Source organism: Muntiacus reevesi, chromosome 1 (genome assembly GCF_963930625.1).
Source record: "Muntiacus reevesi chromosome 1, mMunRee1.1, whole genome shotgun sequence".
NCBI classification, from domain to species: Eukaryota; Metazoa; Chordata; class Mammalia; order Artiodactyla; family Cervidae; genus Muntiacus; species Muntiacus reevesi.
The window spans coordinates 141,156,762-141,260,106 of NC_089249.1; the positions used below are offsets into that span (position 1 = coordinate 141,156,762).

General features: G+C 41.1%; 2 protein-coding genes and 1 pseudogene across 3 annotated transcripts in view; all 3 read right to left on the bottom strand.

Annotated features, from left to right (window-relative positions):
* Positions 1-5,196: 5,196 nt before the first annotated feature.
* On the bottom strand, positions 5,197-70,349 carry PGM1 (phosphoglucomutase 1). Of its 2 annotated transcripts, none has more exons than XM_065911670.1 (11): positions 69,920-70,349; positions 34,773-34,935; positions 34,281-34,427; positions 32,723-32,848; positions 29,926-30,116; positions 28,305-28,459; positions 25,378-25,493; positions 14,396-14,531; positions 11,389-11,572; positions 8,382-8,516; positions 5,197-5,845 (listed from the first exon to the last, which is right to left on the bottom strand). In XM_065911670.1, exons 1-11 carry the CDS (start codon positions 70,163-70,165, stop codon positions 5,756-5,758), a joined length of 1,689 nt encoding a protein of 562 aa, XP_065767742.1. In that variant the 5' UTR covers positions 70,166-70,349; the 3' UTR covers positions 5,197-5,755. The 2 variants fall into 2 exon arrangements, with proteins under 2 accessions (XP_065767742.1, XP_065767732.1); XM_065911660.1 differs by lacking the exon at positions 69,920-70,349 and adding an exon at positions 40,294-40,693.
* A 16,556-nt stretch (positions 70,350-86,905) lies between these two features.
* LOC136148880 (glycerophosphodiester phosphodiesterase 1 pseudogene) lies at positions 86,906-88,588 on the bottom strand (annotated as a pseudogene).
* The window catches only part of EFCAB7 (EF-hand calcium binding domain 7), a 52,971-nt gene continuing 38,172 nt past the window's right edge, over positions 88,547-103,345 (bottom strand). The window contains exons 11-14 of the mRNA XM_065911645.1: positions 101,995-102,143; positions 92,331-92,540; positions 89,750-89,857; positions 88,547-88,768 (exon numbers count right to left, since the gene is read on the bottom strand). Coding sequence (XP_065767717.1) covers positions 88,694-88,768; positions 89,750-89,857; positions 92,331-92,540; positions 101,995-102,143 — 542 coding nt within the window. The 3' untranslated portion in view covers positions 88,547-88,693. The remainder of the gene's footprint in view (positions 88,769-89,749; positions 89,858-92,330; positions 92,541-101,994; positions 102,144-103,345) is intronic.

Sequence of the window (103,345 nt, forward strand, 5' to 3'; positions counted from 1 at the left end):
TGCCACTCCTCCAAGAAGAGGTAGGTGTGATGCCCCATCCCTAGAATCAGCTGGCCTGAGTGGGTCATCATCAATTGGATATAGCAGAAGGGATGCTGCCTGACTCCTGAAGCTGGGTAGGAAAGGTGACCCAGCTTCTGCCTGGCTCTCGTGACACATCTGCCCTTGAGAAGCTTTCTCTGGAAGCCAGCACCAGATTGTGAAGAAAGCAAGCTATACAGAGAGATGGTGTGTAGGCCAAGCTGCCGACATTCCCAGCTGAACCAGCCTTCAAGTCTGAGAGGCTCTGGATGATTCCTGCCCCTAGCCCGTGAGTCATTCCTAGCTTCAGCCTTCCCGGGTGAGGGCTCAGACTTGGTGGAGCAGAGATAAACTGTCTCCTCTGTACCCTGTCTGCTTTCCTGACCCCCAGAATCTGTGAGCCTTTGTTGTTCCATCACTAAGTCATGTGCACCAGGCTCCCCTGTTCTTCACTCTCTCCTAGTGTTTGCTCAAATTCATGTCCATTGAGTCAGTGATGCTATCTGATCATCTCATCCTCTGTGGCCCCCTTCTCCTTTTGCCTTCAATCTTTCCCAGCATCGGGGTCTTTTCCGATGAGTCGGCTCTTTGTATCAGGTGGCCAAAGTACTGGAGCTTTAGCAACAGTTCTTTCAGTGAATATTCAGGGTCGATTTCCTTTCAGATTGACTGGTTTGATCTCCTTGCTGTCCATGCAAGTTTAACACTGCTAGTTTGGGGTGCTTTGTTACACGGCAATGGTAAACCAAAGAAAGCATCCCGAACACCAAGGGTGGGTGTAGATGGTGGACCAGCTTTCTCCTTCACTGTGGTTGTGAGTCTCTGCACAGGACAGAACTCTCAAAGTTTTCATTTCTTTATCTGGAATAATAATAGCTCTCTATTAAAGTACAGAAATGAAGTCACAAAACCAATGGAGACCAAGCTCTTATGAAACAGAGTGTTTATGAAACAATGCTGTCATGAAAAGCAAATGATTGGTACTCTTGACTAGCCTTTCTGTCAACTGGAGAGTGGTACTCTGAATCATGAAAGACATGCTTTGGGGAAAATAGTTATTACCCTTCACCCACAAATCCAACTTAGTGTATCTAGGTACAGTTTTCACATTTGGGAAAAACAGAGCCAAAGCCCTCAAAACTTCCCACAGGACCAGCAGACAGACATGAGACATACTCTTGCTGGCAGTAACCTCCCTTTTTTGGATAATGACACGCCAAGTTTGTGAGACTGCTTCTTGCTTCTCATAATAGAAATGGAGGAGAGCCACTCGGTCTCTCCCGGAAGCACACGCTGTGTGCCCTACAGTGTGAGGCCCAGGGCCAGCCGCCTGCCTGTTCCCATCATGGTTTCCCTTCCAAGAACCTGCTGGGAGGTTAGGGGAGTTGGGTCTTGCGCCTGCCTTTGTTGAGTCTACTCCTTGAAGAAAAATAACTCCTTTCTATTTTCAGGCTAAATTGGTATTAATAGACCCCTCCTTCAGTTACACCAGCAATTAACTTTAAAAAAAATTATTTATTTGGCTGCACCAGGTCTTCATTGCTGCAGGTGAAACCTAGCTCCTTGATCAGGGATTGAACCCAGGTCCCTGCATTGGGAGCATGGTGTCTTACCCACTGGGCCACCAGGTAAGTCCCCACAACTAACTTTTGTAGCAATGAAGATAAAATACTTTTAACATATAAATCTGTGTGTGTGCTGTCACTTCGGTCATGTCCAACTCTTTGTGACCCCATGACTGTAGCCTGCCAGGCTCCTCTGTTCTTTGGATTTTCCAGGCAGGAATACTGGAGTGAGTTGCCATTTTCTCCTCCAAAACATGTAAATCTAGTTTTATTCAAAGTGACCACGATATATTTCCCATCCCCTACCAGGGTCCATGTTGACACTCTGTCCTGGGTACTTCTCACCTGCAGCCTCTAAAGCTTTATGAGTTTTTGAGCCAATCACTAACTGTCAAAGTTGGTCAACTCACCAACTTTGTAGCCTGCCAGGCTCCTCTGTCCATGGGATCCTCCAGACAAGAATACTGTTGTGGGTAAGCCATTCCCATCTCCAGGGGATCTTCCCAATTAGGGATCGAACCTGGGTCTCCCGCACTGCAGGCAGATTCTCTATCATTTGGGCCAAACACTGGTGAAAAAGGCAGTCCCTGCCTTCCAGGGTTTCCAGGGCAGTAGGAGAAATGGAAGGCTATTAGCATAGGGTGTGATAAGTGCCATGAAGAGGGTGCTGCTGCAGGAACACTAGAAAAAGCTCCCAAGCCCAGGAAAACTTCTTGAAGAAGATAGTATTTAAACTGAAGCCTGAGGAAGGAGTAGGAGGTGGGGGGTATGGGGGAGGGGAGGGTGGCGGAGGAAGGTGATGCAGGCAGAGAAGAGCAGGTCTGAAGGCCTGGAGGCAAGACAGCACAGCATTTCCAGAGAACAGCAGGTGGTTTCATTCCTGAAGCATCCAACAGAAGGAAGAAGTCAAAAGAAGGGTAGGGGGTAAGTGACAGGCAGGCTTGCATGGTCTTGTAGGCCACTCAAAAACACTGGGACTTCAGCATTTGAAAACCACTTAATGGTGATGAAAATACTGGATGAGAAGGGACAAGATGAAGGCAAGAGGCCATGAGGGGTCCTTGTCATAACCCAGGTAGGATACAATGACTGTGCACGATAGCTGCTGTCTCTTCACATCCATCTCCTCTTGCTGCGGGTTCAGAACATAAAAACACAAGGGGTGTGTCTCTCATACATTATGTTTCCTGGAAGATTCTTATACAGTAGGCCAATTTCTGTCTGATAAGTCAACAGGAAATACAGCAGAAGCAGCACGGATGAACTCTGGGGCCAAGGAGGAAGAGAGACCCAGGCCCCAGAGCTGGCCTTGCCGGCACTGCTATGAACTCGGTCTTTGCTGTCATTCTCCAGGAGGCAGGCCCCACCCACTGAAAGCCTGGCCATTTCCTGGGCCTGAGGAACATCTCTGAACAGGAATCTGCTTTTCTGAGATGAGAGCTAAATGTCAAGAGGGAGGGGAAAAGGGAAATTTCAGAGTTGGGCCCCAGACAGTTCAAACCCAGTTTTCTCACTGCAATCCTCGCCATGCCCAAAGAAAACAGGGCTGACTCACAGACCACATCAGTCCTGGGGGCGGGGAGGCTTGGCTGCGTGCTGCTGGCCAGTATCTCAGGGCTCGTCTCTTGGCACTCCTGGGGGCACATGTGTTGGGGTGTCTCTCTGGAAGCCACAGAGGGAGGAAGGGTGGCCCGTATCCCTGCCCATCCCCACTGCCTCTTGGCCCTGGCCACCTCCCTCTTTCCCCCTTGAGCCATCAGCTCCCAAAGCTGCAGCCAAGTAGATTAGGGAAAGCAGCTAAATTATGATCAAGGATGAGGAGGAAATTCTTGAAACTGTTCCAGGGGCCACAGGCCTGGAACTGTCTGCAGCTGATTCAACAGATGGGGAGGCAGAAAAGGCTCATGGAAAGCAAGTAGGACTTGGGGTCAATATTCCCCTTCTGCCACATGGTATCTGAAAACCTGGGGCAGGTTACTTAAGCTTCTGTTGAGCTACAGTTGCCTTAGCTCTAAAGGGGGCACAAGCTTGTCTCCCTTGGAAGGTTACTAGAAAGCATCTAGCCCACTGTCTAGGCACTTGGAAGCTTGTGTTCCTACACAATCCCTAAGGCACTTATCCTACACAGCCTTCTCTCTGTGTGGGACTTCATTCCTCCAACCAGTCTCCAAGGCAGCTGGAGGGCAGTAACTACGTGTCACACATCCTTTCCTTCCCAAGGCATCTCACACTCAATGGGGCAGTGTGTGTTTCCTGGCTGGCCGATATACCCACGTATCAAGATCCCAGGGCGGGCCGGGGTGCTAGGCAACAATGCCAAATCTAACAAAGTCTCTGGCACCCAAGGCATGCAGTGAAACCTTTTAATAAGTAAAATATGGGGGCATTTGCATGCCTTTCTTCCACCTGTTAGAAGTAGTTCAGAAGTAGCCGACCAGTACCAGAGGCTGCCCTGCCTGGGAACATGCCATGCTTCTCCAGTGGTGTGAGCTTGGACAACAGCTGAACCTCACCTCTAAAGTGGGAAAATTCAAAGTACTTACATCGTAGAGGTATTGGCAGCACTTACAGAGTATGTGGAAAGCACTCAGCACAGTGCCTGGAGTAGGATTAATTCATGTTCAATAAGTACTCATCTCCATCTCATCATTATCAAAGCTCAGTTCTGTTTGCTGGGTGGGACACCCTTGTAAAATGGTAACAGAGGAACTCTCACCCCAGGTAAAGGCCCTGCTGCCTGGGATGGGGAGTCCACCCTGGGTGGGGGAGGGGTGCACAGCTGGGCTGCCTCTCTGGATCAGTCCATACAGCAAGCTGACTTTGTGAGAAGTGCCTTCTAAACCACAAAATGCATTCCAAATATTTCGATTATGGTTTATGTTTTTCCTATACTTTAAAATCTAGAAGAGAATATTGTAGGCACCATCCTAGTTCCCACTTGTTGGACAACCTACTGTGAATGGGATACCCTGCCCCAGCTTTTCACAGATCCACTCGCTTTGTCTTCTCAGTGACCCTGCAAAGTTAGAACTATGTTTCAAGCCCAATTTAAAGATAAGGAGAATGATAGTCAAAGGTCATTCAAGGTTTCAAGTGAGATTCAAACTCAGGTCTGTTGGCTCCCAAAACTATGCTTTTAACTACTGAGTTACACTCAGGGGCTGAATGTAAATGTTCTAAGGTGAATAAGATGCCAGTGAGCTCCAGATTTCCAGTCAAATGCTGGTGATCCGGCTCTCAGATTCCGAGAGTTCTGCCTATCCCCTCAACAGGCAGCATGGCATCTAGGTACCCAGGGCGCAAGGCAGTCTTTGCTATTTAAGATCTCCTGAACACTCTCTTCCTTTCCCTTCTTCCAAGTTAACCATGTCGAGCTTAATTTATCCACCGCGGAAGGATTCAGGGTTTGGTTGACCCTGCTAAGATTTGAAATTACAGTTCTTGAGTCTAATTTTAAACCTAGTGCAGAGAACATTTTTTTTTTTTCCCCTAGCTAGGACATCCAAACAAAATACAATACCACCCTCCCCCTCGTAAAAAAAAGAAAAATCTGGTTTCTCTCTGAAATCCAAAGAGCATTTTGTAAGAAAAAAAGACACCAAGACATGGGTACCTTATTTTGCTTTAATATCCCAAAATACTTGTGTGAATGGGACTATGCTGCAAAATGAGAGAAAGTTGTAGACAAGTACGTCTCCCTCTGAAGAAAGAAGTGATTGGAGAGAAGGCACCAGAAACTGCGTTTTGCTAGATGACATGTAAACATTACATGAGGGAAAGGCTCACCAAGGAGAAAGGAATTCTCACTGTCATATCACGGGGCAGATCCTAAGGATGGACACTGGCCTCGTACACTGATGCTTAACGTCCATCTTCCAGTGCAGTGTAAACAGGACCCGGTGCTAAGCAGACAAATACCCACACGGCGGCGGTGCACAAGGACACAGTAGTGTAAGCCCCTGGGCTCCTTCTCTCCTCTTTCCCACATGGCTCCTGCGGGCATATCAGTTGGCAGAGCCTCGGAATAGTACCATTTGTCAACAACTGGTTAGTGGAAAAACCAAATCCTAAAAAGCCTGGGTGAATACATTTTGTTTCTGTCTGTGCTCTTCAATCAGATGACTCGGAGGGCCTGGGGTGGAGGGACGTACCACATCTGGCCTGTCTTCTTAGGTGATAACAGTGGGGGCAGTGCGTCCCGTCTTTTCCTGGAGCTGGGACACCTTCAGGGCAATGGAAATAAGGGGAGCCAACATGACCTGAGGGAGACACAAAGAGAACAATCTTTGCCACCACTTTCTCCAGAGACAGATCCAGAGCTCCAGCCCTGAGTTGGCCCCTGAGCTCCAAAGCCTCATCTCTGTACTCTGATCTCCCCAAAGCTCCTCAAACTAAGTCTAAAAACAAAGAGATGGTTCTTTCCCCACAGAAGAAATCTAGTTCCAGCATTCCCTATTTCAACAACGTGACACCACAGTCTATCATATATAGCGAATAAACAATTAAGAGTTGCTCTTGACACCTCCTTCTCTCATATTCCCCTGGTTGAAACCCCAGCATCCTAAGTGGCTAATCTTCTACATCACCCAGTTCTCCCAATCCCAGTGCCATCGCTCTCGCTAAACCAAGTCCTCCCTCTTACCTGGAACAACAGTGCTTCCACATCAGCTTCTGCATCCTCCAATTTGTTTCCCACACTCTAACCAAAAATACCTTTTCAAAATACAACAACATCACCGCCTCCCCCCCCCACCCCTCGCCACCTACTTCTCACTTGGAAAAAAAAAAAAAGTGAAAGTCGGTCGTGTCCGACTCTTTGCGACCCTGAGGACTGCAGCCCACCAGTCTTCTCTGTCCACGGAATTCTCCAGGCAAGAGTACTGGAGTGGGCTGCCATTTCCTTCTCCAACTTCTCACTTAAGGAAAAAGAAATGAATCCTGTTGTTGCTTAGATAAATAAATATTTTTAATACGAGAAAAGAAAACTATGTATCTAGTTGAACTGCCCATTTTATAGATGAGGAAACCGATACCCAAAGAAGTGAAGTGAGTTGACCTGGTGATTCAAGGGCAGAGCCAAGGGGAGTTCATGTTCTATTGCCCACTGCTGCCTTCCCTCACCTAAATCTCCACCAACTCATTATACCTAGAAGAAAGTTGGAGAAGCACTGCACAGGCTCACATACCACTTGCCACTCCCCTGGGGGCTCCAACAGCCCCAGCGAAGTGCTGAGGCTGAGTACCAGCAGCTCCAGAGTAGGGGAAGGCAAGTCCCCACTTGGACAGAAGGTACCCCTGGGCATGTGGGCACTCTACATCCTTCAGTGCCCTCCCATCTCCCAAGGACTACAGTTTAGATGAGAAATCTTTCATTCATTCCTTGTATCTACCATGTGTCAGGTATTAAGACAGAGAAGCACAACTTCCTTTCTTGCTCTTGCTCTATTATTCTGTGGGTCTACAAGGTAGATACCATTGTCTTTGATTTTAGTTTTAGGGATGTCTTAACACCACAGGGATGTGGCAATAACTGAAACTGGTGCCTGGCCACTGGAAAATCTGAGAAAGGGAAGTATCCTTTCATTTCTCTCTTTTTGTAGTAAAAACAACTGTAAGAGCCACTTTTTCTCAAAAGCTAACCCCATATGTCAGCCACAATATTCTGAACTTTGCATTCATTGTCTCCTTCAATCCCTATGACACTGAGGTAAGTAGCATTCTGCCATTTTACAGACAAAGAAACCAAAGCTCAGAACATTAAAAAGACTTACCCAAGGACACACAGGTATTAAGTGGCAGGAACTGAATTTAAAACAAGATCTCTCTAATTCCAAAATCGGTGCTCAAAAGCACTATGCCAGGAGTTTTCAAAAGAGTTTCACAGGATTCTAATTAGGTGGTAGAAGGAAAAAGCTTTGTGGGAAAACAGGCGTGGCGAAAACTATTTAAATGGGCATCTGTACTGCAAGTCCACTCAGAGCTTTAAGGTACAGTGTGTGTTATGAGCTGCCAAGAAGGGGCTAACCCACCTCCACACTTCCTAAACTGGTTTTGGCTCTGGAACTCTGGTTGGGGAGCAGCTCCTAAGACAAGGAACAAGGATGATGACTGTCCTGCAAGTCATCAACCCTGGCTCCCAGGGTCCCTCCTCACTCTGACATACTCCTGGAGACACTCTGGGTGGGGCTGAGAACCCAAAATACAAGTTGCAAGTCCAAACACTCTCCCATAAAGACCTTTCTTTCTGGGTCATGAAACAGCCTCTCCCTCCCTAGCCCCTACTCCAGCCTTCCCTACCCCCTACCCCAGTCCTCCCTACCCTGTACCCTGGACCAAATCTGGAATCAATGTGTGTTCTTCCAGCGAAGGTGATGAGACCTAGCAAAGTGACAAATAATCACTGACAAATCAGAGCACCAGACTGGGGCTGATTCAAAGATTAGTTCACTTGAATCTGCCACTTACCAGGCTTGTGAACCTATTAACTATTGCTTAACCTTTCTGAGCCTCTGTTGCCTTATCTGTAGTAGGGATATTAATAGATAAGGATAAGAGATTTGAGAGTGAAATGAGTATACCAATTTGGATAATGGCTTTAGAACAGAGCTTGACAAATATAAAATGCTCAGATAGTTGTTAGCTATTCTTGTTTTCTGATGTACTGAAGGAGGCATGACGGAAAGAGAGCCGTCATGGCTCATTTGAGAGATGAGCTGTGATGACGCAGGCAAAATGGAACCACTATCCCTCCCTCCAACAGAAAGAACCAGCCAGGGCTCAGGGTTCGGGCATTACCTGGGGGTCCTGGTAGATCTTGGCGAGATCCTTCTCATAGCTGTCAATGTACAGTCGGATGGTGGCTCCCGCGCTCCCAGTGCCGCTTAGTCGAAAGATGATGCGAGAACCGTCTGCAAAAATGAGCCGCAAGCCCTGGGAAAGATAACAGCATTTGTTTTTTCTCACCCCTAGAAGGGAGAATGAAGGCTGGAAAATTTTGAGGGGTCCATTTGAAGATCTAACTTCATCTACACTTGATCAATTGTAGGATTTTGAGAAACAGCCTCAGTTGAGCCCCAGGAGTCTGCCCTTGGTCAGCCTGTCACTGCATCCAGCCAATGGGGGCTGGCTCATGGAGGAGAAGCATCTCCAGGGTCAGGTGGGAGACCAGATCCTGGGGAGGCTGGCTGACACAACACCGGCCTTCTCATCCCACTTCCCTGTGATTTATGGGCTAACCATTCTGGTTTGAAGCTTAATAAATAAGTAAATAAATAAATAAGCTGTGGTAGATGGAGAGGGTGGGACGACTTGAGACAGTAGCATGGAAACATACACATTATCATATGTAAAATTAGATGGCCAGTGGGAATTTGCTGTATGAGGCAGGGAGCTCAAACCTGGTGCTCTGTGATGAACTAAAGGGGTGGGATGTAGTCGGAGGTGAGAGGGAGTGGACACGTGTATACCTATGGATGATTCATGTTAATGTATGGCAGAAACCAACACAACATTATAAAGCAATTATCCTCCAACTAAAAAATAAATCAATTTATAAAAAGAAAAAAACAAAAACAAGCTGCTAGATACAGAGAGTCAATGTCCAGATCAGGAGGGAAACACGATCAGAATGGGCTGAAACCAGAGCAGGTGAACTTTCAAGTGGACCAGAGAACGGGCTCTTTGCAAAATCCTAATAAAGAGCCTCAGAAAGAGGTCAGGGGGCCAGGTGCCCCAGATGGTAGAGGCGAGCTATTCCAACCTATTGAGCGGGATCCAGTGGTCAGTCTCCACCAATGCCTGGTGATTCAAAGCAGGGTCCAGGTGGGTGCAATGCCAAGCCCAGTGTCTCTCTCTCTCCAGCCCTCTCTCTTCCCTCTCCGGCCACATCTCTTGTCCTCAATAATCTTGATTCAGGGGGAAAAGGATGGGGACTCTTGAGGTAAGAAGGCTGGGTGAGACAGTTACTTGAAGACCCTTCAGTCTCGATAAGGATGTCAATTCTTCCACAGGAAGAAGTTTGTATGAAGCTGATGACCAACCAAAAGGAAAGATACTGCCTCTCATATACTATTTGTCACCCAGTCCCATCCAGTGTTTCATTGTGCCACTCAGCAGTGAAAACCCCAGAGGACCTTCCCAGTTAGTCAATGTGGGGAGGACACAGTTAATATCCATTTACCATTTCTTGCTTTCTAGGCATATGCCAGAGTTGGTCTCCTTCCCCACAGCCTCAACCTGAAGCTTCTACGTTCTTTCCACTTGACTGTAGATGCTGTATCTACTTCAGAAGATTTCCCTCCTCCCTGGTTTTTCTGCTTATAGATCGTGGAGCTGCTGACTTCCTTAGAGTGCAGAGAGCAGGGACTGCGCCCATGCCGACGGCCCTCCCACGCACACCGCACTCCTGGTAGATGTGCGATGCAGTGCAGAGTTGGGGTTACTTCTCCTAAAGGTCTGTTCTCTCTTTGAAGGCTTCACCACAAAAACTTCTGCTCTGCTCTGCCATGGCCTGGGTCCCACCTCCCCTTTCTTACACCCACCCCCCACCCCAGGTCTCCCTTTTTCTAATTAGCTCAGACATCATTTACAACCATCCAGACTGGACCCAAAGTTCTCCCAGATGGTGAAAAGGCATAAGGGAAAAAAGCCACGGGGCCAACATTTTGAGAAAGGGATACTCCAGGCACTGAGGGTCACGGTGGCCAGGCTCCATCCACCCATCCACTACCTGCTCTCCAAAGAGAGACTTCAAATAAATCCAGCAGTCCAATTCTTTCAAAGTGTGCTGGATGCCTTGAGAAGGACCAGGCCAAAAATCTGGATCAGAAAAAAAAGCTAATTGGAAAGCTATAGCAGAGTCTTATCTCCCCCTTAATCATCTCTGTTTCTACTTTTTTAAAAAATATTTTTTTAATGTGGGCCATTTTTAAAGTCTTCATTGAATTTGTTTCAAAGTTGTTCCTGTTTTATGTTTTTTTGGCCACGAGGCATGTGGGATCTTACTGAATCCGCATCCCTTGCATTGGAAGGTGAAGTCTTAACCACTGGACCACCAGGGAAGTCCCTCTGTCTCTAAATTCTGAGTCCATTCTGTGACAACAGCAACAGAACCAGAGGAGAGAGGAGCCTGGGCCCGGGTGTTTGTGAGGAGCCTGGAGAAGGGCTGACAAGCCCGCAACCTGGGTGCCCAGCACCCAGTGAAGGAAGCCCTAACAACTCTGTCTCCATCTAGATGTGGTCCGGGGTCTCCACTGTGATGCACACTGCTATGTTAGGGTCAGCTTCGAGTCATGTGCTACAGGTGATAGCAGTGAATGTTTCTAAGTCCACACATGGTTTGTCTGCTTTTTTTCTTCTTTTTTAGAAATTAGAATAGATCACAAGAAACATCTATAAAGAGATCACTCTCATGCCATGCTGGCATTCTGCTACAGTCTCTTGAGAGAGAGGGAGGAGGGTGAGATCGAAGGCAGCAGCTCTCCATCTTTTTAATATTCTAGGGCTCTTTTCTGCGCACACATCAACGTGACCTCTTACATGGAATTTTGGAGAATGTAAAAGTCCTTCTGGAGTCTAGACTAAGCATCCCAGAATGAAGGCATAGCGGTAAGCACAGAATCAGGGCAAAAGCCATTTTACCTACAAGTACCTGTGCAAATCATATGTGACTTGGCAGAAAGTCACTTGAGAAAACAGGGCAGCAAAAGACAAATGACCAAGAAACCTTTTTCTTTTTTCTCTTGAGATTTCAGAGACCAAGCTCCAAGGACTCTCTCCCATGTACACATACATCTGTTCCTACCTGATTTCTTGAAATGCTTCCATCCACCGGATCGCTGTACTCAAAGTTATCAATTTTCTCCACAGTGTAAACTTTATCACTCACTGGAAACTGTTTCCCCACGAAGGAGCGATCAGAAATCAGGGCCTCCAACTCCTTCATCATTTTGTTTGCACCCTCGGCTTCCACCTCCTCATAATCATACCTGGGAGAAATCACAAAGTTGAGGCTGACTTCAAATCACACCAACGGATATCAGCACTTTTTGCATCATTTGTTTGGCCCTCCCCCCAAACATCTAACTTCAGAAGAAGCTGGCAAAAATATGAGCGTGTAATTCTCTGGGGATGGAGCGGGCCAGGGATGAAAGGAAGCGTTTGGAGGGTTTCAGGAAAGGGTCAGGAGCTTCTGAATGAGCAGAAAACTCCCATTTGGGCTTTTCTACAGAATAAAGCTCCTAGCAGCTTCAAAGGTTTTTGAGAGATGCAATCTAACATTTAATCACCACCTCCGGAGGCCACAGAAACAAAAGCAGTGTTATCTCTAAAGAAGGTTGCATGAAGGCAACAGATGACTCAGGCACTGCTCTTCCAAACAGCTAGAGCTTCTTTGGGATCCATGCTGGAAGGCTCCCAGTCTGGAACCTGCCTGAGGCTGCTGAGATGCTGGCTAAGGAGAGTTCCAGTCTCCACAGGAGCTTCCACGAGTAAGGCCAAGTTTTCACTGACCAAATGAAGGAGCCAAGCCCTAACTCATCCTTTTCTTAAGCCCTAACTCTTTACACCTGGAATGCCTCCCTCCTCTCAGTGAGAGTGGATTCTGATCCACAGTGTTCACCCTGACAGAGCAGCCTGGCGTGGATGCAAATGGGCCAAGAGAAAAACGAAAGCATATCACAAATGAAAGGCTATGACTGTTATTTTTCCTCCAAGAATTGTTCTTGACTTCTTTCTTGTGAGGTCAAAGATTCTTACAGGTGGCTTTTCTTGTCCTGGTGGCACACACCCTCTTGAGAGAGTTATTTTTTAGAGGCTCAAGATAGCAGAGTCTATATTTATTTGCAGTAGTGAAACAAATATATATGTGCAAGATGACACCTCTGAGACATGAGAAATACCAGGGAATTAAGGCCAACTATTCTGGCTCCAGGATTCTATGAATCAAGGACAGCAGTCCCCTTAATCCTGAAGTCAGCTCTTTCCCCCAGTTAAAATGATAAACAGCACGAAATTACAACCAGGTGTTTGTGCTTTACATCTGTGACCTTTGGGTGTTTGAGGGAAATGTTCTATAAATCCTAGGCACAGAGGGGTATAATGGAAAGAATCTGGGCTCTGGAATCAGACAGAAGGAGCTATGAATTCAGCCTTTATTGGTTACTAACTGTGCGACTATGGGCAAGTTGCCTCATTTCTCAGAATCTCAGTTGCCTGATCAATAACTGTTTTGAGGTTGATGTGAAACAAGGCATGCAAAGAGCACTTTTGTTAAATAAATGGAGGGTAGAATGGAATGTTAACTAATCATAGATTCAGGTTCTAAGGACTTTTTTGGTAATACTTGGTTAGCAGTTATTTAAGATTTATTAATAAAAATATGTTGATAGTTTTTAGATGGAGGCTTCTAACTGATTTAAGAGTGACCCTCTCTTTGAACAAACTGTTCTAATCTTAGTCCATTCTGTCTACTGTTCACTTGTTAACTCATTTATCTATTCAAAGCATATTTATACAATGTCACTATGAATTAGGTGTTTGGTGATACCATGGAGCACAAAAACAGACATGATCCTGCCTTCGTGATCCTCTGGGCTCTAGAGAGTTCATGACTGCTGTTCTGAATTACCAGATTTTTCTGGTTCTTAGAAAGTAGAGATTCTTGCTGTATTTGCAAGGGCTACTGTGTGGCAGATATTGCTTACACCTTCCACCAAAGAATAACTTGAGGGAGGAAGATAGCAATGAACTTGTCCAAAGTTGAAAAAAGTTTTCTGATTAAGGAGACCAAGTTGCTTAAGCGTGAATTCTTTCTTGACTATCCAAAGATCATGGACCATTGAATCTGTGATATAGTTTTTAAATTCTCTAGTCTCAACTCACCTATTTTTATAGAGATGGCAACTGAAGTTCAGAGAAATTATATCTCTACATTTCTTACAGATAAGTAATTTATCTAATATCCTTGCTCTCATATTTCTTTTCCATAATTAGAATAGTGAGATCCAGGGGAAAAAAATCTGTTATTTTTACACTTACTAGGGGAAAGGCAAATTGAAATTAGTGAAAAGCACACTGGAAAAAATGTTAATGCATCTTAAAAATAGAAATATGTATGGTAAAGAAGACTTACTAACTATTCTAAGTATTTTGTCCGTTGAGAAGCCCCAGTGCCTGGCAGAAAGTAGGTACACAGTCAGTATTTATTGAATCAATGAATGAAGCATTGACAACTACACAGCCTTTGGAGACCTATTTTAATGAGTCAGAAAAGTTGATTTAGACTAAGCATAATTGTTTCCATAATTTCAGAAAAAGTTTCCATATTTTCAGTGTCTCAGAGTTTATAAAACACTTTCAGACTCATATTTCACTTATTCCATTCGATAGCTGGACTGCTATTTCCATTTCTACAAATGAGAAAACTGAGTACATAAAGAGGTGAAATGACTTCTCAATCTACTAGGGGGCAGAAATAAAATTCTAATCCATTTTTCTGAATCCAAATCCAATGCTATTATCATGCCCATCTGATAGGTACATTTAAAAGGCTGACAAAACATTCATTCTTTTGAATAAGTTAACTAAAAATTTTAAGCCTTGTTCTTTATAGCTAACATAAAAGTTGACTTTATCTCAACCCCAACTGAATTGTTTTAAAAATCCCCAATAGATTTAGAGATCCCCAAGAGATAGAAGTGAATGAACTGAGGTTTTATTAACACTTTAGACAGGAAAGAATTTGTATGCATGAGATTTCTCTCTGCCCACTTCCCCGCACTACCTCTGTTCCTGGCCAGGCTGTGGCTTACCTGGTGAAGAAGTTCCGCCCATACTTTTGCCAGTGATCTTTAAGGATGTCCTCTACACTCTGTTTGCGGGTGGCTAGGATAGAGAGCCAAGCGAGGACAGCCCAGAGCCCGTCTTTCTCACGGATGTGGTCAGAACCTTGTGGGGGACAGCAAGCAGCTGTGAGGAGTGTGACTTCTCTAAAATACTTGAGAATAAACTCAGTGGTAAACATGACCCAACCAAAAGTCATAAAATTTTACTGAGAAACCTGAATACACGGAAGGAACCACTTATTGAATAAAGCCACATACTACTGAAAAAAAGTTGATGCTTTCCTAAGTAATTTAGGAGTTTAAGGCAAATGCCAATAAAAATGTCAGTGGAATAACTTGGTGGAATGTGATACTTCAATTATGAAGTATAATTTGAGAGGGAAAAAACAAAAGAACATGACCATTGTGAATTTTTAATAATTAAAATAATTAATTATTATTCATGCAACAAAAGAGAGCACCTGGAAAGAGACCCAAACACATATGAGACCTGAATAAATGATAAAGGTGTCACTTCAATGCTGTAAGAAAGAATGGATTACTTTTTAAGTAGTATTTGTATAACTAGTTAAACAGTTGGGAAAAAATCAGTTTTTTCCCTATAAAATACCATGCCAAAAAGAATTCCAGATGAATTACACATTAAACACCATGCCAAAAAGAATTCCAGATGAATTATACATTCAAATATAAAAACTGAAAACCTTTAAATACTAGGATATATATATATCCTATACACACACACACACACACACACACACGATTGTTTTTAATCTTAGAGATGGCAAACATATAAATTCAAAATTCATAAAGGAAAAAGTCTCTCTATTTGTCTACTTAAAAATTGGCATTTATATCAGCAAAACTACTATGGATAAAATTAAAAGGCCATTGACAAACTAAAAAAAAATGTAAAACATTTGCAAATAAAGTAGATGTTTAAAACAATATAGAAAAAGCTCTTATACATTAATAAGGAAAAAGCAAAGCCTGAACAGAAAAATAGGCCACAAGAATATAAATAGGCAATTCATCAAAAAAATGAATACAGGTACCTGATTAATATAATACTTATATATATATATATATATATATATTATTTTTAAGAAGACAAATTTAAGTTAAAGCCACAATAAGAAACTGCTACTTGTTTGACAAATGGCCACAGATTTAAAAATGAGAATACCTAATATTAGGGAAGGTATAAGGAAAATGGGATTCCAACATGCTGTTTCCGGGAGGGTTACAGTCCTTCTAGAGAGCAATTTGGCAAAAAATATGAAAGCCTTAATAATGGATCTGCTTGTGGATCCAGGAACTCCAGTTCTAGGACATCTTTCTTTAACTAAAAAGGATTTAGTTAAACAAACCATAGAAAATCTATCTCTTGCTGAGGTCCTTGCTAAAATCTTGATCGAAAATAACAAAGTAGCACATTTGGATGTACTTATATGCATGGAGGGGTCTTGCCAGGCGGCACAGTGGTAAAGAATCCACCTGCCAATGCAGGAAACACAAAAGACGTGGGTTCAATTCCTGGGTCAAGAAGATCCCCTGGAGGAGGAAATGGCAACCTACTCCAGTATTCTTGCCTGGAGAATCAATCCTATGGACAAAGGAGCCTGGTGGACTACAGTCATGGGGTCGGAAGAGTCTGATATGACTGAGCAACTGAGCACGTACACCCACACACATATGCATGGAGCCCCTTCTCCAAGAACCTGATCTGGAACAGAACTGTCATATTTTGCCTTTAACGTCCTTATTCTAAAAAAAAAAAAAAAAAGGAAAAGCAAATGATATTGAGCTCCACTTTCTGATTTCTGAATAGGATTCAATACAATCCCTCTAATAATGTTTTGCATATGATCATGCCGTGAATTCTTCATGTGACTCTCTGTCCTTTTGACTTCTCACTGGGTCTTATTCTCCTTAGAATTGAGAGAGTAGCACAATGCTGGCAATGAAGCATGAGGTAAGTTTGTTTCCTTTCTCTCTTCATCCTTTTAGACCCAGTTCAAATATCTTCTCCAACCTAGCTCCTCGGTTTTCTAGGCAGTTATGAGCTACTTGCTCTTCTATAGCGATTGCTTAAACATGTGGTCCGGCACCATGCTTCCTGCTCAAGCCTCAGTAGTTCATTTATGACCATTTCACACCTCAACCATGTATTTCTTGGAGGCATCTCTTATTTACCCTTACATGGAACATATTAAATAACAGATTGTGAAGGGGCACATGAATGAATTAATCAATTAATTAATCTACTGTAACATCTTCTCTTTCTCTTTTTTGGTTCATAAAAATACACATTTTTTTTCCCCCAAAGAGTCTTTCTAAGACACCACTTTTAGAGACAGTAGTTCTCAAAACCTGTATGCTGGCAAAACTAGAGATATTAAGTAATACTTTTAGCACGTTATACAAGAAAGTTACAAATGTTTACCTAATTTTGTTAGCTATGGACTTTTATTTATTTGCCTTTACTGCTCTTTCAAGCAACAGAAAGTTAGCTCTCTGGCTTCTAAGCTTTTGCAGATGATGATATGCTTTGGCAACAGTTTACCCTCAGTAAGATCCTGGCAGCTACCTCTGTATATGAGAATTCATGACAGAAGTGTATAGCTTGGAATTCTTCGTCTGTGAGCCCCTAGGTTCGTTTTTCTTTATTCTGTCCTTCCTTCCTTTTTGTTTTCTTTTTTCTATTTTGGGGGAAGGGGGAGACTAGACTGAAAGCACAGTGGGCAGTATTCCTTTGTGCTTTTCCTGTTCTAAGAATTAGCTTTTTCCTTTATGTAGACATGAAAATAAAATCTAAAAATCTTAGCCAACTTTAACCAAGTTACTTGGAGATAACTAAATCACACACCTAATATTTTTAAACAAAATATCTGCCTTGTATAACATAAATATTATCTTCCATTTATACAATCTCCAGTATCTTTTGAAAATTCTCATTAATCTCACTAATCACCTTGGATATATCAAAATGCTGGGTAACTCTGACTAATGCTTAAGAAGTCTGGGTAAATTTCATTTTCTTTAGAGTTCTAATGAATGATGACAAGTTACTAGTGAAAAAAAGGCAATGGTGTGTAGATGTGTTTCTCAAGCTACTGTTGTTTTTGCAGGTGTGACAGTTTTGGGTCAGTGAAAAATGCTTTATATTTAAGAATCAGAAAACCTGAATCTGAAACTTACTTATAAAATCTGAATCTGAAACTTACTTATAAGCTGCTTGAATTTGGACAAATCACTTAACTTTTCTGAGCCTCATTTCTGAGCCTCATACAGTTTCTTCAACTGTAAAATGGGGATAATTCCACTTTTCTCGCACAATTTTAAGACTCTTCTGTGAGAGGGGATGAAAATATTTTAAAAACTGTTAAGTACCATGCAAAGTAGGCAAATTCTTTCCTGCCTGTGCCACCAGGGAAGCCCGAGTACCATGTAACAGTGGAAACCAATATAAGATACCTTATGAATAAGGGAAGAATAAACTTTTAGGGAAAATTAATACTCTCCACTATCTCATTAAGCTTTCAAAAATAATGTCCCTGAACTATACATACTGGGGCAGAAAATGGAATATAACCTAATGTGCTCTTTTTTTCTGTGCAATGGGATTACAGTGTTTTCTCTTCTTCTCCAATTTTCCTATTATGAATATGAATTACTGGTATCACTTTTTAATTAAAAAAAAAAGAAGCCAAGCCCACTTAAGTATCAGGAAGGGGAAACACTATCAGCAAGCACCACTAGTCCTAGCTGCAAGTTTTGCTTCGGGTCTCTTCTAACTTGGTCCAGTTCAGGGACCAGTTAGGCCCATGGGGATTCTGCCCTTTCAGCATCCTCAAACACCTGCCACTTGACTTTGGCCTAATCAGCATCTTGTGATATGCATAAACTCTGCTCAGTCAGAGCACACTCTGGGTCCTAGCCAAGAAAAATGTCAACCTTTGCTGAGGGAGCCAAGCGCCAACAGTTTAGGGATTAGGTTTCATTTACCGGTATGAATACCTCAGGAGTGCCCAGGCTCCTGCTGTTGCCAGGCCATGGTCTGTGGATGGGCCACGACAGCTGAAAAAGAGCTCCACAGAGTTCTCTGGAAACCTGAGCATCTGCCTGTCTCTTTCTCTGACCATCTCTATTTCTCCTTCCATCTCCTAAACATGCTGTTTTCTCTGCCTGCAAATTTCTACCCCACATATAACTATTAGCCTGGCTAACATCTGTAACTACTTTCAACTTCCTTCTTGTGCAGGATGCCTTCCTCGTTATCCTCTGTGTTCACACCCTGTCTGTCCTTACCCCACCCTATACTATGCATTGTACCTGGTTCACACCTGGCGTGCAGTCAGCTCTCAGGAAGGGTTTGCCCCAAGAACCACCAGCCCCCAGCTGACTGACCGGGAGGTCCAGCAGACCTGCTCTGTCCACAGTGCCATTCTCTTTGGCTTCTACTCCACAGATGACTTCCCTCTGAAAGGGCAGGAAAGCTCCTCAGAAAGCCTTTTCCACACCACTCCAGCCTTCAAGGGGCAGCTCCCCCTCGGCAACCCTCAAACTTTCCATTTAGCTATTTATCCTGCACTGCCTCATAACGGCCCCTAGAACTTCTGTTTCCTTTGGAGGAAATTGGTAAGCACTTGACAGGCAGAAAATGTGTCTTAACCCAAACTCCATTTTACACCCAACAAGTAAGAGTCAGTGTCTACCATGTTCTAAGGATATGAGAAAACATTGAGATGAGTGAGATGCATTCCCTGCCCTCACAGATGAGCAAGGTGGAGAGCTAGACATGCAGGGAACAGTTTAACTGAGTTAGTTATAATTAGGGTATCAGCCCAGTTCTGTTGAGATAGTCTGTCTAGGAAATTTCCCAGAGACAGGATGTTCTAACCTTCCTGTGGGGAGATTTACCTACAGGAAAATGTACTCGAAGGTATGCAAATTAGAACAGGCAGAGAACTAGACAGAAAAACCTAAACCCCTCACCACAAAACCAGGTTAGGTGCCCTGGGTATACAGTGCCTGGCACATCCTGTTTCAGATTCTATTGTTTTGCACATTTGAGATAACCTGGCCATGGTTTGACTTCCTTCCTCAAATGTGGCCTCCACGGAGCCCTCCACAGGGAGGCTGTGCTTACCACTGTGTTCCCAGAACCTAGTTCAGTATCTGGGACAGGGCCAAAGCTCAATAAACATTTGAGGAATGAGCTGATGAAGTATAAATACGAAGGGCCTTTCATAAGAAATTAAAATTAAAGGAAATTTGCAAAGCATGAATGCTGTACTTCTTTAAGAGACCACTCCCATATAATACATATCATCTCTAGAACCTTTTCAAGATGGGACAGGAGAAAAATATTGCTAACCTCTAGAATGGGCCAGATCAGAATTTACTGGCCTATTTCCATATGATATCAAGTAATCCTCAAACTGGTTTCCTATCCCTCTATTCCAAGCCCCCTCCCTCCTTTTCCCAAGGAAGAATTTCAAAAACAGTGACATCCTAGTTTATTCAGTGACTTCATGTTTCTTCCCATTTTCCCAAGAATTCAAGATTTCCCTCTACCATTGTGTATAAACATGTACATCATCACCCATAACTCGGGAGGAAAATAACTGTACCATGAGGTCAACCAAAAACAGGAAGCTCACCCAGTCCCGTTCTGGTACCATGACAAAAAACACCTTCTTCCCTGGTATTTGTGATACTGATGCCTGAGGAGTTTCATAGCCGTGGTGGCCACAATAATCATGTGAGACAGTCACTGTCTCTCCACCATGAACAGACTAACGTGTACTTGGTAAGGGTAATCTTACAGCTTGTGCATTTAAACGCTAGTGATTTGTTTTACTTGGTGAGCCAGTTCTTGTGAAATCTGACTCTTTTGCACCTCTTTGCAAGTAAATTTCTCCCTTTCTTTTATAAAAGGTCATTTTGTCTCACAAAGACCGTGGGTCCTCAGCTCTGCACTATGGAATAGAGTGGTGCTGAGTCCCAGCAAGAGTCCCAGATTCTGCCAGAGGTAAGTGTTTAAGCAGAAGAGCACCGACTAGACACTCATGACTCCATCAAAACATAGAAAACTACACTGGATAATGTTTAAAGTCCTTTCCTTTCCAACACCAGGACTCTGGTTTGTCTGAATGGAGGGTGCCAAGTGAAGAGTGTGTTCTTTCATTCATTCAACAAGTGTTTGCTGAACACCTATTATATTCTCGGATTTATACCAGGCTCTGAGGATATGATGGAGAACAAGACAAATATGACTCCTGTCCTCATGGAGCTTACAGTATAGTGGAACCAACAGACATTAATTGAATAATTATAAATACTTGTAAAATTACAACTGTACTGTGTGCAAGGAAGGAGAGGTATGTGGTGCTGTGAGATCCAATAATAAGGGGATCTGACCCACTCTGGAAAGTTAGGGAGGCTTTCCTGAGAAATTGCCTCTACTCTAACTTAGAAAAACACATAAATAAATGACCCAGCACTTAATTAAGCTATAGAATTCAAATATTTCAAAGCCTGTAGGATCACTAACGTCCATCCTGAGAAGCTCTGTAAAGGAACCGTTGGAAACATTTTCCAACAAGGGACATAGCAGGTGGGACCTAACTCCTCTCTAAACAAGTAGATCAGGAATTCAGTTAAGTAAGTTCAGCTGCACTCACTCAGCAGTGGTGATCCATGGCTATGAGCCTGGCTTTGTAAATGTTTTTCTCATAAATATTATGGAACGGTTGCCTTTTTTTTTCAAAGAGAGAGAGAACAAGTTGTGGATTTTTCTCAGGATGAATCCTTTCTTTTGATATAAAAGATATCAAAGGGAAGATAAAACCATGGTTGGCACTTAGTATTTGATGATGGGTTAATAAATAAATAAACAAGAACAAGCCTTAACAAGGAATAATTTAAAGCCTAATGCCTGGGTTCAAAGAAATCAGTTCCACAAATGTAATCTGGGGACTCTTCTTGGCAAATGCTCCTGCGTAAAAGCTTAAAGGGGTATAATTATCTACAACATTAAATGAGCTAAACAGTATTATGAAATGTCCAAAAAGCTAACATAAATGAAAGTCATATCAAGAAATGTACAGGGTCCAGTTCTTTAGAAATAGTCATCCATCTACTCTCTACTTGTCAAGCCAGCCCTGGAGGATTTGGGCTCAGTTCTAGACATGATCTTCTATGAGGGGCACTGGTGAATGGGGAAGCATTTAGAAACCAGTGCTAGGTATATAAACAATACGAAGTGAGGGATGACCAGAGGACTAGGCATGGGGTGGTCAGAAGAGAGGACCTGGGAACTGCTCTTTGGTACCTGAAGGCCTGTCATGCGAGGCAGGAGCAGCTCATGCATCCTGTCTTCAATCCTGTTCCCAGCTAGTCAACACCTGGATGGTTACTTGGCTCTAGGACTCTGATTCGCCTTGCCCAACGCTATCCACATGGGTCTGAGGGGCAATGGGTTACTAAATATACCACAAAAAAGAGATACTGCAGTTAACAACGTTTACATAAAACTGTGCAAACTGGATTCCTTATGGCAGAAGGTTTTGGAATCTTCAAATGATAATATCATCATGAATGTCCAAGACAGAGAGGTATATTTCAAGTTTTCTGATCTTCATGGAACTCAAACTCATGGAACAAGTATCTTTCCACACATCCAAACACCCAGGAAGACCTGTTCTAGACTTTTCCCTTTTCATTAGGCTCAGCACTGAAGTAGGTACATGGAGTCAGGAAACCAAAGGTTTAGACACGGTACCTGCCTTCAATGACAGCTTCACCCGTAGGGAAGAATGACTGATACCAAGCCTGCACTGGATAACACTGGGGGGATTTCACGGGCAAAGGCTACCTTACAAGTCCAATGGCTAGTCATCTAGCATCCCGTGGAGTAATATGGTACCATTCATATTTTATGAGGTAGGAAAGAACTAAGCAGTAGCCTTGATATCTCTGACCAAAGACCTAGGCCTTGGGAAATCATGTAGCCTTTTTTGTAGACATTGTTCAACCTCCAAACTCATTCTTAATACCCTCCAATTCCATAAGCCAATTCATTACCAAGAAGTAACATCACTGCCTCAAGGGTATTAAATTGCTTAGAATTTTGTCACTGGGCACCTCATATTTATTAGCCCATTCTACCCACCCCTTTTATACAGTTCATGAGGTTCTCATGGTAAGTATACTGGGGTGGTTTGCCATTTCCTCCTCCAGCAGATGCTGAAGAGATCAAGAAGAGATGGAAAGAATACCTGGAAGAATTGTATAAAAACAATTTGTAATGAACCAGATTACTACCATGGTGTGGTTAGTCACCCAGAGCCAGACATTCTGAAGTGTGAAGTCAAGTGGGCCTTAAGAAGCACTGCTGTTAATAAAGCTAGTGGATGTGACGAAATTCCAACAAAACTATTCAAATCCCTAAAACAGGATGCCATCAAGGTTTTGCGTTCATTATGTCAGCAAATGAGGAAGATCCAGCAGAGGCCACAGGGCTGAAAAACGTCAATTCTCATCCCAGTTCCCAAGAAAGGTAGTTCCAAAAAGTGTGCTAACCATTGGACAAATACACTCATCTCCCATGCTAGTAAGGTCATTCTTAAAATCTTGCATGCTAGGCTTCAGCATTATGTGAACCAAGAACTTCCAGATGTCCAAGCTGGGTTTAGAAAAGAAAGAGGAACTAGAGATCAAATTACTAACATTTGAAGGATTAGATAGAAAAAGCAAGGGAATTTCAGAAAAACATCTATCTCTGTTTCATTGACTATGCTAAAGTTTTTAACTCTGTAGATCATGACAGACTGTGGAAAGCTCTTTTAGAGATGGTAATATCAGACCATATTACCTGTCTCCTAAGAAACCTGTATGCAGGTCAAGAATCAAGAGTAAGAACACTGTATAGAACAATTGATTGGTTCAAGATCGAGAAAGCAGGGCTGTCTGCTGTCACCCTGTTTATCTAACCTATACACTGAGCACATCATAAGAAATACCGGGCTGGATGAGTTACAAGCTGGAATCAGGATAGGTGGGAGAAACATCAACAACCTCAGATATGCGGATGATACCACTCTAAAGGCAGAAAGCAAAGAGGAAACTAAAGAGCCTCTTGATCAGGGTGAAGGAGAAGAGTCAAAGAGACAGCTTAAGACTAAATATTAAAAAATCTAAAACCATGGCAACCAGGCTCATTACTGCATGGCAAATAGAAGGGGCAAAGGTAGAAGTAGTGACAGATTTCCTCTTCTTGGGCTCCAAAATCACTGCTGACAGTGACTGCAACCATGAAATCAGAAGCTGTTTGCTTCTTGGCAGGAAAGCGATGACAAACCTAGACAGTGTATTGAAAGGCAGAGATATTTCTCTGCCAACAAAGGTCTGTATAGTCAAGGCTATGGTCTTCCCAGTAGTCACGTATGGTTGTGAGAGCCGAATAAGGCAGAATGCCAAAGAATTGAGGCCTTCGAACTGTGGTGCTGGAGAAGACTCATGAAAGTCCCTTGGACAGCAAGGAGATCAAACCAGTCAATCTTCAGGGAGATCAACCCTGAATATTCACTGGAAGGACTGATGCTGAAGCTGAAGCTCTAGTATTTTGGTCATCTGATGCAAACAGACGACTCATTGGAAAAGTCCCTGATGTTGGGAAAGATCGAGGGCAGAAGGAGAAGAGGGTGTCAGAGAATGAGATGGCTGGATGGTATCACTGCTGCAACGAACATGAACTTGGGCAAACTCTGGGAGATGGTGAGGGACAGGGATGCCTGGCATCCTGCAGCCCACGGGGTCACAAAGAGTCAGACACGACTGGGCAACTGAACAACAACAACATCCACCCCACCCTAGGATTTATAGGAAAAGAAATCTGCCTTTTATTCTGTTTAACCAGCATGAATTGCAAGTCAATGCCAAGGCTGATAGATTTTGATTTTTTCTTTGACAAAGGATGGAAGAATAGTACTGAGGATCAAGAAGATTGGTTCTTTTACTTCAAAATATTGGGTAGAGGCAATAGGAGGAGAGGAAATATGGCCACTGAAGTACTTTGCAACCTGGCTTCTGGAGACAACCCTGGGGAAAGGGCCACAAGCCTGAATGAATGTTTAGAAAAGAAACAGACTGAGGTAGGATGGGGTCATTGGGAAGGTCATGGAAGTGGGACTTCAAGTCAGTACTGGAAAGGCATAGAAAAGGAGGGACAGCATGTGTTGTATGGCAGAAACCAATACAACACTGAAAGCAGTTACCCTCTAATTAAAAATAAATTAAACTTTTAAAAACTTACAAAAAAGAAGGGAGAACATGGAAAGTGAGGTCTAAGGATCGTGGGACATTCCCCTAAGCGTACCATGTTCTACTCTTTCATTGCACCACAATTTACATATAGATCTTCACGGTCAATTTCTTGATTACCTAGCAACTCAGTCCCACCCTAATGGTCTCCCTCCACATAACCTTAATAAATTACAACCTGTTGCTACAGAAAACATACGTCTATTAAACAAGAAGATTTAACACTGTGGTGAAAACTTCTCTTAAATAAAAACGAAAAACTGACTCACTCCACCATATTTCTTCCTAGAAATAAAAACATTTATAAAGGTTTCCTTGACCACTGAGGGGAGAAAAATGTGTTTATCATTCTATTTAATCCCCACAGACTCAATGGCCACGCTGCCCAAACTTCCTGCCTTGGTAGATGTGATCCTCTGAAAGTAAAATTAACCCTCCCCGGCGGAACATGCTCGCTGCTTTTCAAATGTGTACACTCCATCAGGGTTGTTATAAATAAGCTGTATCTTGATTTAGGACACATCAGCTACCGTTGCTATTTCAGTGCTGCTTAAGCAGTCTAAGCTTTCACTGCAAGTAGCATTTACATGGGAAAAAACAGCTCAGGGCTGCATACTTACCAGTCCCGAAGCTCTCCTCCCCACAAAGGGACAGTTTGCTCGCATCCATCAGATTCCCAAAAAACTTCCAGCCAGTTGGGGTCTCATACAAAGCGATCTTTGTAGCATTAGCCACCCTTCAAAGGCATGAAATCAAAGTTACATCACAGCAGGACTGCTAGTGTAGCCATGTGAGGGATGGAAAATAGCAACCGTTATTGTAATCAAGGGTTCCACTTAGCATTGCTCAGAGGTACACATAATTCTAAGATTGGTGGAAAATCGTATGAGAAAACTTGTGCACAATGGGCTATTATATGTGGAGTCAGAGGAGGGGGAGAAGAGTATGAAGAAAGAATTAATTCAGGTCACTGAATTTAATATTTTAGAAGAAATTAACAGTGGCAAAATGGACAAAACTGTTTGGGGGGCTATTTAAACCCATGTGTTTTGGATACAGACAGCATTTATAACCATTCCATAATGAACAGAAGAATGATATTTCAATGCACCTATAATTATAGAGCCAGAAGATATTGGGTCTGGGAGGTCAGTATTTCACAGAGAAAGAAACAGGGACCCAGAATGCTATGTAACTCAGTCCAAGGTCACACAGCCAGGATGGCTGTCCCCCGTCCCCTGCAACACAACTTTTACTTCTCCCCATATTATCCTTAGTCTATTTGAAACTTTTGAGTGACCTTTTTTTAGATTCCTTTCCCTTTGAACAGGACATTACCTACATTTCATTCACCCTTTTAGTGAGATTTGCTTCCCAAAATGCTTATCACTAGCAAAACAATATCATATTTCAATTCTAATACTTGAGGAAAATTAAACTATGATTTTTAAAACTGTGAAAATAAAATAAAGTTGCTTTCTGGGTAGTGAAGTATTTTCCATTGTGATTCTATATGTGGATTATCACATATAATCCACATAAATTGGAATTAGACTGTTTTTGGAGTACACAGAAGCTATTCCAGGACCTGATCAGTCTAACGGACAATAGTGTGGCCACAAACCAGCTCACAGCTTTGGAGGGAGGATGTGGAGGCAGAAGGCCCAGGGTCTAATTCTAGCTCTGACGTAGCTGTGGAGTCCTGGGAAAGACTGCTAACTGCTCTTCTGGCTGACAGATGAATGGATGAAGAAGATGTGGTACAAATACCATATAAATGGGATATTACTCAGCCATTAAAAAGAACAAAATAATGCCATTTGCAGTAATATGGATGGGCCTAGAGATAGTCATACTGAGTGAAGTAAGTCAGACAGAGAAATACAAATATCATATGATATCACTTACACGTGGAATCTTTTAAATAAAATAGTACAAATGAACTTATTTACAAAATAGAAATAGAGTCACAGATGGGAAAACAAACTTATGGTTACCGAGAGGGGAAAAGAGTTGGGGAGTGATAAATTGGAAGATTGTAACTGACATATACACACTACTATATATAAAATAGATAACTCATAAGGACTTACTCTGTAGTACAGAGAACCTGCCTCAATACTCTGTGATGACCTTTATGGAAAAAGAATCTAAACAAGACTTGCTATATCTAATTATAGCTGATTCATTTTGCTGTAAAGCAGAATCTAACACAACATTGTAAATCAACCATACTCCAAAACAAGTGAAAAAATAAAATAAGGACTTGCCATGAGGATCAACTGAGACAGTGAATGTAAAAAAAAAAAAAAATAGTGTCAACTACAAATTACTATATGATATTAGTCATTACTTTGTTAGTTGAAGTGAAGTCAGCACTAGTTCTATAACACACACACACACACACCAGAAAACTACTGCACTGCACATCCCAGTGTTTGGGAGCAAAGGTTCTAAGTTCAAGTCCTGCTCCATCATTTACTAGCTCGGTGACCTTGGGCAAATTAGTTAACTTCTTTTTCCTTTTGTCTTCCCATCTGTAAAGAGGAGTTAAATACAGCATTTACTTCATGGGGCCAGACTGAGAATTAAATGAGTTAAAATACATGCTTAGTGTCTAGCATAAGGTAATGTTTAATGAGCAATAGTTATGATTATAAGAACCAGGTACATACATTCTTCTTCCTCCCTAGCCTCAGCCTTTCATTCATTCACTTGTTCTTTACCCATTCATCCAGGAACTATTTATTGGACACCTAACATGATGTAGTCAATATCCCTGGTTTGTACTCATTTATGACTTCCATTTTTCAGATGTTTTAAATGTGATCTCATAAGCTAATATGAAGCCTTTTCAAATAAGATGATATATAATAAATAAGCAAGTCAAAGATACCAACTGTTTACTGTCACTGGGTCCCTTGTTTCTCCAAAACTGAATGCATTTTTTAAACTATTTTAGCTTTATGTTTATTCAGATTTTGAATAAGTGAACATTTACTATGCTTGTGTGTAAGGGCATCTGATGGGGGCTGCATGGAACGTTTTTTTCAAAGTTCTGTTGAAACACTGATCTTACATCAGTCTTTCACCCCCACTCTGCACAGAGAAAGCGAGTCTCTAGAATGACGTCTTGAGTACAGCAGATGTGCCATCCATTCACTTATTCATTAACATTCAATCATTCATTTTCTAAAATGAGGCGTGTGTGTGTGTGTGTGTGTGTGTGTGTGTATCAGGCACGCCGTGATCAGTCAGGGTTTAGCACAGAGACAAAGACATTCTCTCTCTGTATTAGTTTTGAGATAGTCAAGGACACAGACTATTAGCACACAGTGTGAGCAGAGCCAGGATGGGAGAAATGCAGAGTGCCAAAGCAGCAGAGCGGGGCCCGTCCAGTGCAGAAAAAATGACACCACTCCCTCATAAAGGAACACTTAGGTAACACACACTAGGTATGCATCAGGTGTCTGAGCTCAAAGGGGAGGAAGGGTGCTCCCGGCGCTGTGAGGGCCTGCTTGGGAACCAAGGGGGTGGAGAGACCTACCGGTCCAGGGCCCCGCTGGTGGGCATGCTGCGTGCGAAGCCACGGACCCCAGTCTGCTGGAAGTATGGAATGCTGAAGATGTTGGCAGCGATGACAGCCACAGAGTCTGAAGGGTTCACGAAGAACCCGTGCTTGCCCAGAATCATGTTCCGGTCCTTTGGGAGAAGGGGGATTCAAAGGGAGATCTTTTAATCAAAGTGCTGAAGAAGCCAAACTCTCTTACATGGAGGTTTTGTAAAATTTAACGCTGATACATTGATTCATCCTGGGTTCTAGACACTGGACTTTATTTCTAATTGATCGGTACAGTACCACTGGGTCAATGGCACCTCTGTGCCAAAAAGCTAAAACTGTTTTGAGTTAAAGTGCAAACTCCTTCTCGGCTGAATTCTCTGTTCTCCCCGCAGATGCCAGCTGTATGTAACCTCCCTGACCTTCTCCAAACTCTGGAACCAATCACCTCTCTTCTTTCCCAGAAGAGGGCAGAGATCACTGTGAGAGGAAATGTGGGCTGTTTAAAGCTTGCTAGGTCTACCAGGCATTCTCCAAGGAACAAAGCAGATTTCCTCAAGGAAAGGCTCCTAAATCTTGGCACCTCCATCTGGTGCAGGACCCAACAAAATATGCTGTCACCTCACTGTTCTCCTGGTGCCTGATATACAGGAAGTACTCAAGTAACTGAGAGTAAAGAGGAAACCCAGGATGCACGGCAACAGAAAGATGCACTGAAAATAATGTCTGCTTGTTCATTTGTTTAGTGACTAAGTCATGTCCGACTCTTTTGCAACCCCATGGACTGTAGCCCACCAGGCTCCTCTGTCCATGGGATTTTCCAGGCAAGAATACTGGAGTGGGTTGCCATTCCCTTCTCTAGGGAATCGTCCCTACTCAGGGATTAAACCTGAATCGAGACTACACTGGCAGGTGGATTGTTTACCAACTGAGCCACCAGGGGATGTCCCAATCTCTGCTATTTAATTTCCCCAAATATTAATATTGGAAAACCTATTTTATAGGAAACAATGAATTCCAGCTGATGTTAAAGAACAATAGCAACCACCAAAACATATTTTTAACCAAGTAAATATGTGTAGTGTTTACTATCTCTAAGACATCAAGTGTATAAACCTAAGACACTGTCCCTCCTTGTCTGTTACATATTCACCAGTGCAAATAAAAGAGCATGTTTATTTCAAATATTAACTGTAGCTAAAGAATAAACTGTTAATTCGCTCATTATAGTTTCATCTTTCAGCTACTGTGAATGAACACATGGGTATATCATAAGGACAAAACCCTTTCCAGAGACTGAACAAGGATCCAGCTGCTGGCTACAAGCAAAAATCTACCCAAGGATGGAGATCGAGAACCCAGTCAGCTCATGGAGCGCCAGTCATGACATGATAACCAGGCCCCGATCACCCTGCCCTTCTCAGCAAACACTAGACACACGGTTCCACTTCAAGCCATTCTGTCAAGAGGGTCTTCTAATAACTGAGCCCTGACTCCAGATGAGATGAGGGAGCTTGACTGCACTCCAAGCTTCAGAGCCTGCTTTTCCCCCATTTAGCACATTAGGCCTGGCCTGCATCAGAGTTCACATAAATGCACTTGCACCCACCCCATCTCCATCAAAGGCAGCCCCAAAATCATGCTCTCCTGTCTTCATAGTCTCCACCAGGTCAGCCGCGTAGGTGAGGTTGGGGTCAGGGTGGTGGCCTCCAAAGTCCTCCAGGGGGACGCAGTTCACTGCTGAGTTCGCGGGGGCGCCGAGTTCTTCACAGAGGATTTTTTTCACATATGGTCCCACGACTACACAGAGCATGAAATGAAGAACCAGAAATGAAACTTATTACAGAAGGTGAGGACTGGGGACAAGGTAGAGGCGATCTAGGGAGAATGGCACAACGGCAAAGAGAGTGTGCAAATTGCATTCACGGGCTTGTGGGCAGATGAGTCTGGAGTAGAAAGTTCTACAAGTAGGAATAATGAGAGATTAGGAAAGAGTGGGGGAAGGGAAGGAAGTGAACCTTTATGAAGATCCTGCTACACAGGTGCTTCTTAAACATTTTCTCAGTCCTTCAAAAAGGCCCATGAGGAGCTACAACTTAGTGCTTTAAAGAACCTGGACTCTGGAATCAGAGTGTCTGGGTTCAGATCTCAGCTGTCAATCATTGGCTGTACCATTTTGGGGAAAGTTATTTAAGCTATTTAATCTCTCTGCTGTGCCTCCATCTATGCCAACTGCAAAATGAGGATAGTAATAGTAGCTACCTTTACAGGGTAGATGTGATAGTTAAATGAGTTAATAGATGAGGCACCAAGAACAAGCAACAGCCCATATTTTATAAAGGCTTGTGCATTATGATTACCACCTCCAATTTATGATAAGAAAACTGAGGTTCTGAGAGGAAGCTATTTGCCCAAACTTACACAGATAGTAGGAGTGAGAGCTAGGATTCAGAGTCCTACTCTTTCCCCTCTATCAAGCTATCAGACAAACTGATTAAAAGAATACAGAGAAAAACACAGTAACAATACACTATAGGGCAAACCAGTCACATACTTTACAGGGACACTTAATGTTAGAGTCAAGAACGTTCATCTCTAAATGCTTTCAACCAAGGAAGGTTCCAATACCAATATATGCGACAGAGGTCAGGACAGTATAGAATACGTGTCTCCCATTGGGGGCATGCTAAGGAGGCTACTGACACACCTCAGAAAGAGGACAAGGCAGCCAGAGTTGTGAGGGGTATAGAAACTGAGGCTCTGGAGGAACAACTGAAAGGCTTGGAGAAAGAAGTCAGCTTGGTGACCAGCTTCTCCTAGTAAATACACCATCACAAACCCCATACTCGAGCCAGCCAAGGCTTTTGCTCATTCCCCTAATGTGACATCTCCTTTTCATCCTTTATGCACTGGCTGCAGCCACTGCCTCAGTGGGTATAACCATCACTGGAGTTTCCACCACCTTACATCTTCCTTTCATAAAAGCTTGAGTTGGTTGCCACTTCTTCCAGAAAACCTCTCTTGATATCTTCAGTCAAACTATGCCTTCCTCCACACCCCAAGGAGAATACTTGCAATTTTATCTAACCCTCGTTTTCTTGGCCTGGCAGTGGTTGGTTTCTTACCCACTTCATCTCCCCAAGCATCACAAGCTCTTTGAAGGAAGAGTCCACAGAATCCCTGACTACACCCACACCCCCAAGCATACATGTAGTAGCTATTCAACACGTGGCTGCTGAATGTTTTGAAAAGTCAGAATGGCCTTTGCCTGAATAAAGAAGGAGGCCCATTCTGTGAGATTCCAGAGGCAAGTTAGGACCCAAGGGAAGAAGTTCCAGAGACAGACCATTTCAGGCCACCAGGAGAAGTTTTCTAACAGACTTTGCAGTGTAACAGAAGGACCTGGAGAGTATCATAGGAAGGGTGCAAGCACAGGCAGAAAGTCTTCCCCACCTAGGCAGGCAGATGGATTCCAACACCAGGGAAAATCATTGCCACTCAAAGATTCTAAAATTCTAGGGACATCCCTGGTGGTCCAGTGGTTAAGAATTCACCTTCCAATGCAGGGGACGTGGGTTTGATCCCTGGTCGAGGAACCAGGATCCCACATGTGGCGGGGCAACTAAGCCCACATGCCATAACTACTGAGCCCGCACACGTCAACTAGAGAGCCTCCCACCATGACTAGAGAGAAACCTGCAAGCCACAGGGAAAGATCCGACGTGCTGCAACTAAGACCTAATGCAGCCAAAAATAATAAATAAATAAATATATTTTTAAGAAAAAGATCTTAAACTTCTAAATTATTACAAAACAAATAGACAAGTCAAGGGCTCAGGAATTCCCATATTCCTACATCAAGAGAACCTCATGGCTCTGATTCGGTGACAGCTGCCACCTCTACTGATCTGGCCACAAAACCCACAGAGGAAGAAAAGGGAGAGAAATACATCCTGTTGCTCCTGACTTGAACCCTCAGCTTGCTCTGGTCAGCTTCTAAGAAAAGGCGCATGTGGGAACAGGAAACTGGGGTATGGGGCTCAGGAGCACATTTATCAGATCTAGCAAACCATGGCTCCCCTTGGGAATAGATGGGGGCGTTTAGGAAGAATCTAAGGCATCTTCTGAGGGGGAGGGAGAGTCCACAAAAATAGCTGCATGTTACTCAAAACCTGATGCTTAATGTGGAAACAGTGACCGTCACACTACCTTACCATGAGGAATTTTTGCAGCATACAGTTAGATTTTATCTGTGTGACTATTACTCTGAAATGATTGCAAAGTAATGGTGTAACCACTGCCAGAGACAGCCTTAAGAAAAGGCTTGTTAAGGCATCATGATACACAAAGTAGAGAGCTGTTTCATAGCTTTAAGAGAAGAGAAGGGAAGAAAAAGGGCTCCATACCTCCATGCATGGCATCTATACGGATCTTTAGTCGGTTTGGACCAGAAAGCAGTTCTTTCAGTGCATTGAAATCAAAGATGTTTCTCAGCATCGTAGCATAAGCTTCCACTGAATCCACAATTTCCACTGTGAGAACAAGCAACATTAAAAGATGGAGGAACTAAACACTTTTAGAAATATTATCCTCTGAAATGATCATATGGCTGTAAACATGCAATTGCTACTTTAAAAGGACATTTATGGAGCTGCTCCAATGTGCCTGGGCTGTTACATGATCTCTTATTCAAAACTAACGCAAATTTCCTGAGAGGTAAATGTTATCAGTTCTCTTTTACAGACGAGCAAGTTCAAGTTCTGAAAGATTAAGTAACTTGCCCACATAGCTGGGATGTGGCACCCTGAGGAATTTTGACAGAGCTTTGCCTGATGGTAAACGGCTCTACCGCCATGTTGATTCATCTCCAGGAAGTGTATTTTAGTGTCAAAAAATAACAGAAAGGGTAACACCTACTTTACTTTTTCCAGGCCCATTGCCATTAAGACTTACTGGTAAAAAGCAGAGAAAATTTTTTTTTAATGAATCACTTTTCACATGCACTGCTAAAGGAATAAAACAAACATAAGAACTAAGTCTTGTTGAATTTTCAGGGGTCTGAACATTTTCAAAACATGAAATGTTTGAGAAATTCTCTACTGGTATTTTCTAAACCCTAAGAATGTCTTCAAGATATACCAAAGAACCCCTTCCTCTTCCTTGGGATGCAATTGTCAGTCCTTCTGGGTAGGTTCAAACACAAAATGCATCCCACAAACTTGCAGTCCAGAGGAAAGAAAACATGTAAGAGCAAAGTCGAAATACAAGTCACACTGCTAACCATCTCATCCTCGTTGTATTAATATGAATAATTTTATAAACATTTATTTCATCAATTATTATCATACATTAGCATTCAACAATAAAATGTTTAACACAGCTGCTACACAGGGAGTTTAAATTAGCCCCCAAAATGGTCTACGTTGACTTTACTGAAAATGAAATCAAGGCCCAGGCTTTGGAATCATTCGCACCTACATTTGAATCCTGGTTTACCACTCACTGACTATGTGACCCTGAGCCTGTTACTTAAGTTCTCTGTGCCTTTGTTTCCTCATCTAGAAAAGTGAATAGTAATAGTGCTGCCCTTACAGGGCTAATATAAGAATCAAATGAGACAGTGCATCTGAAGAGCCTGGCACATAATAAAAGCTCAGTAAAAGACAGCTATGAACATGATGTCACAGGTCTTCTCGTCAAGACTGCACATTTCATAGGTATGAAAACTGAAGCTGAGAGATTTAGAATTGACTCACCCAAGGTCCCTCAGCTGATCCCCAGCAGAGCTCATATAGCCCAGGTCTCTAGACTCCTAGACCCAATTCCAGACCTGCTAATTTACACATGCAAAGCTCGGTGACCACAATCTTTCCAGAGATAAAGACCCACTTTATTAAAACCTTGAAAGGCAAATCCTTCAAGTTGGAACTAGAAGTGGGCAAGAGAGGAGGAGAGTAAACATGCCTGTGAAGGGTTTGAACTTGTTTTCCAGGTCAAACTGCTGCTTTCCCAGAACCCCAAGGTCTACGTGCAGGTCAGGGCAAATTGCATATTCTTCGATTGTCTTGCTGATTTGGAAAATTTTATCAGTTATTGCTTCCGGGGCAGGACCTGGAAATCGAACAGCAAACAGTAGGTCATTTTGTATAGCTGACATGAAAATACAAAGAACACAAAGCTCATCAACTAATTCCTCTTCACTAGTGCATCTGCCATGCCATCATTCAGGCAGCAAAGTATCAGAATTTTCTAAAAGAATATATGTTAATAATCATTCATGCAGAGCATCTCATATTCAGGTATGGCAAAATGAGAAGCATCTCATTTTCACCAAAAGGAAACAAAAAGCTCTCTTGCTAAGGATGAGAACCAGAATCCTGACCTTCCAAGGCCTAGGTTATCAGTTTATCCTAAAGAACATAACACTGGCTGTACTCAAAATGACAGTAAACTCACCTCCATTGGAAATATTGAACTTGATTCCAAAGTCTCCACTGGGTCCTCCTGGGTTGTGACTGGCTGTCAGAATGATCCCACCGATGGCTTTGATCTTTCTAATGATGCATGATACAGCAGGTGTAGAGAGGATTCCATTCTGTCCAATAACCAATCGACCAATCTAGGAGAAGAAATCCAGAATACACACTTTAGCATCAATAAATTCAGAGCCACCACATAGTGACGCCAGAACAGCTAGATGGACAAAGAAATATTCTACTGGACCAAAAATGATGCCCTTTACTGAAAGTCTAACAGCTTGGGTTATTAGTATTATTATATTGAAGTATTTTATAGTTATTGTTAAGTAATGCTATTATTGAAATAGAATCAGCATTGCTGAACAAAGCCATTTCTTCAGATAGTTTTGGGGCACTTTATAGTGTGTGATCTGGGAGGGCTATAAAGTTCTGGCAAGAAAAGAAAACAGGGCCTTTCCAGATCAGGTTCATAATTTGGATACATTATAAACCTGTGGGGAAACCCACATTTTTATCCACTTCAATCATACTTTCAATCCAAATTGGAAGAGAGACTATAAATTGAACTAGTTAAAGGAATTCTAACCCAAAGAGGAGGCTTTTGTAAACTAAAATATCTAAAAAATAAAAGGGGCAAACTTTGTATGAAGAAATGTTATAAAATGTATGTCACAAATGTACTGCCAATCAAGCTTGGATTTTTCCTTAATTGGAGTATAATTGCTTCACAATGCTGCGTTCATTTCTGCTGTATAATGATGTGAATGCGCTATAATGTATACATATACCCCCCCTCTCGGAGCTCCCGCCACCATCCCACCCCTCTAGGTCATCACAGAGCACTGGGCTGAGCTCCCTGAGCAGCTTCCCACCAGCTATTTCACACACGGTAGTGTATATATGTCAAACCTAATATAGTGGGTTCCTCAGAGCAGAACACACCTATCCACACTAGGGTGAACCTGGGCTTCCTCCTGGGCCTGAGCAGGGAGCGCTGGGAGTGTTACCGGGTGAACCAGCCAGGCCCACCTACATGAAGGAGCCACAGGTTGCGTTCTTAACTCACCTGCCCGTATCTTCCACAGATGGTATCTATAAGCACAGCTCCTTACTAAAATGACTGTCATTTATATCTGTTTCAACATGATGCAAGTCAGAAAAGAAGGGAATTCCATCAGTTCCTATGACTACAGATGTGATTGCTTCATGAAAAGATTTTAAAAAGGAGGACTTTGTGCCCTTCTTCCACCCTCCCCTCTGAAGACACAGGGACGTATTTAAGTTTTCCAGGTGCTATTTCTTCTTCTTGCCCCACCCAAGATAAATGCAGTTGAAGAAATGACTTGATGGTGGAAGATGCGTTTCTAATACTGAACACGCCAATGAGATACCTGGGTTCCCTGGGGAGGTTTTTCTGGGATTGTTGGCTTTGCCACCTTCCCGTAGGTCACTAACAGCTTGACTGGCTTATAATTAAAACTCTCCATTATCAACCACCTCCCAGGAAGTAGCCGCTTCATTCCAGGCCCCTTTTGGCTCTTGTATGTCTGTCCCAATGTCTGTTATTCTAATATATTTCTTATGTCCTGCCTCCCTCAGGAAGTGGTAACTCCCTGACTCAATACAGTGGAAATGGTAACATCTCACGCTTCCGCCAGTTTCTGGGTGCCGTTCTGATGAAAACTGCTCTGTGGTTGAGCAGGTTCCATAATTTTGATGAGAGGAGCTTAGAGATGGCGATTTAATCAGCCACAGTAAGGTGGAGTAATATGAAAACTGTGTTTGTGCATCAAGCACACTGACTTCTACTTCGATCCCGTATGTGCTTAACATAGAAGGGGAAGCTGATAAATGAATATTAAGCCATGCCACACAGGTCACCCCATAATTCTACCATTCCTTATGGTGAAACGTGCAGTCAGTCATGGTCCAAGACTGAGAGGATTATACCAGGAAGTAAGAGTAAGAAAATCAGGAGAAGCAAGGGAAGCCCATGGTAGGTTCTTTCTCATGAGCCCAAGAATAGGTATTCTTGGGTAGCCCTCCAGAACAGACTCTTTCCCATGAATTCTGCTCAAGAATATTCATCTTCAACTTGATATTTGGGAGATATTTCTCTATTGTCCTCCTCCCCTGAAGGATGTCTGGAGCATTGGAATAGCTCCTCCCTTGTTCTCACTGAATCCATCTGACCTACCGGGCCCACCTAGCTCATCTTTCTAGACCATAGTTCTAACTGTGTTCCTCCCCTGTTCAAAACCCTTCCCTATACTATATGATCCAGAAGGTCCATTTCTAGGTATAGATACAAAAAGAAAGCAATGATTCAAACATGTATTTGCACACCTATGTTCAAAGCAGCATTATTCACAATAACCAGAAGTGGAAACAACCCAAATGTCCATTAAAAGATGAATGGATAAACAAAATGTGGTATATACATACGATGGAATATTACTTGGCCTTTAAAAGGAAGGAAATTCTGATACATGTTACAACATGGTTGAACCTCAACAACATTACACTAAGTAAAATAAGCCAGACAGAAAAGGGCAAGTATTGGATGGTTCTATTTATATGAAGGACACAGAACAGGCAAATTCACAGAAAGTAGAACCGAAGTTGGCAGGGGATGGGGGGAAGAAGAGAATGCGGACTAACTGTTTAGTGGGTACAGAGTTTTAGATGAGATGATGAAAAGGTTCTGGAAACAGTGGTGATGGTTGCAGAACATTATGAATGTAATAAATACCACTGAATTGCATACTTAAAAATGGTTAAAACAGCAAATTTTGTGTTAGATGTACTTTACAACGAGTGTCCCAGGTGACTCAGTGGTAAAGAATCAGCTTGCAATGCAAGAGACCTGGGTTCAATCCCTGAGTGGGGAAGATCCCCTGGAGGAGGGAATGGCAACCTACTCCAATATGCTTGCCTGGGAAATCCCATGGCCACAGGAGCCGGGCAGGCTACAGTTTATGGGGTCAAAAACAGTTGGACACAACTGAGTGACTAACACACAAACGTACTTTAACAGAAAAAAGGGGGGGAAACACACCTTCCCTGGGTCCCAAATGTCTACCAACTTAGAGACACCTCCTCAGCCCTACACTGAGAGTCCTTCACCAAAAAGCATTTCCTGCTCTTACTCTTGCCCACCGCTCCCTTCTGTGTAACTCAAGTCCTGCTGCTAAACTGGATACCTCCTTCTCCCCCAACATTTTATAGTTAACCATGACAGGGAGCAAACATTAAAATATTCCTTTCAATTGAAAATAGGGCTTGGTGTTTGCTTACATTTCCCCAAAACACCAAACAAATAAAAGGTTCCATTTTCTTTGCTCTGCCAGTCATACATACAGGTTCTATTCTCATTTCTAAAATTATCTCAAGGATAAATCTCTGGGGACTGAATGAGATACCAGTGCCATAAATGAGACCCTACCAATGTTTTATTTTGTACATTAAAACTGCCTGTAACTGCAGACAGCTCTGTGCAAATAAAAGCAAAGGCAAAGAGTATTCTACTATCCATAAATGTACCAGATAAAAGCGTACTAAAGGGAAGAAATGAAATTATTTCCACGTAGCTCGCCAGGCTGAAAAGCTCTCTTAGAATCAGCTCATGGGTATAGTGGGTATTAACAAAACTGAGGAAGGAACCCTGACTTCTATTAATACCAAAATCTGTGGCAATAAATTATCTTTCCTTTAGATTACCTCCCTAAATTCTGCCTACAATCAAAGGGATGTTAAAATAGAATTTAGGATATGTTAGAAAAAGAAATCAAACTAAATAGGATTTGATAGGTTTTATCAGATGAAAGTGCTTTATCGGTCCACTAAACGTTTTACGTAATTCAGCTGGGTAGCACAAGTGCTTTAAATGCAACACTATTTTTAATAAGGAACGTCCTTGAAAAGACTTGAAAATACTGCTTGGGCTGCCACAGCTCTAACAAATAGGCAGTTACCATATTTAGTCAATTATTAGCACTTAAATGCATTATTTAGCAAACCTTCAGATCGTAAATCTGAGAAAGTCTACAGGGTCTGCCTGAATTACACATTCCTACCACCCCTTCCACATCCTTCTGCTTTGCACAAAAATGAAATGAAGACAAATATATCACAGCAAAGGGGACAGTGTACCAGATCCACTCAACAATCTAGATATATGCAGAGAAATAATGTTTCATTCGTTCTCTCCCAAAAGATTAAAAGCATCTTAATACCATTGCCTTTGCAGCTCTCCTCAAAGATGAAATTTACAGCATGTCACACTTTATCTTAAAAATGTGTATGGATCATAATTTCATATTTGAGTGCTTTATCAGCAAATTTTACATGAGAAGCATTCAGATTCTGAAACTGGGTACAAAGGGAATCTCACATTAACAACAATAGGATGTACAAACTCTTCTGAATAGAATTTGGTAACTAACATATGCTTTTTTTTTTAATTTGACTTCTGCAATCACACCTGCTTAGTGAATTCTTAAAATACACTGAAAATAAATGCCTAACGCACTTGGTTATAACGCTAAATTTTATCTTCTCAGAATCACTTCCAGAAAGGAAATAAAACAAATTTTTAAAATTTAAAAGTACTAAAGGACCGTGTGCTCCAAATTATTGCTAAGTGTAATCTAAAATACTAAAAATGTATTTTTGGTCCCACGGAGGAATTTGCAGAGCAAAAACAGCAATGTTCTGATGCCTGCCTTCCTGTAAATCAGTGAGACTGTGCAAATTGTTAGATTATCAAGATCAATGCTTCCTGGTGCAAGATTCCTTCCGATTTGGTTAATTCAGCCAACACAGTTTTCCACAATGCAGAGCTTTAGCAGAGCCTCCTTATACTATAGGCTCACAGAAGTTATTATCTCTACCCTGCTGCACAAATTCACCACACACAGGACTTCTTTGTATCCAAGGTCATTATAAGTGGGTTCCCCTCTAACAGGTCCTCTTGGAAGGCTCACACCTAACATTTTCCAGTTCTCTCCCAGCATTTCTGCACAGCTACCAGGATCCACAAATAACAGCATGCCCTGGCTTTTGTTTTCCTGTTTGACAAGTGACTGAACTTCAACAAGGAAGCCATTGAAAGAAAACAAAATCTTCCTCTCTCCCTGGCTCCTAAGAGCCTCCTACGCAGGACAGAGTGCCCCCTGAAAACTAGTTAGAATGTAGATAAGACAGCTTAAGGCTGGGGTGAGCTTTAAATGTCTAAAAGCAACAGGTCCATTTTCAAGCAACAGGCACAGAGCACAACATAAGAAACTGAGTTTACATCCCCAAATCCCAGTGTGACAAATGTAATTTCAGGGGTAGTATCACAATATACAATCTCTGAAGTCACACTCAAACTTAATTGGATGTTAGTAGCATTGAGGGGTATACAACATACAAATCTTTGTACTTGGGTATATTTTTGCAGAAATAAGAGGTTATATGGAGAGCCAGAAACATAGCAATACTTATCGTATACCAACCCCATTGGCAGCTGCCATCTGCACTATTGTCTCTATTGCCGATTTATTAAAATACCGCCCATCTCCACCAACCACCAGTGAGGCTCCCTGGCGATCTTTTAGGTCTATGGAAAAGAATATACTCTGGATGAAATTCTCCAGATAGCATGGTTTTTCCTCGAAATAGTAGGTTTTCTTCCGTAATCCACTAGTTCCTGGTTTCTGGTCATAGTAGGGAGCCGTAGTAAAAGTCAACAGAGGGAGAGGACCTTCTTCCATTTTTCTGTATTTCCCAGAGATCCATTCATCAAAATCACTCATCTTTCATTTCCACCACTTGGCTCAGCGAGGGTGTCCAGAAAGCAGTCAAGGGTCCCCAAAATAGTCTGTCCAACCTGAAGCTGCTACAGTGTCACCCGAGTAACTAAAATAGAGATCTTGCCTGGATGATCCCTCTCAATGAGGAAGCTGGGTTAATTCCTGTTGTCGTTGCCCCATGTGAAAAAGTGAAGGACCAAACACCCACCCACACCCACGCTCAAAGCAGATCTTCAGTGTTGTTTTGATGAGGACATTCTGCCCACAACCATGCCAAATACCCTTCAATTATTTTTGCCTCATTCCCCTGTTAGGGTGGAGATAGGTCCAGAGGGTGCTGCGTGCAGCAGACTTCAGTTACAAACACCAGGTGGCTTCCAGACGCCTCTCCCAGAGCCAGGCAAAGACGAAGCAAGTGCAGTCCTAAGGAGCAAGTTCGTGAACAAGACACCCTGGTGGGGCTCCCGCTGCTACTGACACCCTTAAACCAGAGCCTCTCTGGCAGTCATCTCTGATAAGGCCATCTGCAAGCTAAAGTTGCTTCATGCCATCTCGCAAATTAAAGGTCAGTCTTAAAATGGAAATGACGGATCTCAGTTACCTCTGCTTTCCTTTCATCACCGTCATTTTGATACTCAAATATCTGATACTCAAGTGATTTTTTTTTTTTTACTTCCCACATGCAATCCCAGTTAGAAGGGAGAAAAGGCATCAAACAGAACAGTTTTATTCATTGGCCACCAAGGATTTAACTAAATAGTATTCAATTCTAGAAGAATAGAGACTCACAGACATGCCCTGAATGATCAACAGCTGGTCATTCCCTTGAATTTATAGAAAAGTAGGGATAAATAGGAGAAGGCAATGGCACCCCACTCCAGTACTCTTGCCTGGAAAATCCCATGGACGGAGGAGCCTGGTGGGCTGCAGTCCATGGGGTTGCTAAGAGTCGGACACGACTGAACGACTTCACCTTCACTTTTCCCTTTCATGCACTGGGGAAGGAAATGGCATCCCACTCCAGTGTTCTTGCCTGGAGAATCCCAGGGACGGGGGAGCCTGGTGGGCTGCCGTCTATGGGGTCGCACAGAGTCGGACACGACTGCAGTGACTTAGCAGCAGCAGCAGGGATAAACAGGGGTTCCCTGGTGGCTCAGATGGTAAAGAATCCGCCTGCAATGCGGGAGACCTGGGTTTAATCCCTGGGTTGCGGAGATCCCCTGGAGGAGGGCATGGCAACCCACTCCAGTATTCTTGCCTGGAGAATCCCACGGACAGAGGAGCCTGGCAGTCCACAGGGTTGCAGAGTCGGACACGACTGAGCAAGTGACCAACAACATTGTCAAGGTTCCAGCGAACCTGTTAGGGAGACTTGGAAAGTAAATCGAGACTAGTTATGCCACATGTCTGGGGAGTTTGATGTGCACATAAAAGTCAGGTTTTCAAGGGAAAAGTAGTAATCCCTTGAAAAACAAAAATCTGCGTATTTTCCTACTAACTTGTCCAGCCAGGTCCAAAAGCAGACAGGCCCTGGGAGGAGCAGACAGCCTTCTGTGAGGCAAGAATGTCTCTTTGTTCCAGGCACTGCTCACACAGGACTGAGAACTAACAGGCCATGAGCAGAAAGCAGGCCACTACCAAGGGAGCCTGGTCTCCTTCATATGGCAAATGGGGCTGGCCCATCTGCAAGCAGGACCTCACGATATAACATTAACACAATTCACAAGACACATCTATTAAGCTGAAAACCAGTCAGTCAAAAGACAATTATATTTTATAGCTTATTTTTGCCCCTTATTGCATTTTTAAAACTAAAACTCTTGTGAAGTAAGCTTGCTTTAGTAGTCTACACACCCAATGTTTTTCAACTTACTACAAACGCACTTTTTAAACTCATATTTTTTCAGTTCGGTGGCCAATTTTCTCTGGTTTTTGATAGGTTCACAAATTACACCAGTATATATGTCTTGACATATTTAATAATAGAGCCATATTTCTGAAATATCAACTCAACAGTTTTTTCATTGGGAATAGCAGAGCAACCAACCAAGTAATTGGTAGTTTCCTTAATGAGGTCTTGAACCAGAGAAGATTCAGGAATGCTTGGTTACAAGGGGCTCCAACATCCCCACTAAAGCTTCTCTGCTCACACATTCCAGCATGTTCTCTGCTGGTGGCTGACCACTCTCTCTCCAAGCTCTTTCTGAATCCAGAGCTAGGGAGAGTAATGTTCTCTTAGGGGCTTTTCCCATACATTTACTTATTTTATTTACAACTTATGGTCAGTGCAAATAAATTCCATAAAACGAGAAATCATAAAGACTCAAGGCACAATTATGAAAATTCAAAATAGATGTTCAACACACACACCAAAAAAAACCCCACAAGCATCAAAGTGAGTTTATTTGTAGCATAAGATCTGACGGGTGTTATTTCAAAGCATGGCAAATGCTTGTTTCAGTTTTGTTTTTTTTTTAAGACAGTGGCCATATCACATACTAGAACACCTCTGCTTATCGGTGTGTTTTTGTATGAACCAAAATTTGTTTCTAAAAATACTGCTTCACATTGAAACTGTTGTAAAAGCTGTACTTCTCCAGAATTAAGCCTACTCTTAGGCCTTGTACAGGTTTCTCACCACCTAAAAACTGACTGATACAGAAAGTATTTCAGATGTAACTACTCTGATTCTAAAGTAGTTTAAAAGAATCATTGCAAACTTCATAATGCTGGTGCTCTTCCAGCCCTATCTCTCTAAACAGCTGATATGCCACTTCAGGGTTCATTATTTGATGGTGTCTCACTTTCAAGGCTTTTAAATATTCCTCTCCAGTAGAGCATCTTCATATTTAAAACATTATTTAACACTAATGGAAATAGACAGTAGCGTTTAAGCATTGAGAAGTCCTATGTATGAAACCTGGGGAATCGGGTCACTAGGTGAACCCAGACCCCCTCTAGGATGGAATGTCCTTATGGACACATACACTTTTTTACTTCACTGCACGTGAGCCAGCTTCACAGCGAGGCATGGACTGGAAAGACTCTCATTTCTCATGGCTCCTGCACGTGCCAATGAATACCCAGCAATTCAAGTGCACGTCAAGCCTAGGGCTCCAAAGGAGAGAGTTCAGTATCTCCAAGCAAAGAGCAGTGTTTTCACCAACTACCTGCGTTGGCATGGTGTTTGTCAGAATGCAAAACTAAACCAAAAAGATGTCATACTTGCCCTAAAAAAGCTTCTATTCTAAAAATGGGCCTGAGTCATAATTTTATGCACACTACAAACTCAACCCCATATAAAAATATTACCAGAAGCAGCAATGTTAGATGGACTGTGAAGTGTGGTAAAAAAGGAGAAGCATTAAAAACATTAAGCTTCCGAAGACGCTCAGACTAAGTGGGACAGCTATTAAGAAACTCATTTGTTTGAGCTCTCCAGCAAAGGTTGAACTTCATCTTCAGAAACGTTACTGTCGAGCATAGCGAACCCAATTTGGCCTAATGAATTCGCCTGCCTCGCCAGTACTCCTTCACAATGACACAAATTACATTTAAACCATATGGGGGATTTAAGGATTATTCCCTTCAGACAAGAAACTTTCACATTGGTCTTGGGTCCAATCAATTTCACAATGGCAGAGTTATGAACCCCTTCGCTCCCAGCCTCGCAAAGACTCCAGTTTCCACTCTAATCAACAGCGATGCCTTTCTAGTAGAAGACAGCAGAAACAGAAGACTTGCCAATACTTCATTTGTTCTCTTTCTTTTTTTCCATTGACAAACGTTTACTGGATAGCTAACTGCCATGTCCCAGGGCTCATGGGAGAGTGGGACCCAAGGCCTGAAAAGATTCACCTCTTCACATCAAGAATTATTCTTTAGAAAATGCCACAGGAATGGGCACATTATTTAGAACTGGTAACGCTGTCTTTCAACACAAGCACTAGAAATTAAGCTACTAACTGGGCTGAAAGCAGCAGGGATCATCAGACCCCCCCAGGCCAAAACTCTATGCTTGTGATGCTGCAGGTGCCTGCCCAAGTGTTGGGGTCAATTATCCTCCAATTAAGAAAATATATATTGGTTTCTAAAATATATGAGAGGTACAGTCTTGAGCAATTCACTTAACGGACCCAAGTCTGTAAGCTAGGGATCACAACGAAGGTTGTTCTGAGCGCTGAATTGGGCAACATGTACGAAAACACTTAAGACCTGTGATTCCAGTGACAGGACTCACAAGCTGGGAAAAGTCATTCATTTCTCCAACCAACAGTAAGTAAGCTTGCAATGAATGCCTGCCACAGAGGAGACACTGCAGGATAATACAAAGACCACAGGTTCAGGAGCCAGACACAAGCAGGGCTCAAATCTTGGACTCTAAACAGAATGGTGGACACAGCAGGGGAAGGACAGGGCAGGACTGAAACATACACGTTACCGCATGTAAAACAGCCAGCCAGCGGGAATTTGCTGCCTGACCCAAGGAGCTCAAACCCAGTGTTCTGTGACAACCTAGAGGGGTGGGATGGAGTGGGAGGCTGGAGGGAAATTCAAGAGGGAGGGGACATAGGTACACCTATGGCTGATTCATGTTGATGTGGAGCAGAAATCAACACAACATTGTAAAGAAATTATCCTTCAATTAAAATATATATATATATATTGGTTTCTAAAATATATGAGAGGTACAATCTTGAGCAATTCACTTAGCTGACCTGAGTCTGTAAGCTAGGGCTCACAGTGAAGGTTGTTCTGAGTACTGAATTGGGCAACATGTATGAAAACACTTATGACCTGTGTCTGGCATCCAGCAGATTATCACTAAATGTTAGCCCCTCACCCTTCCATCCTCAATGCCCTGAGGATGAAAATGGGATGATGATACCTGCCTCACAACGAATGTCTATGAAAACCCTTGTGAACCACAGAATGATATAAAGATATGAATTTTTGTTCACATTCTGAGGAGTGGTAAGGATAGAAAAAAACGTGAAAGGACCTTTGTTCTTAAGAAGTTCATATTAGAGGAGCTGTCAAAACCCGGTGGCCTCAGTGATGTCCCAGCGGTCCCTGGACAGGACTGTGGCTCTCAAGAGGCTGCAGTGATGGGGTGAGGCTGGAGAAGCAGCCGGGACAAGGTTACACAGTCTCATGAACCATAGTAAGGTTTATTTTGCAGGCACCGGAAGCTATGGGTATTTTTAAACAGAAGGAATACAAACTGCTTTTTTTTGAAAGTTGACTGGCTGCCAGTAGTGTACCAAATAGCTTGGAGGAGGAAAGACTGGGAAAAGATGAACCAAGGCTTGCAAAAAGGATTCCCTCTGCAGCTGAGGTGGATCTGAGGATCCTGGTCTCTGTGACCCTGTCCAGAGTTGCTCCTCTTACATAAGACTTCTTCAACCCTGAGTCCTTGGCCAGTTTGGGCTCTGTAGATTACTCTCCTCCAACATGAAGACACTATCCAAACAAGCTCTTTTTCCTCTGACCTCTCCTGCTCACTCTCTTCTCTAAGAACTGTCCCTGACCCCACCTGACAAGAGGGGGCTCCTAGGGCCATGTTTCCACTGTGGGACTCAGGCCATGGTCATCAAGGGCAGACAACGACCGAAGCTGGATCACTCAGATTTTCTCTTCTAGGAATCTAGAATTAGGATCAAAAGTGCACCAGTCAGATTTAGTTAGTCTTTGAACTGGGAAGACAGGTAAACTCAGAAGCTGTGGGGCAGGGACCCCATGTCATGAGAATATGAGAGGGAGATTATGCAGATCCATCTCTGGATCACTCAGGCACATCTAAGAGCTGGGGACCTGATACACAGAATTGGAAAAGAATTCAGAGTAGCTTCAGGCAGAATATCAGTTAGATGGATCTTCTCAAGAGAGTAGGGACTGCAGACTCATGAGACATGAGAACTGGGAAAGTGGTCTGTGAACACAAGACCCTTGAGACTCATGCTGGCGTGAGTTCTGGACTGGGGCAAAACCACTGTTAGATTTCAGTCAATGTCACCCCCAGTTCCAGGGGAAGTGTGTGTTAGTCACTCAGTCGTGTCTGACTCTTTGCAACCCCATGGACAGTATCCCGCCAGGTTCCTCTGTCCTTCAGGCAAGGAGACTAGAGTGAGTAGCCATTTCCCTCTCCAAGGGATCTTCCTGACCCAGGGAGCAAACCTGGGTCTTTCGCAAGGCAGGCAGATTCTTTACCATCTGAGCCACCAGGGAAGGCCAATTGCTTGGAGTAAGAGAATGGTTTTTTAATTGGGCACTTTTTAACATAAAAAGATTCAGAATTAAGTATTGACGTGGAGCTAACTCATAGTAGAAAGATAATAAAATAAACCAAACATAGTATTACTGTTTTGTAATAAGTCTTGGAGAAAATCTATATTTTAAGTACATTAAGAGAATCTGGGATATTAGTTTGCCTAACAGGTCAGCCCTGTGATACCAATTTACAATGTATAGTTGAGTAAGTTATTTTGGCTTATGATTTTAAGAGAATTTTACAAAAGTTGTAAACATTATTGGAAAAGTCCAGAAAACTTTGAATGTACCATATTTTTATATTTAAATCTCAGATGCAGACAGCTAACTGCAGTGTTTCAAGGAATGGACTTTAGGGCTAGACTGACGGAGTTGGAACCCAGTTCTGCCAGTCACTGACTGTGTGACCTCAGACAAGTTACTGAACCTCTCTGGGCTTCCACTGCCCACATCTGAAAAACAGGAGAACAACAGTCCCCCACCCCATGTGTTGTCACAGTCACCACTGAATGAGGCAATATACAGAAAACTCTAAAACTAGTGCTGGTGTAGGTCACTCTGCACAAGTATCTGCGATTATCATTATTAGATTACATGAGAGCAATGGGAATATTTTCACACTTTTGCTTGTTAGACAAAGGCTTCAAAAATAAAGAAACATATTTGATCTCTAAGCTTGTAATATTCATAGGAGTTTGAGTAAATGAATTTATAACTAAGATCTCATCCACACACCTACAGACACACACACAAACACCCACATACACACAAACCCCACCAACTTACACTGACAATTGAGTCAGCAGAGAGAGAGGAAAATGAAGCTAACGTGCTAAGAGAGGAGAGTCTGAGGCTAACTGCCCGGGGTCCTCCTGCTTCAGATTCTTGTAAGGCGCATGTGCCCACCCTGCCCCTGGCTTTCAGGAGACCCTCTGGCCTTATGACACAGTCCTCTTAGAGGCTCCCTCTAGCAGACTGGGTTTCTATTACTTGCCACACCTATAGCTCCTCACTGTGTTGAATGGGGCTCTGCAATGCATGGCTCCACTTGCCAGGATGAGGCAGGCTCCACCTGCTGTCCCCATCCCCAAGAAGGGGAAGAAAAGAAACCCCATGCCTTCACAGTCTGAGATCTTCAGCCAACCAAAAGCAGCTCTTAAGCAAAGTACTTAACCTCTCAGTGCCCATATTTTCTCATCTTTGAAGTGGGGATTGAAAATTGTACCTCCTTAGACTTAACTGTGGTGATCATTTGACAACACTGCAATATCGAATCATTAGACTGTACACCTGAAACTAATACAATGTTATATGTCACTTAGTCCTCAAATATTCTTTAAAAATGCATCTTTTAAAGAGTTTTTAAAAAGCAAAGAAACAGTACCTACTGCACAGGTGTGTTATATAAAGATACGATGAGTTAACAAGTGAAAAAAGCTTAGCACTGGCTGGTTCTACCCTGCGAGCCCTACTTTAGAGTTAGCTTTTATGACTGCCCTCAATCAATCTGAAAATATACAGCTGCATTTAATACCTATCTATGAGTATATCTGTTTTAACAGAGTTAGGAAATGTCTTTTAAAGAAAAGGAGTAAGTACTTTAAGCTCTAAAGGTATAATGCCAGAAGAATTATGAGGACCAGATGGTTTGCTTAGAGCTGTACAGAATCTCAGGTTCAAAAAATACTCCTGGGCTTCCTTGGCGGCTCTGTGGTAAAGAATCTGCCTGCCAAAGTGGGAGACCTGAGTTTGATCTCTGATCTGGGAAGATCCCACATGCCCGGGAACAACTAAGCCCATGCACCACAACTACTGAGGCTTTGCTCTAGAGCCTGAGAGCCCCAACTACTGAAGCCCGAGTGTACCAAAGCCCGTGCTCCAGAAAAAGAGAAGCCCCCACAGTGAGAAGTCCGCCCCGCAACGAGAGGGTAGCCGCCTGTTTGCCGTAACTAGAGAAAAGCTCATGTGCACTAACAAAGATCTAGTGCAGCCAAAAATAAACACAATTATTTTTTAAAAACCAAACCCCGAAGCATATTTTGATGTTAAAAACAAACAGAACTGCTGCCCAGAAGCATGTACATCCTTTAGCATCCGTCACTCTGCTGACCCACCCCTGTGTCCAACGGTTACTATGTAAACTGACTTTCTCCAGTGACATCATCAGGCACCGTGGACCACCAGAAGATGACAGATTCAAGTTGTTGAACTTCTGGTCTAAACGGAGAGATAAACGGGTCAACAAGCAATTTCAAAAAGAAGTAAAATATGAGAGCTTGTAAGTGTGCTCTGAGTGCTCAGAGGAAAGAGAAAATTTTTAGAAGGTGTTTTCCACTCCACAAGTGCCATCCTTAATTTGCGTGGTTGAATCTAAAAACAATCTCCCCACCGTGAAGATGCTCAAGGTTTAGGAATTAACTTTCATAGAGGACTCCTGTTTACATGTCAAGAGGACTCCTGTTTAATAAGAAATCACCAATATTTAATCATTCTGACCTAAAAAAAACCCAATGTACATAGTTCATATACAATTTTTATATGTATTTTTATCTTATTTCCTTCTGGAGCATCCTCAGATTTTTTTTCACTTTTTCATTTTTCATTTTTTTCATTTAAATTCCTGAAGAATATTCATTTGGAGCTAATAGAATATTTTCCCATATTCTGTCTAATTACCAAGAATTATGTATCAAAATCCTTTGGTAAAAAGTATGTGTAAGTCGCTCAGTCATGTCCAACTCTTTGTGACCCCATGGACTGTGCAGCCCACCAGGTTTCTCTATCCATGGAATTCTCCAGGCAAGAATACTGGACTGGACTGCCATTCCCTTCTCCAGACGAACTTCCCAACCCGGGGATCGAACTCTGGTCTCCTGCATCGCAGGCAGATTCTTTACCGTTTGAGCTAATGTCACCTTGTCTAGGTGACCAAGCATGGCACCCGGCACTCTCAGACACACTCCCACAGCCTGCTTCCTCTGGGCAGTCCTGGTATGACCTAGGAATGTGTTTACAAGGCTCGGAAAGTGCAGGGAGACACAGTGCCCTCACTCTGAAGTTAGGTGATCTGGGAAAACCTGGAGGTCTCACGTCTTAGAAGCTACACAGTTCCTGATAGATAGAGGCCTGAAAACACACTCTCTGTTGATGCCTATGCTTCCTTGAAGGAACAGAGCTTTCCCAGCATTCTGTATGCTGAGAGTTACACACTGCTTGAAAACGCTTGCTCGGAAGTCATTTTTCAGTAGCAATGTCATCTGACAGTGTGACTGCAGGGAAGGCCCCCGATCTCACAGGGAGAGGCAAACCAACATCCAAAAGTCTCTTCCATCACGTTTTCTCCGTAGGGGAGATCCAAAGAGCCTAGGTCTGCCTGGGAAATTCTTGGGTACTGCGGGGACACATCCTGACTGTGAACCTGGATACCGGACCTTGGTGGCAAAATTCACATTTTACTCTCAGTTGGCCCTAGAATGGTGCGGCCTAACAACTGCTTGAAAATCCAGCCAATTGCTATTTTCTTACTGTGACTGCAATAGCTTTGGTCCACCGATTGGGATTTCTGAACCAAGCAGGCGGCTTGCAACTCCTAGCCGCAGGACCATTTCCTGTGGAATGTCACCTCGTCTAGGTAACCATAGTATGGCACCCACCATTCTTGGTAAAAAGAGGGCTATCTAAAGAATGGCTTTATTTTCAAATCATTTATGGTTCTATGTTTCCCTCTTGTGGTAGAAAACGGAAACACAAGCAGGATTTGCTGTGTCCCTTGGAGTTTTGTGGTAGTCAGTGATTGACCCTCTATCAAACGGTAAAAACGTGGTGGATTTATTGACTTTTAAGAAGAACAGAGGAACAGTGATGTTATGTTTTCTATCTCATCACTAAGGATGTTTCCAATTACATGGCTTAGCCAAACTAGGATGTGCAGCTGTAAAGAAACTGAAAGAGAAGAAGGACATCTTTTTCTATGGGATCTTTTTGAGCCAGAGCATCTGTAAAATAGGGATAGCAAAATTTCCTTTAAAGGTTCTGACATCAATGAAGAAAGGCATGTAAAGTGCTTATCACCATGCCTGGCTATAGACTAGCCACTGAGTAAATGTTACATAAACAACCAAAACAGAGATATTGGCAAAGACTTATTCCATCTTTCTAACACACGCCTTGGAAGGAAAGTTATGACCAACTCAGATAGCATATTAAAAAGCAGAGACATTACTTTGCCAACAAAGGTCCGTCTAGTCGAGACTATGGTTTTTCCAGTAGTCATGTATGGGTGTGAGAGTTGGACTGTGAAGAAAGCTGAGCGCTGAAAAATTGATGCCTTTGAAGTGTGGTGTTGGAGAAGACTCTTGAGAGTCCCTTGGACTGCAAGGAGATCCAACCAGTCCATCCTAAAGGAGATCAGTCCTGGGTGTTCATTGGAAGGACTGATGCTGAAGCTGAAACTCCAATACTTTGGCTACCTCATGCGAAGAGTTGACTCATTGGAAAAGACCCTGATGCTGGGAGGGATTGAGGGCAGGAGGAGAAGGGGACGACAGAGGATGAGATGGCTGGATGGCATCACCGACTCAATGGACATGAGTTTGAGTAAGCTCCAGGAGTTGGTGATGGACAGGGAGGCCTGGCGTGCTGCGATTCATGGGGTTGCAAAGAGTCAGACACGACTGAGCAATTGAACTGAACTGAACACATGCCTTGATCTCTAGAGCAGAAGGCCCAGGCAGGAGTGGATCAATGCTACGGGTCAGTCAGATAGACACCTACAATAGGAAAGGGAAAAGGTAAAGGAAGGGGTCAAACAGTCTTGGGTCTGAATCCTGCCTTTGCCAGCTTCTGGCTGTGTATGACCTTTCTGGTTTCAGTTTTCTTACTTGTAAAACAGGGACAATGACACTGCTTTAAAGGCTGTGTACAGTAGGAGATCATTGCAATAGGTCTCAACATGCTGGGCAGTATCCCAAGAGCTTTCCACGCATTAACTCAATCTTCACAACAACCCTACAAGATCAATACCATTATTCTCAGTCCCTACCTTAGGATACAGAGGTTATGTCATCCGCCCAAGGTCAAGTAGCTGGGAAAGTGTGGAGACAGGTTTTGAACACAGGCAATCTGGCCCCAGAGCCTACACTCCTACTATAATAGGTGGCCAGGTGAATGGCAAGTACTCAACAAGAAATAGCTTTTAAAACTGCAATCTAAAGAAATGTGATCATTTTTCCGACTCTACATCATTTATGGGAACTCCTGGGATGAACAGCAGCTCAAGTGGGCAGAGGTAGGACTCTCCCTGGGAGAGAGATTTAAGTGAGAACAAGGCTTCAGAAAAATCAAATGTTATACCACAAGACACAAAAGATTTGGGAATTGAGTTCTAGATAATGCTATTAAAATTAATTTCCTTGAAGAATTCAGCACAGTGGAAATCTGGGTTTGAATCCTTACTCCTGATAATTTATAGTATCGTGATCTTGAACAAATCAGTGATCCTCTATTTTCTCATCTGTGAAACAGAGATCTAGTTAAGTTGTTGATAAGATTAAAGGAGATCATATAAAGGGCTTATCATAGGACTATCATGCAGGTTCTCATGCGAGTAACATGCAAATAACAACCCTGTGATACAGATATCCTCATCATCCCCATTTTAAAGATGAGGAAACTGAGGTTTAGAGAATAAATGATGTGCTCAGAGTCTCACAACTAATATTGGAAGGCAGGCTTTCATTCCAGTTTTAATGCCAAAGCTCATGGATAGGCTGTATGGCTCCTTTGGATAATCAAGTGTGTCTTAACTTGGAGAAAATTAAGAGAAAATAGATTCCAGGTGACTCTCAAATAGATGTTGTCCAAGTGGAAAGTATATGAATTTGGGCCTGTACAACCCACTGCGCTTGGACTTGTCAGCCTCCAGAACTGTGAGAAAATAAGTTTCTGTTCTTCTAAGCCACTCACTTTATGGTACTGTGTGTTACAGCAGCCCCAGGAAACTAATACAATAAATGGTTTAAAAAAGAGAGAGAAAAAAAGCCCAACTCCAGTGACAGCTGATTTCTTCGCAGCTGGGTGGCTGGTGTGAGAGAGAGACCCTTAGGTGGATCCCCCCCACACACCTCTTTCCTTTGCTCTTGGTTCTTATCACTAAATAACATGGTTCATACACAAACAAGCGTCCTTCCTTGCTCAGTGATGAGGAGAAAGACAGAACTTGTTCCTCTGTAACCTCAGTGCCTGGAATGAAGTATGGTGGATAGTTAACAAATGTCTGAGTGGCTAAGTTGTCAGTAGTGAGAGTTAAAGGACTTTGGTGAACAGGGTCCCTGATGAACAGAGGTGAGGTTTTCCAGGCAGTAGTCAAGGAAGCAATCCTCACATGGAGACCAACTTCAACTATAAAATTCCTCCCACCATCATAGAGGACTTCCCAAAGCACAACAGAGAACCTCTGCCTGGGACCTGACATTGCAGGTAGTTTCCGCAGCACACAGACTTGTGCGGTAACACAAAGGAACAGAATTAGAAGTAGCAACAGTGAAGGAGGTAGAGCTGGTTTGTCTGTGCGGCTGAGGCCAAAAGCTTGTGCTGCTTCCTGGAGAAGCACTGGGTAAATGCAGATAGACGCAGAGAAGTCTTCAAGGTGCTCATCCCAGAAGGTGAACTTCAGTGTGGGGTAGAAAAGTGATGAGTGAAAAGTTAGAGCGACAGACACTAAAGTAACAAGAGAAGAAAAAGGTCATGGGCGACCCCAGCCCCTGTGCTGAGATCTAGGGGAAACAGCACAGCGGCACTGTGCCTCTCTCCCATCTTTTGAACAAAAGAGTTCAAAATGTAGTACTTGGATACAATCTCAAAAATGATAGCACGATCTCTGTTCATTTCCAAAGCAAACCATTCAATATCACAGTAATCCAAGTCCATGCACTGACCAGTAATGCTGAAGAAATTGAAGCTGAATGGTTTTATTAAGACCTACAAGACCTTCTAGAACTAACACCCAAAAAAGAAGTCCTCTTTGTTATAGAAATGCAAAAAGTAGGAAGTCAAAAGCTACCTGAAGTAACAGGCAAACTTGACCTTGGAGTACAAAACGAAACAGGTAAAAGGCTAACAGACTTTTGCCAAGAGAATGCACTGGTCACAGCAAACACTCTCTTCCAACAACACAAGAGAAGACTCTACACATGGTCATCACCACATGGTCAATCTGGAAATCAGACTGATTATATTCTTTGCAGCCAAAGATGGAGAAGCTCTACACAGTCAGCAAAAACAAGACTGGGAACTGACTGTGGCTTAGATCATGAACTCACTATTGCCAAATTCAGACTTAAATTGAAGAGTAGGGAAAACCACTAGACCATTCAGGTATGACATAAATCTAATCCCTTACAATTATACAGTGGAAGTGACAAATAGATTCAGAGATTAGATCTGATAGACAGAGTACCTGAAGAACTATGGATGGAGATTCATGACATTGTACAGGAGGCAGTGATCAAGATCATCCCCAAGAAAAAGAAATGCAAAAAGGAAAATGATTGTCTACGAGGCCTTACAAATAGCTGAGAAAAGAAGAAATGCTAAAGGCAAAGGAGAAAAGGAAAGCTATACTTATTTGAATGCAGGGTTCCAAAGAATAGCAAGGAGAGATAAGAAAGCCTTCCTCAGTGATCAGTGCAAAGAAATAGAGGAAAACAATTGAATGGGAAAGACTAGAGATCTCTTCAAGAAAATCAGAGATACCAAGGGAACATTTCAAGCAAAGATGGGCTCAATAAAGAACATAAACGGTATGGACCTAACAGAAGCAGAAGATATTAAGAACAGGTGGCAAGAATACACAGAAGAACTATACAAAAAAGATCTTCATAACCCAGATAACCACAATAGTGTGATCACTCACCTAGAGACAGACATCCTGGAATGTGAAGTCTAGTGGGCCTTATGAAGCATCACTACGAACAAAGCTAGTCGAGGTGATGGAATTCTAGTTGAGCTATTTCAAATCCTAAAAGATGCTGTGAAAGTGCTACACTCAATATGCCAGCAAATGTGAAAAACTCAGTAGTGGCCACAGGACTGGAAAAGGTTAGTTTTCATTCCAATCCCAAAGAAAGGCAATGCCAATGAATGTTCAAACTACCGCACAACTGCACTCATCTCACACACTAGCAAAGTAATGCTCAAAATTCTCCAAGTCAGGCTTCAACAGTACATGAACCGTGAACTTCCAGATGTTCAAGCTGGATACAGAAAAGGCAGAGGAACCAGAGTTCAAATTGTCAACATCTGCTGGATCACTGAAAAAGCAAGACAGTTCAGAAAAACATCTATTTCTGCTTTATTGACTACACCGAAGCCTTTGACTGTGTGGATCACAATAAATTGGAAAATTTTTCAAGAGATGGAAATATCAGACCACCTGACCTGCCTCCCAAGAAACCTGTATGCAGGTCAAAAGGCAACAGTTAGAACTGGACATGAAACAACAGACTGGTTCCAAATAGGGAAAGGAGGACATCAACGCTGTATATTGTCACCCTGCTTATTTAGCTTATATGTAGAGTACATCATGTGAAATGCCAGACTGGAGGAAGCACAAACTGGAACCAAGATTGCCGGGAGAAATATCAATAATCTCAGATATGCAGAGGACACCACCCTTGTGGCAGAAAGTGAAGACGAACTAAAGAGTCTCTTGATGAAAGTGAAAGAGGAGAGTGAAAAAGTTGGCTTAAAACTCAACATTCAGAAAACAAAGGTCATGGCATCTGGTCCCATCACTTCACGGCAAATAGATGGGGAAACAATGAAAACAGTGAGAGACTTTTATTTTGGGGGGCTCCAAAATCACTGCAGAGTGACTGCAGCCATGAAATTAAAAGACACTTGCTCCTTGGAAGAAAAGCTATGACTAACCCAGACAGCATATTTAAAGCAGAGACATTACTTTGCCAACAAAGGTCCATCTAGTCAAAGCTATGGTTTTTCCAGTAGTCATGTATGGATGTGAGAGCTGGACTATAAAGAAAGCTGAGCGTTGAAGAATTGATGTTTTTGAGCTATGGTGTTGGGGAAGACTCTTGAGAGTCCTTTGAACTGCAAGGAGATCCAACCAGTCAATCCTAAAAGAAATCAGTTCTGAATATCCACTGGAAGGACTGATGCTGAAGCTGAAACTCCAATACTTTGGCCACCTAATGTGAAGAACCGATTCATTGGGAAAGACCCTGATGCTGGGAAAGACTGAAGGCAGGAGGAGAAGGGGACGACAGAGGATGAAATGGTTAGATGGCATCACCAATGCTATGGACATGAGTTTGAGTAGGCTCTGGGAGTCTGTGATGGACAGGGAAGCCTGGAGTGCTGCAGTCCATGGGGTCACAAAGAGTCGGATACGACTGAGTGACTAAAATGAGGGGGAAGAGTACAGCTGCACGGTATGCACTGTACGTCTCTCTCTCTCTCTCTTTTTTTTTTTTGGTAAATAAACATGTGATCTAGCTTAGTGAACTGTGCATCATTCATTCTACAATATGGATTCAGATCAACCAACCCAAGTTTTTAAAACTTGCCCTGATGAAACCATCAGGTCATATACAGATGGTCACATGCCATATAATCTGCTGGTTAAGGCCAGACAGACTTAGCAAACTGATAGAGCCTTCATATGTTACTAGACAAATACTCTAGCCCCCTTATAAATAGCTTTCTACATTTGTTAACTCATGTCTCTAAGATTCCTGATTCCCACTGGGATCATAAGATAATTCTCAGACTGGGTCTCAGGCTGACCTGTGTATAACAGAAAGCCTCAGTGTTAAGGACCTGTGTGGTGATAATTCATCTCAGGCTGCCCTGCCATTCTCCTCCCTCTCTGCTATGGAGTTCTATCTAAAGTTGAAGCCTATGGGCTTGCTTCCCACAATGGCCTCCTCGTTTTGCCACTGCCCCTACATGGAATGTCTCCACTTTTTCCAGGCTTCCTTTTCACCATCCTTTTCAGGACTTGGCTCAGACACATCTCCCCTGGAAGCTTCTGACCGCCTTTCCAGTACTCCTCTCCCTGGACTCCCAGTGACAATCTACAGAGGCACTGCCACAGTCTTGCAATGCCCACTGGATGACAAGCTCCGCACGGAGCTGGAGACCACTCATACATTTGTGTGTGCCCCAAACGCACAGTCCAATACTGAGCAACGAGAAAACACTCTGCACATGTTGGCAGGTAAAATCACCCCTCAAATGTTGTTTAGGAGAAGTTGCTGCAGCAAGCAGACCCTACCAACTTATACTGGAACCACTACCCTAAAACCCTAAAGAGTAGACCTCATGAGTTGTTTGGTGTGCAAATACCAAACACTGTGATTAGTACTGAGCCATTTGGGGTCAATTTTGCTGATTTGGGGGCATGGTGCTGTATTCTTTTGAGATAACTGAGTATCAGGCTGATCATATATTTCAGAAACCTAAAATTATGTAGAGCAGGTCCCCCACCCCACCCCAGGACCTGTGCATGAAACACTCTCTCTGTAAGAAAGACATTTCTGTTCTGAAATTTATAGGCTAATAGGTATGGAGCATCATGATATGTTACTGGCCAACTGGAAGAAGAGAAGTGAAACTGAGAAGGTGGGAGCTGCCTGGGGGACTATATGCAAAGTAAAGTTGATAGTGTCTGTATTTCTCATCAAAATCCCTACTACCCAGTGTAGCAATCTGCTCATTATGACTATGTGTGAGGCACTGTGCAAGGTAACTTCCTACACATTATCTTATTATTTTCTAAAGACACCTCTGTGACATATTATTTTAATTATACAAATGAGTAAAGAAAAAAAAAGTTCAGACAGTTTGCTCAAGATTAAACAGCTAATAAACAGCATATCTAGGAATCTAACTCGTGTCTGTCTGACATCAAAAGTTACACTAAAAAAAAAAGTTATACTGAAACAAAAGTCTAATGTAAAAGGGGTAATGTGGATATACCACTAAGATCCTCAAAATGGCATGATATATTTACTTTTTGGTTATTCTTTAGTACATCTGAGTTTTGAACTTTGAAAGATGATAGATAAAATTGGACACTGAGATTTGTTTTGGCAGGAGGCTTAAGTCAAAAGTCACTATGATTGAGCTCCCTGAGTCAGACAGGCTGAAGGGTGGGATATGGACGAAGATGGGAGGAAGGTTCGGGAGGGAGGGGACATGGGTGTACCTGTGGCTGATTCCTGTTGATGTATGACAGAAAACCACAAAATTCTGTAAAGCAATTATCCTTCAATTAAAAAATTTAAAAAAAAAAGAAGGGTTAAAAAAAAAAAGTCACCGTGGCATGACTCTCCTAAAGCAACAGTGAAACCCTCATCTGAGTTGCACTTTATAGTTCCCCAAAATTTGGTATACTCATTATTTAAACTAATTATCATATAATCCCCCAATAGAGCAGATACTAGAATTGATTCCATTTTACAAGAACAAAAACTGAGCTTTAGTTAAGTGGAATACATGATGAAAAATATGAAAGTGTTAGTCGTTCAGTCGTGTCCAACTCTGCAATCCCATGGACTGCTAGGCTTCTGTGTCCATGGAATTCTCCAGGCAGGAATACTGGAGTGAGTAGCTATTCCCTTCTCCAGGGGATCTTCCGACCCAGGGATCAAAACCCTGTCTCCTGCAACGCAGGCAGATTCTTTACCATCTGAGCCACAAGGGAAGCCGAGAATACATGATATTGTACAATATATTGTACAACTGAAATTTGAATCAAAATCCTCCATTCCAACCCATCACTATGAATTAAGTTATTTGGCAAGGAGCCACCAAATGGCCTGTCTTCCATTTGACATTATGTCAGGAGTCTACAGAAGCACTGTGGATAATGGAGCTCTGGAACCTTCTTGTCTGGAATCTTGTCAGTCATTACTGTTAGCATACTTTAAATAGGACAGCATTGGTATTAGGTATCAGGTATGTGCATTTTAAACCAGTGATTGTACCCTGCCTCCACCCTCACTTCACTTTCAGCTAAGTTCTCCCTGATTCCTCTTTATCCTCTGTACTTGCTCAGAAATTACCTTGCCTGGGAAGAGAAGACATCCTCGGTCTTCCCTTCCCCTTCAAGGTGGGGTTGAGTGGCTCTGTGTTCCTTTGATTCCCTGAACTTCTCCTTTGGAGATTCGGCGAGAGTGTAACCCTGCCAACACCTTGATTTCAGACTTCTGGTCTCCAGAATGGTGAGAAAATACATTTCTGTAGTTTTAAGCCACCCAGTTTGGAGTCATTTGTCATAGCAGCAACAGGAAGCTAATACACTAGTATTCAAACCATATTTTTTATAACTGCTTATAAATTCTCCTCCACTGGCATGAATCCTGAAAACAAAGACTTTGTCTGATTCATTTTTGTACCTGCAACCATCTCACACTTCCTGGCACATAAAGAGTGCTCAGCAATGCTTACTGAATGAGAAAATCCATGTAGTCCAGGAGGTTCACAGCAATGCCAGCACACATCTCTTGCAACTTCTGGTCTACAGCATGACATTGGCATGGGTCAGCTAACCATCCCTCAGATCCATCCTAAAATACCCATCTTCAACTACCCACTGCTAGCTCACGGTTCCAATGAGGTGAAGGCCGCATATCAATGGGCTCGTGACTGATACAGCAACTGTGAAACTCTGCCTCACAGATCAAATTCAAGAGATAATGTATGGACAGAGATGGAATGGGAGGTGGTGGCAGGCACAGAAGACCATCCCCTCTGCCCTCCCCTGGCTTCAGAGTTTGGAATAACCATAAACATTATTAGAATCATCAGAATCTTTTGTTTACTAAACACTTATGTCAGGCACTATGATAAATACTTCCCAAATTTTACTTCATCTCCTCATATGAATCTTTAAGGCAGGTATTATTTACTGTCTTCATTACTTACAGGGTAACTGGCTATGCTGAACTGTGTGATGAGAGTATTTCTCATGGATTTGACCTCAGAGGGCTTGGCATCAACTGTATGGCCCAACACAGAGGGGCAGCTGGCTTCTGTGACAGGAGCCAGCCTTATTCCTGATTCCCTCTGAGCTTTCTACATTTATTTCCCTTTTGCTTCATTTTTAAGTGGATTTCATTGTGCTCCACAAAATGTATTTTCCAAAGTCCTCATGGGAGCAGTGTAACATAATAGTTTTATTACTAATGCAAAAGGTCCTTCCCCATCCTCACCCACTTACGGAATCCCAGCTCCATTTTCTAGCCTCCTTGCAATCCTGGAATGATCTGTTGAAGCTGAGGTGGGTACAGGCTAAACATCTAGGTTTTTGTTTCTTGTGGCTTTGAGCTGATAAGATTCCTTTCCAAGCTCAGGGTCATTTTGTCTACTTGGGTTTTCAAACCTTCCTACTGTGCACAATTTCTGAATGCACTGAAACATGTTGAGATGTTTATCAGGATGGAAGAGAACTGAATTCCCAGGCCTCTGCGGTAAACTGTAGAAGGTAAACAGCATGCCAGAATCTCCCTCATCATGACCTGTCTTCTAAATTCTTCTTTTTAGGGCAGTGTGCTTGAACAGTACAAAATGTAACTCATTTTCAACAGTTATGCGAGAGTAGAATATTTTCATCTAAATTAATATTTTCTCCTTCAAAACAAGCACCCTGGGAAGCAGCGCATGTATGCAAACCATGTTGACGCTGCACTAACATTTCTGGAACTCTTTTTCAGCAACTGTCTTTACAGTCTGTGGCACTTTTCTTTGAAAGTCTTCAGTCATGACAAATTTCATCCTTTGAGAATAGATGTGAACTTTGGAAAGAGACGAAAATTGGTTGGAGCCACGTCTAATGAATAAAGTGGGTGATCAAATCTTGTTATATCGTTTTAGGTGAAAAATGAGGCATGACTATAAAATAATGTGACTGGTTTCCCTAGGTGACCCATAAACCGACTGGCTGAAAAATAACTCCCATAGAGGAGTTTCAAAATGCTTTCAGCACTAGACGCATCACTGGAATAAGTGTACGGTTCCCAGAGTGGTGATTTGGCAGGGAACAATACTAATTTGGATATATAAGTTCAAATACATTTGTTAAAAAAAAAAGAAATCTAACTGCTTACACTCGAAAATGAAGAAGCTGTTCTCCTGGAGAAACATCTCCTCGTTTTTTTGACAGCCTGGTTGGCTATGGACAAGGAGTCTGCTGCAAAAAGTAGGCTCATCTCCTGCAGAAAATCTTCATTGAACACACTATCCCCTCCCACACTCACTCCCACCCCAAGCTGGGGCAGGCGTCCCTGCCTGGTGTCCATAGCGATCTCTTTTTCTTTAAGTATTAGCTCTTAAAAAATTTAATGGTGATTGTTTTTGTGTCAGTCTTCTTTCTGCAATTGGAGGTTCCCTGAAAATGAGGATTGCTGTGTATCAATAACGCTCAGACACTGTGCACAGAAGCATAAGACACGAACTCCTATTCTTGATGTGGACCCTTTGATTTTGTTTCTTGCATTCCCAGGGCTTTACCTGTCAAATGTAACTTCCGTATGGCAACCAAAACTGAATATTCAGTCTGTGTAAAATCCACCCATACAAATTTATAAAGGCCTCAGGTACAGTACAGGCTTCCCTGGTGGCACAGTAGTAAAGAATCCACCTCCCAATGCAATAGACGGAAGAGATGCAGGTTCAATCCCTGGGTTGGGAAGACCCCGGAGTAGGAAATGACAACCTATTCCAGTATTCTTGCCTGGGAAACCCCAGGGACAGAGGAGCCTGGTAGGCTACAGTCCACAGGATTGCAAAGAGTCCAACATAATTGAGGGACCAAGCATACATCCAGAACAAGGTACAGTAGTGGTTGCTTATGATGAAGGGGAGGGGAGCAAGAGGGATTGATTGCTAATGCACAAGGCTTCTATTTAGGTGATGGAAATATTTTAAAATTAGATTGTGGTGATGGCTGCATAATGCTATGCTGCTGCTGCTACTAAGTCGCTTCAGTCATGTCCGACTCTTCATGACCCCATGGACTGCAGCCTACCAGGCTCCTCCATCCATGGGATTTTCCAGGCAAGAGTACTGGAGTGGGTTGCCATTGCCTTCTCCAGCATAATGCTATAAATACACTAAAAAAAAATACTGAGATAACTCAGTATTTAAATACTTTAAATGGATAAATTGTGTGGTGTGTGAATTATATCTCAATAAAGTTGCTTTATTTAAAAAGTCCTCCATAATGGGAATGATTGTGCCTAGGTTCCTTTTTAGGCCTGTAGTTGGAATAAATGATAGTCAAGGTCTTTTAAAAAAATCTAGTTACCAATATAAAATTAAGTTTCTGTGTTCTCTCTGTAACTCTATCACTTGAAAACGACTGAGTGGTTTTCACTGAATTTGGAAAGCATGTTTAGGATAACGAGGACTGTGGGGTACTCCCTAATATCAATTCTCCCTTTCATTTAGACTGACATCCCCAGTACGTAGCCTAATACATAGCACTCAGCATAATGTTGATATAGATATACGTCAGAGATAGTGTAGGTTCAGTTCCAAACCACTGCAATAAAGTGAATACTGCAGTAAAGCAAGTCACATACATTTTTTGGTTTCTCAGTGTATAAAAGTGATGTTTACATTATTCCGTGGTTTATTCAGTGTTCATTAGCATTATGTCTAAAAAAATGCATATACTTTAATTTCAAAGTACTTTATTGGTTAAAAGGAATGCTAATCATCATCTGAGCCTTCAGCAAGTTATCTTTTTGCAATAGTAACCCCAAAAATCATTGATCATGTAACAAATACACTAATGATTTCAAAAATCCTGAAATATTGCAAGAATTACCAAAATTTGACACAGAGACATGAAATGAGAAAATGTTACAGGAAAAAAACTCATTGCAGGATTGCCACAAATCTTCAATTCGCAAAAAATTTAGTATCTGAGACGCACAATAAAGGAAAGTGCAACAGAATGAGGTATGCCTGTATTTCCCAGCATCCCTTGCAGCTAGAGGAGGCCTGAGCCTCAGTTTCAGCCAATGGGACAAGAATGAAATTGATGGCATGCAGTCTCTGAGAAAGGTGTGCCTTCCTTCGCTTTTCTTCCCTTCCTGTAGGTTAAAATGACCAAAGGGTGGTGGGCAGCTATGTTGGATGATGCAGATAAGGGCAACTCACCAGGGGAGGCTGATCAACAAGAAAAAAGAAACAAGTACCTTCTGACACAGTGGGGCCACCACACCAGCCCTGGACTGCCCATACCCAGTCTGTTACAAAGGGTTCTATTACTACCAACTTTATTTTATTTAAGTAACTTATTTTAGAACTCTGCTATAGCAGCCCAAACCTACGTTTTAACTAATGTAAAATTTGGTGTTCTGTACCAAAACAGAATTTAGATATGCAGCATTAGCATAATTTTTATGGCCATGGCAAAAGTTTTACCACTGCTATCTCGGAAGACAGACCATGGGCCAACCAAAGGTGTAGCTCTAGGCAGACGGTTAGGAGAATTCAGAAGAGCAATGTTTGTTGGCTGCTTCTTGCTGCAATATAGAGAAAAGCTCAGACAAAGACTAGCCAGTCTGCAAGCAGAAATGGAGATTATGATTCTGTCAAGGGAAGTTTTCTTTGGCTGTGGCTTCTACACCATGTTGCCCAAGTCTAGTAATTTGTGCACTGCAGAGCTGAGATGAAGACCATTTGAGTACCCAAGCTAAAACAGCTATCCATGAAGCAGGAGGTGAAGCAGAAAAGGCTGTGGCCTCAAATCTTCCCTGGGATTCTCTGCCAGATGGTGGGAGCTAGCCTACCAGCAGATAACCCATTAAGGACATTGACTTCTTATCCAACCTAGCCTTTCCTGTCTTAAAGTGACCATCAGCGATGGACAAATCAGGGGAGGGACAAAGCATAGAGGCCAAAAGAAAAAAGCTAACATTTTCAGGCTTCAAAATTCTATCTAGATGAGCACTTTCACTGTGGTTATCCGTATTGGGAAAACAAATGACTTTTCAAAAAGATAACTGGGGCTTTAAAACAATGGGGAAGTAATATTATAATTTTGTGATAACGTCTGTTTAGGTGTGGGGCTGAGTCAATTTTCCCTGGTTTCCAGAAACCCTCTCCCAGGGCAGGGATTTATGACAGTTGAGAAGACTGCTTTTATGCAGGCAAAGGAGTTCAGAAAATGCCTATTCGCAAATGCCTTCAGTTCAAAATAGCTTTTATGCCATGGTGACATATTTTGGACCCCTTCAGACTTTAGAAGAGCTTTCAGAAGAATGATCTGAGTGGGCTACACCTCTAAGAAAGTTAAGCAGGTAAGTTTCAATGGTCTATTCATTCTCCCTTAAAGTTCCCTGAACTTGATGCAGACATATCTAGTCATTCTGTGGCCCTTGGAGCTGTGCTCAAAGTTGGAAATCACCTTTTAAAAATGGCTACTGAGTGTGCCAAGTAAGTGAGGGCTTATTTTCATTTTTAGTTGGGAGAATTTTAGAAGACTTTTCTTACCTGATGTCCTCAAAGGGAAGAGACCACTGAGGGCTAACCGTAGGGGCTTGTTTGAAAAGGGTGAAAAAGGGGTGCCTTTGCCTTGGGGGTTTGTTGTTGCTTTTTTTTTTTTTTGGAGTTTGTTGTTTTTATAACTTCAACTGTTGAAAATCCTCCTTCCCAATGCTTCTCCCAATCACCACTCACATGAATCCCTAAGACACAAGATAGAAAAGGTGAAAGAAGCCCAGAGTAAACACAGTGAGGACTGCCAATCAAATCAGGCCAATGAAGATTTAATCATGAGTCTGAAACACTTTGAACACTGTGTTTTCATATTGGGAACAATTTCTTTCTTCTTTCCTCTTTATGACTGACCCACAGTGTTTCTGAAAAGAAGAAATGTAATAGGTAGGTGGTGGTACAGAAAGATTTGGGTGACTTGCCCAATCTGCTAGAAATGGTAGAGTTGGAACCTGGTCTCTGGTGTCCTGATATTTCATCCAGTTGAACTTTTCCATAAATAAATATATCCCAAAGCAAGTAGTTTCACGGATGGTTATAATATCTTGGTTAAAAGTTTGGGAAAACTGATTGGGCAATGTTAAGTAGGATTTTCAGAGCTTTTAAAACACAAATGAGTCATGTGAGTTTGCAAGAAGACCTGAGAAGAATTTTGGGAAATACCAATTTCCACCACCCTGGAGTTGATAGACTTATCCATATGTTACAAGAATTTTCCCAGATTTAAATTTGGGTTTTCCAAACTTAAATCTGAGAAAATGGCATGCAGGGAAGGTGAGATCCATTTTTCCTATAGATTCTACTACACGCCTTATTGTGGTAACTGATACATGAATTTGTTTTTGCCTGATGTTGAATGTGATTGATTGCACCCATGAAGTACTTTCCTCCCAGGTATGATTTGCAGGTAAGGATTTTAATTCTGAATAAACATTAGTTTCTTATTCTGAACTCTAACATGCCTACAAACACCTGTGCTGCTAAAAAGTAAGTTGAAATGGTCACTACATTGTGTGAGTCCCATGGGCTTAATCAGCACAGCAAGGAGCCATTTCGGGGTCAAGCCAACCAGTGTGAGGATCACAAACACTGGTGAGGAGCTCAAGATGAACTTGTGGTTAATCTGAAGAGTCTCCTGGGATAAAGCAGAAAACACGACAAGCCCCGTCTTCATTCACTTGGGGCTTACAGTCAAAAAGGTTTGTGTTGGAGGCCAGGTGGGTTACAGATGAGCGAATCAACAACCGCTATAAGATGCAGTCATTGTTATTACGGGGGTGAGCAAGACAGGCTATGAGAGCAGAAAAGAGGTACACCTGATTCAGGGATTAGGAGCAGGGAAGTGTCAACTAAACCCAGATCTAAGGTTGAAGAAGAGAGAAGAATGTTTCAGGTGGAACCAGATGTGAGAGAGTAAAGTGTGTTGAGGAGGTAGGTTGGAGACAACCCCACCCTCCAACTCTGTTGTTTCACACTCTACAGGAAACAAACCCACTAAAACACACCTCGTGTTTTATATTTTACAAGATACTTCTGCATGTATTGCTTTATTTTCTCACTGCCGCAAACTTTTCAGATGTCCCTGGCCCATGCCACACAGTCAGGAAAAGAGACAAGGAACTGTCCCCTCTGTTCCTGGGATGCAAGAGGTGTTACAGTAGGAAATATGGATACTCCAGAACTGCCCTCCAAACGCTAGATTCCCACTGGGACTGGCTGAGGACACTGTCTGTCGGGCTAAAGTTTTAAGCAGTAAAAAAGCATTTTCCCCAATTCCCTCTTTTCTCGCTTGGGCTAAACTGTTGTCACTTGTACCCTATTGGGATCTAAGAAGGAATCCCTCTAGTTTGGTTGGGGCCATTAAGTGTAGAGGAAGGTAGGAGACAAAACTGAGATCTATGGCCCGGGTGGGGTGGGTGGGTGGAGGTTAATATTTGCATCAGGTTGGGTATGATTAACTCAGGGTCCCCATACTAACAGAACATTCATCACAGGAAGTCCTGTCCTCAAGCTCATCTTGAGGTTTCCCTACAGGTGTCACCCAGTTTCCAGGTGAGAGAGGGCTACCAGGTACTTTTAAATATGTTGCTTCATTTAATCTTCACAAGAGCCTCTCTGGATATGTATTGTCATTTCCAGTTTTCACAAACAAGGGGGTGAGAAGGATAAGAAATTGAATAACTTGCCCAAGGGAACTGTCCCCAATTCCTAGGATACTTATTCTGTCTAGCATTGCTCCCCTGACAAATGCACCTTAGAAACTCCAACTCATCCTTTAAGCCTCAAATCCACTACCACCCCTCTGTGAAGACTTTTTCACTGTGCCCTCCACTCTCAAGTACAGCCTGCCACGCTCTTGCCCCTTCAGTACCTGGCACAAAACTCCCTCACATCACCGGACACACGGCGGGAGTGGTTCAGTATCTCAGTTGTGTCTGATTCCTGTGACCCCGGGGACTGTAGCCCACCAGGCTGCTCTGTCCGTGGGATTTCCCAGGCAAGAATACTGGAGTGGGGTTCCCATGTCCTTCTCCAGGGGATCTTCCCGACTCAGGGATCAAACCCTGGACTCCTGCATTGCAAGCGGATTCCTTACTTCTGAGCCACCAGGGAAGCCTGGGTTGTCTGCTTATTCCTGTCCACTTCCACTTCTAGATGATTTCATGAGGTCAGGAATATATTATATCCCAAGTACTTATAGCATAAGGACTGATAGGAGAAGTAAGCATATAATAGATGTTGAATGATAATAAATGTATTGGCAATAAACTATGGCTTTAAGTTAAATGCTGGAATATACTTGAAGTATTTTCCATACACTTCACAATTTATAATTTCGGCCACGAGAACAAAGACTCATTGGAAGTTGCATTGTCCTAGTTACAAGGGAGTGTCACACGTAAACAGAAAATTTCATCTATTCTAGAAGTATCTATGGGGAAAGATCACTTAAGTGGGGAGAGTGGCAGACAGAGGTTGCTGGGGAAAGTTTTCTGAAAATGCTATCTGAATTGCACCAGAGGAGAAACGGCAATATACTTAAATCCCTGGTGAGGAAAGATAGGAAGAAAAAAATCAGAGGGCAGTGAGTTGAGACCAGAAACCCAGAGAATAGGATAAGATATAGGTAGGGTAAGCAGTCCATGTAGGAAGTCTCAAAAAGTGTGAGTAGAATCAGGAGAGAGTGATCAAGACAAGGCAGTAAGAACTTTAAAATAGTATGAAGTCAGCAATGCCAGATTAAACAGGAAGGTCACATAAGATAAGGCCTAAACATTCAACGGAATGGATTTAGTAACCAGAAAGTCATCAGTAGGCTTGGCAAGAGCAATGTCAGTGAATTGGTGAAAGAAATAGAAGCCAGACTGTAGTGAGACGGTGAGTGAATGGGAGGAGAGGAATCTGTGATGGTGAATGTAGACAACTTTTACAAAGATTGACTAAAAGGGGTGGGGGGAGCAATAGGGCAGTAGCAAAAGAGTGATGAGGTTTTTTATACATACTAAAATAAAAAACTTTTTAGTCTTAACTAATTCATTTCCTTCCATCCCACACTACTCTCAAATGGACAGTTTTTGAATTGGACCCATTAAATTCCCACTATGCTGTAATTTTCTTAAGAAAAAGTCTTGTTGCTGAATCACCTTTTTATTCCACACATTTCTCTGTACATAATATAGATTCAGTATATTTCCTGAAGAAATGAATGAAATGCAAGTTCAACACAAGTGATGACAGGGAAATGAATACGAGCTGCAGTAGGATACAGCTTTTGTTCATTCTTGGGTTGTTCTTTCAAGGGAATTTGAGGTTGCCTGAAAACTCAGGACCATAAAGGAAACAGATCCAGACAATCTTCTCTCTCTGATGCTTATAAATTATTTGACCCAGAGAGGCAAATGTACATTGCTCCCAGTTTAGATTTGAGAGACCACTGAAAAACAGATCCTCAGACTCCAGGGTTTCTTCAAGCCCCAAAACTGTTCAAGTTCTTGGAATCAGCAGGTCTGTACTAGAGTCTCAGTACTGCCATTAGAGTTCCTGCTAAACCTGCCTGAGCTTCAGTTTTCTCACTGGCATCTTCAAGATGTCCATAATAGCATCTACCTCACAGGGCTGTGTGTGTGTGTGTGCATGTGTGTGTGTGTGCGTGTGTGTGTGTGTGTGTGTGTGTTAGCCGCTCAGTCCTGTCCAACTCTTTGTGACTCCCAGGCTCCTCTGTCCATGGAATTCTCCAAGCAAGCATACTGGACAGCCATTCCTTTTTTCAGAGCATCTTCCCCACCCAGGGATGGAACCCTCCTCTCCTGCATTGGCAGGGGGATTCTTTCACTGTTGGAGCCTCCAAGGAAGCCCACCTCCTAGGGCCAGAGGAGGATGAATGAGATAGTGAAGCGCTTTTCACAGGGCTTGGCAAAATGGCCCTCAGTATATTAATAAGAGAAAAAAAGTACTGCTGAAATGAATAAAAATATTACTAAAGGGAATGAGTTCCAGAAGAGGTGAGTATAAGCCAAATCTTCTGTTAATTATAGAAAGAAAAGTTAGAAAAAACACTCGTTAGAAAATTTTTTACAAGAGTGAGAAAACAATCAGCCTCAGTTGTGGTTTATAAATCCACATTTTCGCAGAAGTACCAGGTTTACTGAAAAATCTAGTTCAAAATCTCACGTTAGTGGACCTGCCCATCTCAGTCGGTCAACGTTCCCTGGGTTGGGGCGGAACCAGTGTGTTGCGTTAACTTTCCGGCCTGCCACGACCGCTAACATATGAGCGCGCTGAGTAGGTAGGTTCTGTTCTAATGAAAATTCAGCTCCAGCAACTTCGGTGGAACAGATCCAGAAGCAACACCGGGCAAAGACTAGCCTTTTCAAAAGCCTGCGCCCCAGCAAACAGGCAGCGCCAGGGCAGAGGGCAGAAGCTCTAACCCAGCAAACTGGGGACCGAGCCCTGGCGCGCCGTGCCACCAGGGGGGCGAGTGCCCAAAGCCCGGGGCTGGCAGCCAGCGGGCAGCGCCAGTCCCAGACGGGAATAGCAGGCAACCCAGCGGGATGCAAGGAGGGTTCTGAGCAAGGCGGCGGCCTCTGACCTTTCCGGGTTAAGGTGACTGCACTCGGCTCGGTAACTGTATCTTCACAGGCAAAAAAGGTTAATGTAAATGTCAGAGGCCCGGACGACGGCGGTGGCAGGGGAAGAAGGGAGAGGAGGAGAGAAGGAAGGGGCAGGAGGCAGAGGGCCGGGCCTCCCAAGGTCAAGCCCCGCTCCCCGCCTCGCGCCTCCCCGCCCAGCCAGGGCGCGGTGGTGGTGGGCGAGGGATGGGAGGAGCGGTCAGAAGAGCAGTTCTGCTGCCCTCCTTGGCCACTCTCCCGCCCGGGGCGACCCCCGCCCGGCCGCAGGCTAGGAAGAAAGGCGCCGAGGAGCTGGGGGTGGAGACTCGGCGGCCGCGCGCGCGGAAGTGGCCCCGCGGGAGCGCGCGCGGCAGGAGGCGGACGGGCGGCTGGGGAGACGGAGGAGCGGGCACGTCCCTTACCCCGTTGGCGGCGGCGATGCGGACGATAAGCTGGATGGCCTCCTTCATGTAGAACCTGCCGTCTCCGCCCACCACCAGGGTGGCCTCCTGCCGATGCGCCGGCTCCACCGTGGAGATGATACTCTGGATGAAATTCTCGGCATAGTTGGCGCTGCTCTGAAACACCTTCACCCGCTTCCGCAGCCCGCTCGTGCCCGGCTTCTGGTCTTGGTACGCCTTGGTCTTTACAGTCACGATCTTTACCATGGTGACGACTTGCTTCCTGGGGCCCAGCGGACTCTGCCAAGCGAGGGGCGGCCGGAGCTGCGGCTGCGGCTGCTCTGGGATGAGGGCGCGGACGGGGTCGGGGCCACGCCGGTTGTGCTCGTCCCTCCTCCTTAAAGGGACAGGGGACGGCCCTCCGCGGCCAGTTCACCTCCTTGCAGGTCCGAGAGGGAGGGGAATGGAGCGCCCACCCCCAGCCTCCTGTGAGATGGGTGGAGCCTCTCTGATTTACCCTCTCTTGTCGACCAATCCACAGTAAAATGAAATCCACAGCTCCTCCCCCAAGTGGAAGGGCAGAGGTGGGATAGGGACTGGGTCACAGGGCAAGGACTTAAGGCAAAGTGGGAAAAATACAGAGCAGGGATAGGCGAACTTCGAAAACTTGGGAAGGTTCCACTTAGAATTTTTCTACTTTTTGATGGTGTGAAAGCAATAAGTAGAATACTTATTGCTTCTAATCCTGTACCTCTAATTTTGATCTTTTACCGGGCCAGTAATATGCAGTAGGTACTCTGTACTCTGGTGATGTTGAGCTGTGCGAACCCAGCTCCAGCTCCCAATCAGCCACCTGATCAGGAGGGTGAACAAGCAATTCACGTAGAACCCTTCTCTACCCATACAACCATTCTGTTTTTCACTTTCAGTACCGTATTAAATAACATGAGACATTCATGTAATGAATAGGCTTTCTGTTAGACGAATTTGTCCAACTTCAGGCTAAATTAAGTATTTTGAGCACGTTTAAGGTAAGCTAGGCTAAGCTACAGTGTTTGGTGGATTAGGTGTATTAAATGCATTTTCCCCTTATGATCATATTTTCAACTTCCAGTGGGTTTATCAGGAGGTAACCCCATTGTGAGTGGAGGAAGATCTCTACAACATTTCCTGTGGTTAAGCTGGAGTTGCATGCATAAATAACTTTCTGGAAGCATGTTCTGAGCAAGGGAACTGTCAGCCTTAACTAGATTTTGACTTCTTAATCTTTCTATTCTCTCTAAACATTAGGGTATTTGTGATATTCCCCTGCCAATGCCTGAGACGCAGGAGGGGAGGGTTTGCTCCCTAGGTGGGGAAGATTCCCTGGAGGAGAAAATTGCAACCCGCTCCAGTAGTCTTGCCTGGAGAATCCCATGGACAGAGGAGCCTGGTGGGCTACAGTCCATGAGGTCACAAAGAGTCGCGGACATGGCTGAGTGACTGAACACCCCCGCGTGTGAGAAAAAGAAGTCAACTCCAAAGGTCTAATTCAACCTCCTGCTTTCCACCTGTTTACTGGTGGGGCACACGCTACTTCCAGTGGTTAGGGTGGCTACAATAATAGGTAATATTTATTGAATATAATGTTTCTAAAGTATAGGTTTTATTATTTTCACAATTTTATATTCACAAAACTGAGATTCAAAAAGTAAAATGACTAGTCAAGACTACAGAGATAAGTACATGGAGGAGGCCATCACAGGTGGGTGTGGTTCCCAAACCAGAGCTTTTACAGTGATTTGCCTGCCTGTCACCAGGGAGAACTAGGAAATGTACAAGAAGGCTTGAGCAACATATGTACAAACACAAAGTGATGCTGAGTAGTATTACCACCAAAATACATCAGTTATTCACATAGTAGAAAATTGGTGAAGAGATTAAGAACTGAAGTGGCCATAAAGGTTGGAGGATACAGAGTCAGTGAAAGTCTCAATTGTTAAGTAGGAATCATCAGTCTTTCTTTTAGGCTCAGCATCTCCCTTGATTTAGTGAGAGTGACTGTCTCCTCTGCTTGAGAAATGTGTCATTTACAAGATGTGTTAACTGGGGAAAGCTCATTAATATCTGTAGGCATCCGCTTCTTTACTATAAAATAGAGAGGAACCCTATCTTAGAATTTCTGCAAGAATTAATGGGGTTTTGTATGTCAGTAGTTCTCAGTTATGGATACACAGTAGATTCACGTGAGACACTTTTGAAACTACCCATGTTCTGGTCCAAATAATAATTGGACCAGATTCAGTCATAATCAACTGGTGTAAGTAAATCAGGTGGCATGGTACCTGAAACACAGAGGCCCAAACATAGAGGTCAAAAAATATTAACTTCCTTTCCACAATTCCAAAGCCAAAGCTTATCGTTAACCTGTGAAATTGATTATATTCATGGCCATTTAATGGTTAACTGGTATAGCTTGATCCAGGAGGGAGGCTGAATAATGCAAATAGTTGCTGACTCTCAGAAGTCAAGTATTCATATACAGGTTGATATAGGTGTCATGTGGATATAGATATGGGTTTTAATGCAGTCACTACAGATAAATTTCAGGGGTAAATACCATGTGAAAACTAAATTCCAGACAGCTGATATTGATTTCTAATATTTACACAGAAGTTCACAAAGCTTACAGAGTTGTTGTTCAGTAGCTAAATCACATCTGACTCTCTGCAACCCTGTAACTGCAGCACACCAGGCTTCCCTGTCCTTCACTGTCTCCTGGAGTTTGCTCACACTCATGTCCATTGAGTTGGTGATGTCATCCAACCATCTCATCCTCCATCTCCCCCTTATCCTCCTGCTCTCCATCTTTTCCAGCATTAGGGTGTTTTCCAGTGAGTTGGCTTTTTGCATCAGGTGGCCAGAATATTGGAGCTTCAACTTCAGCATCAGTACATCATTCTTGTAGTATCATCTTGTGAATAAAGTAGTATAATCAACCCCATTTTATAGGCGAATGCATTGAGAATAGAATGGTTGGCTGTAATCAAGTTTACTTGACTCCACAAAATGAAAATATAACATAGAATCACTGAGTCTTAGACCTCTCAGAGTTGTATGGATTAACTGACATACTGAACATAGAGCTGTTTGCACAGTGCCAATACCTGCTCAATAAGTGGTCACTCATTATTATAAAACAGTGAGCTCAACTTCACTTCACACACTCTTTATTCTTCCCTATCTTTGGAACTAGGATGGGGATTTTCATTTACGAGGAATTGTCCCATACGTCTCTCTCCCCACAAAATGTAATAATTTAATAATTGGCTTTAGCTACATAACAAATCACTCTTGAATGTTGACAGTCATTTATTATTATTATTATTGCCTGTGATTTTGTGAGTTAACTGGCTGGTTCTGCTGAGCTGGGCAAGACTCTTCTGTCCTTGACGGTGCTCCTGTGGCAGAGTCTCCAATCTCTGTGCCTCCTGGTAATCTCACCTTGATGTAATCCCCTTTTCTTACTGTGTAACACGTCACCACAGAGGCAGTGACTTAAAACAATGCCCACTTATCATCACAGTTCTATAGGTCAGATGTCTGGGTGGGTTTTGCTGGACTGAATGTTCATAGGCCATATAAAACAAGGCTGAAATCAGGTTATTGGCGAGGCTGGGCTCTTATCTGGAGGTTCTGGGAAGAACCTGCTTCCAAGTTCATTCATGTTGTTGGCAGGATCCATTTTCTTGCAGTTGTAACTCAGAGGCCCTTGTTTCTTTGCTGGCTGTGAGCCAGGCTCCTCTCTCTATTCGTAGAGGCTGCCTACAGTGAGTGAGTCCTTCTCATGGCTGCATTCTCTGCCTCTGTCTTCTACCAAAAGCTGGAGAAAATGCCTGTTTGTAAAGGGCTTGTATAATTAGATCAGATGTACCCGGATAATCTTCCTTTTGCCATGTAACAACAATTGTGGAAGCTGTATCCCATCATATTCACATGTTCTGCTTGCACTCAGAAATTGACCTACAGAGATTTCCAAGTTGTAGTATTGAGAAAAGCAGCAGAATGATTCTTATTCCCTCCTGGGTGACAACTGAAGAGGGAAAGGAAGTCATCGGACCTGAACTGCCCATACAAACAGAAATGAGAATTCTCAGCAGTGTGGACCAGAAGCCAAGAGTTAGACAGGATGTTCATGTGCCTGCAGAGACTTTGGGTATCAGATGCCAGGTATGCCAGGTACACTTCTTCCCCTGTGTTTGGCACTATATAAGCTAACTGTACCTAGTGACAGTCCCAGATGGATTATCTCAGGCAAATGAAATAGAAATCAAAATGAATTGTAGAAAAAGAAATATTATTTCCTGAACACCTAACTGTGGACTGAGATTTGTGTCTGCTCAAAGAAATCTGATACATGTACACAATGGAATATCACTCAGCCAATAAAAGGAATGAAATAGTGCCATTTGCAGAGATATGGATGGGATTTGTCATACAAATTAGAGATTTGTCATATAGAGTGAAGTAAAAAAGAGAAAAGCAAATATCGTAATATTGCTTGTGTGTGGAATCTAAAAAAATTATACAGATTAACTTATTTGCTTGCAAATCAGAAATCTAGTTACAGATGTACAGAACAAACATAATTACCAAGGGGGAAGCGGGGGTGGGATGAGTTGAGAGATTGGAATTGACATATATGCACTATTATGTACAAAATAGATAGCCAGTGAGAATCTATTGTATGGCATAGGGAACTCTACTCAATGTTCTGTGGTCACCTAAATGGGAAGGAAATCTAAAAAAGAGTGGATATATGTTCCCTCATAGTTCAGTTGGTAAAGAATCTGCCTGTAATGCAGGATAGCCAGTTTCAATTCCTGGGTTGGGAAGATCCCCTAGAGAAGGAAATGACAACCCACTCCAGTATTCTTGCCTGGAGAATCCAATGGACAGAGGAGCCTGGCAGGCTACAGTCCATGGGGTCACAAGAGTCAGACACGACTTAGTGACGAAAGAGAGAAAGAGGGATAATTTACTCTGCTGGACAGCAGAAACCAACATTGTAAAGCAACTATACTCCAATAAAAATTAATTAGAAAATAAACTGATTGAATAAACTACAACTTATCCATTGAAAATTGTATATATAGTATTATCCTACTTGAGTGATTTAATTTCTTTCTTTTAGAAATGCATGCAAAGGACTAGAAGAAAATAGATCAAGGGAGGTGGGAGGGGGGATCGGGATGGGGAATACATGTAACTCCATGGCTGATTCATGTCAATGTATGACAAAACCCACTGCAATGTTGTGAAGTAATTAGCCTCCAACTAATAAAAATAAATGAAAAAAAAAAAAAAAGAAAATAGATCAACATATATAACAATGATTACTTCTGAGTTGTGGGATAGAATAATTCTTATATTTTTCTCTGTGCCTTATTAGGATCTTCCATGCTTTGTGTACAGAATTTATATTGTTTCTATAGTAATAAAAATACATTTTTTCTTTTTATTACCTCTTTTAAGTGGTAATTCTCATGTTATTTCATTAATGAGTTATCCTTTAGATGGCATCCATTCATTGATTCATTCACTCCACAGATGTATTTTGAACTGGTACTAAGCACCAGCTCTCTCAAAGGTGTTAAGCATTGCAATTACTGAAACCTGTGCACCCTAGAGCCCATGCTTTGCAAGAAAAGCCATTGCAATGAGAAGCCTGCCCAAGTAGCCCCTGCTCATCACAACTAGAGAAAGCCCACACACAACACAAAAGACCCAGTGCAACCAAAAATAAATAAATCTTGAAAAAAAGAAAGAAGGTAAACAAGTCAGAATAGTCCCTGGTCCCACAGAGTTTGCAATATGTTAGAGCAGACAAATACTGAATAAGAAATCAGAATTGGGATAAATGCTACAAATACAATAGAGGTGCTTTAAAATGTAAACAGGAGGATCTGTCATTGGAGGGAGTCAGGAAAAGTATCCTGGAGGAGATGTATAAGCTGAGGACTGGAAAGATGAGCAGTAGTTGGTCAGGTGAAAAAGGAGGAAAGAACATTTCATTCCATGGGAGGGAATGTTAAGGGGACAGGTTTGAAGTAAGAAGGAAATTCTGTGTCATCAGAGATTTAAACTGCAATCAGTGTAACTGTTTACACAGCAAGTGTGTAAAGTGCAACCAGTGTAACTGTAACATAGAAACTGAGGGATAGAGGGCCTGATCATGTCTGGCCTTCTAAATGGTGTCAAACATTGGGATCTTTATCATAACAGCAACAAGCAACCAAAAGGTTTTTTTTTTTTAATCGGAGGGTAATTGCTTTACAATGTTATGTTGGTTTCTGCCATATAAAAATGTGAATCAGTCACAAGTATACAAATATTCCGTCCCTTAATATACATAATATAAAAATTTTAACCATTTTTAAGCACATTCAGTGGCACTGAGTACTTTAATTGCACAACCATTACCACTATCTCCAGAACCTTTTCATCATCCCAAACTGAAACATTGTACCTATTAAATAATAATATCTCATTCCTCCCTCTCAACCCTTGGGAACCATCATTCTACTTTGTCTCTGTGAATTTGGTTATTCCATTCTCATATAAGGGGAATCATACTACACTTCTTCTTTTGTGTCTGGCTTATTTAACATAGCAAAATGCCTTCAAGTCTCATCCCTGTTGTAGCATGCCAAAAGTATTTTAGGCAGAGAAATACTATTATCATAATAGTATTTTTAAGAGATCCCTCTGTCTGCTGTGTGGATGAGTAAAAGAAAGTGGATGAAGTGAAACCAGACTGGCAAGTTGAAAACCATAGTGGGTGGATTGTACTAGTTGGAAGTCAACGGATATATATAGGAGTGAATAGACTTAAGAGATTTTCAGAAAGTAGAGTCAACCAAACTTACTAATAAATTATATGAATAGGGTATTCACCTAGTGAAAAGGCATAGTGTCTCCTGGCAATCTGGGACTGGAACCTCTATTAAAAAAATGTGGGGTTGGAGGGTGGTATGGCAGAGTCATGAATTCTGTTTTAGATATGCAGGGTTTGAGGTGCCTGTCAGGCCTCTAAGAGGAGAAATAGAGTAAGGTTTTAGATGTAGAGGTCTAGAGCTTAGAAATGAGACCTGGTCAAGGGATATGAATTTATATCCCATTAGCATATAGATAGCATTTGAAAACATGAGAAAGAATGAGGTCACCTAGGGAGAGAATATAGGGGGAAAAAAAAGAGTCCAACACCAAGTTCTGAGATACTCCAACATTTAAAGGCCAAGAACTGCAGTGTGAAAAAGTCTTTTCCTAACTTTGAAAGAGAACTTCTTTAGGAACATCAATCCAGCAGGAAGATTTAGATGTGTTTCTTCTATATGTCATCTAACCACCCATAAACCTGAATTCAGACCTATTAGGTTAATTCAAAGGCAAGGAAGGTTTACTTCTTTTTTTAAAATATAATCTTATTTATTTTTGGCTGTGTTGAGTGGGCTCAATAGTTGTGGCTCCCAGGCTCCAGAGCACAGGCTCAATCGTTGTGGTGCACGGGCTTAGCTGCTCCGCAGCAACTAAGATCAGGGATCAAACCCATGTCTCCTGCTCTGGCAGTAGATTCTTTACCACTGAGCCACCAGGGAAGCCTGAAGATTTGCCTCTTAAGTAAGTTATTAACATGCCATTTAGAAACCTTCCTAAACCAAATTATCTTGAATTTTGCTAGGTTTGATCTAGGTCAAGGAACAAGCAGTTGGCAATTCTGTGAAAGAGTTGAATGATTTCTCTGTTTACATATACATGTGCATATAAATAGGAGGTTGGTTAAATTGCTGCTAAATAAGTGTACAATGCTTGGTCAAATTCCATTTCCAAATACAGTGTTCATTAAGGTAGCTTTACCTTCACCTTTCACAAATCATCATCTGCATTCCAACTATAATGATTTAAAGAAATATGTTTACTATAGGACAGCAATCTTGGATGACATCAACAAATTGCAAATAGTATGCATATGGAATTTATAATGAAAAAGACATGTGTAGAATTTACAGTGGAAACAATGGATAGTGAAGTGGGTGATTAGTGGCACTAGCCATTTAACACGTTATATGACTTATACATAAACTGATTATCAAAATAAAAAATACTGAAAAGTAATCCATTAACAACACATAGACAAGGCCTTAGAAACTAGCACCTATATGGCATACAATAAAAACATGTATCATACTGTTGTTTAAAAATAAAACACAACCCTTTGTGTACACTTAACTTCCTATCTGGTGGTATCAAGTAATGGTGTAACACTATGTATTGAGGAATATTGGGATGGTCTCCAGTTTAGGCCTAGAATGGTGACCCAAATATCTCTCCTACCTAAGAGTTCTTCCTGGCCTGTAAGGCAGTCCCTCAACGATGAGAAATCTGATGAAATAGGTATGTCGTAGATAATCTTCGACAAGAATTTTCAATTACTTGTAGCTGTCAGGTAACCATTAACAATTGATGATTCCACATCCCCATACAAATTAATACTGAACAACACAGCAAATGTTATGTTTGTTCTTTTGTTAAACCTAAATCATAGGTTCTTTATGGCCATAGAATTAGTTCATTATGTTAAATTTTGATCTATTTATAATTTGCTAAAATGACTTGTTCCTACATGTGTCAGTAATAGAAAACCATTTAAAATTTACTCTATTTACACCTGTAAATTATTCAAGTGCTTAAAATTTATTTGAATAAAAGTTAAAGTCATCTGTAGTCAATGATCCTGAAATTGTTTTTGTTGTTGTTGTTTAGTCACTATATCACGTTTGACTCCCTTGTAACCCATGGACTGTAGCCCGCCAGACTCCTCTGTCAGTGGGATTTCCCAGGCATGAATACTAGATCGGGTTGCTATTTCCAAGGCGTCTTCCCAACCCAGGGATCAAACCCACATCTCCTGCATTTCAGGTGGATTCTTGACGTCCGAGCCACCAGGGAAGCAAGCCTAGGCAACAGCTTAGCCTTGACACCAAATGCATGATCCATTAAAGGAAAAACTGATAAATTGAACTTCGTCAAACACTTGCTCTCCATATGACACAATTTGAATGAAAAGGCAAACTATAGACTAGGAGAAAATATTTGCAAATCACATATCCAACAAAAACTGTATCGAGAATTTATAAAGTATCCCTAAAACGCAATGGTAAGAAAAACAACTCAGTTTAAAATAGGTAAAGACTTAGGAGCTACTTCATTAAAGAGGATTTACATAGATAGTAAAGAAGCATATGAAAAATTGTTCAACATCATTGGCCATTAGAAGTGAAGTCACTCAGTTGTGTCCAACTCTTTGCGACCCTGTGGACTGTAGCCTACCAGGCTTCTCTGTCCATGGAATTTTCCAGGCAAGAGTACTGGAGTGGGTTGCCATTTCCTCCAGGGGATCTTCCCGACCCGGGGATTGAACCCGGTCTCCCACATTGCAGGAAGACGCTTTACCATCTGAGCCATCACTGGTCATTAGGGAAATGCAAATTTAAACTACTGTGAAATAACACCGCACATCTATTCAGTTCAGTTCAGTTCAGTTCAGTCGCTCAGTCATGTCTGACTCTTTGTGACCCCATGAATCGCAGCACTCCAGGCCTCCCTGTCCATCACAAACTCATGGAGTTTACTCAAACTCTCCATAGAGTCAGCGATGCCATCCAGCCATCTCATCCTCTGTTGTCCCCTTCTCCTCCTGCCCCCAATCCCTCCCAGCATCAGGGTCTTTTCCAATAAATCAACTCTTCGCGTGAGGTGTCCAAAGTACTGGAGTTTCAGCTTCAGCATCAGTCCTTCCAGTGAACACCCAGGACTGATCTCCTTTAGGATGGACTGCTTGGATCTCCTTGCAGTCCAAATGACTGAAATAAAAAATACTGACAAACTAAGCGGTAATGAGGCTGCAGAACAAATGGAACTCTCATACAGACCTGGTAGAAATGCAAACTAGTAGAGCCAATCTGGAAAACACTTAGCCAGTTTCTTAAAAAAGTCAAACATACACTTAAACATATGATACAGTAATCTAACCTCCAGGTATTTACCCTAGAGAAATGAAAACTTAATTCACGGAGGAACCTATACCTGAATGTGTACATCAGCTCTGTTAATATTATCAAACACTGGAAATAACCTAGCAGATGATTGGGGAAACTATGGTACACCTTTATGATGAAAAACTACTCACCAATAAAAGGAACAAACTATTGATACACCAACTTGGATAATTCTCAAAAGCATTATGCTGAATGAAAAAATTCAGTCTCAGAAGGTTACCTAATACACGATTCCATATGACAGTCTCAAAAAGAGAAAACCATAGTGATGGAAAACAATCAGTGATTGCCAGGAACTGGGAGAATAGAGCTGGGAGGAGAGGAGGATGTGACGCTAAGAGATAGTACAAGGGAGTTTTTGGTGCTGAAACTACTCTGCATCCTGACTGTGGTGGTGGTTAAATGAAGCTATACATGTGCTAAACTAATGGACCTGTATAACCTCACTCTTCCCCCCAAAAAAGGTCAAATTTATTGTACAATAATTATTTAATACAGAATTAAAACTTTTAGAAAAAAGTATTAGTTTTAAAATAGAAGTGCAAGAAGAGTAATAATTTCTTCTTGATTGAGGAAAGATGAAGAATGAAGCATTTTAAAAAATGTATGTTAAAGGCCGAGTGTGTAATATTTGTTCACAATCTATCTTCTCTGATAGACTATCTAATGAGAGCAGGAACAAAGTCTAGCTTGTTCACCTCTGTATATGTAGTAAATAAAGCAATGCTCTATACATATTAGGCAATCAATAAGTATATGACTATGGACTTATTGCCTATGATATTACTAGGCAGAGATACAATACAGGAAATTCTAGGAAAAGTGAAAAACATGAGGAAATGCCTGAAATTTCCTTCACCCTCCCCCCTGCCCCCACAACTTCTGAATCCCTCTTATCCTTTCAAGGTATAAGTTCTAGCTCATTTTCCTGAATCTACCAGCCACACTAATCTTTCCAACTTGTCCAAACTGGTTCTACCAAACATAATCTCATTTTAGTACAGCACTTCACAATATTTTAAAGTCTATGACTCATTTCCTTTAATAGTTATTAAAAGATGACTTTTCCCATTATTTAACTTTAAAAATATTGTATTGCATGACTGAAAACAAATCAAAGCACTAGTTGGCTTCAGACCACACGTTTTTCATTCCTTCAGTCCTCCAAGAGAATCTTATTGCCCTTCTCCCCTGCGATTGGGCATGTCTTCCCTGCCCTCTTCAGTTCCCATACCCTACCTCATCACTAGTTTATGCTTAATGATCAGTGTATACTAATTTAAGATTTACTATTACTCTTAATAAGATAACATGTAATTCATTTCCTCAGCTCTTTCTTCTCCTGAAGACAGAGATCATGTCTACTACTTCTGTATTGTAAATAATATGTGTGCTAGATACTTGCTAACTGTATTAATAAGTCCTTGTATACTGGTCACCAGTCTACTTGACTTTCAAAATTGTTACTGCTTGGCTAGGAAGAAAGCAATTCTTTTTAAGAAGTTAAATCCAAACAATTTTTCCAACAGATGTTTATAAAAGACACAGAGATATGTACTTTTAGTAATGCTGCATATTTATATCTGTAATTACCAAAAAGGTTACAACGCTGGCATTCTGTAATTGGCACTATTGTATTTATATTATATGCTGACATTAACCTCATACAGATCATTGAACTTAAACTGGCCTTGAATTTAAGTTAAATTGCAAAATAAAGAATAAAGTTAAGAATATGTATAAAATATTGAATGTTTACCAATTGTTTCTAAAAGAAATTTTAAAATACTATTTTTAAATTTGGGGGAATGTAACCATACTTCTAACCAGCTTATAATATGTTGGTCTTCTTTTTAACATCTATGTATATCTTTAGAAATGTATTATGTATTTTTTTTCTCTCCATTTGTGAATCACACATCTTGGGACCACATGCTGCATACCAGTATTCTAATTCATTTGAGTGAAATACTAATTTCATTATGTCTGGGGTGACTATATAATTTATTGTTCAAACTGGATATTAATAATCATTATAATTACTCCTGCTCGGTGGTATAAATTAGAACTGGTAGGCACAGTGGGGAGTAGGATCATCCTAGTCATGTCACTCCCATCTGTAACCTCGTGCCTTCCATCACCAATGAAGAGAACTAATTTTTTTAACTTGCCATCCAGGAACTGCATATTAACCCTTTGTGTTTCTCTGATGGGTGTACCCACTGATCTCCTCACATCCTTTACTTCAACTTTTCTACCCTTGCACCTGTGCTTACATTATTCCCTCTCCTTAAATGTTGTCCCCATACCATTTCACCAATCTAGTCCCTGTGCATATTTTAAAGTAGAGTTTATCTCTTCTGTTTCCTGTAAAACTCCCCTACTTTAGTCTATTGGGATTACTTTCTCTTCTCTCTGAACTCCTAAGCACAGACTGATCACTTGACTAATACTTGTAAGCTTGCGTTGATAACATTTTAGGTTTAATTATCTGGTAACTCTCAGATGGATTTCAGATTCCCCAAAGACACCTTTCCTATCTTAAACTTCCTTTTGGTACTTCATTCTTTCTCTCACTCCTATTATCTAGATAAGAAACTCTGGAGGTGATGTCAAAATAAAGGAAGGGATTCTAGAGGCCAGATTACAAGAAGTAATCTCCACTGAGGTGGGTCCTGGTACATGGGTGGATCTGAGGTGACCGGAGAGATAGATAAAGTGGCAAACTGCATGGCTGCGCCAATAGTTATTGAAAGGGGAGTCTGGGTGAAGTGTCATATAAAAGTGGGTCATGGAGAAGAGAATAAGTAGGCTGGGAACAAATCATGGGAAAATGTGGAAGGAAGGCAGCTGTAGAATTCTGAATATTGTCTAGCCCTGGATACTTGCTATTTAAAATGTTCCACAGCCCAGAAGCACTTGTATCACCTGAGAGCTTATTAGAAACACATATTCACAGGATTTGTTCCTCATCCGAGTCAGAATCTTTGTATTAATGAGATCACTACACAATTCCTTTGGGACACACAGGCTTAGGATATCTGTTTGTCTTTGATGTAGATTTTAGGGTTAAGGTGGGTCCTGGCACATGGGTGGATCTCCCTGAGTTGACTGTTCAAGGATGACCCTCCAGATATCCAGTAATAAAGGTGGGTTGATTAAATGCTGAAATCGTTTTAATTCCCCATTGGTTCCTGAGTACTTCAAATGATGATATAGGTCTTGTACAGGCTTTCACAAAGGTGGGGAGGGAGATTTGAGCTCTATTTGTGTTAGAATGATATTTTTCAGATAATAAACGGTGACTTAATAAGAGTTGGGTAGAGAAAAACGGAAATAATCTAATTATGGATGAACCAGAGTTTACAAGTGTGTTCATGTCATTAGGATCTGTAAGATTTTGACCTCAAGTGTATTCTTGCTAGTTTTAAGTGCTTCAGGATAGGAAAACAGTTGACCATCTGGTTTTACTGAACACTTCCTTATGTACAAATATAAGATGCACTACTTGAAGAAGCTAGAATTGCACTGTGGCAAGAATTTAGGATATTTCTCTATACAAACTATCTCTTAAAGATGAAGAGCTTGGCCTGTATCAAAATTAAATAACTTTTTGTTGAGAGTACTTCTGGTTCTTTGTAAGCTTCAGTTTTTCATAGCTGTGTATAAATACAGAATGTACTTCATCAGAGAGCCACTTACCCACCTTTTCCCTTTGTAGAATAGAAAAGTTTGCTATCCCAAATCTTTAAGTAAATTTGGTTACATTTTTCTTGTTGCTTTATTAAATTAGAAATGACACTTAACTAGTTAAAATTTAATTACTTAACAAGAAAAAAAATGAAGCCACAGGTTGAAAAAGACTAATGATAAATTTCTGATAAAACATTAGTTGTATTGAACTATAGGAAAAAAGCAACATGATAAAATTCAGTGTACGGTGTTAAACACATTGTTTCACTACAGATATAACAAACTCAGAAACATGGAAACCTTTCAACATTATTAGTTTTACTCTTAAATAAATCTTTTCCCTCCCATGAGTTGATCTAACTAGTTTTCAGCAGACTTTCTTTTTTCCAGTGATCCCTATACAATTTGTCACGAGATTTTTTTAACGTAAAAAAATAAGAGTAACAGTTTTTTTAAAGTACAAATCAACAGTGGTCAAATATCACAAATATACGGAGTTTGTGAATTATTCATAAGGATTGAGAATGTCTGTTCTTCTTCTTCCTTAGATAACAATTAGCCATAGTTAATATGTATACACTTCAATCAAAACCCTTTACCCTTTAAATTTTCAGCAACCATTCCTAGTTCCTGGCCCCTAAATTGTGTCTCTGCATGAATCTCATCTACCTTCCCTAAATCAATTCTGTTATTTGCCTCTTTTTTACTCAAATCCTTATTTAGTTCTTATTTTTTCCAGAAAGTAAACTAGTCTGAGTAGCAAAGACAAGCTTTATAATCCCATGTAAAGCTAGCAGGGCTATCTCTTTATGTCCTTATACTGTAACTTCATGAAGAAGTGAAAGAACTGAAGATTTAGTATCCAGTTTACAAACCAGAAATAATTTATCCGTTTTCTAAAAAGAATGGTGTATATGATACAATTGATTTCCCCAAAGCAATCTTAGAAGTCATAAAGGATTTAACCCATTGCTGAGAAATATTATCAGTCAGCTTGTGTCTCTGTATCTCTCTCTCTCTCTGGCATGTGTGTGTACTAATGAAATGAATAAGGAAATAATATGCTCACCCTCTGGTGGTCAAAACCAGAAATACATTTTTACTTTCCTGGATTATATCCAAAATACGATCAGTGTGGTATATTAAGTTTCTGCTTCATATTTAACCTACACCAAAAATAGATCTTAAAAAAGGTCACTGGCTTAAAAAAAATAGCTCACTACAAATGTAATGGAAAATCAAAATTATCAAATATAGTAATTTAAGAATTACTTTGGCAGCATTTGATATTTAACACTAATTTGGTTTTAAAATATTGGAACTGTAGAATTTTGGAGTTGGAAGGAATTACAATGAGTTAAGAGTGGATGTGGAATTTGGGAGAAGGTACAGAAGTATGGTTGGAAAGAAGCTTGAAAAGGAATGGTCAGAGGTTGGAAGAAAATCTGGAGAGCATGGTGTCAGAGAGATCAACAATGTCTTGACACTGGAAAGAAGACTTAAAAATATCCACTGGATTTAATAAGGAAGTTACTGATGTCTTTGGTGGAACAATCACTAGTAGAATTAACTGGAAAGAATGAATGGGAGTCAAGAAAGTGAATATAGACAATTCTTTCAAGTCATTTCCGCGTGAAGGGGAGGACAGAATAATGATAGAGATAGATGGGGAATGAGAGCTTTCTTAAAGATGAAAAGTCGAGAACATGTATAAATAATAATGGGAAAGAAAGCCAATTTCAAGGAAGTGTTTGTAGATAACATTCATCATGGAGAGCTTTAATGTAGATACTATGGAGATAGCCAGGGATGGGACTGAGAGCAAAGGAGAGACCTGGGGCACTTACATGGTCTTTTTCATAAGTTGAATCCTTGTGCTTTTAAAATTAAACAACATGCAAAGTTACCTCTAAAAATAATAGTCAATCTGTACAAAACTACCCTCAAAAAAGGTAGCACCTTTAAATAAAACATTCTTACATGTTAATCAACAATATTTTGGCTGAATAAAGAATCGCTATCAACCTGTAAGTCTGGTATTTCAGGACTTGAATTAAACTTTTTGGGATATTCTAGTACCACAGTACTGAAGTAATCCTTTAAAAAAATCATTTACTTCCAAAAATGGAATAGTTACATTCATTAACTAGCTGATGCCCTTGGATTTTCATTCACTTGGAAGAAAAATTAACTTGAAACAAAATACCTTTCTTTTCAACTGAGTAATGGAAGATGGAACCGTAAGATAGCTGGGTTTTTTTCCCCCCTCTAATAAGTGAATAATGAGAAGGAAAAAGGCTTGGTATGTCTAAGTGGTAACAGTGGTGGAAGATAAGGTTTAAGTGCTCACTGTTCTTTCTGGGTCTCCATCTTCCAATGATACCTATCATCCTGTTATAAAAAGTCTTTTTAAAACTGGGAACAAAGATAGCAACTTTATTATGCGCTTTTGGTAGCACAGCCAGGTAACTTATTTCCTGCAACTCAATACTTTGTGAAACAGAATATAGGGCCATATTTATTTAACTTATAAGGTATTTGGCAATTAACAAAATGTTTTTTGAATTGTACTCATTTTTTTTTGCCATGCCCTATGGCGTGCAGGATCTTAGTTCCCCCAACCAGGGATTGAACCCGTGCTCCTTGCAGTGGAAGCATGAAGTCTTAATGCCTAGCCTGCCAGGGAAAGCATTATTTTTTAAGATAGCACTAGAAGAACTCAAACTGCTAGATAGTAACAATCCATTTTACAGACATCCAATGAAGGGTCAAAAATCCAAGTGACATTTAAACTATGTGCTAGCATGTGTTGGGTAAAAATAATACACTGGTACTCATATTTCAAAAGTTGACATTTACTAGCCAAGTATTCTGCTACTGATGTGGCTACACAGTTTTTAATTGCTTTAGTTTTTCATGCACTGTACTACTTCATTAAACACTATTCAGATTTAATGCCTATTATTTCAAAATGATTTCATTAAAAATAATCCACAAGTCCATTAAAAAATTTACCATCAGAACAAAATATTCCTACTGTTGTGATTAGATTTTGACTTACTACAAAAGGAATTTCTCCAAATTTTGCTTTAATTGTATTTTCATTTGAAAACTACAGTATATAATGGCTATTTCTGCATTCACATTTTTTCCTTTTAGTGATTTTTAGTGTGGTCACAAGTCTGACAGCCACAATACACTGATAACATAGCTGAATACAATATTTGAAATAAATAAGTTACAAAAGTGTGGCAAGTTTTAAAATGTCAGCTCTGGGTGATGGTGCATTTCTCATGTATTTGCATCTGTACCCCCAAATTTCAAAACTCAATGTTTATCCTCACTGGGTTAAGCTGTATGCCTCACCTAGGTTGGGGCAGTAGCTATTGTGCCTTTTTGCAGACCCAGATTTTCGAGAACAAAGGTTGAACTCAGGCGTTCCATGAAGCATGTTGGCAACACAGGGCTTTGCTTTGGTTTGAGTAAAAATGCAATTACTGACAATCACTTACGTGAGTCACCTGATCTCCCAAGGTGTGGGCTAACACAAGGGGTATTTTAATATCCCTGCATGAGACCAGCAGGAGGTTCCTGTGCACGTTTCCTTGGACAGGGGGTTGTGGGGTGCCTAGGAATGATGTGCAGTCTTTCAACACACTGTCAGGGTCAGAGATGGAACCAAGATGAAACTCATGGTAACTTTCTTCATCAAAGGTATTAACAGTTCAAGCAACAACCTGATTGCCTTTAGTTGACCACTTCTTCAAGTAGTCTGGGGATACAAAATTCTTTTGCAGGAGGAAACCTGAAACTCCACACAGATACTGTAAGATATTTACATTTGCTTCAGGCAAACAAAATGTCCATCATCACAAACATGCACTGTGTCCACAGAGTATCATAGTCCCATCTCCCGCATGGCTAACGTTCCAAGGTCTGTGAGTTAACAGCCATTACTACCTGTGATCTGTTCGTTTCATCTTATAGATAACTTCTGGCAAGAAAGAGCAAATGATACTATTATTGTTAGTTGAAGAAATTCCATACACATTTTCTTTAGAACATTAGTAGCACTATTTGCATGGCTTTTGGCATCAAGAAAGACTTGTGAGATGATGGCTCACAGCTTTCCAGAGGGTAGAGGTCCTCTCATTAGGGAAATTATTTCTGGATCTGTGATCTCCTGCAGGGTTACACTTTCTAATTTGTTCAAAGGTCAAATCACACTGACCAGTCCTGTCAGTTGTACCTGCTCGTGCTCTTGTACGTGAAGACAGTGATCTCATTAGAAGTAAACATAACATCAACTGTTCTCAGACTCGTTGGGATGGCTGCTGCCAACAGCAGAAACTTGGTCCTGGGGCTCTAGCACTGGCAGAGCCCTGTGAGAGGGCACATGCTCAAGGCTGTGAAGAGGTGCAGCAGGAGATAGAGGCTGCTGGTGAAGAAGCAAGTGGTGGAGGGGCTGCATGTCACCAGCCAATCAGAAGCAGCAGGAAGGAAAGCGCCCCGGAGCTGCCCTGGTCCTCTCACGGTCACATGCCTGTAACTACACGCGGAGGATGGGAGTCCTGGATCCACTGTGCTCCGTGGACAGGCCGGAGTCCAGGGACAAAGCACAAGGCCCTGGCTGCAGCTGGGCCATTTATATTTTATTTCAGGATTTTTTTTGAATACATCAAGAGGGTATAGGATTTTATAGAATTCATTGAGTGTTACTTTTTAAAAGCTTACCTGTAATTTAATTTCAAATTACTAGTCACAAATGAAATATGCCAAGTATCCCATTAAATTAATAAGAAGGCCACACATTAAAAAATTATTTCTATTTTAATAATAAAGTATGTAATAAGGACATGAAATCCAAATGCATACAAATTAAATAGATTATTATGTACATCAGTTAAATTGATTACATTTAGTGATCAACAAATAACAAACCAAACTTGAAATAATTCTTCTTAGTCTGACAGTCTCAAACACAGTAATTTCTTTAAAATAGTGTTTAAGATATAAGGGAATACACACAATAATATATCCATTCTTGTCGTTCATTCAGCGGCATTACATGTTGACAAACCTGCACATAAAAACAGAAAGCCTTTACTTTCCTTTTATATACTATAATTTTGGGCTAATTTTTCAATAGGACATTTCTAGAACCTATATAAAAAATATCTCTGTGCAGATAAAATCCTTTAATATTTGTCCTTAGCAGGGACCTGCAATCTACAATCTGATTTCCAACAGAATAATCCAGCCTAATTCTACTGTAACACAGTAGCTGATAGCTGGTATTTGTGAAGGTGGGTAAAGAGGGGTGGCAGAAAGGGAAGTAAGTGTTATTTCCTCACTAAGCCTAGAGCATTTTTAAAAATCCTCACTGGAGTAACAGCAAAAATACATTCTCTTTACCCTGTTCTAGACTGTTTTAGGATTTCATAGACAGTGCAGAGAGGAAAAGGGTAAGAACAGAAAGCTTTTTCCTTTTTCCCTTCACTAGACTAGTTTCAGGGTTTACTGATCTCTCCCTGCCTGTGAACTCCTAGCTAAATCAGATGCCTAGAGTTCTGCTAACACAGAACTTCAGCTGCTCAGCTCCTGACTTAGCTGGCTATCTAACGCTCAGAGGCATTTTCTCTTTTAGCTCACCTTAGAAAATCTTAATAATGGAGACAAAAATATTTTGAATTATCAAAAGTCCAATTACTATTAATACTACTTTGTAGTTCTATATAATATTCAATACTGTTTTCACATGTATCACTTTATCTTTACATTAACTTTGTGAAGTACCTAAAACTGGTGATATCACATTAATTTTACACTTATAGAGACTGCAGCAGAGAGGTTAAGTGAATGTCCCATAATCATTGAACCAAATAGTGAGAACTGGATTAGAACCAGTTCCTATCTTCTTGTACAGGATGGTACTAATACAAATATCACACAAAATAATTTTCCACTTTACTTCATATCTACAAATTTATTCATAGCATTAATAGCAATTTTTTTTCAAATTGATAAAACAAAAGCTTTTAATTAAAAAACAATGCATTACCATTGTAGATTTTGGTGCCACTTCTACTGCAAATATGTCGAGTCCTCTGTTGTTTACACAGTTTTTACTCAGCTCATTGTTGATGTGAATAATCACTTTATTGTCTGACTATAAAAAAAGATTTCATAAATTGCTAGTCCTTTCTTTACTAAATATATACAAAGTGATAATTACAAAACACTTTGCAAGTCTTGTGATAGAGATTTTCACAGGGTTCTATAGAAACACAGAAACATTAATTCAGACATTAATATCATGGAAGAAGTTATATTTGAGATGACAGATCATTGATAATAGACAGCTTCTAGGATGGAGAGGAAACAGAATGAAGCTGATAAATGAGAGAAATGTACAAATTAAAGTAGTACCCTGTTAAAGAACCTGCAGTCACTCCCTGATGACTACACAGGGGCAATACAACATTATAGACTACTTAGATTCATCTCTCAGTTCTTCTATTATTTAGCTGTGTGACCTTTTGCAAGTTACTTAACATCCCTGTGCTTCAGTTTCCTTGTGTATAAAATGCGGAGAGTACTTACCTCACTGGGTTGTGAGAGGCAAATGCATTAAAGTGCTTGGCACCTGTTAAGCTCTAAAATGTTATTACCTCATTTTGGTGGAAAAATTTAATTTTCCTTGAGGAAAAAGAAGGAGATGGAGGGTTGAGAAATGAAGGTAATAGAAATGCAGAGGAACTGAGGTAAGGTACTGGCTCTCTTCCACCCTTTTAGTCCTAATAAAACAGAGAGGGCATGTGCGCACACACATACACAGACACACACAGGCACACACAGGCACACATACCCACATAATCAAAAACAAACAAAAAACACAGAAGGCAGAAACATAAACATGCAGGATCTTAGGAATCACTTTCCAAAGTGTTATGATCCATTTGAAGATAGCAACCTACTGGCTGGGGAACCTATCTTATTTCCTCAAGTCTAGACTTCTTTATCTTGTTTTTAAGATAACATATATAATCTGGATCCATTCAGCCTGTATTATTTACCTTTCAAATGCTCCTCCAAATAAAGCTCTCTGCTTCTGCAAAGGAGATGTTCCCATTCTTTCATTTATAGTTCACATTAATGCTTACTCATATTTCTCTTTACACTGTTTCCTCTGCTTCTAAGGGCAGGCCCTCTGCCTCTCTAAATCCTAGATACCCTTCAAATCTATACCACATGCTTAAATTACACACAATTCCCTTCCTCCCTAATCACAAATCCTTCCCCAACTTCTACAGTCCCAACTAACATCAACTACAAGAGATACAGATACAGAAGAATTCCTATTGCACACACAAACAATACTATATAACTTAACTATTCTTTGATCTCTTTTGAGAGTATTAGTTTTGCTTTTACGACTAACCCCTAAACTCCTTGAAAGCAGTCTCATGGTATACGTTCTAGTGGCCTATCTTATGACTAGGAGAGTTAGTTACACAGTATACACTCACATTGACTCAATACTCAGATAAATCTTAAGCACTTAAAGAAATTTATGACAGGCATAAAAATAATGTAAATCTCACCCAGGAACAAAGAGAAACAAGCCAATAGTTCTAAAAACCTAGCTGTCTTCAGTAAGATTTATGAAAATATATACTTTTTAGAAAACTGGGTGGCTCTGACTTAAGGAATTTATGTGACTATCCTCTTCACATGCAATATCAATAGTATTCATAGCACAGAAGGTGGCCAAAGCTAGGAATAACTGGCTCGATACAAACAGATCCTAGACAGTAGAATATATTTAATTAGAAAAAATGATGATAATCTGTAGGATTTTTGATACTGCAAAGTTTGGGTTAAAAAGCTGGGCTAATAAAAAGGAATGAATTTGAGTCAGTTCCAGGAAGGTGGTGAACCCAGAGCCTCTTACACAGAGTGAAGTTAGAAAAAGAAAAACAAGTATCGTATATTAGCACATATATATGGAATCTAGAAAAATGGTACTGATGAACCTAGTAGAGAACGGACTTGTGGACACAGTGGGAGCAGGTGAGGGTGGGACAAATTGAGAAGGCAGCATTGACATATATACACTACCATGGGTAAAGTGCTTAGTGGGGACCTGCTATCGGGCACAGGGAGCCAGCCTGGCACGCTGCGATGATCCAGAGGAGTCAGATGGGGGGAGGGGAGGGGGGATATATACATATATAGTTACGACTGATTTGCTTTGTTGTATGGCAGAAACCAACATAAGACTGTAGAGCAATTTTCCACCAATTAAAACATAAAAGAAAAAAGAGTTGGGCTAAATTCTTTACTTTGTTTATATTTCTTTAAAACATGTCTGCTGTTTAAAATAGCTATGTATGTGTGAAGAAAATTATCTCAAAAAGAAACACAAAAATGAGCATCTCAGAAATAAATATACTTTAAAAAGATATAAAAATTATCATGCCCAGTTTGAGTTAGAAACTTGAGAATAAAAAGAAACATTATTATAGATATTATTAATGTAATGGGGTTATTTAATTGCTAGGCAAGGATAGGGTAAGAAAGAAGATGGAATGTATTAGTAACCACTGCAGTTATGAGGAGAATCACCTCATAACTGATACCTTGTTTTCAATAACTGATGTTATCCAGGTGTCACGCTTATAAGTGTATATAATTATATTTTCATAGCCATCCATCACTTTGGCATTGCCTTTGTTAAGAACAGATTTACAAATGGCCTTCTCAAGTTGCCCACTGCATGCCTCCATATGGACAGCTTTAATTCTTGGCTTGCATTTGTCTGCATAGATATCAATGACAAATGGGCATGCCTGAAATGAAAAAAAAAACAAACTCTGTTTTAGTCTTTTGACAGAATTTAAATTATTTATTATTAGTATGTTTATCTTATGATTTGGGCATCCCTGGTGGCTCAGATGGTAAAAATCTGCCTGCAGTGCAGGAGACTGGGGTTCGATCCCTGGTCAGGAAGATCGCCTGGAGAAGGGAATGGCAACCCACTCCAGTATTTCTGCCTGGAGAATCCCATGGACAGAGGAGTCTGGTGGGCTACAGTTCACGGAGTCACAGAGTCAGATACAACTGAGTGACTAACACACACAACAAAATCATATGATTTAAGAAGACATACTACACTTTCTAGCTTGTCCCTCTGATACACATTTAAGAGGGAAGTTTAAGTACAATGAATTGAGTAATAAAAAAGCATGAAATTCTGGTTTTTTGGGTTGCATATTAACTAATAATGTTCATAGAAAAGGAAAAAACCTTGTTTACCCAAACCCCTCAATTTGCTCTAAAGCTAACTCATGTCATGTTAGTTATTTAATTTCCTTTCTTAACTGTAAGGTTACAGAAAAAAATTCATCTGTAACTTTTACGAAATTATGGCTATAATTGAAACAGTACACGAATATAGAACACCAAAAATAGCAAAATGTAGAAAAATTCTGTTTAAAGTTAGTATAAAAGTAACTACAAAAATCTAAGATCTAAAGAGATTTTCTGCATTTGGAAATAGATTTTCGAATGTCTACTCGTTAGTCTCTACCATAGCCCAGAAGATGCTGCACAAGGTAACCTTTGCCTCTCCATACAACCCAATATCCTGCCTCAATGTGCCTCCAGCTACTCTGATCTTTCAGACCCTAGAAAAAATGAAACCCTTTCCAGTGTCGGATTTCATAGGTAGTGTTCTCTCAGCTTGGAAGAGTCACATCTTTTCAGGATGTACCTCATCCTCCTCCTTCAGGTTTAAGCTTACATGTCACTTCTGCAGAGAGAGCTGCTCTGGTCCCCCAATCTCCTTTACTACCCGACTCTTCTCTACTTTGACCACACTTTTAAAATGATTTTTATTAATTCTGCATTTAATTAGCCTTCCTTTTTCATGGAATATCTAAGAGGGTAGAATTTTTGACTATTTTATTCATAACTGTAACCTAAGTGCCTCTTTATTGTAAGCTTACTTATAGGCATTAAAATGTAATTGTTGAGTAAATGAATGAATTCATACACATTGATAATCAACTTTTTATTTGGGGAACAAAAGAAAAGTCTGAAGTCTGTAGAGCAATATAGATTTTTATCTTTTAAAAAAGTATTAAAATAGTTAATGACTCCAACCTTTGGCAAGAATAAAGTCACCTTTTATTAGAGATGGCAGACTGAAAAATCTTGGACTACAAGGTGGAATATCTGAATTTGTAACTGAGTTTTGCCATTTACTAGCTACATGATCTAGGGAAGTCACTTAACTTCTTTGAGGCTTGATTTCTTCAGAGAAAGTGGGGATAAACATTGTATTTTCTGCCAAGAGTTGCTGGAGATATCTGATAGGTAATATGTGTAAAAAAGGAAATAAAAGAAAGCTAAGTTGCCTCAGTTTTGTCCGACTCTTTGCAACCCTATGGACTATAGCCCAACAGGCTCCTCAGCCCATGGGATTCTCCAGGCAGGAATACTGGAGTAGGTTGCCATTTCCTCCTCCAGGGATCTTCTTGACCCAGGGATTGAACCTGTGTCTCCTGCACTTAAGGCAGATTCTTTACTGCTAAGCCACCTGGGAAGCCCAATATGTATCAAAATATTTCACAGTATAGAATTCTAAAAAAATTATAATGATTGTTGTTGCTTTAAAAAGCTGGCTTAAGACTCAACATTCAAAAACCTAAGATCATGGCATCCGGTCCCATCACTTCATGGCAAATAGATGGAGAAACAATGGAAACAGTGACAGACTATTTTTTGGGCTCCAAAATCATTGCAGATGGTGACCGCAGCCATGAAATTAAAAGACACTTGCTCCTTGGAAGAAAAGCTATGACCAACCTAGACAACATATTAAAAAGCAGAGATATTACTTTGCCAACAAAGTATGGTTTTGTCAAAGTTATGGTTTTTTCCAGTAGTCATGTATGGATGTGAGAGCTGGACCATAAAGAAAGTTGAGCGCCAAAGAATTGATGCTTTTGAATTGTGGTGTTGGAGAAGACTCTGGAGAGTCCCCTGGACTGCAAAGAGATCTAACCAGTAAGTCCTAAAGGAAATCAGTCCTGAATATTTATTGGAAGGACTGATGCTGAAGCTGAAACTCCAATACTCCACCTGGTGTGAAGAACTGACTCATTTGAAGGGACCCTGATGCTGGGAAAGACTGAAGGCAGGAGAAGAAGGGGACGACAGAAGATGAGATGGTTGGATGGCATCACTGACTCGATGGACATGAGTCTGAGCAAGCTCCAGGAGTTGGTGATGGATGGGGAAGCCTGGCATGCTGCAGGCCACGGGGTCGCAAAGAGTGGAACACGACTGAGTGACTGAACTGACTGATGACTGTTGCATTTTAAAGTACTGAATTTTCAGTACTGAATAGGTTCTGGTATTATTTTTACCATTTTTCAAGTCTTAGTTATCTGTTTCACTTGATCAAAGAGTATCGATATTATATTCAGATGTTACTAAACATAAACATCTTAAAAGGTCTTTGCTAAAGATGCATTACCTGAAATTTTTAAATAAAATCTTGTATACATTAAAAAGGTGCCCTTTGTATCCTTTTTTCTTTTTTTCTGTCCATGGGCTTAACCTTCTATTTACTTATCTTTTTTTTTTTACCATATTAAGTTAAATAGGAAGCATACAATGGAAGAAAACTATTCATTATAAATTGTTAATTGTAAAAATATTAACAATATATAAAAAGGAAGTTTCAGGAAGACAGGAATAAGAAAACCTAGATTAGGGCATGCTACTTAAGTTTTATACAAAATGTGGCTCTTAGCTACATGTTAGCAAAGATAAAAATGAAACAGAATATATTACATGCTCTCAAAATCTAAAGAAAATGAAGTAATATTTTCCCAGTTCTGAATTCTAAAAAGATTTCATACCATGAAATTCTTTTTTAAAAAAGGAAAAAAAAAAACAAAACAACTAGACATATATTTGTTCATCAACATTCAATAAAAAAGCAAATTATTGTTATGGTTATGTAAGGGCAATGTGCCTACAGGAGGAACAATAAAGAAGTTATGCTATTCACATGGCATTCTGCTCAATGTTATGTGGCAGCCTGGACGGGAGGGGAGTCTGGAGGAGAACAGATACATGTATGTATGGCTGAGTCCCTTTGTTGTTCACCTGAAACTATCACAACATTGTTCACCAGCTCTACATCAATATAAAATAAAAAGTTGGAAAAAAACAACAAAAAAAGCAGTTATATTGCACTTTGCAAGAGGTTCTGCCTTTACAAGTTGTTAGAGGGAATGGATAATCTATAATTCTAAAACTAAATTAGGGGATTTAATTTAAAAAATAAGGTAGGACAAGGTAAGACAAACTGAGAGTGTATAGTAACTCGCGTGCATGTGTGCTAAATCGCTTCAGTCATGTCTGACTCTTTGCGACCCTATGTATGGACTGTAGACTGCCAGACTCTTCTGTCCACAGGATTCTCCAAGCAAGAATACTGGAGTGGGTTGTCACGCCCTCCTCCAGGGGAATCTTCCTGACTCAGGGATCAAACCTGTGTCTCCTGCTGCTTCTGCATTGCAGGCAGATTCTTTACCACTGAGCCACCAGAGAAGCCAGTATAGTAACCTAAAGAATGCTTAACATAAAATAAATTTTGGTGTACTAAAACCATTAATGAGATTAACAAACATAATGAGATTTAACAAACAATCCTAAGCCCTTTCCTAAATCCTAACTTATAACTGATACTTTGGTTAGTCTTTGTGACACAATACCTACTAATTTAATATGTGGGGTCAAATATAGCTCATCTAGATATTAGATTACTTACAAAATATGTAATTCAGGAAACTGCCAAAGAAATAGTACTAATTTAATATGTGGGGTCAAATATAGCTCATCTAGATATTAGATTACTTACAAAATATGTAATTCAGGAAACTGCCAAAGAAATAGCTATGGTTCCAGAAATCTTATGGGCAAAATCCTCTACAGATATATTCAAACCAATTAGAACACAGCTCATAAGATTATAAATAGATTCTTCCTAGATTATCATAAAGCTTTCTTTTTTTGTTTTTACAAACATGAAAATGTTAGGTCATGCTCTAGGTACATTAACTCAATAACATAGCACATATCAAAGAATCATTGCCCATCAAAGGCAATACCTTATTGTCTCAGAGTACTTCCAGATCAGTCAAAACTAAGTTAGTCAAAATACCTTCAGGTTTTGTATTAATCCTTTAAATAAAATGTTACCACATGTGTATATTCCCATCATTAATGGAAACATTCAACATTTTTATACCAATTAATTATGAATTATTACTTTTGCACTGTATTACCATTTGCTGGTATAATACTTTCAATCCAACAACTCTATAACCCTTACTGAATAAGGAGAATTTCCTCATTATGATTCTATAAATCAAGAAGTATCCATGCTCAGAACAAAATTTTGGATGCTTCAATACCAAATCCTGACATAGTATTGTTTCTTGATGGGGTTATATTAAAAAATAAAAAGGACAATATAGGCTTGACATACAATAAGTAGCCTAGTCTCTTTGTAAAAATCTATTTCCTTACCATGAAATAGTTTAGCTCAAATGATTAAATTATGGCTCTCTCTAAGGCATATCAAATTACTAGAAGAAGAGAGTAAAATAACATCTAGTATGCTCTTAGAATAATTGACCCCTCTTAGGACTGCTTTTGTTGTATCTTATAGATTTTGCTGCATTCTATAAAGAAAGCTGAGCGCTAAAGAATTGATGCTTTTGAATTGTGGTGTTGGAGAAGACTCTTGAGAGTCCCTTGGACTGCAAGATCAAACCAATCCATTCTAAAGGAAATCAGTCCTGAATATTCATTGGAAGGACTCATGTTGAAGCTGAAACTCCAACACTCTGCCTACCTGATGCGAAGAACTGACTCATTTGAAGGGACCCTGATGCTGGGAAAGATTGAAGGTGGGAGGAGAAGGGAACAACAGAGGATGAGATGGTTGGATGGCATCACCGACTCATGGACATGAGTCTGAGCAAGCTCTGGGAGTTGGTGGTGAACAGGGAAGCCTGATGTGCTGCAGTCTATGAGGTCGCAAAGAGTCGGACATGACTGAGTGACTGAACTGAACAGATTTTGTGTGCTTGTCATTTGTCTCAAGGTTCTTTTTAAATTTCCTCTTTGATTTCATTATTGACACACTTTTTTTCCTGTAGTGTGTTGTTTAATCTACACGTAATCATTTTTTCTCATTTCTCTTTCTGTGGTTGATTTCCAGTTTCATGGTATTGTGGGTCAGAATAAATGCTTGAAATAATTTCTATCCTCTTAAATTTGTTGAGGCTTGTTTTGTATGTCTGCATGTAAAGAATATTCAATGTGCATTTGAAAAGAATGTGGTTTTTTTTTTTTTTTGGATGCAATGTTATGAAAATAGCAATTAAGTCTAATTGATCTTTTATGACATTTAGGATCTCTGTTGTCATACTGAAGTTCTGTCTGGAATATCTGTCCATTGATGTCAGTGGGGTGTTAAAGTCTCCTACAATTATTGTATTCTCATCAATTTTACCCTCTATATCTGTCAATTTTTTTTTTATGCATTTAGGTGCTTCTATACTGGGTGCACATGTTAATGGGCATTATGTTCTCTTCTTGTATCAATCCTTTTATCATAATATAGTGTCCTTTATCTTTCTTTATGGCCTTTAGTCTATTTTGTACTGCCATCTATCCCTGATTTCCTGTCATTTCCATTTGCATGAAATATCTTTTTCCATCCTCTCACTTTTGATCTGTGTGTGTCCTTTAACCCTAGTGGGTTTCTTGCAGGCATCATATTGTAGACTCTTGTTTTATTATCCAACTGCCATTCTATGTCTTTTGATTGGAGCATTCAGTCCATTGACATTTTATTGATAAATATGTATTTATTTTCATTTTAAATATTGTTTTCCCAATTGATTTTGCATTTCCTCTGTGTTCTTCTTTTTATTTTTGTTTTTCCTTTTGTGGTTTTATGGTTTTCTTCTGCATTATACTTGAGCTTTCTTGGTTTTGTTTTCTGTGAATCTACTGAATGCTTTTGATTTGTGGTTACCTTATTTTTCAAGTATGTTAACCTATTACTGTATCAGTTTGCTTTAGACTGGGAGTCATATGGACTCAAACACACTCTAAAAAAAATGTATATTTTCTTACTCCCTTCTCCCACATTTTATTTTGATGTCCTTTTTTACATCTTCACGTTTACCCTTTTGCTGTTTGTTGTGGTTATCATAACTTTCACAAAATTTTTTTTTATATACTGCCTTATTTGATTGTGATTTTCTCTTTTCTATAGATTCTTATTTCTTTTCTATTTATAGAATAACTTTCAGTATTTTAGTATAGGTTTAGTATTACTAAATACTAAAAAGAATTTAGTATTCTTTTAGCTTTTGCTTACTGAAAAATTTATCTCCCCTTTCTATTCTAAATAATACTCTTGCTGGGTAGATTATCCTAGATGCCAGTTTTTCCCTTTCAGGACTTGGTACTCTCTTCTGGCCTGCAATGTTTCCGTAGAACCTCATCTACGGAATGTTGCCTACAACCTCATCTCAGCCCTGGGAATCAGGCAGTCAACCTGGATGTTGCTGAGGCGCTGTGTCACAAAGCCACCAGTGCAGAAGCCTTGCGCAGTTCCACTGAAGCCAGGCACTGGGACCCACCATAATGTGTTCACTAGGGAATCAGGGCAGACCCCAGCATTATCTCTACATGTGCACACCCACAAAACCTGCAGCTGCTAACTCCAGACCTGCCCCAGCCATGGGAGCACCACTAAATCCATGCAGATGTTCCACAGGCACTGAGGTTATAAAGGTCCTGGAAACATACATCCACCAAAGTTGCAAAGCCTCAGGACAAGGCTGATTTCAGCCCAGCTTCTGAAATCAAGCAGTCCTGGGGATCAGCTCAGATTTCATCTCTGCCTCTGCACGTGGGCAACTGCAGAGCTTACATGCTCCAAGAGCTTGTGGAGGCAGAGCTGTACCCGCTGTGAGGTCACTGGAGAATGAGGCTGCGAGGACTGGGCCCCTGCCCCTCCCTTTGCCTGCATAACAACAGAACTTCTACAGTGGACTCGGGCTTTGTTCTGTGCACGCTCTCAGTTGCAGCCTGGACCACACTCTAGCCCCTTCAAGCTGCTTCCATGTAGCCAGCTTTAGTCCTATACCCAGGTCTGTCTGCTGAAGTCTGGGTGTCACCACGAGCCACTGTGCACGCCAGCAGCTGCGGCTCTCGGGCTGGGGTATGCAGTGAGGTGGCCAGGACCGTTAATGCTGGTCTCAATCTGTTCGGCCTGCTCCAAGCCAGCTGCTGACTCTCCGCTGAGCCTCTGAATCTCCCCTTCTGCCCAGCTGATCTCCCAGGTGGTGAAGGGGGTTCCCAGGGTGAGGGAATCTTTTCTCTTTCACAGATCCCTCCCAGGGGTATAGCTGTGTCCCATCCTGATTCCTTTTTTTTTTTTTCACCCTACCCGAACATGGTGATCTTTCTTGTAGCTTTGGTTGTATATGAGATTTGCTAGTGTCCAGTAGGTAATCTGTGAGAATTACTCCACATGTAGATGTATTTTTGATACATTTGTGGGAAGAGGTGAACTCCACGCCCTTTTATTCTGACACCTTGATCTCTCGCCCCAGAACTTGTTTCAAACACGTTCAATTGACCTGCAACAACTGACCTCAATAAACATACTTCTGTAAGTCAGCTAGGGTTGGCTCTTCACTTTTGAAAGTCAAGCAATCACAGACAGACTCAAAGTAAATAAATATACCACTGAATGTATCAATCAACCAACAGTCTCATCTGAATAACCATGCTTCCCCAATGCCCTTTATAAATAAGATGAATATTCTGTTTTGTGCATGACCAGCACAGCTCTTCCTTATAGTAAGCAATCAATTCAGTTTTGTCTTTTTATTTCAGCTGTTAAGTGGTGGTCTCATTGCCCTTTGACATTTTCACTGTATAAATACATAAATTTTTTACTTTTGGAACTTCAAACAATGGAATATATTACCTATTAAATAAATAAATAAAATTTATGTAAAAGACCCTTATCTCAGAAATCCTTCTTACTTGTGATTTCAAAAGTCAATGATATCAGCAAATGCTATTATCTGCTCTTAACTTAAATCTTACCATAACTTAATCTTAAATGCTATTATCTGCTCTTAACTTAAAATGTCACAATTGCCTCTTAACTAACTCCTCTGTTAAATGGAAGCATGTGTAGCAGACACAGTATTATTCACAAATTAGGTGCTGATTTTCACCATGCTTAAAGATGTAAGATTCACTAAATGTTAAAGTAGAATGTAAAAAGTTATTGTAACTATTCACCTCTTATTAATAAAAATGGCAAAAAGAAAAAAACATACAGAACTTCTCAGAAAACAAATTTTTGAGGAATTTTAAATTATGTCAAAACTAGGAACTAAACCAAAGTCTCAGTATACCCCAAACTTAAAAGTTGTTTCTGGTAGTGTTACCCTCCTAGGTTGATGTATTTATAGAAAGGACAGATACTATTTTTAAATTATAAACAAGCGTACTGTTAACTAATTTGTGTGGCCTATAACTCTTAAATAGTTTATTTTAAACTTTATTAAAGGACACAAAAATATAAAATTTAAGAAATAGGCTTAATTTTTATTATTCCTCTGTTTTATGTGAGTCTTTTTCAACTTTTTATACCTTACATGTTAATAAATAATAATAATCATAGCTAATACATATATAGTGCTTTATAAGAGCCAAGCACTGTTTTAAGTGTTTTACAAATATTAACCCAAGGAGTACCCTTGTGAAAAGATCAGAATTCCAGTTCTCATACAGACATATTCTTCTTATTATATGAGGGCTTTTATTCCATTAGGACAAAGAGTCTCTGAAGTCTTGGAATAGAAGCAACCATTGAAATTTTAGCAACTCAAATAACCATCACCAATTAAGAAACATACCTTTTCGTATTACCAATCTTTTTCCTGCGTATCATATGCTCAAACTACTTTTGTTCCTGAATTATTAAAATGCTGTGAGCAATTAAATTTCATATAAGAGCTTGCATAAACTAGCAGAAACATATTGTTGCACCCAGGATTCATTTGTATATTGAAGTTCAAGGATTTGAGAGCCCAATTCAAAAGTCCTGTGTCAAGGAAATGTTCGTGGGGGAAAATATTACATACATTACACCCACAGCAAACTTTAAGGCTGCTTTACCTCCGTCAGTTCCAGAGCTTTATTGTAGCCCATTGAGTGCAGAGTTACCCAAAGATCACGAGGATCTCCTTCTCGATCATTGGCTTCCATCAGATTCAGATCCATAAAGCCCTGTCTTGTTAGTTCATTTTTCTTGGTATCAAAATTCTCTGTCAAAACAACCAACAGTTTCTTCCTTACATAATTTTTTTAAGTTCATACATTTACTAAAATGGCTATATTATTATTCATAAATGTTTATTTTAAAGGAGGCCTTAATAATCTGTGAGCACTATCAAAGTGAAATCAGAATGGCTCAAGGATGTTCCTGGTGGTCCAGCGGCTAAGAATCTCCTGCCAATGCCGAGGACACAGGTTCGATCTCTGGTCTGGGAAGATTCCACATGCTGCAGGGCGACTAGGTCTGTGTGACACGACTCCTGAGGCTGCGCCCTAGAGCACGCACGCCCCAACTACTGAGCCCACGCGCTGCAACTAGAGAAAGCCTGCGCGCAGCAACAAAGACCCTGCACAGCCAGAAATAAATAAATTATAAATAAATAAAGACCATGTTTTAAAAACAAAAAGAATGGTTCAAAACATGTTTGAGAGATACTGTTCTGATTTCCCACAACTCAGCATAAGCACTATCTCAGTGTGTCATTTAGTTTTTCAACAAGAGCTGAAGTCTTAAATGGTACAAATATATTTCAAAATTAGAGGAAATCTTAATTTTTCTGGGTAAATTCCAACCTGCCTGCTTATCAGAGTATATACTAACATATATTTCAAAAATCAGGCCCTGTACTGCTGAAGCCAGTACTATATTTCAAAAATTAAAATACTTACTTGACACTTAAATCCAAATGAATTTGATGTAATATCCCCCAAACTACTGGTATTTCAAAAGGGAAAAGTGAATGGTGCCAGATTCAAGGAGACTATTATATGCTTAACTGCTTTAATTTTAACAGAATTGTTCCCTGGTCCTTAAAAACTGTGAGATAATAGGGAACACTTTGAAGTCCCTGAATGTCCCACACAAATCTAAGTATGCCCATTTTAACATTGTTTATAAGCAAAAATTTCACATAGAAATATCTATATATAACTCCTGAATGTGACTATGAAATAGATAAAAAAACAGCTACTCATTTTGGATTATATTCTGTTAACTGTCCTACAACAAAGAAATATTTTATTTTATTTTATTTTCCAACTCCCATCTATAATATGCCCAAGGAAAATGGGTACTCTTATTTGAGACATCTCTTTAATACACCTTACTATGAGAAAAGAGGTAGAGACACAGCTGTTTAAAACTGGTTGACTGATTAATAGTTTAAAATGCTTAGAGTTTGGAAAGTGATTC

Coding starts and splice junctions, on each gene's coding strand:
- PGM1 (XM_065911660.1), bottom strand. CDS start 40,593: ATGAGTGATTTTGATGAATGGATCTCTGGGAAATACAGAAAAATGGAA. Junction 30,117..32,722: donor TATAGATGCCATGCATGGAG/GTATGGAGCCCT, acceptor TGCTCTGTGTAG/TCGTGGGACCATATGTGAAA. Junction 11,573..14,395: donor GGGCGGAACTTCTTCACCAG/GTAAGCCACAGC, acceptor GATTTCTCCCAG/GTATGATTATGAGGAGGTGG.